Here is a 144,179-nt window from a genome sequence, read left to right as displayed (position 1 = left end):
GTGCTCAGTTTGAGAGGCAAATCAAAGATATGGTTGGTGACGTGTTACTTGCCACTGGATTTCTGTCCTACTCTGGACCTTTCAACCAAGAGTATAGAACTCTTCTCATGCAACAGTGGAAGAAAGAGATGGACAGCAGGCACATTCCTTACAGCGAGGTTTGTTCATTTCAACATCAAAATCGGGGTAACACATTACTTGATTGACATGTGTTCATAAAGTTGTCATGAAACCTTTATAATCATGATATGACACATGAATGACAATTTATGCAGGATTATAAAAATCGGCTCAGTCATGACATTTTGAATGCACAGATGACATTGTTAGGTATGACAATTTGATATTAAACAAAAAAAAATCACAACCAAGATGACAAAATTTCTGTCATAAATCTGTCATAAACATGATTGTCATGAAGCCATTATAAATGTCATGAATTTTATAAGAGTCATTAATATATATATATATATATATATATATATATATATATATATATATATATATATATATATATATATATATATATTATGACATTAAAATGTCATTAAATATTAATGACACTCTTAAAAATGATTCAACACAGTAATGACACCTTTAATGAAACATTTGAATGAAAAATATAGCTTGTTCCAGTGAAGAAGTGAAAAATATTCATGACACAATTATTATGCCCTCATGACAATCATGTTTATGACCTCTTCAAGTAAAGAGTTACCTATAAGAGTTATATATAAATGATATATAAAATCAGTTTTATATTCAAGCTTGTTTTTACAGCTTATAAATCGTATACAATGGTTTTCCCCGCAGAACTTTAATTTGATCAACATGCTGGTGGATAACACCACAATAGGAGAATGGAACCTGCAGGGTCTCCCTAATGATGAAATCTATTCAGAACGGCATCATCGTCAAGAAAGCTTTTCGTTATCCTTTGCTGATTGATCCACAGGGCCAAGGCAAGATCTGTATCAAGAACCAAGAACAGAGTAATGACCTACAGGTATGATCATTTATTACGTATATATATATATATATATATATATATATATATATATATATATATATATATATATATATATATATATATATATATATATATATATATATACATTATTCTGTTTAATTAGAATTCATTTTAATTAATATTAATTAGATTTTATTTAAGTTTTAGTGATTTTATTTTCTAGTGATTTAGGGATTTTTTTTTTTTTGGCCATTTTGATTTAATTAATTTTTATTTAGTTTGCTAGTACTTTTAGTAGGGGGTTGGGGCAACAGACGGCTCTTACACCTTTTCCATAGTCAAATTAAAGGACTTTAAGCACTTTCATGTTGCATTTTCAATCTGTTCCAGCACTTTACAACTGTAGTAAATTACATATTTGCACTTACTTCTCATCAAATTATATAAGATGCTAATTGTTATAATCTTCTATAGTATAGCATAGCACAGCATATAGTATATTATTCTAAGCAAAATATTTTTGTTAATCCAAAGCCAATTATCAGCATTGAAATGCTGTCTTTCTTAATGGCGTTTATTCACATCTTAGATGTCATATTTCACCTTAAATGTATACAGTGTATAGAGCATATATGAGTACACCCATCATAAATCTTTTAAGTTAATATATTTAATAGAGAGATATATAATGTTGTATTTGTCCATATACATTAGTTTAGTCAGTACTGAAACCAAATCTGGATCTAATCTAGCAATATAAGTTAGCCCAAATTTATATGTTAGAGAAAAATATTAAATACAAATAAAAAAAGAGAAAAATCAAAAGAAGCAAAAAGTACAGTTGAAGTCAGAATTATTAGCCCTCCTGAATTATTAGCCCTCTGTTTATTTCTGTTTAACGAAGAGAAGTTTTTTTCAACACATTTCTAAACATAATAGTTTTAATAACTCATTTCTAATAACTGATTTATTTTATTTTTGCCCTGATGACAGTACATAATATTTTAATAAATGTTATTCAAGACACTTCTATACAGCTTAAAGTGACATTTAAAGGCTTAACTAGGTTAATTAGGTTAAATGGGCAGGTTAGGGTAATTAGGCAAGTTATTGTATAATGATGGTTTGTTCTGTAGACTATCAAAAAAAAATAATGCTTAAAGGGGCTAATAGTTTTGTCCTTAAAATGTTTTTTTTTTTAAATTAAAAACTGCTTTTATTGTAGCTGAAATAAAACAAATCAGACTTTCTCCAGAAGAAAAAATATTATCAGACATACTGTGAAAATTTCCTTGCTCTGTTAAACGTCATTTGGGAAATGTTTAAAAGACAAAAAATAAATAAATAAAAATAATTCTGATTTCAACTGTATATAAAATGTAATTGAAATTTTGTATTTTGTAATTGTTTTGGAATATTTATCTTTCTATTTCTAAAGATGTTCTGTGACTAAAATATTATTCTAATAATTATAATGTTTAATGAATCTGTTTTGTTTAAATGCACCAAAACACATTGCCTATATTCACAGAAATGGGTAAAAAAAATATTCATTTTCAAAATGGTGTGTACTCAGTTATGCTGAGCACTGTATTTATTTTAATGATCTGATTTTTCCAAATGCTGAATATCAAAGTATTACGTTCTTTTTTTTTTAATTACAGGCCACATTCAATTGAAACCAAAATGTCCAGTGGGTGGCGCCAGATCTCTTTCTTGGTCACTGAATTATTAATTCAGAGTCGTTGAAAAACGATTAATTGTGAAATCATCTCACTGTGAATGACTCGCTCAGAGATTACTTGTTAACTTCATTTGTTAAGTGGTTCAATGGTAATGTGTTTTATTATTTGATTGAAATAGTAACAAAATACACTGTAAAAATTGCAGGGTTCCACACAATTCATTCATATTGTCCCAACACAAATCGATGAAGTTAACTTAACACTTTTAACAAATTTATGTGGATTGAAAATAAAAAATGAAGATTAAGCTGTCCCAATGAAATCTCAATAATTATGTTGATTGAGCTTATTTTAAATAAGTAGTTTGAACAAGCAAAAAAAAAAGAAAAAGTGTGTATGTGTATATATTTATATATATATATATATATATATATATATATATATATATATATATATATATATATATATATATATATATATAAATATTTATTTATTTTTATTTTTTATTTTTTTTGAGTGTAAGAGATATAAAAGTTTGTATTATTGTCAATAAAATGCAGGGAAAGCCAGTTGATAAATTTTCAACAAATGTTTCTTTTATGTGACCTGAAAGCACCGTCTCTCCCATACTATATAGCTGAACATACTTTCACGATTGTCCACACAATTTTGTGTTTTCCCCACTGCTTTAAAATAACAGAGATGGAATAGTGCTGCTACATGCACAGATCACACAACAGGCTCAGCTCAGACTAAAATATAAGCAAAAATATTTTTTACATTCATTTAAATAGGTAAATATTTGGAAAGATTCATTTTCTTTTCAGCTTAGTCCCTTTATTAATCCGGGGTCGCCACAGCCGAATGAACCGCCAACTTATCCAGCATGTTTTACACAGCGGATGCACATCCAGCCGCAACCCATTACTGGGAAACCCATACATACATTCCTATTCACACACATACACTATGGCCAATTTAATTTATTCAATTCACCTATAGCACATGTCTTTGGACTGTGGGGGAAACCGGAACACCCAGAGGAAACCCACGCCAACACGGGGAGAACATGCAGACTCCACACGGAAATAACAACTGACCCAGCCGCGGCTTGAACCAGCGACCTTCTTGCTGCGAGGCGATCAAGCTACCTACTGCTAAGTCTTTTATTTTAAATTCTAGGACATTTTTCTGTTCTGTGTTTTACTGTACGCCGATAAATCAGAATTAATTTATTAGAATTAATTATTGATCTGCTAAAAAAGAGGGAACCAGAAGTTGATGTATTTCCAACTGAAATTGAATATTAAGTAGGGGGCGTGGCTTTCTTTTGTACTTCATTCATCTTTCACTTGCAGCAAACTATTGGTTGGAGGGGCGTGGCTATGCATATTTCACAAAAGCTGTCAAACTGACATCAGTGGAGGACTGCTGTTCCAGAGCGGAAGCAAATGATCAGATTTTAATGAAAATTAATTAAAACAAACCATTTTATTTTTCTCATTATAATAACAGAATGCATTAATTTTTCACCTTAAGACTATAGGCAATATAAACATTGCAAATTCTGATTTCATGCAGACTTTAATGCTGAAGAATAGCAACAATATAAAGGAACTCATAATTTACTGCACCCTTCGGTTCACAGCCATGCAGTCCTGGTCCACTGCACCTATAATAAACACACACATTACAAAAACTAATTACACAAATCTTAAGTTGAAGTATTTATTATGCCTGTTAATTATCAAATATTTAATTCTGTTTAATAACCAAGAAATGACGGTAATACTTTGGTTTAAGGAACGATTCTCACTGTGAATATTATTAAGATATTGGCTGTTTTTTTAAGTACTTAATAAATACATATTCTGAATGATGTTAGTCTAGTTCCTTGTGGAACAACAACATTATTTATAGACATGCTGTATATACATTTATTTATTTAACCATAACTCATAGTTTACCTTTCAATTAACACAATATAGCTACACATACAATAGTTGGTGTATATAGCAATGTACCTGCATTTGTAATTTATATATTTTGTATTCTGTTTACTTTTTAAAACTCCTTTTATTATCAGTGTTTTTTCCAGTAGCTGTGATTTTGTTACACTGTGGATACTTCTGTCATGAATACAAATTTCTTTAATGTGTAAACATGCCTATTAAGCTCTTTTGTTATTCTGATAACAACTATTAATAAGCAGGAAATTAAGAGTTAAGTCACAGTTAATGGTTTATTAATAGCAAGAAGTGTGCCTTAAAAATAAAGTGTGACCAAAATAATATATTATTCATAATAAACATACAGTTGAAGTCAAAATTATTTGCCCTTCTGTGTTTTTTTATTTTTTAATATTTCCCAAATAATGTTTAACGGAGCGAGGAATTTTTCACAGTATGTCTGATAATATATTTTCTTCTAGAGAAAGTCTTATTTGATTTATTTTAGATAGAAGAAAAGCAGTTTTAAATGTTTTAAAAACCATTTTAAGGTTAAAATTATTAGCACCCTTAAACAATATTTTAATTTGATTGTATACAGAACAAACCATCGTTATACAATGACTTATTTACCCTAACTTGCCTAATTAACCTAGTAAAGCCTTAAAATGTCACTTTTAGTTAAATACTACAGTTGTATCTTGACAAATATCTAGTAAAATATTATGTGCTGTCATCATGACAAAGATAAAAGAAATCAGTTATTAGAAATGAGTTGAGAAATCTTCTTTCCATTAAACAAAAATTAGGGAAAAAATAATTCAGGAGGGCTAATAATTCTGACTTCAACTATATAGAATTTATAATAATAGTAAAGGAATAATAATAATTCAGCAATATCTTGTTCTTACCCTTGTGTACAGTTAGTATGGCATGGCTGGCACTGTCTGCTTTTGTCTGGGTATGTCCAGACTAGTCTGTTATTAAGGCCTTGCACTTTGTGTGCACACTGTGTCACGCAGTGTGTCCCATCTTTAAAGTGAGCACACTCTGTACACTGATCAGCACCCTAAAAAGACAGAAAAAGAAAACCATTTTAACACATACGACACCTATTGGAACAGAAACGTGACTTTAAAGCTTATTAAAGGGATAGTTCACTTCAAAATGTTAATTCTGTCATCATTTACTCAACCTTGTTCCAAACCTTTCTTTTCTTCTGTTGAACACAAAGGAAGATTTTTTGAAAAATGTTGAATACCTGTAACTATTGACTTCCATAGTATTTGTTTTTCTACTGTGAATGTCAATGGTTACAGATTTTCATTATTTATTAGATTTGTTTCATCAGAATAAATGAATTCAAATGATTGAAGGGTGAGTAGATTTTTATTTTTGGGTGAACTGTCCCTTTAAGCATCACTATATGATTCATTTGGGCTTTTAAACACTGAACAGTGTGACATACCGGCCCATGACAACTTGCCGTCCCGTTTAGAGTTTTGCATTGTGGGTCACAAGCCAAACACACATTATTTGACATGTACTCTCGAGGGTGTCTGTAAAAACATCACATGTAGAGAACAACAGTACACATCAGCAGACGATACTGTCTGGGTTATATATTTATATTAGGACTGCAGTTTTAAGTGTTAATTCATTAATTATGGAAAATAAAAAACACATTCATCTCATATTGCATTTCGAACCGAACAGTTTACTGGTGATGAATATGATGCAAGACAACAACTTACTATAGAATACAGTTATATAACAACTGAGCTGATTTATTGACATAATTTATTATTTTTATATTTTATGTGTATATGTATATATATATATATATATATATATATATATATATATATATATATATATATATATATATATATATATATATAATATATAATATAATTGATACTCTGTTCGCGTGGGTTTCCTCCGGGTGCTCCGATCTCTCCCCTACAGTCCAAAGACATGCTCTATAAATTGGCTGTAGTGTATGTGTGTGAATGCAAGAATGTATGGGTGTTTCCCAGTGTTGGGTTGTGGCTGGAAGGGCATCAGCTGCGTAAAACCTAAGCTGGATAAGTTGGTGGTTCATTCCACTGTGGCGACCCCTGATTAATTAAGGGACTCAGCCGAAAAGTAAGGCAAGTTTATTTATGTAGCACATTTCAAACACAGTGGCAATTCAAAGTGCTTTACATAAACAAGAATGAAAAAAGTACATCAAGTATAAGAAAATAAAAAAAACAAATAATAAAAATGATTGAAGTTATTAAAATGTGGTAAAACAGGTTATAAAAGAATGAAAAAGAAAAGAAAGACATAATAGTGTGATCTGTCGGACGTAGCACAATGCTCATTCAGTAAAGGCACAGCTAAACAGATGTGTTTTCAGTCTTGATTTGAATGTGCCTGATGTTGGAGCCCATCTGATCATTTCTGGTAACTGATTCCAGCAGCGAGGGGTGCAGTAGCTGAAGACGGAATCATCCTGCTTTCTCTGAACTCTGAACTGAATTTCTAGTTTATATGATCCTAAAGATCTGACGATCTGATGGGTTTGTATTCAGTGAGCAAATCTGCAATGTATTGAGGTCCTAGGCCATTTAGTGATTTATAGAGAAGTAATAATACTTTAAAATCTATTCTGAATGTAACTGGAAGCCAGTGTAAAGACCTGAGGACAGGTGTGATGTGCTCTGATTTTCTGGTTCTGGTCAGAATTCTGGCCGCAGCATTCTGGATGAGGTGCAACTGTCTTTTTGGGGGGGCCAGTGAGGAGGCCGTTACAGTAATCCACCCTGCTGCCTGATAAAGGCATGAACAAGTTTCTCTAGTCTTCACTGGAAACAAAGCATCTAATTCTTGCAATGTTTTGAGATGATCGTATGCTGATTTAGTTATTGCTTTGACATGACTATTGAAACTCATTTCTGACTCCAGAGGTCACACCAAGATAAATGTAATTAATTAATACTATTTTTAAAATATTAGTTATTTTTATATTTGAATTTTTATTATATTAGTATGCAGGTAAATAAATTAACTACTTTATCCTTATTGTAAATGTGACCAGATGATGAGTAAGAATGCTAAAAAGTCAGCTTTGAAAGACTCATTTATTTTGACCATGTTTCAACCTACATGGTCTTCATCAGGTCAAGTGAAACATCGTCAAATTAAAATTGTCTTTTAGAGCTAAAAAATTGCTTTTTTTTTTTTTTTTTTACTTTTTTTACTTTTTTTACTGTAGTTTGGCTTGATCGAGTACCTGCCTTTAAGATTTTTAAGATGTTTTTCTTTCTGAATATTGCACTCTCACCCGTCCAGCAGGTTGCAGTGACTGACACAGCGTCCCCTACGGCTGGCGTGCTGACAGAAGACACACATGGACGGCCCCCGGACCCCAACAGCCTTCATCTCCACACATACTGTCACAGGTGCTGTTCTTGCTGCTCTAAAAAATAATGATGACTCGTCAAATTATGTTCGTTTCAGACAGGTTTACATGTATACATGTTCATGTTTGTATTTATATTTAAACAACATTTAAGAGTTAAGAAATCCATATTTGTTATAATAGCCCTGAGTTTCCCCCCCATCACCATCCTTCAACCTTTTTATTTTATTTAATTTTTCTCCTCTTGGTATTATTATTATTCATTATATAAATCTGTGTATATATATTTTTTTATTTTATTTATTTGTTTATTTTTTATTATTATTAATAAACTTTATTTGTTTATTTGTTATTTATTTATATATTTTTATATTTTGTTATTTATTTATTTTTATTATTTTCTCATTTCTTGTTCTTTTTTCAAAGGTTTAAATGCAAATGTTTAAAGTTATTTCAAGCATGTATGGATTTTTTACCTCATTGTATTTTCAATCTTAACAAGTGAAAACATTTTTATTTCGACCTATTATAATTTTCGGAAAAAAAAACTCAAAATGACAATTTTTTTTTATTTGTAAACCATGAAGAAATATTATCAGACCCTTATAAAATAAAGCTAATATTAACATTTTTACTTAAGCACATACCAAATAATTCTATTAAATCCAGAGAAACTGAAAATGAATACTAAAGTGCTCTGTTTGTCTATCCATTTATATATCCATTTATTTATTGTTAATTTAAAGTCATGTGCAGTTAAAAACTGTTTTGCAAAATGGTAAAAAGCCTTGGAGTAACGATTGATGACCAACTAAACTTCTCTGACCACATTTCTAGATCTGCTCGATCTTGCAGATTCGCACTCTATAACAATCAAAAAGGTCTGACCCTTCATATCTGAACATGCAGCTCAACTTATTGTTCAAGCTCTTGTTCTCTCCAAACTGGATTATTGCAACTCTCTACTAGCCGGCTTCCACTAACTCTATCAAACTCTTCAGCTGCTTCAGAACGCAGCAGCACGAGTGGTCTTGATGAACCCAAAAGAGCACGTCACTCCGCTACTCACCCGTTTGCACTGGCTGCCAGTTGCTGCTCGCATCAAATTCAAAGCTCTGATGTTTGCTTACAAAGCGACCTCTGGCGTTGCTCCTTCTTATCTGCTCTCACTATTGCAGAAACTTGCATTCTGTGAATGAACGTCGCCTCATGGTTCCATCCCTAAGAGGGAAGAAATCACTTTCCCGAACTCTCGCATTCAATCTGCCCAGTTGGTGGAATGAACGCCCTAACTGCATCAGAACAGCAGAGTCACTTGCTGTCTTCAAGAAACGACTAAAAACTCAACTATTTAGTCTTCACTTTCCTTCCTAATCTGTAACTGCCTTTCTGGCTATACCACTAACTGTACTCTCTCTCTCTCCTCTCTCTCAAAAAAAAAAAAAAAAAAAAAATTCTAAAGCTTTGCTTCTAAGACTTTACAACATCTGAAACTTGTCTATAGCACTTGTTCACTGCTGCTCTTATAGTTGTGTAAATTGCTTCCTTGTCCCTCATTTGTAAGTTGCTTTGGATAAAAAGCGTCTGCTAAATGACTAAATGTAAATGTAAATGAATATTTTTTTTTTTCACAGTGTATTCAGCTCAATTACTCAAATTATACGTGTGAACCATTGATTTAGTTTTTGTTTTGTCTTAGTGAATCAGGACACTAAAGACTTGAAATAACAATTCAAGTCAGTTGTTGAAACTGAAATATGAACTCTGTCCCAATACCACAGATGTGAGGTGCTTGCGTTGTTTGCAGTGCGTATGCCGCTGTGTTGCTCAGATCTGAAGAGCTTCTGCCAGTATCTGCTGTCTGCGTAACACAGCTGAGGATTGTTCCTAACCACCACATCTCCATCACTGATCTCCTTCAGCGAATGCAGACCCAGATGCTCCAGATGGGAATATTCAGAGCTGCAAAACTGATGGTGCTTCTGCATTTGTGATGAGGTAAAGAGAACAACACTATTAAAAGTACACTTGGAATCAAAACTAACCATATTGATTTTGTTAACTCACATTGCTGGTTTTGTGTGTGAACAATTCATCTGTGCACGTCATTAAGAAAAAACAATTAGCTTGCCTAAAATTGAAATCTGAAAATGCACTTCCTGTCAGTTAAATTCTCAGATTAGGTCTGTCTGAAGTATTGGTGTGGCTAGCAAACTTAACCACGCCCCTCCAACTGTCAGTTTTGACAACAAACAGAAATTGTGAGGAGTCTGTTAGGCTGTAATAACTCTCCCCAAACCCTTTTACTGATCTTTTTGAATGAAATGCCTACGTTACTACCAGGGCTTGACATTAAAGGTGCTGTATGTAAGTTTTTGACTCTTCTAAAGCATAAAAATACCATAATATGTTTGCAGATATTTAAGAAACATGCCAAGTGAACATTATTGTTATTTAAAAAAACAATATGAAGTCAGATATTAGGCTTTGAAAACTGTGTTTTCCGTCTTGTTTATGATTTTTTTAACCTGCCCAATGCCAGCTTACCCAATTATAATTCAGCACCCCGGGTTGCCTTGTTGGAAAACCACATTTTTCATTCATTCAGTCAGGAATGCTGCGTAGCAATTCGCATACTATCCACCCTAAATAGTATTTGAAAGTAGAATTAGTATGTCCCAAATTGTAGTATGTTGAAAAGAGTATGCCAAAGGTTCCCGTATGGTATGAAGTGTAGAAGCGTCCATACTCTAACCGCTGATATTGCCCACAATACATTGTGCGTAGGACGTGAATCCGATTTAGAACTACAAACGCAGGTGAAAAGTATAAACAAACTACAAACATGATGGATGCGCGAGACCAACCGTCAAGTAGAAAGGCTTCGGTAAAGTGTTTGTATGACTATTAATAATATCTAGCCCACTGGGAGATGTTTATTCGCATTTTCGGTGTTATATTTCATCTGCAACAACAATACTGAAATTATATAAAGACGTGTTTGGACATTAATGTCTGAATGCAGAATTATCCAAACACCTGAGGAGATTTCTCTACATGAAAGACTTGTGAATGGGAGATTAACCTGCTGCTGCTGCTTCTCCAATAAGGTAGGAAATTAAATATGAAAGAAATGTGGATGATGTGTGGATGATTGACAGGGCTCGTAACTAAGCAACACAATGATCTGTTAATGAGGAAGTAGTATGTCCCAATAGCTTGCATGCTCTTCTGTTACACACTCAAAAGTGTGTACTTTTCTTCACAGAAAAAGTACATACTTTAGGTGTAGTGTAAGTATGCGAATTGGGACGCAGCAGAAGACTTTTAAAGCATGCGTCAGTGACCGAAATGCGACCTCCAGTGGACAGTAGCAGACTCCGAAATTCGTTCCTTCTGAGGTTATTAATTAGCAAATAAATATTATGAGCGTATACATTAGGCTAGCAGTTTACATTGTAATCTTGTGTGCTAACAACCCGCTACATGAGGAGATTTGCAGTGATAAGCAATTTGTCTGTTTGCACCAAACGAAACACACAGAAATTTAAATACAGCCATTGGAAGCACAGAACATGTGTTACCAAAATGGTAAGGTTAATCTAATTAATACATATTAAATCTTAAACATTATTAAATGTACATGCTGAATCACTGATAGTGAGGTACAATTCTAAAGTTCAATTTCAAACGGTTTATTTTATTTTAAGATCTGAGGGGAACTATCTGCTGCTGCTTTCTGTATACAGCAATGTCATGTAAAATGGCATTCAACTCACATTATTAGCATTTAACACTAAATAAAGCACATGAGCTGTACCTGAGGTGATCAGTTTATTGTTGTTCACCTGTGAGTAATAGAAGCCATTTCTAATATATCAACTTGAGGTGTTGGTTAGAACAAAAACTCCTATAATATGAAAAATATTCCTTCTATCATGTGCCGTTGCTTTTATTTACAACGATAGTCTTGCTGTTGGTGTTGTCAGTCTGGCAACATGCGCTTGCGCTTGTTTTGATCCAGGAATGCAATACCTAGTTCAATCACTAGGTGTCAACTTACATACTGCACCTTTAACTTATTTGCTCACCAGCCACTGTGGCTAGTAGATTTCCAACATTATTAGCTACTTGCCATTTTCACTAGCCACAATTTTGTTGTCGGGAAAATATATTTTGTATGCATAATTATGACTTTGACATGCTAAAATATAATTAATGCGTCCTGAAGTAAAGTGAAGCACCTATAAACTCCAGCAAGATAAAGACGTTGTATGCAGAACTATTGAGCTTTATCTATAAAGTATAATTATGGAAACTGTTCATCTTAACTGAAAACTACATCTTTTGCTGGCTTCACACATCGCGCAGCCCTGTCAGTCAGTCAGTCAGTCAGTCAGTCAGCACGTCACCTTAAAGGGTTAAACAAATAACACACAGCACTACTACGATTACAGAAACATTTGTGCTGTTATAATTCACTTACCTCTTAATACGTGTTGGTGCGATTATAACCCGCTATTTTAAAAACAACAACGACTGAATGTTTTGAATGAGAAGCTGTAATGTAGTCGTGGTGGGATGAGTTTGGTGTGACGCCCAGCCATGGAAGAATGAATGTGGCCCAAACCACGAGTCAAGTAATATCTAAATGTGAACTCTTCACCACCCTTAGCTGATGATTGATTATAAAGCTTGTTTGTCATGCTGTCCGAGGAGAGAGCCCTGAGCTCATAAGATCCTCGAGCCCAGGGCTTTGTTTGCAAGGTGAGAGGGGAGTTTGAGCTCAGGTAGATCTCGAGAACTCCCCTGCTGTAGTAGCTAATGAACAGATAGTGATTGCTCTTAAGAGATAACTACTTAGGTGCATGTCTATGGTGCCGATTTGGATTAGTCAATTAACTTAAGTTGCATGTTTTTGGATGGTGGGAGGTTTGGATGGTTGATCTAAATTTGACCAATCAAATGGGGCCTTACTATCTGTATCCCCAGTCCCCCAGTAGTTGCTATTCTGCTATTGGCTGGAGCAACCCAAAGTGAATCTAGATAAAAAAATAAATACTAATGGCGGCAATTAAGACGAGAGAGGAAAATTACAAGACAATAGAGTCACTCATTTTTTACTCATTCATAGAATTTTAAATGTTTGTACCTTGACAAATTTTTTTTAGTCGGAATTAGAATGAATTAGATCTGAAAATATAATTTAGAAATTAGAATATCGTTATCACAAACTCTGCAACAACAGGCTGTTTTCACATGACGTCATTGATGATGTGCGAAAATCAGATCGAGGGCAGGAAGTGATTTTTCTACTTAGGAATTGCAATCAAAAGATCAAAATATTTCTGTTTTATGTTGTTTATAATTGTTAAAATCAGCCAAAATAAGACTAAACAGATAAAGAAATAATAATATAGACTATGCGGCCACACTTTTGTATGCTTTCAGCTGATATTTCGTGATGTCTGGAAGATATTCACATGAGGAAAAACTATAGTACATTATTATAAACATGTTTCTGAACCACATAGTAAAGTGTATAATATGTACAACTCTTTGTTAATAAATGCTTCAGAATACTGTAGCATGGTAAACTGATAAACTGTAATAAATCATAATAGTGTAAACTGTGGTGCATTGTGATGTGTATAATTATAGCATAGAAAACTGAAGCCTCTTAAATAATTTATTACTACAGTGTGTTGTACCACAGCAACAGTATAATTACTACGACAGTTTAATTCAAGTAATTATCTATAGTACTTCCAAATTATAGCATTTATATAGTATTTTTTGGTGTAACGTAATAGCTTACAGTGTCTACCGCCTCGATGACAGGCAAATATATTTTAGTTAAAAACTCAGCCCTCTTCATGATATAAAGAACATGCCCAATATATGATTTTTCTATTTATATCTCCTTTGAAACGTGGTATAAATTGCAAAAATATGGACTTTCCTCCATGTCTCCCATGAATTTTTTTACTTCCTGCCCTCCATCTGAATTTCGCGCGTCATCAAAACCACGTGATTGCAAACAACCTATATCGCATATTTTGCCAGTATTGTGCAGCTCTGCTGTTGACATTCTCAATACCTCAAAAACATTCACTTGGTGTGTATAAATGTGCGAACTTTAATTCTGCAGTTCTGCATGATCGAGGAATTCTTCTCAGCTAATGGCTCAAAAAGTCTCATGTTGTTCTACCAAGCTACTGAATCGGTAAAACGCACAACTAGACTGTCAAATATCCTGAAAGCATTTGCCTGTCGTAATACAAACAAGTAAATTTCTGCCTGTATTTCAATGTGGTCCAGTTCTAGGAATGACACCTCAAATGTAGCCAAAGGACAGAAGAAGCATCACATCAGGTGATAGTGAGGTACAGTAACAACACTTGTACACTGTAGGACAGTTATTGATTTATTTTTATTTCTATAGCTCTTTTACAATGTAGATTGTGTCAAAGCAGCTCAACGTAGAAGTTGTAGTAAATTGAAACTGTGTCAGTCCAGTTTTCAGAGCTCAAGTTCAGTTTAGAAGAGCAAATCCATTGATGCGCAGTCGCAAACCAAGCATGCCAGTGGTGACAGAGACGAGGAGAATTAATCACAATTACACAATCACTGTTGCTTTCAATCATTCAAATTGCAATGGGCAGTTATTCATTATTATCATTGGCATGTCAGGGGCAAAGTTGAGCTCTGCCATTACAGGTACTCTTCTAATAAAACACTACCATTAAAATTCTGAGGTCAGTGAACTGTCTATAAAGCCTTTTAAGAATCCTGAGAAAAACAAGTATTTCCAAAAAAAACTAAACTAAAAAAGAAACTGCACAGTGGGAATGATTTAACTGGAGCACTAAATTGTTTTATTTATAATTTCCGAAGAATCATGTGACACTGAAGCCTGAAATGATGAGGAAACAGGTTGTTCCAGTCATACAATTAATGCATTTTAAGTAGCTTTGGATGGACAGCATGTTCTAAATGGCGAGTGACTAAGTACTATATACGTATGCCTGTTGCTAAGGAGAAAAACAATGAGCAGCATTACTCTTCACTGATTGCAGGCTCTTACTGGACAGTGTTTGTTTTCTCGAGAAACACAGACAAGGCCATAACAACTACAAACGTATTCCAGGTCAGTGTGTGTGTTTTGTGTGTGTGTAAGTTTACGACTGTAACTGGCCACGTTGGTCTCTTCTATGAGTGTTTGATTGTCTTATGTCATTCTCTGCAGGAAGTGAATTTTACAATGCTTGACTGCTCAGAGTCTAGTATCCTGCACAATCTGGAGTTTCTTTTCACGCATGTCATGAACCAAGCCCTCAAGTCACAGGAGGTATATATATGATTGAATTTAATGAGTGATGCTAGGGAAATAGGCCATTAAAGGCTCCATTTACGACTGGTATTAAGATGGGTTTCTGTCAATCCATTCAATTATGTAATTAACGTTAAATACATGTGTAAACTGGCTCTTACTGGTTCATTCATCGACATGGGGTTCTTCATTCAATAGTACTCGTAAGTCACACTGAGTGCTTTTGCAGAAGTGATGTAGAACATGACAGAATCGGAACATAAGTGATCATGAGATGCATTTCAATGCATGTTAATCAATTGTGGTCAGATTACTGTAAACATGTTTTACTACCACGTTAGTGTAATATATACACTCCCGGCCACTTTATTAGGTACATCTATCTCATTGCTTGTTAACGTAAATTTTGAATCAGCCAATCACATGGCAGCAACTCAATGCATTTAGACATGTAGACATGGTCAAGACGATCTGCTGCAGTTCAAACCGAGCATCAGAATGGGGAAGAATGTCCCAGACAGGCTGGTCTGAGTATTTCAGAAACTGCTGATCTACTGGGATTTTTATGCACAACCATCTGAGAATGGTCTGAAATAGAGAAAATATCCAGTGAGCGGCGGTTCTGTGGGTGCAAATGCCTCGTTGATGCCAGAGGTCAGAGGAGAATGGCCAAACTGGTTCCAGCTGATAGAAAGGCAACAGTAACTCCAATAACCACTCATTACAACCAAGGTATGCAGAAGAGCATCTCTGAACACACAGCATGTCCAACCTTGGGGCGGATGGGCTACAGCAGCAGAAGACCACACCCGGGTGCCACTCCTGTCAGCTAAGAACAGGAACCTGAGGCTACAATTCGCACAGGCTCACCAAAATTAGACCATAGAAGATTGGAAAAACGTTGCCTGGTCTGATGAGTCTTGATTTCTGCTGCGACATTTGGATGGTAGAGTAGGAATTTGGCGTCAACAACATGAAAGCATGGATCCATCCTGAACTGAACTGAACTTGAGCTCTGAAACTGGAATGACACTGTTTCACTTTACTAGAACTTCTACGTTAAGCTGCTTTGACACAATCTACATGGTAAAAGTGCTATAGAAATAAAGAGAATTGAATTGAATTGAATTGAATTGAATTGAATTGAATTGAATTGAATTGAGTTGAATTGATGACATGGACAGATGCATAATCCAAATCACAGATGTGGAGTTTGATGACTGTAATGAGAATCTGGGCTGCACTGATCGTCTCGTGATTACATTTCTTACTGACAGGCCAGTATAGATACATTAAAGATGCCAGGATCGTTATAAATAATTAGGGTGTGTTCACAATTGTTGGGTTTGGTTTGATTAAAACAATCGCTCTATTAGCTCATTTCATTTGAATGAGTGTGAACATTGCCTAAGGGTGCACCAAGCATGCGAACCAAGGGTAAGTATCCACCAAGCAACAGATTGAACTTTTTGTTAAGTCTTTTTTGAAATTATTTGCTATTTAATATCAAAAATCTTTCAGCATTTCGAATAGTTAGATTTAGCATGTTCTATCTTTCTTTTTTCCCAGGTGAATCTCATACTGCCTATAATATTGCCCATACATACTGTATATAATATTCAGGTCTGGACTCTGTGGAGGCCATTCCATGACTCTCTTTGTTCATCAACTGATTTTCTCTCCAAATGACATTAGATTTTACATCATTTTACAAATTACAATACATTTTTCTGTCCATTATATTAGCAGTGTGTTTGGGATGATTATCATGCTGAAAAATAAAACTATTACAAGTTAGGGGCTTTCTAGTAGGAGTTACATGACGAATTAAAACCTGTCTGTGCTTTTCAGTATTCAATTCAGGCAATATTGACAACAGTTCTGGCAGAAATGCAGATCAAACCAAGACAGGAACTCCAGTATTTTTCATTCACTCTTCCATCTTTCTCTAACTCTTTTTCTTTCATGTCTTAAACAATTTAAACCCCCCAAAAAATCCAACTAGAACCTGCATTTTCTGCTTGTGTTTTAATGAAGACAATGAAAAGTAATATAATATGTCATTATGTTCTCACTAAACAACAAATGTAACTTGAGGTCTAAGACTTTTGCACAGTGCTGTAAACACAACGTGAACAAAAAACATTAAATAGAACCAACAACAGGACATGATTTCACAAATCAAGCAGAACTACAACTGTGAACACACCCTTAAAGAGCACCCATCGTTTACTTTTGTATATTAACTGCATGCTTATTTGGTTGCTTCCATTCAGGTGTTACATCACATTGGCCCAGGCTTTAGGATGAGTATGGGAGGAGCTCCAGCTGGTCCTGCTGGCACAGAAAAAACTGAAACCACCAAAGACATGGGACGCTGCCTGGGAAAATACGTAGTTGTCTTTACTTGCCGCATCTATAAAGGTTAAATGAACTTCTCAAACTCCAAACTAATTTTAGAGAGCACCTGTTAATCATGATAATGGATGCATATTTCAAGTGTTTGACCTTTTTGGATAATGCTCAATGTTTGTAATGTTTGTCAAACAGGATTAGCCCAGTCTGGAGCATGGGGGTGTTTTGATGAGTTCAACCGCATTGAGCTGCCTCAATGCATTTTTAAAAAGCTGCATTAATTTGCGCCCGCTCATTGTACGCTGCAGGCTCCACTGGGTTAAATTGACTAAACTCACTGTGGACAACATACCGCTAGAATATCGATGTCACTTAAACTAAATCTTATATTTAAACAAAAAACTCCAAACATTTCTCTACATTATTCTAATAAAACATTGAAACGAAAAAACATCAACATTCTATTAACTACAAATCAGGTCTATTTTAATGATGTAACAGTATAAGCTGTTTGGCAGGAAAAACAGGCTTTGGGTCAGACTCGGGCCAAAAATTTTGATGAGCTGTTGGACAAGGGCTGGGCAGCAGTCTGTGCATCACGGGCCAGGGCCAGGCTAGGGCTTAGATTTAAGGGCTTGGTTTAACTCACTCTCCTTATCCTCTTTTTGTTATCTCATTGTAATCAATATTCAAATCAAATGTTTGTTTTTAATAACAGAACCCAGGTTATGCTGGTTGGCAAGAGCTGCCTGAGAATTTGAAAATTCAGTTTCGCACAGTGGCTATGATGGTGCCTGACCGAGCTATCATCATGAGGGTGAAACTCGCCAGCGCAGGTTTTACACTCTGTATAAACTGTGTGAGGAACAGCTTTCCAAACAGGTACCCACAAATCATTGTCAACACAAAATCTAATGAGCTGGTGAGTTGTCATGAGGCCTTCCATTTCAGTATAGTTGTTACATTTAGTTATACAGCAATTTATGTAATGCAGAATCAGTTTTTTATTATCTTGATAATGCGCTATCAATAAAAGATAAAACCTAATGTGCTTTAGTATTGTAAATCCTGCTTTAAATAATATTACATTTAATTGCTTAATTACATTTGTCAAATTACACATTTAATTTATTATTTAAGTTTGTTTGGGAAAACCATTTTAAATTATACAATAATTATACAAATGTTTGTTTTTCATGATTGTCTGTGAGTTTGTCATTGTCTTGGTTTGAATAAGCTACTGTAGATTAAAATATATAAATAAATAGGATTCAGAAGGAATAATGCGGTTTTCAAGGCCGTGGTACACTAGACTAGCTCTATACCCTCACCAGGGTGCTCGAGGGTTCATGGGAGTATGCCCAACCAGTCCACATGTTTTTGTGGACTTGGAGAAGGCATTTGACCGTGTCCCTCATGGCATTCTGTGGAGGGTGCTGTGGAAGTATGAGGTCAGAGGCGCTCTGTTAAGGGCCGTCTCGTCCCTGTATGAACAGAGTAGGAGTTTGGTTCGCATTGCCGGCAATAAGTCAGATTTGTTTTCAGTGCATGTTGGACTCCGGCAGGGCTGCCCTTTGTCACTAATTCTGTTCATAATTTATAACAACAATAATTGCTCATGAGTGAGGGAAGGATGGAATGTGAGATTGACAGGCGAATTGATGCAGCGGCAGCAGTAATGCGGTCGATGTACCGGTCCATTGTGGTGAAGAAGGTGCTAAGCTGAAAGGCAAAGCTCTCGATTTACTGGTTAATCTACGTTCCTACTCTCACCTATGGTCATGAGCTTTGGGTCCTGACCGAAAAGACAAGATCTCTGATACAGGGGGCCGATATGAGTTTCCTTCACAGGATGGCAGGGTGTACCCTTATAGATAGGGTGAGGAGATCTGTCACCTGGGAGGAGCTCGGAGTAGAGCCGTTGCTCCTCCACATCGAGAGAAGTCAGCTGAGGAGGCTCGGGCATCTGTTTCAGATGCCTCCTGGACACCTACCTAGGGACGTGCTCCAGGCATGTCCCACCGGGAGGAGGCCTTAGGGAAAACCCAGGACACGCTGGAGGGACTATGCCTCTCGGCTGGCCTGGGAACGCCTCAGGATCCCCCCGGAGGAGCTGGAGGAAGTGTCTGGGGAGAGGGAATGGTTCTCTCCTAAGACTGCTGCCCCTATGACCCGGCCCCGGAGAAGCAGTTGAAAATGAATGAACAAATATAAAAAACAAATGTTTTATTTGTAGATGGTCATGACAGCTCTAGCTGATACTTATTCAGGCTTTTTTATTACTCAACAGGTCCATTATGACTTTGGCTTGAGGAACATCTTGTCTGTTTTGAGAATGTTGGGTGCTGTTAAGAGGTCCAATCCAACAGAGCCAGAAAAGACTGTGGTCATGAGAGTTCTGCGTGACATGAACCTCTCTAAACTGGTGAATATGATCCAAATCTGATCAGATCAGTGAAGCAACAGAACAGATGCGTTATTGTTGTCACAGATACTCTCAGAAAATAACCTGTTCTGATCTTCATTCAGGTTGATGAAGATGAGCCTCTGTTCATGAGTCTGATAAATGACCTGTTTCCGGGGATCATGCTGGATAAAGCTGGTTACCCTGACCTGGAAGCTGCTATCACCAAACAAGCTGAAGAAGCAGGGTTGATTGCACACCCACCCTGGATTCTCAAGCTTGTGCAACTATATGAGACTCTGAGAGTGAGACACGGTTAGTCATTATTATTCATTTGACAAATGATGTTTTAAATGCTTCAGACTACAGGAATACACACAAGTGGAGGCTGTTGTTCTGTTTGTCCTCTGTACACAGGTATTAAAACTACATGTAACAACACACTAATGACTGGACAGATGGCCAGGTGACCACTAGACATGTGGCAGTATTTATAAACAGTTTGAGAAGGTATCTAGTAGTGTGAAGTGTCTAAAACATCCATTCAGAAATAGATCAATATTAGCCTGAAACCATTTAAGCCGTTAAGTGCTTTATGCATATGAAAGCTCATTGATTTTTTATTCTTTCGACATGCCCAAGGAAGGTCAGACAGAATTTTATGCACAGCTTTTAAAACTGACTATGAGATATCTAAAATATTAGCATCATTATATTAGCGTTAATAGGGGCCACCTATTGTTTTGTTAGCGTTCCTGCTATTATTCTTCGTCCGTTTCTTCCACCAATTTGAATGGCAGCCCATATAATTGTATGTCAGAAAGTTGTATAAGTTGGCGCAATGATAGAGGGCAGTGTCAACATGAATCCACAGCAGACCTGAAGTCTCTTACTCAAACTCTGTAGAGCCACCACTTGTCCAAACTTTCACTATGTTTATTGTTATAACTTTGAACCGAATGAGCTAAAATCGATTTTGAATTTTTCACAAAACCTATTTTATCGAACTCTCCTAGGCCGTGTGTCCCGATTTTCTACCAAAATTGAACTCTTTGGAGTGAATGCCGGGCATTATGCTTGGAGAAAACCAGGCACCGCTTATCACTAGGCTAATACCACCCCTACAGTGAAGCATGGTGATGGCACCATCGTGCTGTGGGGATGTTTTTCAGCAGCAGGAACTGAAAGACTAGTCAGGATAGAGGGAAAGATGAATGCAGCAATGTACAGAGACATCCTGAATGTCGGTCCACCCCCCCACCCAAGTAGGGGTGTGAACCGAGACTGGCCTCATGGTTCAGTTTGGTTACGATTCGGTTTAATTCGTTACTTACTATACAAGGTTTTCATTTTACTTCACAACACAAGAACGTCAGATTTATGAACTGTATCTCTAGTTTAACCTGCTCAATGAAAACACGCTTTTGAATTATCAAACAAGACTCAAGTACAAGTACAGAAGACGACTTTTAGATCCAGTGACCGGAATCTGACAATTTTTGGCATGACTGGTGATTCTGCTGCATCCCAGTTATAATTATTAGCTATTATTAATCAGCTCAAAGACCAGTTTCAGGTTTTTTTTTACTTTCTATTTATTCTAAAGAGTGTTAAGGATGGTAATTAATTAGTTGTGTTGTGTGCTTTCTTGAAAATTCTGTACTATTAAAATCTAAATTATACTATACCACTGGTCTTAAATTTCATTCTGTGTTGTATTAAGTCAAATACAGTTAAATACTAATCCTATAAATCTGCAGATAACCTGATATTACTAATCAAAGATGAAGTTTTGATATATTTACAGTAGGAAATGTTCAAAATACCTCCATGGAATATGATCTTTACTTAATATCTAATGATTTCCGGAATAAAGAAAAGCCAATAATTTTGACCCATACAATACATTTTTGGCTATTGCCACAAATATAGCCGTGCAACTTAAGACTGGTTTTTGTGGTTACATATAGTTAGGGCTGGGAATCAAGAACCTGGTCTATATTTTTAAAAAGAAATAGGTAGAAAACTAATAATCTCCCATGACTTTCCAATCCACAACAATGGACATTTTCATAAGTATGTTGATTTAACATGTATGTAGCATTTTTTAATATGTATGTTTTTTAATTTGCATTTGTAATTGTGAAATTCAAGTTCTTCAACCTCTTAAATATATGTAAATGTACACGTTTTACACAAGCGATGGATGACGCCGCAATGAAGGAAACGCAAGACCTGCTGGATGATGCCGAGTCATGCAAAAAGAAAATGTCCCATGCTGTGGCACTTAAAGATGGACTTGGTGGAGAAAAGGTTTCAAATTTCTTGCAGGATTACGTCATTATGGTTATATAGTATACTTTTACTTTAAAATACATAAATCATCCAAACAGAATTGTGTATGTGCATATGTGTTGTCTTAGATTCGCTGGACAGAGAGCAGTGCTCAGTTGAAGAGTGTTTACTTGCCACTGGATTTCTGTCCTACTCTGGACCTTCAACCAAGAGTATAGAACTCTTCTCATGCAATAGTGGAAGAAAGAGATGGCCAGCAGGCACATTCCTTACAGCGAGGTTTGTTCATTTCAACATCAAATCGGGGTAAAACATACTTGATTGGCATGTGTTCATAAGTTGTCATGAAACCTTTATAATCATGATATGACACATGAATGGACAATTTATGCAGGCTTATAAAATTCGCTCAGTCATGACATTTTGAATGCACAGATGACATTGTTAGGTATGACAATTTGATATTAAACAAAAAAAAATCACAACCAAGATGACAAAATTTCTGTCATAAATCCTGTCATAAACATGATTGTCATGAAGCCATTATAAATGTCATGAAGTTTTATAAGAGTCATTAATATATATATATATATATATATATATATATATATATATATATATATATATATATATATATATATATAATTATATATATTATGACATTAAAATGTCATTAAATATTAATGACACTCTTAAAATGATTCAAACACAGTAATGACACCTTTAATGAAACATTTGAATGAAAAATATAGCTTGTTCCAGTGAAGAAGTGAAAAATATTCATGACACAATTATTATGCCCTCATGACAATCATGTTTATGACCTCTTCAAGTAAAGAGTTACCTATAAGAGTTATATATAAATGATATATAAAATCAGTTTTATATTCAAGCTTGTTTTTACAGCTTATAAATCGTATACAATGGTTTTCCCCGCAGAACTTTAATTTGATCAACATGCTGGTGGATAACACCACAATAGGAGAATGGAACCTGCAGGGTCTCCCTAATGATGAAATCTATTCAGAACGGCATCATCGTCAAGAAAGCTTTTCGTTATCCTTTGCTGATTGATCCACAGGGCCAAGGCAAGATCTGTATCAAGAACCAAGAACAGAGTAATGACCTACAGGTATGATCATTTATTACGTATATATATATATATATATATATATATATATATATATATATATATATTATATATATATATATATATATATATATATATATATATAATATATATACATTATTCTGTTTAATTAGAATTCATTTTAATTAATATTAATTAGATTTTATTAAGTTTTAGTGATTTTATTTTCTAGTGATTTAGGGATTTTTTTTTTTTGGCCATTTTGATTTAATTAATTTTTATTTAGTTTGCTAGTACTTTTAGTAGGGGGTTGGGGCAACAGACGGCTCTTACACCTTTTCCATAGTCAAATTAAAGGACTTTAAGCACTTTCATGTTGCATTTTCAATCTGTTCCAGCACTTTACAACTGTAGTAAATTACATATTTGCACTTACTTCTCATCAAATTATATAAGATGCTAATTGTTATAATCTTCTATAGTATAGCATAGCACAGCATATAGTATATTATTCTAAGCAAAATATTTTTGTTAATCCAAAGCCAATTATCAGCATTGAAATGCTGTCTTTCTTAAATGGCGTTTATTCACATCTTAGATGTCATATTTCACCTTAAATGTATACAGTGTATAGAGCATATATGAGTACACCCATCATAAATCTTTTAAGTTAATATATTTAATAGAGAGATATATAATGTTGTATTTGTCCCATATACATTAGTTTAGTCAGTACTGAAACCAAATCTGGATCTAATCTAGCAATATAAGTTAGCCCAAATTTATATGTTAGAGAAAAATATTAAATACAAATAAAAAAAGAGAAAAATCAAAAGAAGCAAAAAGTACAGTTGAAGTCAGAATTATTAGCCCTCCTGAATTATTAGCCCTCTGTTTATTTCTGTTTAACGAAGAGAAGTTTTTTCAACACATTTCTAAACATAATAGTTTTAATAACTCATTTCTAATCACTGATTTATTTTATTTTTGCCCTGATGACAGTACATAATATTTAATAAATGTTATTCAAGACACTTCTATACAGCTTAAAGTGACATTTAAAGGCTTAACTAGGTTAATTAGGTTAAATGGGCAGGTTAGGGGTAATTAGGCAAGTTATTGTATTAATGAGGGTTTGTTCTGTTAGACTATCAAAAAAAAATAATGCTTAAAGGGGCTAATAGTTTTGTCCTTAAATGTTTTTTTTTTTAAATTAAAAACTGCTTTTATTGTAGCTGAAATAAAACAAATCAGACTTTCTCCAGAGAAAAAATATTATCAGACATACTGGGAAATTTCCGTGCTCTGTTAAACCGTCATTGTGGGAAATGTTTAAAAGACAAAAAATAAATAAATAAAAATAATTCTGATTTCAACTGTATATAAAATGTAATTGAAAATTTTGTATTTTGTAATTGTTTTTGGAATATTGATCTTTCTATTTCTAAAAGATGTTCTGTGACTAAAATATTATTCTAATAATTATAAATGTTAATGAATCTGTTTTGTTTAAATGCACCAAAACACATTGCCTATATTCACAGAAATGGGTAAAAAAAATATTCATTTTCAAAATGTGTGTACTCAGTTATGCTGAGCACTGTATTTATTTTAATGATCTGATTTTTCCAAATGCTGAATATCAAAGTATTACGTTCTTTTTTTTTAATTACAGGCCACATTCAATTGAAACCAAAATGTCCAGTGGGTGGCGCCAGATCTCTTTCTTGGTCACTGAATTATTAATTCAGAGTCGTTGAAAAACGATTATTGTGAAATTCATCTCACTGTGAATGACTCGCTCAGAGATTACTTGTTAACTTCATTTGTTAAGTGGTTCAATGGTAATGTGTTTTATTATTGATTGAAATAGTAACAAAATACACTGTAAAAATGCAGGGTTCCACACAATTCATTCATATTGTCCCAACACAAATCGATGAAGTTAACTTAACACTTTTAACAAATTTATGTGGATTGAAAATAAAAATGAAGATTAAGCTGTCCCAATGAAATCTCAATAATTATGTTGATTGAGCTTATTTTAAATAAGTATTTGAACAGCAAAAAAAAAGAAAAAGTGTGTATGTGGTATCTATTTTATATATATATATATATATATATATATATATATATATATATATTATATATATATATATATATATATATATAAAGATTATTTATTTTTATTTTTTATTTTTTTTTGAGTGTAAGAGATATAAAAGTTGTATATTGTCATAAAAATGCAGGGAAAGCCAGTTGATAAAGTTTCAACAAATGTTTCTTTTATGTGACCTGAAAGCACCGTCTCTCCCATACTATATAGCTGAACATACTTTCACGATTGTCCACACAATTTTGGGTTTTCCCCACTGCTTTAAAATAACAGAGATGGAATAGTGCTGCTACATGCACAGATCACACAACAGGCTCAGCTCAGACTAAAATATAAGCAAAATATTTTTTACATTCATTTAATAGGTAATATTTGGAAAGATTCATTTTCTTTTCAGCTTAGTCCCTTTATTAATCCGGGGGCCCGCCACTTATCCGCATGTTTTACACAGCGGATGCACATCCAGCCGCAACCCATTACTGGGAAACCCATACATACATTCCTATTCACACACATACACTATGGCCAATTTAATTTATTCAATTCACCTATAGCACATGTCTTTGGACTGTGGGGGAAACCGGAACACCCAGAGGAAACCCACGCCAACACGGGGAGAACATGCAGACTCCACACGGAAATAACAACTGACCCAGCCGCGGCTTGAACCAGCGACCTTCTTGCTGCGAGGCGATCAAGCTACCTACTGCTAAGTCTTTTATTTTAATTCTAGGACATTTTTCTGTTCTGTGTTTTACTGTACGCCGATAAATCAGAATTAATTTATTAGAATTAATTATTGATCTGCTAAAAAAGAGGGAACCAGAAGTTGATGTATTTCCAACTGAAATTGAATATTAAGTAGGGGGCGTGGCTTTCTTTTGTACTTCATTCATCTTTCACTTGCAGCAAACTATTGGTTGGAGGGGCGTGGCTATGCATATTTCACAAAAGCTGTCAAACTGACATCAGTGGAGGACTGCTGTTCCAGAGCGGAAGCAAATGATCAGATTTTAATGAAAATTAATTAAAACAAACCATTTTATTTTCTCATTATAATAACAGAATGCATTAATTTTTCACCTTAAGACTATAGGCAATATAAACATTGCAAATTCTGATTTCATGCAGACTTTAATGCTGAAGAATAGCAACAATATAAAGGAACTCATAATTTACTGCACCCTTTCGGTTCACAGCCATGCAGTCCTGGTCCACTGCACCTATAATAAACACACACATTACAAAACTAATTACACAAATCTTAAGTTGAAGTATTTATTATGCCTGTTAATTATCAAATATTTAATTCTGTTTAATAACCAAGAAATGACGGTAATACTTTGGTTTAAGGAACGATTCTCACTGTGAATATTATTAAGATATTGGCTGTTTTTTAAGTACTTAATAAATACATATTCTGAATGATGTTAGTCTAGTTCCTTGTGGAACAACAACATTATTTATAGACATGCTGTATATACATTTATTTATTTAACCATAACTCATAGTTTACCTTTCAATTAACACAATATAGCTACACATACAATAGTTGGTGTATATAGCAATGTACCTGCATTTGTAATTTATATATTTTGTATTCTGTTTACTTTTTAAAAACTCCTTTTATTATCAGTGTTTTTTCCAGTAGCTGTGATTTTGTTACACTGTGGATACTTCTGTCATGAATACAAATTTCTTTAATGTGTAAACATGCCTATTAAGCTCTTTTGTTATTCTGATAACAACTATTAATAAGCAGGAAATTAAGAGTTAAGTCACAGTTAATGGTTTATTAATAGCAAGAAGTGTGCCTTAAAAATAAAGTGTGACCAAAATAATATATTATTCATAATAAACATACAGTTGAAGTCAAAATTATTTGCCCTTCTGTGTTTTTTTATTTTTAATATTTCCCAAATAATGTTTAACGGAGCGAGGAATTTTTCACAGTATGTCTGATAATATATTTCTTCTAGAGAAAGTCTTATTTGATTTATTTTAGATAGAAGAAAAGCAGTTTTAAAATGTTTTAAAAACCATTTTAGGTTAAAATTATTAGCACCCTTAAACAATATTTAATTTGATTGTATACAGAACAAACCATCGTTATACAATGACTTATTTACCCTAACTTGCCTAATTAACCTAGTAAAAGCCTTAAAATGTCACTTTAGTTAAATACTACAGTTGTATCTTGACAAATATCTAGTAAAATATTATGTGCTGTCATCATGACAAAGATAAAAGAAATCAGTTATTAGAAATGAGTTGAGAAATCTTCTTTCCATTAAACAAAAATTAGGGAAAAAATAATTCAGGAGGGCTAATAATTCTGACTTCAACTATATAGAATTTATAATAATAGTAAAGGAATAATAATAATTCAGCAATATCTTGTTCTTACCCTTGTGTACAGTTAGTATGGCATGGCTGGCACTGTCTGCTTTGTCTGGGTATGTCCAGACTAGTCTGTTATTAAGGCCTTGCACTTTGTGTGCACACTGTGTCACGCAGTGTGTCCCATCTTTAAAGTGAGCACACTCTGTACACTGATCAGCACCCTAAAAAGACAGAAAAAGAAAACCATTTTAACACATACGACACCTATTGGAACAGAAACGTGACTTTAAAGCTTATTAAAGGGATAGTTCACTTCAAAATGTTAATTCTGTCATCATTTACTCAACCTTGTTCCAAACCTTTCTTTTCTTCTGTTGAACACAAAGGAAGATTTTTTGAAAAATGTTGAATACCTGTAACTATTGACTTCCATAGTATTTGTTTTTCTACTGTGAATGTCAATGGTTACAGATTTTCATTATTTATTAGATTTGTTTCATCAGAATAAATGAATTCAAATGATTGAAGGGTGAGTAGATTTTTATTTTTGGGTGAACTGTCCCTTTAAGCATCACTATATGATTCATTTGGGCTTTTAAACACTGAACAGTGTGACATACCGGCCCATGACAACTTGCCGTCCCGTTTAGAGTTTTGCATTGTGGGTCACAAGCCAAACACACATTATTTGACATGTACTCTCGAGGGTGTCTGTAAAAACATCACATGTAGAGAACAACAGTACACATCAGCAGACGATACTGTCTGGGTTATATATTTATATTAGGACTGCAGTTTTAAGTGTTAATTCATTAATTATGGAAAATAAAAACACATTCATCTCATATTGCATTTCGAACCGAACAGTTTACTGGTGATGAATATGATGCAAGACAACAACTTACTATAGAATACAGTTATATAACAACTGAGCTGATTTATTGACATAATTTATTATTTTTATATTTTATGTGTATATGTATATATATATATATATATATATATATATATATATATATATATATATATATATATATATATATATATAATATATAATATAATTGATACTCTGTTCGCGTGGGTTTCCTCCGGGTGCTCCGATCTCTCCCCTACAGTCCAAAGACATGCTCTATAAATTGGCTGTAGTGTATGTGTGTGAATGCAAGAATGTATGGGTGTTTCCCAGTGTTGGGTGTGGCTGGAAGGGCATCAGCTGCGTAAAACCTAAGCTGGATAAGTTGGTGGTTCATTCCACTGTGGCGACCCCTGATTAATTAAGGGACTCAGCCGAAAAGTAAGGCAAGTTTATTTATGTAGCACATTTCAAACACAGTGGCAATTCAAAGTGCTTTACATAAACAAGAATGAAAAAAGTACATCAAGTATAAGAAAATAAAAAAAAACAAATAATAAAAATGATTGAAGTTATTAAAATGTGGTAAAACAGGTTATAAAAGAATGAAAAAAGAAAAGAAAGACATAATAGTGTGATCTGTCGGACGTAGCACAATGCTCATTCAGTAAAGGCACAGCTAAACAGATGTGTTTTCAGTCTTGATTTGAATGTGCCTGATGTTGGAGCCCATCTGATCATTTCTGGTAACTGATTCCAGCAGCGAGGGGTGCAGTAGCTGAAGACGGAATCATCCTGCTTTCTCTGAACTCTGAACTGAATTTCTAGTTTATATGATCCTAAAGATCTGACGATCTGATGGGTTTGTATTCAGTGAGCAAATCTGCAATGTATTGAGGTCCTAGGCCATTTAGTGATTTATAGAGAAGTAATAATACTTTAAAATCTATTCTGAATGTAACTGGAAGCCAGTGTAAAGACCTGAGGACAGGTGTGATGTGCTCTGATTTTCTGGTTCTGGTCAGAATTCTGGCCGCAGCATTCTGGATGAGGTGCAACTGTCTTTTTGGGGGGGCCAGTGAGGAGGCCGTTACAGTAATCCACCCTGCTGCTGATAAAGGCATGAACAAGTTTCTCTAAGTCTTCACTGGAAACAAAGCATCTAATTCTTGCAATGTTTTTGAGATGATCGTATGCTGATTTAGTTATTGCTTTGACATGACTATTGAAACTCATTTCTGACTCCAGAGTCACACCAAGATAAATGTAATTAATTAATACTATTTTTAAAAATATTAGTTATTTTTATATTTGAATTTTTATTATATTATTATGCAGGTAAATAAATTAACTACTTTATCCTTATTGTAAAATGTGACCAGATGATGAGTAAGAATGCTAAAAAGTCAGCTTTGAAAAGACTCATTTATTTTGACCATGTTTCAACCTACATGGTCTTCATCAGGTCAAGTGAAACATCGTCAAATTAAAATTGTCTTTTTAGAGCTAAAAATTGCTTTTTTTTTTTTTTTTTTTACTTTTTACTTTTTTTACTGTAGTTTGGCTTGATCGAGTACCTGCCTTTAAGATTTTTAAGATGTTTTTCTTTCTGAAATATTGCACTCTCACCCGTCCAGCAGGTTGCAGTGACTGACACAGCGTCCCCTACGGCTGGCGTGCTGACAGAAGACACACATGGACGGCCCCGGACCCCAACAGCCTTCATCTCCACACATACTGTCACAGGTGCTGTTCTGCTGCTCTAAAAAATAATGATGACTCGTCAAATTATGTTTCGTTTTCAGACATGTTTACATGTATACATGTTCATGTTTGTATTTATATTTAAACAACATTTTAAGAGTTAAGAAATCCATATTTGTTATAATAGCCCTGAGTTTCCCCCCATCACCTCCTTCAACCTTTTTATTTTATTTAATTTTTCTCCTCTTGGTATTATTATTATTCATTATATAAATCTGTGTATATATATTTTTTTATTTTATTTATTTGTTTATTTTTTATTATTATTAATAAACTTTATTTGTTTATTTGTTATTTATTTATATATTTTTATATTTTGTTATTTATTTATTTTTATTATTTTCTCATTTCTTGTTCTTTTTTCAAAGGTTTAAATGCAAATGTTTAAAGTTATTTCAAGCATGTATGGATTTTTTACCTCATTGTATTTTCAATCTTAACAAGTGAAAACATTTTTTATTTCGACCTATTATAATTTTCGGAAAAAAAAACTCAAAATGACAATTTTTTTTTATTTGTAAACCATGAAGAAATATTATCAGACCCTTATAAAATAAAGCTAATATTAACATTTTTACTTAAGCACATACCAAATAATTCTATTAAATCCAGAGAAACTGAAAATGAATACTAAAGTGCTCTGTTTGTCTATCCATTTATATATCCATTTATTTATTGTTAATTTAAAGTCAATGTGCAGTTAAATAAACTGTTTTGCAAAATGGTAAAAAGCCTTGGAGTAACGATTGATGACCAACTAAACTTCTCTGACCACATTTCTAGATCTGCTCGATCTTGCAGATTCGCACTCTATAACATCAGAAAGGTCTGACCCTTCATATCTGAACATGCAGCTCAACTTATTGTTCAAGCTCTTGTTCTCTCCAAACTGGATTATTGCAACTCTCTACTAGCCGGGCTTCCACTAACTCTATCAAACCTCTTCAGCTGCTTCAGAACGCAGCAGCACGAGTGGTCTTTGATGAACCCAAAAGAGCACGTCACTCCGCTACTCACCCGTTTGCACTGGCTGCCAGTTGCTGCTCGCATCAAATTCAAAGCTCTGATGTTTGCTTACAAAGCGACCTCTGGCGTTGCTCCTTCTTATCTGCTCTCACTATTGCAGAAACTTGCATTCTGTGAATGAACGTCGCCTCATGGTTCCATCCCTAAGAGGGAAGAAATCACTTTCCCGAACTCTCGCATTCAATCTGCCCAGTTGGTGGAATGAACGCCCTAACTGCATCAGAACAGCAGAGTCACTTGCTGTCTTCAAGAAACGACTAAAAACTCAACTATTTAGTCTTCACTTTCCTTCCTAATCTGTAACTGCCTTTCTGGCTATACCACTAACTGTACTCTCTCTCTCTCTCTCTCAAAAAAAAAAAAAAAAAAAAATTCTAAAGCTTTGCTTCTAAGACTTTACACATCTGAAACTTGTCTATAGCACTTGTTCACTGCTGCTCTTATAGTTGTGTAAATTGCTTCCTTGTCCTCATTTGTAAGTTGCTTTGGATAAAAGCGTCTGCTAAATGACTAAATGTAAATGTAAATGAATATTTTTTTTTTTCAGTGTATTCAGCTCAATTACTCAAATTATACGTGTGAACCATTGATTTAGTTTTTTGTTTTGTCTTAGTGAATCAGGACACTAAAGCTGAAATAACAATTACAAGTCAGTTGTTGAAACTGAAATATGAACTCTGTCCAATACCACAGATGTGAGGTGCTGCGTTGTTTGCAGTGCGTATGCGCTGTTGCTCAGATCTGAAGAGCTTCTGCCAGTATCTGCTGTCTGCGTAACACAGCTGAGGATTGTTCCTAACCACCACATCTCCATCACTGATCTCCTTCAGCGAATGCAGACCCAGATGCTCCAGATGAGGAATATTCAGAGCTGCAAAACTGATGGTGCTTCTGCATTTGTGATAGAGGTAAAGAGAACAACACTATTAAAAGTACACTTGGAATCAAAACTAACCATATTGATTTTGTTAACTCACATTGCTGGTTTTGTGGTGAACAATTCATCTGTGCACGTCATTAAGAAAAAACAATTAGCTTGCCCTAAAATTGAAATCTGAAAATGCACTTCCTGTCAGTTAAATTCTCAGATTAGGTCTGTCTGAAGTATTGGGTGTGGCTAGCAAACTTAACCACGCCCCTCCAACTGTCAGTTTTGACAACAAACAGAAATTGTGAGGAGTCTGTTAGGCTGTAATAACTCTCCCCAAACCCTTTTACTGATCTTTTTGAATGAAATGCCTACGTTACTACCAGGGCTTGACATTAAAGGTGCTGTATGTAAGTTTTTGACTCTTCTAAAGCATAAAAATACCATAATATGTTTGCAGATATTTAAGAAACATGCCAAGTGAACATTATTGTTTATTTAAAAAACAATACTGAAGTCAGATATTAGGCTTTGAAACTGTGTTTTTCCGTCTTGTTTATGATTTTTTTAACCTGCCCAATGCCAGCTTACCCAATTATAATTCAGCACCCCGGGTTGCCTTGTTGGAAAACCACATTTTTCATTCATTCAGTCAGGAATGCTGCGTAGCAATTCGCATACTATCCACCCTAAATAGTATTTGAAAGTAGAATTAGTATGTCCCAAATTGTAGTATGTTGAAAAGAGTATGCCAAAGGTTCCCGTATGGTATGAAGTGTAGAAGCGTCCATACTCTAACCGCTGATATTGCCCACAATACATTGTGCGTAGGACGTGAATCCGATTTAGAACTACAAACGCAGGTGAAAAGTATAAACAAACTACAAACATGATGGATGCGCGAGACCAACCGTCAAGTAGAAAGGCTTCGGTAAAGATGTTTGTATGACTATTAATTAATATCTAGCCCACTGGGAGATGTTTTATTCGCATTTTCGGTGTTATATTTCATCTGCAACAACAATACTGAAATTATATAAAGACGTGTTTGGACATTAATGTCTGAATGCAGAATTATCCAAACACCTGAGGAGATTTCTCTACATGAAAGACTTGTGAATGGGAGATTAACCTGCTGCTGCTGCTTCTCCAATAAGGTAGGAAATTAAATATGAAAGAAATGTGGATGATGTGTGGATGATTGACAGGGCTCGTAACTAAGCAACACAATGATCTGTTAATGAGGAAGTAGTATGTCCCAATAGCTTGCATGCTCTTCTGTTACACACTCAAAAGTGTGTACTTTTCCTTCACAGAAAAAGTACATACTTTTAGGGTGTAGTGTAAGTATGCGAATTGGGACGCAGCAGAAGACTTTTAAAGCATGCGTCAGTGACCGAAATGCGACCTCCAGTGGACAGTAGCAGACTCCGAAATTCGTTCCTTCTGAGGTTATTAATTAGCAAATAAATATTATGAGCGTATACATTAGGCTAGCAGTTTACATTGTAATCTTGTGTGCTAACAACCCGCTACATGAGGAGATTTGCAGTGATAAGCAATTTGTCTGTTTGCACCAAACGAAACACAACAGAAATTTAAATACAGCCATTTGGAAGCACAGAACATGTGTTACCAAAATGGTAAGGTTAATCTAATTAATACATATTAAATCTTAAACATTATTAAATGTACATGCTGAATCACTGATAGTGAGGTACAATTCTAAAGTTCAATTTCAAACGGTTTATTTTATTTTTAAGATCTGAGGGGAACTATCTGCTGCTGCTTTCTGTATACAGCAATGTCATGTAAAATGGCATTCAACTCACATTATTAGCATTTAACACTAAATAAAGCACATGAGCTGTACCTGAGGTGATCAGTTTATCTTGTTGTTCACCTGTGAGTAATAGAAGCCATTTCTAATATATCAACTTGAGGTGTTGGTTAGAACAAAAACTCCTATAATATGAAAAATATTCCTTCTATCATGTGCCGTTGCTTTTATTTACAACGATAGTCTTGCTGTTGGTGTTGTCAGTCTGGCAACATGCGCTTGCGCTTGTTTTGATCCAGGAATGCAATACCTAGTTCAATCACTAGGTGTCAAACTTACATACTGCACCTTTAACTTATTTGCTCACCAGCCACTGTGGCTAGTAGATTTCCAACATTATTAGCTACTTGCCATTTTCACTAGCCACAATTTTGTTGTCGGGAAAATATATTTTGTATGCATAATTATGACTTTGACATGCTAAAATATGTTGATTTAGATTTTGTGTTATGTCCACATGCCGCCTCATTCATTTCACTTTTGTGTGTTATGAGCAAGTTGGGTCATGGTTTCATAGTGTCACATTGCAATTGTTTCTTTATTTCACATGACTTTTCAGGGCTCAAAATTTAAGATTTAAAAAATGTATCTCTGACCACACCAAAAATTCATAAATAATTATTTTGTTCAATAAGGTGTCAAAACAAGCTAAAATATCTATATGCATGTACTTTTTAATCAGCAAAACTTTTCTTAAAAAAAAACAAAAAAACAATTGACATTTCAAAATTTTTATTGTCATGTATCTAAAATTATGCACTGTAATCTGTCCTGGCTAAAGATGCCAGATCACCAGTTAACTACACATAAATGGGGAGTTAATCTCCAATTTAAAGCCATGTTATTGTAAAAAAAGATAATTAAATCATATTAACAAAAATAACTGTAAGCAAAAGAAAGCAGGTGAAACATATACCTTATGTGATAATGAAAGGATGATCATGTGCACATAGTTAAAAGAATATCTGTTCAAAGAATGGTTAAAGCAAACGCAGCAACTGCGGCTGCTTACAAAAACTTTTTTTTTTTTTTTTTTAATCTGGAGCTTTTGAAAGCAGCAGTACTGTGGAGGCACGAGCATCGCCTATTGTCCAGTCTATTTCAAAGAGAACTGATCACACCAGTTGCGTTTTTAGGCACGGTTGCTTCACGCAAGGAAACGGGAGCGCGCATCATATCACCTGTGCATGCGAGTAATTCGGTATTCACTTGCTTTCTCTTGCTTGCAGGAACACAGTTATTTTCAAGCTGCTTTGCGATTCTAAGATAGCATTTACATGCATATTGGGTCATCATTATCGTTGAACCCTGTTTTTAAGAAAATTATTTATGTAATTTAAAAATTATTTTCAACCAGCCAAAATGGCTAGTGGGGGTGTCTGCCACAGCTGAAATCTACCCGCATTTGGCAGGTTGTCGGGTGTTAATGTCAAGCCGTGGTTACCACATCCAATGAGCTCGCAGTAGAAAGAACAAGCCACGCCCACTGTTTTCTCATTTAACACTCCATTTCTCTAGGAACTGTACCACAATACCAAATAATAAATTTACGGTCACAGTTTCCAGTTTATGTGGACTTTAAAGATGAAGAGTGTCTGCAATCAATGAGAAAACAGGTCTAATATGCAGAGAAAGTGAGTTGTGTGTAAGCTAATATCATGAGACTCACTGTAGTTTGGTTCTTCCTCTGATGATCTCCAGGTTCTCAAAGGGACTGAGGGATTTAAGGTGATCAGGCCAGTCTTTGATAAATAGGTAGCCTAAAAAAATGAAACCGCACTGATAAACATGGCTTTTTTTTTAGAAGTCATCCATATGTCCTGATTGTATGATCATATTTAAATAGAATGCCATTGAATAGTATTTATTATTCTTCATTCATTCATTCATTTTCTTTTCAGCTTAGTCATTTTATTAATCAGGGGTCGCCACAGTGGAATGAACCACTAACTTATCCAGCATATGTTTTACGCAGCGGATGCCCTTCCAGCGGCAACCCATCACTGGGAAACATCCATACACACTCATTCACACACATAGACTACGGACAATTTTAGCTTACCCAATTCACCTACAGCGCATGTCTTTGGACTTGTGGGGGAAACCGGAGCACCCGGAGGAAACCCACGGCAACACGGGGAGAACAAACTCCACACAGAACTGACCCAGTTGAACCAGCGACCTTCTTGCTGTGAGGCGATCGTTATTATGTATTGTATTGAATATTTTCTATTACATTATAAACACTCCTTAATAATAATTATTATAACAGTAAATAATAATAATAATTGTCAACATTAAGAGTATTATGTACTATTACATAATTATTTATATTTATTTAGCCAGGAGATCACATCGAGACCGTACTGTCTCTTCTTCCAGTATTATTACATAATTACCTGTTGATGATGATAATAATAATAATAATAATAATAATAATAATAATAAAAATAAAATAATATTCCAGTCACTGAATAGTATTATTATTATTATTATTATTATTATTATTATTATTATTATTATATTTTCAATTATAGAATAAAAACTTTTATAATAATTATTATTTTTACTGTTATACTAATTGTCATTATTTTTAATAATATTATATTATTAATAATTTATTTTATAAATTATTTTCTGATAATTTTTAATAAAAGCTTTGAAGGAATAGCTTTATTACCAGTCAATAGATGTTATTTTATTTTATTTTATGTAATGTTTGCTTTTTTAGAAATAACCTATTGATAATTAAATAATATATCATAATTATAACAGTTTTAATAATAGTAAATAATATTATTAGTAGTAGCAGTAACTATTTTCTGACATTTTTTAATAAAGAATTTGTAGAAATGGCCTTAATAAGTAATTATAACTTAAATGGCTTAAGTAATTATAAAATTTATTATATTAAAGTTTATGTAAGGTTTTTTTGTAGGAATATTCTATTGACAATAATAATAACACTCGTGCATAATGCAAATAAATATTTAAATGCAATTTAAAAAAATATAAGTAAATCATTTTTACCTGAAATTTCCTTCACCGTCTTGAAATAGTCAAGTTTGGCAGGGTCCATGCTTGGAGTATTTGTGTAAACATCTCTTGAAGACATTCATTTAAAAAAAGTCATTAGTTTGACTGTATTGCATCTATAAGAGCTTGACTGATTCATTAAAAAAAAAATAGCAGCCCATAAAATCTCACCCTTTAAAAGTTAACTGCAATATAGTAATGTGCCCATTTATTTTAGTGCAGTTGATGAATGAATCGATGTTGGTTGCGTCGATTGTGACGAGGCCATTACACACTAAATGAAAACACACGATCAAGTCATTTTACATTTAGTTATCCCTGTCAGGCAACACTGATATAATATAATAACAACAAAAAACAAAGACTAGAAAAGGAGTATTAATAAATTTGTGATGATGCTGCTGACCTTTTGGGCACAAGCCTTCACATTTCTTGCACGTTATGATGCCGTTTTCTTCCACTTCTTGCATGTTACTGCCGCAGGATCGAACGCAGGCGTTATCAGTCACTACAAAGTTATCTACAGCAGAGAGATGTTGCTATTTAGTATGCTGTTTCCCCTAGATTGTGTCCAATACATGCTGTATTCAACCATGCAGTGTTAATTTTATTTTTGAAATAGAGATTTAAATTATTTTAAGTTGAATACTGAGAAAATCACAAAGTATAAAGTTGTCAAATTACAATTTTGGGGGATGAATTATTCCTTTAAGATCTACAGAATTGTATCACTGAATTGAAGTTGTATTGTGAAGCGTTAACCTAAAGTAAACCTATAGACACCTCAAAGAACTTTCATTATATCTTTGCTTACATAGCTCATAATCTCTGGATGTGTCTTTGCTTGTATGCATGTAAACAGAACTTTGAAGACCAGCGTCATGTTTTTTCCTCTGCGTATTATTGGTGGTGTTTTTTGACTTTTGGGATTCTTATATTTCTTCTTTAATGGAAAGATATGCAGTACCTGCTGTTTTTAGAATAATCATAGTAATCTCAAAAGTAAAACTTACGAGGGCACTTCTTCACACATGTGTCTCCAAAGCTGTACTTCCCGTTAGGATTGGGAACGAGTTGGTAGTTAATGGGGTCGTACAGCATTAGAGGTGGACACGAGTCCTTGCATGTCCCGTCGTCTTGGAAGTCTCTGCAGGCCTGTTGAAAAAGGAACTTTTGAAATTAAATAATAATGACACTTAAAAATGTAAGACCTTCATCTTTATATATTACATGACATATGCTACATGATATTAGAGAAGTGTATCACGCACCAGGCAGTCTGTGGGCTTGGGTCCAGTGCAGCCGGCGGCGCAGTGTTCATTGCAGCAGTCGATGGGTTTGGGGCCCATACACCTCCGCGAGCACTGCTCGGCACAGTTCAGGCGCGTCACTGACAGGGAAGATCAAACAGCTCATTAGGATGTAGTTCACTCATATATTGATATACTGTATGGAGAATTATGCAGTAGCATTTACAGATCTGGCAGTTCTCTGGTCCTGGAGCCCAACATGATCCACTATTGCAGCCTGAATCACACGGTCTACCTGGGTATGAAGGAAAGAGTTTATTTGATGTCAAATTTTAATATAAAACAGATATACAAAGAAACACACATTTATTTATTAAATGGTTTGGCAAATCTCTTATACAAATAATTGATCGATCAATCTATCTGTCTGTCTAGTCTTCTGACTGTCTGTCTATCTGTCTCTATGTCTTTCTGTCTGTCTAGCCATCTGACTGTCTGTCCGTCCGTCCATCCATCCATCCCCCTCTTTCCCCCTCCGTCTCTCTCTCTCTCCCCCTCCGTCTCTCTCTCTCTCCCCTCCATCTCTCTCTCTCTCCCCCTCCATCTCTCTCTCTCTCCCCCGTCTCTCTCTCTCCCTCTCCGTCTCTCTCTCTCTCCCTCTCCCTCTCTCTCTCTCTCCCCCGTCTCTCTCTCTCCCTCTCCGTCTCTCTCTCTCTCCCTCTCCGTCTCTCTCTCTCTCCCCTGTCTCTCTCTCTTCCCCTCTGTCTCTCTCTCTCTCTCCCCCGTCTCTCTCTTTCTCTCCCCCTCCGTCTCTCTATCCAACCATCCATCTATTTATCTGTCTATCTGTCTGTCAATCCGTCAGAGCTGAATTATAAATTTCTTTAGTCTTCAGTGTCACATGATTCTCTAAAAATCCTTATATATGCTAATTTGCTATTTAAAAAGATAGTTTGCCCCAAAATAATCATTTGTTTGCTATTTACTAACCCTTATGAGTTTTATTTGTTGTATTAAACACTAAAGTATATTGAAGAATATCAGAAGTCTTTCGAAAATAAACTTTTTTCATTCATTCATTTTCTTTTCAGCTTAGTCCCATTAATAATCAGGGGTCACCACAGCTGAATGAACCGCCAACTTATTCAGCATGTTTTACGCAGCGGATGCCCTTCCAGCTGCAACCCATCACTGGGAAACACACATACACTTTACATTTTTAAATGATGAGGGAGTTTTCAGTTTTGGATGAACTATCCTGTTAAAATCCCACTTCCAACTGAAATAGAATGTTGAGTAGGGGGTTTTATTTTTGTGCTCCTCCTTGGCGTGGCTAAGCTTATTTCTGCCAATCCGTCAAACTGAAATCTTTAGAGAAAGACTGCCATTCCAGAGTGGAAACAAATGATTAGATTTTGATTAAATATGACCAAAACATTTCAGTAGAATAACAGCACAGATTAATTGTAACTAAGTGCATTACCAAAATAAACATAAACATTTTGATTTCATATGGACTTTAAGAAAAAAAATGTATTATCAATAACACTGAACATGTGTGTTGCACATTTTCCATGATTCTTTTTTTAAGAATTTTGAAATGGCACAAACCAACATACAGACAAACAAACAAAAGCCCAAGTGCTGCCAATTAACATGTACAAATGTATCTGTTAACAAAAAACCTAAATCAAAACAAAAAAAATATTGTGTAGAAAGGACTGGAGAGGTTTCCAAAGTCTCCTAAATGTGTCCTGTTTGTGGTTGAGGTCATAAGTTAATTTCTCCAAAGGAAGAAAGACAACTGAGAAATCCACATGGAAATAGTTGGAATCGGAGATGTAGACCATTTTAGTAATAAACATTTCTTATCCAGATCCATTCTTTGATAAATATAAAATTCAAAAGATAATGTGACTTTTGAATGACTTTGTGCATATTTACTGAATGAAAGTATTATTGAACGTTTCTGACAGACTTACACTGATGATCGATTTGTCTAAACACAAGCACATCGCTGCCATGCTCTACAATGTCCAACCACTGTATGGTCTCCACGTTGCAAAGCAAATGATTGTGGGTTATTTTAACTCCACCTTTAAGAATTTCTGCAATATAAAAATGGAAAAACAAACTTCTCTCACTATAAATGTCAATTAATATATAGTATATATTGCAGGCTGCGTCCAGCACATTGTGTTGCATTCAGACACGTGAACAATATAAATGTGTTCTACCTGAGAGACTTCTCAAACGCAGCTCTCTGAGGCCGCTGGTGTTTTTTGAGGACTCATTTATGCCGTAGTTAAACATTACAGTGAGGGCGTATTTGCCATCGAATAGAGAATGTCCTCGAATGAGCCGCAGGTTTTCCAAGGGTATCACATCGATGCTGTTTACTCCAATAAGCACGTAGCCTCGGACTTCTTCAATGCTCTGTGGTGAAATAGAATATTTTGTCAGCCCTATTTTATTTAGGTTGTTTAGATTTGTTTGATCTAATGTCTTTAACCCAAAATTAGGTTGTCAAAAAAAAATCTGTGTTAATCTTTTCTGCAATTAGTTACATTTTGATAATGGACCAGATTAACAATTGACTAAAGATAATCAGCAGAAAAATTTTAATGAAAAGGTGTGTGCAATTTTTTTCCAGCTTTATCACATACATTTGTAGGGTTTTCTTTTAGATGCAAATTTTATTGGTTTATTTAAAGGGATAGTTCACCCAAAATGAACAAACACAAGAGAAGATATTTTAAAGAATACAGGGAACCTGTAGCTATTGACTTCCCTAGGATCTAAAAATTCTCTAAAAATCAATGGTTACATGTTACATTTTTCTAAATATCTCCCTTTTTGTTCAACTGAAAAAAGAAACTTAAAATGGTTTGGAAGAGTGAGGAAATGGTGACAGAGTTAAAATCTTTGTGTGAACTATCCTTTTAAATGAGTACACTCCAAATTATAAGGTCCTTTACTGGCTGTTACGGTTTCATGAAGAACCAATATCCATGGTAAAGAGATCATTAAATGATTTAAAGATTCTTTGAAAAACAAAAAATAGTTCTACTGTGGCATTGCAGAAAAAAAACACCCTTTTGGGACCTTTATTTCTAATAGTGTCTCAGGTGTGCAATTCTTAAGACTGCACGCCTCCTAAAATACAGTTAGAATGATCACATTATAAAAGCAAAAATATTTGTAAGTTAAAATGGAGCAACGAAAAATGTACGTTGATTTAATGTGTCTTTTGTACTACAGTTACAGCTGAGTTAAGCGTTTTAGTTATCCATAGTCAAAGTCAAAACATCAAACTTAATCAAAAGTTTAAAGGGACAAGAATGCTTGATTAAGTCACCGGTTCACTGCTTTGTGCTTTCCCCTTTATTTTAGCTGATTTGTTTTTAACTCTCATTCTAAATTTATATATGCAGCTTCATACCATTCTGATGAAGTTAGTATTTTTTCATAATCAGAAAGAGCTTTATTGCCAGGTGTGTTCACACATAGGAGGAATTTGTTTTCATGACAGAGCTTCTACAGTGCAACTGAATTACAGAGACAGGACAAAAAACAGATAATAAATATATTTTAAAAATAGAAGTAAGTGTTGAATACAAATATACAAATTGACAAGTGTATATACAAGTATATTACTATATACAATGTTATATGTGCAGCTGTTATGTGCAAATTAGCATGTAAAGTGTGTTGTTAAATAAGTGTATATGTGCATAAGAGTGCATAGCAGGTAGTGATGTTGGTTCCACAATTATTATCATCAAATGTTCATGAGATGGATTGCCTGAGGGAAGAAACTGTTTCTGTGTCGGGCTGTTCTGGTGCGCAGTGCTCTGAAGCGTAGACCAGAAGGTAACAGTTCAAAGAGGCAGTGTGCTGGGTGTGAGGGGTCCAGAGTGATTTTGGCAGTTCTTCTGCTCGCTCTGGATAAGTACAGTTCTTGGAGAGTAGGAAGGGTTGTACCAATGATTCGCTCAGCGATAGTTGGCAGTCCGAACTATTCGACGTAGTCTTCAAGGGTTGGATTTGGTAGCTGAGCTAAACCAGACAGTTATTGACGTGCAGATGACTGATTCAATGATGGAGGTGTAGAACTGTTTCAGCAGCTCCTTTGGGATGTTAAACTTCCTCAGCTGACGAAGAAAGTACAGCCTATGTTGAGCTTTTTTGACAATGGAGTCAATGTGAGTGTCCCACTTCAGGTCCTGAGAGATGGTGGTGCCCAGGAACCTGAATGATTCAACTGCTGCCACAATGCTGTCCATGATGCTCAGTGGAGGGAGAGCAGAGGGTTTCTCCTGAAGTCCACTATCATCTCCACTGTTTTGAGCGTGTTGAGCTCCAGGTTGTTGTGACTGCACCAGATATCCAACTCCTTAACCTACTGTCTGTTGTGTTCATTTTTGGTTTAAAATAAACACAACATGAGTGGCATAGTGGCTCAGTGGTTAGCACTGTCACCTCACAGCAAAAAGGTCACTGGTTCGAGTCTCAGCTGGGCCATGTGACGTTTCTGTGTGAAGTGTGCATGTTTTCCCCATGTTCACGTGGGTTTCCTCCGGGTGCTCCGGTTTCCCCCTCACAGTCCAAATACATGCACTATAGGTGAATTGGATGAAGTAAATTGACCGTAGTGTATGAGTGCTGTGTAATTGCTAGAGTGTATTGGTGTTTCTCAGTACTGGGTTGCGGCTGAAGGGGCATCCGATGCGTAAAACATATGCCGGAATAGTTGGCGGTTCATTCCGCTGTGGTGACCCCTGACAAATCAGGGACTAAGCCTAATGAAAATAAATGAACACAACACAACACAATGCACATGTCATATTAAAGTCCCCAAGAAATCAAAACTAACCATATGATTTTGTTAGTGAACAATCTATCTGTGCATGTTACTGTGAATGTCCCTTGTTTATTTGTAATAATATTCCAGCATGTGATGTGGCTCACCTTGAGGAAGGACAGGTCGTGGTACCCTTGAGCATAGGTGATCTCCAGGTTCTCCAGCACTACTGTACAGTTACTGTACATGCGCAACATGTCTCTGTAGTGATCGTCCGGATGACCCAGAGAAGCCAGTTTAAAATTGGTTCCTTGGCATACTGGAGAATAGAGCAGACGTCAAGGTTAGCATAAATGACCTTTCACTAGATAATGACTTTCACTAGCTATATTAATTAGATATTGAATGTTGTTGTCTGTATAGATGTGTAAGTTCTAGCCTAAATCATTTCAGATAATTTGTTTTATTTAATAAGAAATGTAGAAAATGTACAGGGTACAGGTAGTAATTAATTCTTTAATATGTGCTAGTGCTATGTTTAGAGCATTGACTTCCATAGAATTTGTTTTTTTTTTGGTGAAGTCATCTGTTACAGGTTTTTTTATTTTGCGAAGAAACTCAAAAGTTTTGGAGCTATTAAGAGTGATGAGTAAACTTTCATTTTGGTGTAAACGTTCCCTTTAATATTGTCTGATTATGTATTCTGGTCTAAGCAATATATTATAATTTGGTCCAAATCAAATGACATTTTCTCTACTCCATGCACTTGTATCGATATCTCGTACCATTTTATTATATTTTAACATTGAATATTGTTTCTTACTCTATTTGACCTTTGAGTGTCTTGGTTCTTTTGTTTTTAGGATTCTATTTTGTAAATTAAAACCAATAAACAAATAATAATAATAAAAAAAAGGAAGTAAACAAAGGACCAGGTTCTTACTGAAGTGGTCTTGAAATATAATGCTCCTTCAGTCTTTCCAAATGTTAAGAAAATAGATAAAAATACCCTTTGGAGTCCAGTTTGACAACTACTGATCTAGAATACTTGATGTCTTGCCATAATATGATCTGTGTTTCTGAGTAATCTAATCAGTATTATTGATTTTGTTTTTCTGAGTTTGTCCTATAACTCAAATACCCCATAAGCTTGTTTTCCAACAGATAACTCTATATGTCCTGCTGGTGACTACATTTGAGTCTGTGATAACTAGATCAACGCTGTTTGTAGAGTAAGTTTGCACTGTTGCAAAAACTATTGATCCACATGATCACAGTCAACATTATTTGTTGAAACGCATCCTGTTTTTCTATCTGAGAGATTTTCCAGGAATACTCCTAAATGTAAATCTGGTTTCTGTGTTCTTACATGAGCCATGCTTTCCTCCAAATAGTCAAATATGTTGACTTGGGGAAAATTCACTTGAATATATCACATTTTGGATTGCAAAATCAGACTTATGTTGCATGAGTATATTTTTGGCAACAGCCAGCAATACATTGTATGAGTCAAAATTATTGTTCTTTTCTGCCAAAAAAGTGACTGGTTTTGTGGTCCAGGTTTTTTTTTCTTGCATAAATACAGTATATCTATAGTTGAATGATTTTCATTGGGCTGTTCTGCAGGTCAAAAGGTTTCGTGATTTTTCACAGCAACAATAGTGCCTGTCTAAATCAACTAAACAAACATATTGTCTGTTAGTGACCTCTCCATTAAAATTCAAGCATTGTGTGCACTCAGCTCTTTCTCTTTGAGGCATTTGCTGACAGCCAGAATAATAATAAAACAAAAAAACATGGTATGATCACTGCATCTGGTAAACAACTTGAGACATGAGCAATTAATTGAAAAAAATTACGTTTTCACCAAAATTGTGAAACCGTTTTTACATATTTTACAGTACTTTAAGAATATTCAAAAATGTCTCTGTCAATGTTTTCAAACAATTATATTTGATTTACCAAAGTCATGCAAGTGCCAATTTCTGTCACACAATCTGTCACATCCATAACAGAGAGATGTCACATCCATAACAAAGCTTTTTCCTCATGATTGCAAAAATGTTAAACAAAATAAAATAATTTTTGTTATATAGTAAGCCAACTTATCCTTTTGATTAGCATAATATATTTTGGGTTGTGCAGTTTAATTCACAGAATTTTTACAAAGTATGTTGTGTACTGTAAACTTGCAAACTTTTTTGGTCACATCCATAACGCGTGTTTATTTTCCTCATTTAAAATATAAAAATGTTTACAGATTGATATTTTTCTGATTCCATAACTCTGTGGTTAGTTGTTTTGGAAAATGTAAACAGATGTTTCAATATGATGTTGACATACTTTCTATGTGAATTTATGTTTTGAGTTTTTACTGCAAATGTCACTTCCATAACGCTGGAATTGCTCATAAGCAACTATAATATTATGTTAGTGATTGTTAGTTTATTGTTATGCAATTTGTAAGGTAAAGCTTGTAGTCTATGCTATATTTGGTCTTTCTCTCTGTATGTAATTCGGCAGTTTTCTTTTTACAATTTTATTTTCCGCCATGCAAAAATTGCTCATTTAAATGCTTGGAAAAGTAAAAGCAAGCTGCTTCTCAACATTCGTTATAATAATAAGTGGTATCGTCTGTTGCTGTTGTTCCCAAATTAAACACATTGACGGAAAGACTCATGGCTTTAAAAATACATTATTATGGATTTCAGATTTGGGTTGTTTTAGACCTGAGTATATGGAGCACCTTTAGGTGTTAAAAATACTTAATTAAAAGTAAATTCTGATTAAAAATGTATTAAACTGTTATATATCAGTGTAAAAAAGCTTTTGGGACTGAAATTTCAGAACGTAATACAAAAAAAGAGTTAGTGACAATCAAAGCAACTTCACTCACCTTTCCTCTCAGAAACGGCGCACCACCCTGCGTTTATCAGCACAAGATAGACGATTGCCAATTCACAGAACAGAGACAGTTTGGTAAACCTCATGTTTATCAGTGGAATCATTTTCAAAGCATTGTTTCTGTTCAGATAATCCGTCAAATGAACACTATGTAGCTCATAACAGAGATAGTTTTCTTGCAGCGTGTCTCGTTCTAGCTCTTCTTCGAGTGAAGCGTGTCTGAGGCTCTGAGCGCTCCTCCGTACAGCTGTGACGTGACGCGACGCAACTCACCTTCACAGCGCGCGCGCGACGCGACGCAACTCGGTCGCTCTGCCAAATAGGTTATTTGAGCATCAGTGGGTTGATGTGGGCACCTACTTTTGTGATGTCTGATAATGATTAAATGTATTTTATCATAAAATTGGCAATAATTATAATATCCAAGATTATTATTATTCAATGTTATATATCCCTTAAATAATTATATATACATTTTTATTGCTATTATAGTTGACAATAGCTAGTATACTACTATGCTATAGTGTATGTCATATAACATTTTGATATTAATATTATATATACGGTATAATATTTAACTATCACAATATTATAAATATTATTAAGAATTCTATTAGTATGTTATTTTATACGTTGGCTATACTACAATAATATATTTCATAATAAAATAAAGATGCTATTTATATCCATACTTTTTTGTTTCATTTTGCCCATTTTGCACAATGAATTACAATGTATTTTATAAAGAAAATAACTTTAATAAGTTGTAATTTTAGTAATAAAAATGTATATAAATTTTAATTTCCATAATATTCATTTTATATTAATAAGTGAAGTTTTATGACATATGTAGCATAATCTCCACACACTCCACGTTGAAGTCAAAATTACTAGCACTCCTGATTTTTTTAAATTCATTTAGATTTTCAAGTCTACAGTTTTATAGAGAGAAGACAGACGATGGGCATTTTTTTCATCTGATGAAAGTACATAATATGTTTACTAGTTAATTTGCAAGATAGTATTCAACTTAAATTGCAATTTAAAGGCTAAGTATAATTAGGTTAACAAGGTTAATTAGGTTAACTAGGCAAGTTAGGTTAATTAGGCATTTTAAGCAGTGATTTGTTCTGATTAAAAAAATAGGGGCCTCATAATACTCACCTTTAAAAATTAATATTAGAAAAAAAAAACTGCTTTTAATCCAGCCAAAAACATTTTCCCCAAATAGGAAATACAAATTGGAAATAATATGAAAATTTCCTTGCACTGTTAAACATCTCATGGGAAATATTTCAAAATAGTTATATTAATGTTGCCTTCAACTGGATCTCTAATGCAGTGCAGCGTTATTTTGTGACTTTTACGTGTGCAAATACTACATTTAAAGTAGATATACATATCGATAATATGTATATATATATATATATATATATATATATATATATATATATATATATATATATATATATATATATATATATATATATATATATATATATATATATATATATATATATATATAAATGCCCTAAAATATTTTACAAACCTCCATAATTCATTAAGAGAAAAAAACATGTTACCAAATGTCACTCGCTACAAGATAAACTTGCGGAAGTCACTGTGTTTATTCATTATGTAGTGTGCTTTATGATTGAGGTTAAATAATGCATAATTTATTCCTCTATAATTAAAGTTATAATGACAAAATGTCCTTTCAATCAGGCTCAAGTTCATCTTCTATTGTTGATGGTTTGATTTGCGAACGCGTCCTGCTCAGCCGGGCGCCTCCGTCACCATAGCAACAATAAACTTTGCCTCAGGCTTTCTGTTCGTTCTCACAGATTTGAGGACCCTCAGTGAAGGTGAGTGCGCTAAATTTACTGCAAAGGGAAATTAAAATCATTACTTACTCTTTATATGTGTTTTTGTTAAGTTAAAAGTTCATCTAGGGTCCTTTGTGCTATTTATGCTACAAACAGGTCTGTTAAAAAGAAGTCGTAACTAGTTTAATCGTTTGGCAGAGCTACAACAGGACACTAAGAGTTTAAAGTTATAATACAAGGAAATGCTGTTTGATTTGTTAAACCATAATGTTATTGATGGATTATGTACTTTTCTTTTTATTATGTTGGCCTGTCAGAACTAACAGCTTTCTCTTGCAATCATAAATCCCCAAAAGTACTGCTAATACAAATTCCTATATTTCTAACCGACCAAAAGCTTTTATAAGGTAAACTTGGTAACATATAGTGCTTTGGCCCGATTTAAATACTCAATAATTCATCTACAGTTAAGTATAAGTATAGTTTTCATAAATGTCATTATTCCCGAAAGGTTTTATTGATATACACAGAAACTCTGTGACAGAATGTTCGTTATGTCCGTTATTCCTCTTTAAATTTAAATAAAATTAAAGGAAGACATTGCAGCTGAATAGGCCGCGGGTAAAGATAATTTTATAATTTTTTTTATCACCATACTTTCCCAGATGGTTAATTCCTGACATTGTATGTGTTACACGGTTTCTAAAATGTTATATTTGAATGGACACATTAGTCATTAATTAAATAGCTAGCATAAACATGTAATCATAAGAATCTAGTATTATCTCTCTATAATTCAGAAAATACTTTGAACATGCTGAAAAATAAACATTTACAATTACTTGTAAAATAAAATATATATAATCAGGCAAAATCCAAATTCCAAAGATATCCCTGTCTGAAAAAGATCTGAATATTGATATGAATAAACTGTACAATTTGGTGTAAGCACTGATGAAGTGGAGATAAATGACTTATATACATTATATAAATAGATTTATAAAACACATCTTTTTGAGAAACTGGCTTTTTGCCAGTGCCATTAAGGGATGCCATTCAGGTATTGCATATCTGCACTGTGTATGTGAATGATGAACAATTTCTCATTTGAACATCCTAGACATTCACAAAAATGACAGAAAATGAAGAGTCTCCTCCTATGGAAGACAACGGCGCAGAAGGGGCAGCTGATCCTCAGTCAGAAGTACCTTGCGTGTCCATGGAAGAGAAACAAAACTCTCAATTTGAAGAGGAAAACACAAAGTCACCTCATGAAAAAGAGAAAGATGATATAATGAACCCACTCCTATCCTCACATCTGGACCTAGAAGTAAAACCACCACTAACCACTATAAAAACTGGTATGATGAGAGAGTGTTTGTGTGTGAGATTAACTGATTGACGTTGTGTTACCACATGTGGTTTTTCTGTACTGATAAGTAGGATTCTTTACATTGTATGTCTTCCTAAATGTACTGTAGGTGTGATTAAACACAGAAGACTCGGATTGCGAAAGATAAAAAACATTGAACATGCATTACCAACTGCTGTACCCACCACAGTCCAAACTGCTGTGAGTAAATGATTTAATATTTTATGTGTGTATTTGTGTGAGACCCTGGACATAATCAGTCATAAATGTCAATTTGTTTTTAATTGAGATTTAAACATCACCTAAAAACCTAATAAATGAGCTCTCTATGGCTTTGTAGAATAGTAAAATAATTGAAAGAATCTGAGGATTGAAAAAAATCCAAACATTGAGCAAATCACCTGATATTATTTAAGCTATTAGCAATGCATATTAGCGCTACTAATCAAAATGTGAGTTTTTATGTATTTACTCTAGGACATTTACTACTTTTTTTCATCAAACGTGATTAATGTTTGTGGCATTACAGAAAAATCTATAATTTTGACCCATAATTTTGCCAAAAATACATACCCATGCAACATACTGTAAGATTAGTTTTGTGATCCAGGGTCACTTATTTATTTATTTATTTATTTATTTATTTATTTATTTATTATATATTTTTTAAATATAATTTTTTTATGTAATACTATACACAAAATGATAAAAAAAACTCTACAAAAATTGGCTATTAGTAAATATTTAGTTCGGTCAGGTTGACTGTACATACTTTGTTATATGGATATTAGTTCATGTTGCACATGTCTGTAGTTTTGCTGTAAACTGACTTGACTTTTCTTTCTCTCTCAGATATCAGGGAAACGCTCTGTGATACTGTCAGATGAAGCCCAGAAGGAGAAAGTTAAACTGGTCAGAGCTTTCAAAGATGAGCGCAGAGCAGCTCTTGATTCCCGACACAGATACCTCATCTCAGTCATTGCAGAGGCGATCAGCCTGGCGGACATGGAAGTTGAGGAAGCTGTCATTGCGGATGATAAGGTGAGTAAAATATGATACTGTTGACTAGAGCTGCACATTATATCACCAAAAAAAAATTACGTTATCGCGATAATAGTATATGCAATATACGCATTGCAGACATGTGATAAATTATATTTATTTTATGCATAGATTGTTTATCTAAATTTAACCAATCAGATGTGGCCTTTTCTGTATCTCTAGCACCCCAATAAATGCTGTTATGCTATTGGCTAGAGTAGCCCAAAGGTGAACCTAGAGTTGAAAATGAATACTAATGACAGAAGTCAATACAAGGGAGGAAAATGACAATAGCCAAAGTCAGGTTTTCACTCATTCGTAGCATTTTAAATGATTGCACCATGGCATGGGTTTTTAGTCTTTAAAGTAATTAAATCTGAAAAATATTACCAGTTTTTTTAGTATTACTACATATATTTAAAAAAAAAATTTCTAGGGAAATAATATATCGTAAGAAATATCGTTACTGCAATACTCAGCAACAATATTGCATATTTTCCCAGTATCGTGCAGTCCTACTGTTGACATTCTCAATATCACTGAACATGCACTTGGTGTGTATAATTGTGTGAACTTTAATTCTGCAGTTCTACATGATCGAGGAATTCTTCTCAGCCAATGGCTCAAAAAGTCTCATGTTGTTCTACCAAGCTACTGAATCGGTAAAACTTACAACTTGACTGTCAAATATCCTAAAAGCATTTGCCTGTCGTAATACAAACAAGTAAATTTCTGCCTGTATTTCACTGTAGGCCAATTCTGGGAATGACACCTCAAATGTAGCCAAAGGACAGAAGAAGCTGTTCATCACACCAGGTGATAATGAGGTACAGTAACAACACTTGTACACTGAAGGACAATTAATCACTACTGCTTTCAATCTGCAGTGTGTAGTTATTTATTATTAGCATTGGGATATCAAGGCCATAGGTAAGCACTGCCATTACAGGTACTCTTTTAATAAAAACCTAACACTACCAAAAAGTATTTACAAAAAAAAAAAAAACTCAACTAAAACAAACTGCACAGTGAGAATGATTTAACTGGAGCACTAAATTGGTTTGTTAATGATTTCTGAAGAATCATGTGACACTGAAGCCTGAAATAATGAGGAAACAGGTTTTTCCAGTCATACAATTAATGCATTTTAAGTAGCTTTGGATGGACAGCATGTTCTAAATGGCGAGTGACTAAGTATCATATATGCATATTGCTAGGGAGAAAAACAATGAACGACATTACTCTTCACTGATTGCAGGCTCTTACCGGGCAGTGTTTGTTTTTCTTGAGAATCACAGACAAGGCCATAACAACTACAAACATATCCCAGGTCAGTGTGTGTGTGTGTGTGTGTGTGTGTGTGTGTGTGTGTGTTTACGACTGTAACTGTTTATGAGTGTTTGATTGTCTTATGTCATTCTCTGCAGGAGGTGAATTTTGGAATGCTTGACTGCTCAGAGTCTAGTATCTTGCACAATCTGGAGTTTCTTTTTACTCAAGTCATGAACCAAGCCCTCAAGTCGCAGGAGGTATAATATATGATTCAGTGAATTTCATAAATGATGCTTGGGAATAAAATATATATATATATATATATCATACACAAACATTTGTCAAATCCCCCATATATTTCCTGTATTAACACAAAGCCTCATTAAAGGACAGGTTTGTGACAATGAAATGACAAAGCACATTTATGAGCATTAGTGAAGTTACAGTACGTAGAGAACTGTTAGACTACTAACAGAAGAACCAGAACTAAAACAAACATATTATTTATACCTTTTCTTCAGGACTGGGGAGCTATAAAAGATGGCCAAATGAACCCAGATGTGCAAAACTTCCTGAGATCTGTGGATAAGTTCACTTTTACCCTATCTTCAGTGATGAGGAACATGGAGGAAAAGTTTAAGCTTCATCACATCCCATCAGCCCCTGATCTGAGTCACATACAGAAACCTGAAGACTATAGCCATGCAGGTAGAAAGGAAAAAAAAAAAAAAAAAACAATATATATATATATATATATATATATATATATATATATATATATATATATATATATATATATATATATATAAAATAAATGATATTGGCGCTCTTTTATGTCAAAGTAATATTTTTTTGTCAGAAACCTTAAAACAAGTTTTCTTGCCAACTGTTACTTGTTTTATTTTATTCATTTATTTATTTTTGTTTTATTTTATTTTTATTAGTATTTTTTATTTTATTTCATGTATTCATTCATTCTATCATTTTTATTAGTATTTTTTATTTTATTCCATTTCATTTTACTTCATTCATTATTTTTTTATATTATTTTGTTATTATTTTTATTTAATTTTTATTATTTTTTTATTTCATTTCATTCCATTTAATTTTATTGAATTCATTAATTCATTCGTTCATTCATTCATTCATTCATTCATTCATTATTTTATTTTATTTTATTTTATTTTTGTTAGTATTTTTTATTTAATTTAATTCATTTTACTGCATTCATTCATTATTTTATTTTTATTTAAGTTTAATATTATTTTGTTATTATTTTTATTTTTTATTATTATTTGTTTATTTAATTCTATTTCGTTTTATTTATTTAATTAATTCATTCATTATTTTATTTTATTATTATCTTGTTATTATTATGATTTTTTTATTATTATTTTTACATTCATTCAATTTCTTTCATTCATTCATTCATTCATTATTTTATTTATTTATTTATTTATTTATTTATTTATTTTTATTTATTTTTTTTATTTCATTCTATTTGATTTTACTTCAATCATTCAATCATTATTTTTTTTATTTTTTATTATTAATAATTTTTAATTCATTCTATTTCCATTTATTTCATTTATTCATTCATTATTTTATTTTATGTTATTAGTTTTTGTTAGTATTTTTTATTTTATTCCATTTCATTTATTCAATTTTTTTTCATTAATTCATTTATTCATTCATTCATTCATTCATTCATTCATTCATTCATTCATTCATTCATTGTTTTATTTTATTTTATTTTTTAGCTTTTATTTTATTTTATTTTATTTTATTTTATACACATATGTAATCGTATCAAACTAATCATGATAACCATAAAAAATACAAAGCACAAATAAAAATTGGGTAACGAATTTGTTTATTTACATACATTTTTTAATTAATATCTCACAAATTTTTTTCCCCATTTTTTTAAGCTAATAACTCAGAGCTGGTTGAAGATCTGGAGGCAGTGCTGTTATACTGGGCCAAGCAGATCGAGCAAGTGTTGACAGAGAGTGAACGCATTAGGAGAGAATCGGATGATATTGGACCCTCAGCAGAGCTGGCACACTGGAAGCGCAGAATGATCACCTTCAGCAGGTACCATATATTCAAAAGTGCATTTTTCTTCAGTTACTCCATGACCCATATTTAATCCAGTGTTTATACATCCAACACACATTTATTAAATGTGTATTTATGTTTGTTTTTAGCCTTATGGATGAAATCAAGGATCCCTATGTGAAGATGGTTATTGGCATATTGCATGCAGCTAAGTCCAAGACAATGAGCAAATGGAAAGAACTGGTCAGTTCAGTAGATCTTATGTTCCGCTTTGTGCTGTAATATATATTACATGATGTAATGCCATATTTTAAAATCTAAATTTTCATTAAAAGCACCTCTCAATTCTGATTCAAAAAGCATCTTGTGTGTTCACAAGGATTTTCCTATAATTAGGCATAGTTCACCCAAAATGAAAATTTTGTCATCATTTGCTCACCCTTTATTTGTACCAAATCTGTCTTTTCTTGAACACAAAAGAAGTTATTTTAAAAACGCTGGAAACCTGTAACCGTTGACTTCCATAGAATTCGTTTTTCCTACTGAGGAATTCAAAGGTTACAGGTTTCTAACATTTCTCAAAATGTCTTTTTTTGTTGTTCAACAGAAAAAGTAAGCTCAAAATGGTTTGTAACCACCTAAGGGGGAATAAATGATGAATGTTTATTTTTTAATAAACTATCACTTTAATATTAACATATATTAAACTAACTACAATAGACATGCATAATCCAAGAATGCTGTAATTTTGTTTTTCATACTACTGGAATAAGGATTGTATTATATTGTGCACTTATTAACAGACTGACATGTTTTTATTATGCCTTTTTTATCTATAGGATGCCAGTATTACAATTGTAGCCAATGAGGCTAAAGATAATGTGAAATATCTATCTACCCTTGACAAGTTCTTTGAACTTTTGGAAAAAAGCACTCCGGTAAGTTCCAGACTGATACGTTCTTCAGTAAAAAAAAAAAGAAAGAAAAAGTTATGTAACCAAGAGTGCCTTTAATCAGTCACTTTTGTGTGAGTGTCACATTATGAAATATAAAAATTAATATTAGAAGCTTTTATATTGAGTAATATTTATAAAACAGGGCTAATTAGCATGATAGGTAATTAATAGGTAATCCTATAAAAGTGCAATAGGATGGGAAAGTTCTGCAGGTGATGATAATCTGTGTAATCTTTTAACAAAACAGGCGCAAAATGGGACCAGACGTGCTATTTTAGAGTGTTAAATAATGGTAAAATGCCAATTGCAAACCTAGTAAATAGCTTTGAATAATTCATTCAAATACTAGCTTCCCATACATTTTGTATCTTACTCCTACAAATATGCAATAAAGTCAGTCCTAAAAAATCATTTTGTTTCTGCTATTCTAATGTTTCACTGCATATATTTAGTACAGAGTAGTTTGTGATGGTTCATATGATTTATTTACAATTCAATTTAAAAAGTAATTTTTTTCTTTTAGTAGATATATTATATAAGAGACTTGTTTTGTTTACGAGATAAGTTGATCTAATTGGATTTGCATTGTAAACATTAAATTAAAGTTAAAAATGTATTATTCTTTATTTCATATATTACATTTTTGTTACGATACTCACAAAATAATTCTGCATAAATCCACAGATTAAAAAAAAAATCTGTGCAGAAATAGCAAAAAATGTCCACAGATTCGGTCTGGCCCCTGCTGTTAGTAAATCTGGCCAAAACCAGTTCAAATTGAATATTTAACCCTTGTGCACAGATTTACTACCCTTACTTTATGTTTGGCAAAAAACATTCACTAAATTAAACTGCTGTAAAAATGTAACAGGATTTTGACACTTTAATTGCCAAGTTCATAAATGATGTCACTGATTTGGTGGAAAAAAACACACAAAAAGACTTATTTTCAATATAAAAAGTAATCGTGGATTGGATTTTTTTTTACCTTTTATCTCAGTCTTGTACACATGAAAGATTAGTAATAACCAAGCAGTAACACCCCGCTTACCCTGAAGCCAATATGGAAGTAACTGAAACTGCAATTCATCGACTCCCCTTTGGGGGCTGGCTCCAGGAACTCCAGATGTTCACTGACTGCAATGCTAAATCGTCCCATTAAACATGTTTACAGCCTGGTACAAAAGATGGGTTTTAGTTCATATAGCTAATATTACTCCTTATGACAATTGTGAGAGTTGTGAATTTTTTTTTGTAACTTATCTGTTTCATTTTTATTAAGTTATATTACATTTGTATTATGAAGGGGCGTGGCCACTTGAGTGACAGCTAGGTCTCACTGGTCACCGTCATGTCACCTCAGCTGATTCCGGTGAACGCTGAACTTGGCATATACATCGTATTTTTGTTTTGTTTTATGTGGCTTTACACAGTCATTTGCCTTTTGGAATTATTTCCTACAAGTATCATATAATATGCCATGCTGTGTGCACTTAATTGTGCTCACAAACCATTCAAGTGATCTTCATTTCCCAGGTGAGTAAAATTACTGTATATACTTGTATACCATCTCTATATATGCATTTGTTTTATTTAAGATAATTCATCATTTAAAATTTTCTTTAGACCTGTGATGCACTCCAGAATCTGACAGATTGATTAGCTGTAGGCGACAGAACAGTCATCTGAAAAGCTGTCATACAGTGTTATGCCTGGATGTCACCACTAGCCTTGCATTTACTAACACAGACTATATTTGTAGTATTTAGAAGTAACTCACGTTTTCCTCCTTTAGAAAAGGTCATAAAAACAATGATTAGTGGCTCAATCTATTACAACAGTGTTTTTAAAAGACTAAAAACTTTATTGATATAGTAAACAACCAAGCGCATGTGGTCAGAACCCAAACAAGTCACAGGTAATGAAGTGATAAGAGTTTCTCCCAAAGAAAACCTGTCCAAGCAAAATGCTAGCTGCCATCTGTAGCTCCGCTTACGCTCGATCTCTTTGCCCTTTTTTGGTCACCCCCCATCGGTGCGATGATACTCGAACAAAATGGCCACGCCTACTTGTAGCTTTATTTGCACTCCTCAGAAACCTATGGGTGACGTCACGGATACTACATCCATATCTATTATAGTCTATGGTAATAACATTGCCTTTGATGCATTGTTAGTTTTTGTGCAGTATAAGATTAAATATCGTCTCCCTCATTTAATATTCATGGCTGTTTCTGATCCATTGACTTCCATCATAACCACATTTTTTTGATTGCTAAGCCATGACACCATATGATTATGCATTCTTGATCGTTGGAAGAGGTCAAACTTATAATTTTTACTGTTGATCATCAGTTGGCACCATAAACCGTTTAAATAGGCAATTTTATATGGAGTATAACAGCAAACTAAAGTGTGTGTGTGTCTGTGAGAGTGAGCTTGATGCGTCTTACTGTATGGATATTTTGATTGTTTGTTGCAGACCTCCATGCTGACACACATTCCCAAACTGATGAACAGCATACACATGATTCATAGAGTGTCTCAATTTTACAACACCTCTGAACACATGACATCTCTCTTTGTGAAAGTCACGAATCAAATGGTAACCACCTCCAAAGCTTATCTCTGCCAGGGGGTGACGAAAGTCTGGGAGTTGGACAGGTCAGTGTTATGTAAGATGCAGCTAAAGCTCTTTAGAAGTGTGTTTATGAATGCTGAACTTAAACACTACAAACTGAACTACACTGTTCCTATTTACTGTGACCTTTTATGTGAAGCTGCTTTGACACAATCTACATTGTATAAGTGCTATGCAAATAAAGGTGAATTGAATTGAATTGAATTAATAGACATAATGCATTGATCTCTATTGCAATTTTAGAAAGGAATTGCTCAAGAGGATGAAAGAATGTATTGAGTTGAACCAGGAGTACCAGCAATGCTTTCACCAAATGAAGGAGAAAATACAGCAGAACCCTTATGAACGTCAATTAGAATTAAGGTCTGTCAATCACAGCTTTAAAGTCAAGTTGAAACTGAAGTGACGTTATATTCACTTTCGTAACCCAGCTCTTATGTGTTATGTCACTAGTGAAAACTACATCTTCGGAAAGTTTGACACATTCTGCAAACGTCTGGAGAAGATAACAGACATGGCCATGACTCTTGAAGATTTTTCAGGCCTGCAGTTTATGAAATTTGAAGGTGTTGAGAAAATATACATGCGCTACCAGAACATCGTAACCACCATCAAATCCAAGACCTACAATGTGCTTGACCATCGCAAATTAGAGGTTAGAATGCGCATTAATTTTTATTGTTTAATTTGTATTCTTGGCTTGAGCCATCTCTCATATGATATATTCATTTATTTATTACTTTTTTAGTTTGACAATGATTACATCGAGTTCCGAAATCAAATCCAGGTGCTTTATCAGTCTGTTGATGCACTGATTGACACATGGCTTCAGCGACCACTCACTGTAAGGGCATTTTACAAATATACCATTAGTGGGCTGACATTTAAAGGACTGATCTGTTCATTACAGGTCATGACTGATGTAATAAACAAATAAATTCCTCCTACACTGAAAAAGTCCATATTATTGATTTCACCCACAGACTGAACAGGTCCTTGAGCTGTTGTCCAGATTTGAGAACGGTGTGGGCAGACAAATGGACCTCAACCAGAAGTACATGGTAGTTCTGCAACGCTACGAATGTGACCTTGAGTTTGTGCGCAAATGCTACCAAAAAGAAAAGGACAATCCTGTTTCACAACTAACCCCTGTAAGTTGCCTGTTATATAAACTATTCAGCTATATTTTATGCACAAAGAAGAGAATATGGAACACAAATAAGCAGTAGCTATGTTTCCATCCATGTTTATAATTACATTTTGGAATGTTACATAAAAAATGGAAATGCTAAGATGTGCATAAAGTTTGAAAAACGTATGCGCACAATTGAGTATGATCAACTTTTTATCTGATAAGAAATTAAATGTTAAATTTAATATGGTGAAACTATAAATTATAAGCGTTCCAGCATGTGCATTAAAAATGATCATGTGATATCAGAAATGGCAGCAATGGACAAGTGGACCGACCACATTGCACAACATCTGAAATGTTGTTTTGGTCATTCTAAAATCCTGTAGTCAAAGTCCTGGCATCACAGTGGTTCAGTATTATTTCCTCCAGAACTGTCTTGAGCATCTCTTGTCTCCAAAAGCACCAAAATCCACTGCGCATTCATTGCATTTCATCTTCTAAGCCGCAAGTAATTTATTATGTGGAGAAGAGGCTGACAGGCCATTTTCTTTTGGATATTTGATGCCAGTTTATAAGGAAGTTACGATTTAGTTTTCTTTGACTCATTGGTTGGAAAAGGTGCGTTATTCACAAATGTTTTTGCAACATTCCAGTTTTGCATCTTGAATGGAAACAACTTTAATTTTTGAATATTTGTTGCAGTTGGCTGGGAAAATTGAATGGTCAAAGCATCTGTTTAAGAAAATTGAGTTGCCCATGCAAATTCTGAAAGACAAATTGGACATTTTGCAGGTGATTTATAAGACAATATTTTTATATATATCTCACTATCGGTAGATAAACACAGATCAGCACAATAATTTTGTCTTGCTTTTTAGATGCCAGACAGGAGGAAGATTATTCGGTCTTACAACAGACTTGCTGCCGTTCTCCTGGAGTATGAAATGATACATCAAAAAGCTTGGGTTGAAGGTGTGGAATTGGGACTCTCTGGTCTCAATGCTTCGCTGTTGACCAGACATCCAACAACCAAGGTTCAAATCTGTTTTTCAGTTCAATTTTATCATTATTTTCTGCCATAATGGATCATTGTGAATGTATGCAGCTTAAATAGTAGCTTTATATATAAAGTGCCTATAGAAAATCATCATACCCTGTAAAAATCTATACCTTTACTCACATTACACCTTGCATTCAAAAGACCTTTGGGATAAAGTTGTAGAAAGGCACAGGTTAGGGGAAGGCTACAAAACATTTCAATGGCTGGAAAGGTTAAATAGAATGGGATTTGATTTCAAGCTGTATGATAAATTAAGTAATTATTTCAAAGTGTTACGATGATTATCTATAAACAATTAATTACAGATCAAAAATTTGTATCTGTTATGTATGAAACACATACTGTATACTCACAGCAACATACACAACCCAGCCTCATTGTGGGGACGCACCCCTGTATACATTACTGGATAGTGCGAAATATGTCCCAGGATGTATTTTGGCAGTTTTTGTTTTCGCGAATCCGCCAGAGACTGCTGTGTATGCTTTTCCAGATGTCGAATTTCTCTCACGAGTGCTGACTGACTGACTGACCGACTGAATAACCCACCCACCCACCTACCCCCTTCCCTAAACCCAACCTACAGTGTTGTCAAAAGCAATGCAGAAAAAGAAAACCCTCGCCTGATTTTTACCACTTTTTCACATCTTACTACACTCTCACCCTGTTATTTACTTGTTTATTTAATTTTTTCGTCTGCTTTCTGTAACCATTCTTTGTTGAACTCGAACCTCATCATCACGGTCAACTCCGCTCTGCCTCCCAAGTCTGCTGACGTACACAGCAAGCCACTCGGTAAACTGGTAACAGCGGAAAAGCCGTTAACACAAAGGTATTTGGCAGCGCGAAAAGAAAAAAAAGCCGGCATCATACCGCTCCGTAGCATTAATTTTTAAGACTAAATGCAATCATACGTACCTCAGGCTACATAATTCGCAATCTCCAGATATGTATACAGGGGTATGTATTTACAATGAGCCTGTGTTGCAACATGCACATTGAAAATAAAATAATAATTTAATTAATCAGCTCCTATTAATCTTACACTATTTGTGGTTAGGAGTTCTATGTAAATCTTGATCCTCTGGTCCTGGAGGTGTTGCAAGAGGCAAATAACATGTATAAATTGGGTGCTCATGTACCTGATGGTATCCACAACATGGCCGCCAAAGAACCACAGCTGAAGGAGTATCGTTACAAGTGAGTCCATAAAAGAGATGAAGCCTATTGACCTTATTCTGCAATGTGAAAAGTGCATTCGTTTTTGCGATTGTTTTAGAACTCCTGATTCAGTTGCCTATAGAAGAAATTACTAGGGATAATAAACGGCAGAAAAAGGTCAAACTACTTTCTCTACAAACATGTGTGTTTGCGACTTTACAGACAAAGTAGAATAATATAATAAGAAAACATCAGTTTGCAACATCAAGCAGCATAACGAGCTGTTCTAAAATGAATGGAAGTGAATGAGACTGGAAGTCTCGAGCCGAAAGATTTAAATGGCTGCACCCACTCATACGTGAAGAATAAGGTCAATATTAGCATAACAATGATCATATAGCAATTTTCACTTGATGTTATTGTGTAAAATACTGCCGCTTGTATAGTTACTTCTCTTGAAGAAAATGTTATGACGATTAATGTAGTATGTTGGTAATATACAGCAAGATAAGCTATGGCAAAGAAATTGTATATAAATTCAACTAACAGACCTAAATTAATGCTTTGAATTAAAATGTGAAGTGAATACTTTTATCAGTAACTTTTATTAACCATTTTCAATGGTCTTAGATTACAGATGATGCTGAAAGAGTTTCATGCAGTCGTCAAGAGGATACCGGGTGTATTAAAGTCACCGATGAAGCCCTTCATCAGATCTGTGGAGACTACTCTGTCCCCTGGGCTGACCATTCTTTCATGGACATCCCTCAACATTGACTATTGTAATAAATATAACTTTATATAAATTCCATAAGTACTAAATATCAAATAAATTCAGTTGAAGGTTGTTGCCGTGACACTTTTCATCAGACATTCTAATATTTGGTTTGCAAAGCATTTACAGAGGGTATTTAGACAGCAAAGAGTATGTTAACCTGTGTACGAAGAGACACGGCATTGTCGTTTTTTAAAAAATGTTGAGATGTCTAATCCTATGTTACTTTTTTGTATGCATTATGTCTTCCCTCAATGTTTTAAGTCATAGGGTGTGTGTACAAGGCGTTGCAAGAGCTGGAGCAAGTACTGAAGGTTGTTACAGATATTCTGGATTGTCGGATTAATCATACCTTAGAGTCCATGTGTTCGACCACACTGCTGAAACTACCCGGAAATGAACCAGTTACACCCGAGATGTTCCTCGCCAATACAGCGGCCACCATCAACACTGAGAGAGAAACACTGAAAGTGTGAGTGACGATTTTAAAATATTTTATAAATGATATGGTCAAAACAGACACATTTTTTAAACACTGTCTCTGTAGATTTTAGGAGCTTTTAACGTGTACTAAAGAAATCAAAACCAAACATACAGAAATATAGCTGAAGTGTATATATATATATATATATATATATATATATATATATATATATATATATATACATAGTTAAAGTCAGAATTTTTAGCCCCCCTGTTTATTTTTTTCCTCAATTTCTGTTTAACGGAGACTTTTTTTTTTTTTTTCAACACATTTCTAAACTAATAACTGATTATTTTATCTTTGCCATGATGACAGTACATACTATTTTACTAGATATTTTTAAAGACACTTCTATACAGTTAAAGTGATATTTAAAGGCTTAACTAGGTTAATTAGGCAACTAGGTAACTAGGCAGGTGAAGTTTTGTGCACGAACAGAAGAAATCGTCGCTCGAGCACAGAGATTCACATGCTCGTATTAGATGAATGCGATCTCGACTTGTAATACTGCGCTCACGACATTTGTCAATGAAATAACGCCACAGGTAGTTGGTAGATCTGTGTAAAAGGCACAACAGAGTCTGCCGCCATAGCTGGAAAAAATCCTAGAGGAAACACTGTATGTATATTTTATATATATATATATATATATATATATATATATATATATATATATATATATATATATATATATATATATATATATATATATATATATAAAATATATGCATATATATATAAAATATATGCATATATGCATATTATAAGTTTTGCATTTAATAAGCAGAAAATTATTAGTTTCTTATCTGAGCTAGTAAAAGTGCCTGTCACAGGAAAAATATTTAGTATACAAAGTTTTGAAATATTCAGAGAATATTCTTTTAATACCATGGATAAAAAGTTTAGAACTTTCTCCCAAAATGTTCAACCAAAGGACACTTCCATAAACAATGATATAGAGTTCCTATCTCTTTATTGCATTTTACGTGTTGATCAGGAATATTTTAACTGAATTTGTGAAGCAGTTTTGGAGTATTGTATTGTCTCATATTCCATTTATAGAAAACAGACACATTAAATTTAAAGAGAATGAATATGATGTGTGTACTAGAAATGCAGCCTTAAATTTAAACCAGATGAAACCATCAGTCATGCTTACATTTCTAGCGATTTTGTACTTAACAGACATCCAAACATATTAGCTTATACACGCTTAATTTGGGCTGTCAGTTCAAATCTAACAGATTCCTTTACTATAGTCCAAAAATAGACTAGTTGTCAAAAGGTCAGGTTATACAGACTTCAGATGTTTAGTCATGCATTTCTATTTGATGAATAGTCTATTTTTTGGACTATTGTTACAGTAGACATCTAATAGATTTTCACAGACAGCCCAAACTTAGCATTGTTTTAGTTAAAATGTCTAGGTTTTAATGTCTATGAGACATATTTTTGACTAAGCAAAAATAAGAAGGCAAAATAGTCCTTTAACTTAAACCAGCTCAAATCAGCAGCCATGCTTGCACATGTAGCAATTTTGTCTTACTTTCGTCTAACATATATCCAAATATATTCACTAAAACAAGCTAAATTTGGGCTGTCAGTTCAAATCTAATACAATAGTCCAAAAATAGACTATTCATCAGAAAGACTTGAGATGTGTAGTCATTTATTTCTATTTGTTGAATAGTCTATTTTTGGACTACAGTAGACAGTACTACAGTATTACAGTAGACGTCTGATAGACTTTTTACAGGCAGCACAATCTTAGCCTTGTTTTTCTCAAAATGTCTATGTTTTGATGTTTATTAGACATATTTTAAACCAAAATCTTGCTAGTTAACCAAAATATTCCATTTAGTTTTCATGCTTTCAAGCTTCCTGCTTTCTGACTAAGCTCCATAGTTATTTTGTATTTGAAGTCAATGAAGTATCCCTGTATTTTCGTTTAAGTGCAAGTCAGCAGGTGGAGAGCTCAATGTTAGAGATAGCCGAGGAACTGAACAGAATGCTGAAACCTTTAGAAAGAGTCAACTTGAAGGTGATTATCAATTATCAATACATTTGATTATAATGTGTGTATGAAATGCATTATTAAATTTTTTGCATGTTACTACTTATTTACATAACTCCTATTTATACAATTTATTTATGTAAACCCCTTTACAATCTTTTGTTTCACTTCATTTTAATGCACAGAAATGCAGTTGTCTGCATCCTGATGCCAAGCAGATGACACGTTGTCTACAATGCCTGCCGTGCGCTTTCTACATAATGATGGGACAGTTGTGTCAGAGGAACACAGAAGCCCTGGTCACAGGTACACGTGCTATGGAATCACTTTCGTCTAAATATGGAGACCTTTCTTTATATGTGTGTTACTTCAGAGAAACTCAATGTAATTGTCTTCTTTATTTGAAAGCTACCAAATCTTCTTTAAATGCATTGCACCGTCGTCTGCTTGCTGCAAGCTCCACGTATCGTTCTTCATCTTCAAGTGGAGCTACCATTCAGGTTCCTCTTTTCAGGGTTTCTGTTGAGCTAGCCATTCCCAACATCGTCTTCAGACCAAGTTTTGAGCACATACAGGTACTGATGTGAAAATAACAAGAAGCACAATATCAGATTTTAAAGTATGCTTACATTTGTTCAAATGACTAAGGTCAGAAAGATTTTTAGTATTTTTCTTCAGCAAATTTGTAAAGACATGTATAGTGAAGCCCCAAATTTTTCATACCCCTGTAAAATTCAGAATTTAAGGTACTTTTATTCAACCAGTATGTTTTTTTTTTTGCTTTGACCGGAAATAACACAGGCTTCTCCCAAAAGATAACAAGACGATGTACAAGAGGCTTCATAGTGGCAAAAAAATATTTCTCAGCTTTTATTTACATTCAAGAAATGCAGCCATACGTACCTCCGCCTACGTAATTCACTGTCTCCAGAAACGTCCGCAGGGCTACGTTTTCACAATGAGCCTGTTGCGGTAATTTCAGGCTTGACTGTATATTTTAAAAAGGATTTCTATTTCAAATATATACAGTTATTTTTCAATGAACTTTCTTAATAGTTATTAATTAACTTTATATTCATTAAAACATATTTAAAAAAGTGTGTCACAGTTTTCACATTATTCATTATTCATCATTAAGCTGAAGACAGGAGAAAAATATCTGAAAATTAAACTTTCTCATCTATTTTAGATCAAATATACAGTATGCAGGCCCTTTGAGCTTACAATACTTACTTAAAATATTTGGTAACACTTTATAATAACCACACACTATGAATCATGTATTAAGCATTAGCAAATAGTGAATTCATTATCTGTTTAGTATTTACTCTACATTAATAGATGCTAGTAAGCAGTTTATAAATACAGCTACAAATGCTCTATTCTTGACCTATAAGCACATGTATAATGTGCTTAATGGTTGTATTTTCATACTTTGTTAATGATTCATTTTTCATTACTAAATTAAGTATTGAATTATTTACAGACCAGTTATTTAAGAATAGTTGGTGCTATTTAAGATCATTCAGATTGCATAAGTAAATGATTAATAAACTATTCAATTTAACATTCATATATCTTATTATTCAGGCATATACTAACAGTTCAATAAATGCTTTATTAAGTCAACTTCATCCAGTTTTGTGACCTAATCTAGTGAGGACTATGAATGCTGAATAAATTCTTTATAAATTACAATTAAAGGGGTCAGTTATATTCTAAACAGGAAAAAACTGAAAATAAATGACTTTATTAATTTCTATTCATTTGAAGAGACACTGTGTCAAATGAAAAATAAATCTTTGCAATCTTAACTAAAATAAAATGAGTGTACAGTTTAAACATCACTAAATAACTTTGAAATGTTGTATTATAATATATTGCTAAATTAATATATTGTTGTTTTATGCAATTTTATTTAATTGCATTTATTTCTAATTGTATTTTGACACTCCTGTTATTCTGCAATGTTTAAAGTTTACAGTAATTTTATTTTTTAGATAAGATTGCAAACATTTATTGTTAATACTAAGCCTTTAATTGTCATTCATAAGGGATTTATAAAGCATAAATAGTCCTCACTTTAGATTAGATCACAAAACGGGATGAAGTTGAGTTAATAAAGCATTTATCAACATACAAAGTAACCTTTAATACAGTATATGTCTGAATAATAATATATATAAAGTAAATGTTGATTTCAATAGTAAATTAATCGTTTACTTACTCATCCTGAATGATTATAAAAGCCACAAACTACTCTTAAATAGAAATAGTTTGTAAATAATGCAACACTAAATTTAGTAATGAACAATTCATAAGTAACAAGTATGAAAATACAATTATTAAGTACATTATAAATGTGCTTTCAAGTCAAGAATAGAGCATTTGTAGTTCATAAAGCATTCATAAACTGCTTACGAACATCTATTAATAGAGTTAATGCTTAACAGATAATGAATTAACTATTTGTTAATGCATAATAAAGGATTCATAGAGTGAAGATAAACTGTTACCAAATATTTGAACTTTTGGGCAGTATTTACTTAATCTATGCATAAATACAGATATGGATTGATAAGATGTGGCAATAATATGTGGTTTATTTTGCTTTGCAAATTCATGAGATTTAGAATTCCTAAAAACTCATTTGTTTGTGTTGTGCAGGGCATACTCAATAGAGGTGTAAACATGGTGCTTTCTATGGCAAGGGACATTCCACTTTGGAAATATTTCCATTTACAACAAGATCAATTGCAGGTAACAGAATTAAATAAATCCAAATATATTAAGCTTATCTATACTGTACATTGCCTCAAACTACCATTTTTACTTACAAAGTAAATTACTGTACAATAATCTGTTGTTTTTACGCCACACGTGTCATGTCACAATTATCATGTCACAATTATCATGTGGTAATTAATGGCCTGCCACAGATGATTTATTTACTTGTTAGTTTTTAGGCATTAGATGACATTAGTTGACAGTAGAATTGTTGTGACTACAGGCAGAGCAGGCGGCAGCACGAGAGCATGGAGATGATACTGTAGTCTCTAAACCAATCCTGCTGAGGTCTCTGGACAGACATGTGACAGAACATAAGGATGTGAACAAGTCTCTGTCTCAGCTTGTCCCTTTGGTATCCTCCCTGAAAGCAGATGCTGGGGACATCCTGGAAGGGTTATCTCAGTTTTCAGCCTTGTGGAACCAGGTACTTAAAAAACATATAAATATATATAAATCCATACAGTTCATGTAAACGTTCACACCATACACATTTTTTGTGGTGAGAGACACCCAGACGCCTCATGTTCTAACCACCTGCTGCGCTTCGTGGTTTTGACGGAGTGCCCTGTGCAGATAATAAAAATCAATTCATATAAAAAAGTTTCCAATGTCATGCGCTCTAGTGCCAAGACTGCTGATACAGTGGTTACACATATGCTAGAGTTGGTGAATCATGTAATACAAGTCATATAATACAAAGCCCCTTTCACACAGTGATACAGGTAAATATCCAGAAGATTTCTCTGAACGACTTTACCGGTACATTCAAAAAAGTGCTGTTCACACAGGCAAGAACGTTCCAGAATTTTTCCGGAAAAGACCATTCACACATCCATTCCAAAATACCGGTAAATTCTGACATCATTAACCAGAAATGACCTCTAAACGGCTGCGCATGTATTTGTAAACAAATTTTTGTTGTGGTTTCACATTTATTTGAAACATTAGCATTCATGTAGTTGCTTTTGTCCCAGAGACATCCAAAGGCAGATTTGCTAACCGCAGGCAATAACAGCGTTGTTTACATGTATTTTTTAAATGTTTACATGATAAGTATTGTGAACAACTTCGATGAAAACATATGGGGGAACAGTTTCGCATGTCGAGATGTAGGCTGTATTTATTTGTGTGCTGGCCCTCACCGGAGCACTCCATCACTCGCACATGCATCACGCAGCTGAACGCAGGGCTTGCAGGTAAGCTCACAGTGGTTTATCATAAGCATTTTATCTATATTTTTTTCCACAGTTGGTATTAATAATGAGCATAGAAACATTATCTGACTTACAACTAGCAGCTAAACATGTCTGGAAAAGGATTTAAAGGCTTTTATTTTCATAAACAATGTGGATGTGAATGCGTCTGAATGTTTTGATTGGCTAGACGTCTCACGTCAGCACGTTCTAAACGTGTACGTGCTCATTCTGGCAATTTTTGTTCTGCGTTCACACTGAGCAACATTCTGGGAAATTACTGGTAATGTTAAAACTTCTCTTTCCGGAAAATTGCAGAAGCGGATTTACTTGTATTTTCAAAAAGAGCATGTTCACACATAATCTCTTTTTGGAAAATTGCTGGTAATGTATGGTATGTGTGAAAGGGGCTAATAAAATTTTTTTGCAGGCTCCAAAATGTTACACATCTGTCTTCATTAACAGTTATCTCTTACATGCTCCATTATTCAATCATCTTATTGCCACATATTTACTGCAAGTCATTTTGACCATAGTGAAATGGTACATGTCCCATGGTACAGTACATGTCAGAAAAATTACTATACACACAAAAATAATATCTGCTGTCTTGAGTTTTTTTAAAAAATGTTTTGCTAATTCATAAATCATCACAGTTTTACCATTTGAAAGTGTATTAGCGTTTTTGATAAAACCTAAAAAGTAAACAGATGCATGTTTTGGACGTAAAAATAAAATGAATGTGTAGCATCAGGATATCAACATGTGTGACATATTATGCTTTCTTTTTTCTAGGACCCTGCAGAGCAGGTGAAGGCCTTTTTGCAGACCAACCCAATTTTGGCAGATTTCAGTACCCAGCTATCTCTATATTCCGTACGTAATTGTTAAACAAGGCTTAACAAATTTTGCAAACAGCTATGGTTTAACCTTTCACATGTGAGTTTTAAATACTCCAGCTCCGGAATAAACTCCTGCGTGAGTTTTTTTTTTGTGACCATTACTTAAAATCCATTTTGTCTAAAGTTCCCATGAAGACGTTTCAAGTTTATCACGTGACCCACCAGCCCCATTGATCTATGTATATATCGTATTTTGTTTCTTTTTGCCCTTTTCTGTAAATATTGACAAATGTTCTAAACAATTATATTGTGAAATTTCTGATACTCTGATTCTCAAATATATGATAGAACATATATCTTGTCTTTTAAACAGCTTAATAAAAATAATATTATTTGTTATATGATGGGTAATGTGTGCTGCTGTTGTTGCTAGAAGGGATACAGCAACAATCAGACATTAACGAGAAGTATTTATATTATTTATTAAATTGCGTACTAAGTTATTAGCATCTTTTAGCATAATTTTAACAATTATTTGTTGTACAGTGTCGCAAAATTATGCTATATTGACCTGAGTATCCTCAGCTGTATCCCATCTAGACTGTACCTTCTTCACCCAGCGTTTTAAAAGCACGGTTAAATTGTGATTTATGAGTTTATGAAGTTCTCCGCACTTATTTCTGTGCCTCATCGCATGTTGTTAGATTTGAATTTCAGCAGTTAATGACGTGCGCTCTGAACTTTTTAATCACACCAGTGTGATCGTACGCTTCAAGGGACCAGCCAAGGCTGATCACACCGGTGTGATCGGATGCATGAAAGTGAAAATGAAAATGTGCTTAGTATTTATTTACTCAAAAGTGGATCCAAACCTTTACGAGTTTCTATTTTGCATTGAACACAAAAGAAGATAGTTTAAAGAATGCTGAAAACCAGTCCCCATTGACTTCTATAGTAGGAAAAAAAAATTTCCTTTGTGTTTAACGGAAAAAACAAAACTCAATAAGGTTTGTATTAACTGAAGCCAAATTACATTTTTTGTTGAACTTGCGCTTTACTTGAGTGTGATCCTGACTTTCTCTTTATGTATTTGTGCAGGCATACGAGACTCAGATTCAAGAGCTTCCTCAGACTTGCACTGTGGGCCCAATCCTCTACGAAACTGAGTCCCTCAAAATGTCCCTCATTCAAGAGTGTCACACCTGGAAACGTGCATTCGGGGCGGCTCTAAATCAGCAGGCTTCAGCGGGTATGACTGAAATTAGTTCTTTTGTGGATGGCGTGAGCAGGCAATTACAAAGGCCCATCTCTGACCTGGATGACGTGAGGGAATCCATGGCCGCCCTGCGTGAGTTACGAGAAGAGGAAATACGGGTAGAAACCATCATGGGGCCGGTGGAGGAGTCGTTCGCCCTGCTGAATCGCTACGATCTGTTCTTCAATGACGGAAATGCAGAAAGGATTGATGGGGTTGTGTATGCTTGGAAGGAACTTAAAGTGATGGTGAGGGATGTGTTTTAAAGTCTGTGTGAAGTAAAAATTTACAATGTTCATTTGGCCAGCGCACAGTTATTCTTTAGGTGAACTATTTATCAGAGCGACAGTTAATACACTGAAAAATCTTGGTAATCTTCAATCTAAATCTGACCATTTGCTTCCACGTTTGGAGTAGCGGTGTTCTGACGTTCTATGCTACCTCATCAGAATGTGCTTCCGCTATTCCAATCTGTCATGTTTTATGTAAAGAAGAGGTAGACCATCTTGTCAGCTTCAAATGTCTATCAGAATGAACTATCAACTTAAATGAGGGTGCAAAAACAGGGGTAGCACATTTTGTCAGCTTTGTATGTCTATTAGAGGGAACTACCACCTTAAATAAGGATATGGAAAGCACTGTCAACTTCAAATGTCTATCAGAATGAACTATTTGAAATTGGTTTATTAAAGTGGTAGTTCATTCTGATTGTTATTTGAAGGTTATAATATGTGCTACCCCTGTTTCTACACCCTTATTTAAGGTGGTAGTTCATTCTGATTCTGACAAGATGTGAAACCACTGATTATTTAGATGAAATGTGACAGATTGAGTGACCAGTAGCGCATTCTAAGTTGGTGGCTCAGATCGTCAGAACACTGGTCCTTCTCTGATGATGTCAGTTTGATGGCTCGAGCTGAAATATCTTCAACAATGCCCCTCTTACCGTTAGTTTGCTATGAGGGAATCCCTGCCCCTACTCAAAATTTTGTTTCAAAATTTGATACTCAAAATTCTCAGAAACTTCCAGTTCACACAGACTTTAAATATTAGCTAATTTGCTTTCAATTTTCTATTCTTTTTTTTTTTAAAGAAATGGAGGATCATATGTAACTTCTATTACTGGGTTTACACTGTAAAAAATGCTGGGTTCCACACAATTCATTCATGTTGTTTCAACACAAATCGATTATTTATTCATTCATTCAGTCATTTTCCTTCAGCTTAGTCGTTTATTTATCAGGAGTTAAATTCGTTCGCCACAGCGGAATGAACAGCAACTATTCCAACATATGTTTAACGCAGTGAAAGCCGCAACCCAGTACTGTGAAACACTCATACACTCTCACATTCACACGCGCACTTATACTCTATGGCCAATTTAGTTCATCCAATTCACCTATACTGTAGCTCTTGTCTATTTGACCGTGGAGGAAACCCAAACGAACAGGGGGAGAACATGCAAACTCCACACAGAAATGCTCCCTGGCCCAGCCGAAACTCGAACCAGCCGCCTTCTTGCTGGCACTGAGCCACCGCGCATCGATTAAGTTAACTTTTTTTGTTTGTTTTACAAATTTAAGTGCATTGAACATAAAACAATTTAGTTGTCCCCCTAAAAAAAAAAACTCAAGAATTGTGTTGATTCAGATCATATTACATAAGTTGTTTAAACAAGCAGCCACAATATTTTTGAGTGTACTGGGTTCCACACAACTCATTCATGTCGATTAAATTAACAGATGTAACAAATTTATGTGGATTGGACATAAAAAATTAAGTTGTCCCAACGAAATCTCAAGAATTTTAATGGAGAGTTTCCAAGTAGTTTGAATAAGCAAAGTACTTTGGATAAGCATTTGCTTAATGCACAATGATTTTTTATTTTATATTTCAAGGCTAAAGGAACTCAGAAAAAGCTTTCAGAGGTTGAACCTCACATGAAAGCTGAGCTTATAGCTGGAGTTGAGGTCTTCCAGAAGTCTGTAGACAGTTTCTATGGAGACTATGACAACAGGTAATATTTAATTAGCATATTCTGAACATTTAAAGTGTTTTGTAACTTTATTTGTGGTTAAAGTGTCTTAATAAAGCCTCTGTGTGTATGTACAGTGGTCCCGGAGTCACAGGTTTGCCTCCACGTGAAGCCAGTGACAGGTTACAAGTTTATCAGGCCAAGTTTGATGAACTGTGGAGGAAATACGTCACCTTTTCCAGTGGCGAAGAACTGTTTGGTCTCCCTGTTGGAGGTGCTTGTGTGTTGTTGTTTTTTTTGGTGTTTAATAAGGGTTTCAGCAAGAGCAGGGTAGGCATCAGGCTCACTTTGAGGGATAGACATCAAAGTTTGTTGTAGCAAAGTTTGATTTGTTGTTTGAATGGTTAAAATTGAGGCAATGTATAGAAAAATACAATCCACTGAACAGAATAAATACCTCACAAATATGCACACAGTTATGTTTTTTCTGGATTTAATGGATGTATTGCATGTGTATGGGTTTGAGTAAAGTTAATATTTGTTTTATTCAATAAAGATAACATTTCTTCAAACTTGTAAATCAAAATATTGCAATTTAGAGCATTTTTGTCCTGCAAAATGACAGAATAAAAAATATTTTGTTTTCTTATGTTTTAACAGTGTTTAAGTTAAAATATTGGTATAGAGTTGCCTAAAAAATAATTTCTGAAAACTTAAAAAAAATCGAAATTACAACATTTGTTTTGGTTTTAAATTTGTTAGAAATGTCATCAGTAGTTTACAGAATAAAACAAACATATATTTCATATACAACATAAAAAAAATACAGAAAAACTGAATTTTCAATAGTTTTTTTATTATTATTTTTTACAAAAGAAGCAGTACTCTACTGACTTATGAGGTTACCCTTCAAGGGAACTACAATGTGTGTTTGGAACAAACAATGGGAGATCGCCAGACAACTTTGTCTGTTCCAGACACACGTCTCCATTCTCGATTCGGGGAACTCAGATTACATTCATAACCAGGACGTTCTTTTTTTATTCTTTCATATTTTTCTCTTTTTTTCAGAATATCCTGATCTTCACAGAATCAAACGAGAGCTCAACCTCCTCTCCAAGCTCTACAGCCTGTACAATTCTGTCATTGACAGCGTTTCAGGCTACTATGACATATTATGGGCCGACCTCAATATAGAAAAGATCAATAATGAGCTGCTGGATTTCCAGAACAGGTTTTCTTGTGATAGTCACATACTTAAAGGTCCCGTGATTTGAAATGTGCATTTATATTCAATGCTTGATGTAATCTCAACCGAAACAAAACATGGTGGGACATAGTGTAGCTCCTCCTCTTTAAAAAAAAAAACGTAGATCCACTTATGTGGAAGTTACAACCTACAAGCTTTACATGTTTATATTAGTTTTATATCTTCTAAAGGTGAATTTTGTCAATGTTTTGGGCCACACTAGCTAATAGATATCTTAAAAATTAGCAATATATTAATACTAACATCTAAAAAACCTAATTTTAATTTCATGGGACCTTTAAAATGGATCAAATACTAAATGAGCTGAATCTGGGAGCTAATTCTGTCATTCCTTTTAAGGATCCGTAAGTTACCTACAGCTCTGAAAGAATGGCAGGCTTTTAATGACCTGAAAAAGACTATCGATGACTTCAACGAAACCTGTCCTCTATTATACATGATGGCAAATAAGGTGATGTCAAGCAAGCATCAGTTTCATGGTAACATACTGCATTTATACACAACAATCTTTTATTAACAAGCTCATTTATGACTAGGCAATGATGGCCCGGCATTGGGAGCGGATAACTGATCTTACCAAGCACAAGTTTGAAGTGGAAGCTCCAAATTTTAGCCTTCGAAATGTTATGGAAGCACCTCTGCTAAAGTACAAAGAAGATATTGAGGTATTGTGCTGACAAAATGTTCAAAATATCCTTAATGCATCCTAATATATTACTAAAAAAACACTTCTGGCTGCTAGGATGTGTGTATCAGTGCCGTTAAGGAACGAGACATTGAAGCCAAACTCAAAGATGTTGTGACCGAATGGAGCAGCCATCAATTCACATTTGCAACATTCAGGTTAGATGTCATTTTTAAATAACTCTTTTAATATTTGTCATGAAATATATTCAGTTTTAATAATCGATATAAAATCATTTCAGGAATCGTGGAGAGCTGCTGCTAAAAGGATCTGATACTTCAGAGAAGGTGGCATTAATGGAGGACAGTCTCATGGTGCTTGGGTCTTTAATGAGTAACAGGTATTTTATTAAATACAGTTGATTTCTATAATATAATTCTAGAATATTTCTAGAATTAAAGGGCTTTATATGTTCAACGAGATGAGATGTCATATTTTAGTGTCTGTATCAAGTGAGTTTTTTTGAAAATGGGTTTTATATGTTAACAAGTGTCTACTTTAATGTTTTAAATTGGTGCTGGTGAGATTAAAATGAAGGTGATACACTGAAAAAAAAGGAAAAACTTGATACCCTAAAAAAGTGAAAACAAATTATTTCAACTTGTCATACTTAAACAAATATTTTTAATTAAATAACTTAATTTATTACTAAAAACTGTTAAAAATAAATAAATTAGTAAAAAAAAAGTTTTTTCTTGGAAGTTGATCCAATGTTTGTTCAGTGATGTTCCGACTTCATTTAACATAGGACATATCTTTATTTAAAAATGAACCATACTTATTCTGACATGCACTTAATAAAATCTATAAAAGAATAAGAGATTTAAAATTTTATTGTATTTTTATTAATTAAAAAATATCTTGCTGTTACTTAAACTTAAAACTACTTAACTTAAAATTACAGTTTTTTAGTATTTCAAAGCTGCACTATGATCCTTACAAGTGCTGTATGTAAGTTTTTTGACTCTTCTAAAGTATAAAAATACCATAATATGTTTGCAGATATTTAAGAAACATGCTAAGTGAACATTCTTGTTTATCTGAAAATTAATGCTGAAGTCAGATGTTCTGCTTTGAAAAAGTTACGTCCCGGAACCCTGTCTTTATTTTGGTTCTTTTAACCCGCCCAATGCCAGTTTACCCAATTATATTTCAGCACTCCGGATTGCCTTGATGGAAAACAGCGTATTTGATTGATTCATTCAGAAAGGCTCTCAAAGCATGCGTCTGTGACCGAAATGCGACCTCCGGTGGACAGTAGCAGAGTCCGAAATGACACTTAGATTCAGAGATATTCATGAGGTTATTAATTAGCAAAGAATATAAATGTTACTAACGTAAACATTAGGTGAGCAGGGTACATTGTAACCCCTTGTCCTAACAACATGCTACGTGACGAGATTTGCAGTGATAAGCAATTTGGCTGTTTATACTAGTTGAAACATGACAGAAATTTAAATACTGCCATTCGGATGCACAGACTAGTGCACTTACTGCACTCCAATGAAATGGAAAGGTTTATAATCTATTTAATACATATTAAACCTCTTCAACATAATTAAACATACATGCTGAATCACTGATATGTTGGTGTTGTCAATCTGGCAACCTGCGCTTGCGTGTGTTTTGAACCAGGCATGCAATACCTAGTTCAACCACTGGGTGTCAAACTTGCATACTGCACCTTTAAATAAAATATTTTAAAAGGTTGTAATTTTTGTGGTGACATTTTTAGGGTTTGAGTTTCTGGGGTTTTCTATCACATTTTACAATAAGATTGCAGTAGTTAATGTATTTACAAACATGAACTAAACATGAACAATACTTGTACAGCATTTATTAATCATAGTTTTTTTTAGTACATGTAATCCAAATACATGCTTTTTAACATTAATTATTGGACTGTGAGTTAACTAACAAAGTTAACAAAGAACAACTGTATTTTCATTAAACTAACATTAACAAACATGAATAAATACTGTGAAAAGTGCAGTATGTAATTTTGACACCCAGGGGTTGAACTAGGTATTTCATTCCTGGATCAAAACAAGCGCAAGCGCAGGTTGCCAGATTGAGGACCAAAAGAAGTGAGTCTAAAAATGAAGTCTAAAGGCTGATTTAAACCGTGTTCTAAATAAAAAGCAACAGCATGCGATAGAAGGAATATTTTCCATGGTAAAAGGAGTTTTTGTTCTAATCAACATATATTAGATTGAATTGAGAATTGATATATTAGAAACGGCTCTCAGGTACACTTTGTGTGCTTTATTCAGGGTTAAATGCTAACAATGCAAGTTTTAATGCCGTTTTGCATGACATTTATTGCTATACTACTGAAAGCAGCAGCAGATAGTTCACCTCAGATCTTGAAAATAAAAAAAATGTTTGATATTTAAACTTTAGAACTGTGCAATAAAGCAAGCCAACACATATCAGTGATTCAGCATGTACATTTGATAATGTTTAAAAAGGTTTAATATGTATTAAATAGGTTATAAACCTTACCGTTTTGTGAGTGAGTGCATATTCTGTGCTTCTGAATGGCTGTATTTAAATTTCTGTTGTGTTTTGTCTGGTGCAAACAGCCAAATTGCTATTCACTGCAGATCTAGTCATGTAGCATGTTGTTAGGACACGGGGTTACAATGTAACCTGCTCACCTAATGTTTACATTCTAATACTTATATTATTTGCTAATTAATAACCTCATTTGGAACTCTGAATCTGCGTCTTATTTCGGAGTCTGCTACTGTCCACCGGAGCCGTTTTGACTGAATGAATGAAATACGCTGTTTTCCATTAAGGCAACCCGGAGTGCTGAAATATAATTGGCTAAACTGCTATTGGGTGGGTTAAAATAACCAAAACAAAGACCACATTATGGCACGTAATTTCAAAGTAGAATAACTGACTTCAGCATTGTTTTTCTGATAAACAAGAATGTTCACTTAGCGTGTTTTTTAAATATCTGCAAACATATTATGGTATTTTTATGCTTTAGAAGAGTCAAAAGCTTACATACAGCACCTTTAATACAACGTTTTTGTGAAGTGTTACTATGTTTTCTGTGAATTATTATAAATATGCATGATAATCATTAATTTATGCTCAGTAAAAAATAACATTCTTGTTTCAGATATAATGCTCCTTTTAAGCCGACTATCCAACAGTGGGTGCAGAAGTTGTCAAACAGTTCAGAGGTGATCGAGAAGTGGCTCACAGTACAAAATCTGTGGCTGTACCTAGAGGCTGTGTTTGTGGGTGGAGATATTGCCAAACAACTGCCACAGGTAGCACAAATCCTACACATTTTGTACATTAAAAGCTGTAACCTCTATTAAAACTCACTCAAGCTCATGTGAAGCATACAAGAGATGGGTAAAACATGATATTTCAGTCTCATAAAATATCTCAAAATCTCATATGACAAAATTAGTCATTTCACATTCTTATCATGATGTATAGTATATCGCAATACACTGTAGAACCATTTATGTAAATTAAATGGGACATTCTACCAGAAACCTACATTTTTTTACTTATAAAAAAACGTGACAGGGCCTGACCTTTAGGCTTGTCATCCTCAAAAAAATCATACAAAACAAGCATAAAATCATATAATTCAATGATAGAACGCATCCTTGATCACTGTCAGCTTCTCCTCCATCAAATGATGTCACTTCCGAGTCATAGCCTTAAAGGTGTATTGCATGCATTTCATGTTAAATTTAATTCAAATGTGACAGGACTGACAGAAACTTTCATAGCTTCATGTTTTTAATCAATTGATGTGAATGATAACAACTTAAACTTGCTATTTCTGAAGTTTTTTCTAAATAACAGTTTTTAGCATAACAAAACTATTAAAGCAATTGGGCTGAGGACAAGGACAATGACAAAGTTTGTACATTTGTAAAGTGTTTATATTTGTATAAGTGTTATATTCACTATATTTATGTTTTTCTTTTAGGGACAGATAATGTACTCTACATTAATGTACTCTAGAATTTCCCTTAAATATATATTGACCACATGTAAAGGACTATATTTTTTTACATTATAAAGTATTTACTCAGAAATTAGCTCATTCATATGTGATCATATTTTTCACTTTATTTAGAACTTCAGGGCAAATGTTTGGTTAAAAAAGTTGAAATATAAAATCAATATTAATAGAATATAAAACACTTCTCAAAATCTAATAATTACAGATTCAACAACAAAAAATACATATGAGCTAAATAAAATGCAAATTATAAACAATTCACAACAACTCGGTGAATCCTTGAGTGGCCCAGCCAGAGCCCAGACCTAAATCCTATTGAACATCCGGGGAGAGATCTGAAAATGGCTGTACACTGTTGCTTCCCAACCTGATAGCGCTTGAGAGGTACTGCAAAGAGGAATGGGCAAAAATTCCCAAAGACAGGTGTGCCAAGCTTGTGCCATTATATTCAAAAAGACTTGAGCTGTAATTGCTGCCAAAGGTGCATCAATAAAGTATTGAGCAAAGGCTGTGAATACTTATGTACATGTGATTTTTCAGGTTTTTATTTTTTATTTTCAATAAATTTGCAACAATTTCCAAAACTCTTTTTTCACATTGTCATTATGGGCTATTGTGTGTAGAAGTTTGAGGAAATAAATTAATTTAATCCATTTTGGATTAGGAATAAGGCTGTTACATAACAAAATGTGGAAAAAATGAAGCGCTATGAATACTTTCCGGATGCACTGTATCATCAAATTCGACAGTCCTATCCCAAAGAAAATATTTTTTTATATATATATTTAACATTTCTTGAATTTTTCACTCTTTGCAGGAGGCTAAACGCTTCCAGAACATTGACAAATCATGGCAGAGGATAATGCAGCGGGCACATGAGATTCCTGGTGTGGTTCAGTGCTGTGTCGGGGATGAGACGCTGCAACAGCTTCTGCCACACCTGCTGGAACAGCTGGAAGTGTGTCAGAAATCTCTGAGCGGATACCTGGAGAAGAAACGTCTCGTCTTCCCGAGATTCTTTTTCGTCTCTGACCCCGTCCTGCTGGAGATCCTGGGTCAAGCATCTGACTCACACACTATACAGGTGCATTTATCTAATCAGCATTATGTCATAGTTAGGCCCACACGGAATCTGCGCGTGCAGAGTTCCGCAGATTTCCACAGATTTTTAGCCCATCATTAATTCTGTTTATTTACTTGAGTAAATGTAAGTAAATCTATATTTATTAAGTTTTTTAATTAATTACAATCATATTATTGACTAATATGAAAATGTTCATCTGATTTATTTACAATACAGTTTGTAAAGTAATATTTTCTGTCTTTTAGTTGATATATTATATGAGAGACTTGCTTTGTTGACCAAATAAAGTGGATCTAATTGGATTTTCATTTTAAACATTAAATAAAACTTTAAAAGATCTTATTTTTTATTTCACATATTAAGGTTGTAGTTATGATACTTCCAAAATAATTCTGCAGAAATCCGCACATTTTTACCAAAATTCTTCGCAGAAATAGCAAAAATGTTCGCAGATTCCGTCTGGCCCTAGTCATAGTGCTACTATGTCATAGAACCGTGAAATATGGTTGAGGCAATGTCTGCTTGCAGCTTTTTTTTTTTACAAATCCACTACATCCTCATACATGCCATTTACACATTCTTCTCATGTGCATCTGTGAGATTGCTGTGCATAATATATCACCTTGCTATTGAAAAAAAGCTTTTACCATGATTTGGTTTTGTTTTACCTGGTTTTTGGAACTGTCCTTCGCCACAGCAAGTCAAATTAAAAGTGACACGGGTTGCTCAAATTCCAAAGTTGTTGTTTTTTTAAACAGCAAGGTTTTGCTTCTGAATGTTTATTTTTATAGTAAATCAATAACAAATTGTATTTTATCATTCACTTTATTTTAAAAGAAACTAATTCTTGTTTTTTTTATGACTTCCAGGCTCACCTGCTGAACCTTTTTGATAATGTGAACAGAGTTGTGTTTCATGAGAAAAACTATGACCAGATACTGAGCTTTCAATCACAGGAAGGGGAAACAGTGAATATGAGTGAACCAATCAATGCCCAGGTTACAGTATTTCTGACATTACTTCATGATAAAATAACATTAAAAACAATCCCTAATCCCCCCCAAAAATCACTTTAATTTATAGTATTAATAAATTGTATTCATGGACAAATAAATAGGAAAAAAAGACTGGCGACCACTGACAATGAAGATAATTACTGATGTCTCACCACAGGGAAATGTTGAAGCCTGGCTTGGTATGTTACTTGATGGAGTCAAGAAGACCCTCCATAGCATTATAAGGCAAGCTGCCATGGTCATCGGTGATCAGGGCTTTAAACTGGTGGAGTTTCAGTCGATGTTCCCTGCTCAGGTCGGACTGCTCGGCATACAGTTCATCTGGACCAGAGATGCTGAGGAGGCTCTCCAACACAGCAAGGCTGACAAGAAGGTTCAAACTCAGTTCTTATTATATATTTTCAAGTCATACACCCTAACATGGTTTGTTGGATGTTGATGATTGTTTTTGTTGATACAGATAATGCAGACTACTAACGAGAAATTTCTGGATCTTTTGAACGAGCTGATTGATATGACTACACATGATCTGACAAAGATGGAAAGAACTAAATATGAGACACTCATCACCATACACGTTCACCAGAAGGACATTTTTGATGACCTGGTAACTAATGTTTAGGTTCTTCATTGTTAATTAGTTGTTAATCATCAATGATGTTGTGTAACAACATCATACACATTCAAGTTAAATAAATATTTTGCTCACCAATCCTGAATTTATTTGATAAAAATAAATCCAGTAAAACTGTCACTTTTGATCAATTTAATACATCCATTCCTGAATAAAAGTGTGGATTTTTACATTTAAAGGGACAGTTCATCCAAACATGTTAATTCTGTCATCATTTACTCACCGTTCAAAACCTATTTGAGTTTCTTTCTTCTGTTCTATTTTGAAAAATTCAGTTTTCTTGGACCCAGTAGTTTTTTTTTTCCTACAATGGAGTCTGAAGGGTCCCAGCACCCAGCATTCTTCAAAATATCTTCTTTTGTATTTAATTCTGTGAAATGATGACAGAATTTAAATTTTTGGGTGAATTATCTCTTTAAAAAGCATTAGGCTTTAACCTCTAAACATTGATTTATTTTACTTTTAACTTCTGCATTGTTTTTCTATCTTCCTCTTAAGGTACGAATGAACATCCGGTCACCATTAGACTTTGAATGGCAGAAGCAGTCCCGCTTCTACTTCATAGATGACACGGACAGATGCATAATCCAAATCACAGATGTGGAGTTTGATTACTGTAATGAGTATCTGGGCTGTACTGATCGTCTGGTGATTACACCCCTAACTGACAGGCCAGTATAGATGCATTAAAGATGCCAGGATCATTATAAATACTTCACAATTGTGGGTGTGTTCACAATTGTCTGGTTCGGTTTGATTAAAGCAATTGCCCTATTAGCGCATTTCATTTGAATGAGTGTGAAAATACTGGCTATAATATTGCTTATACATACTCTATATAATATTCAGGTCTGGACTCTGTGGAGGCCATTTCATTACCATGGCCATTAGCAGTGTGTTTGGCTTCATTATCATGCTTAAAAATAACAATATTACATATTATATGCTTTCTAGTAGCAATTACATGACGAATTAAGACCTGTCTGTACTTTTCAGCATTCACAATTCCAGAAATTCTGGCAATATTGACAACAGCTCTGGCAGAAATGCAGATTTAACCACAACAGAAACTCCAGTATTTTTCTTTCTTTTTTTCATCTTTCTCTAAATTTCTTTCATATGTCTTAAACGATTAGACCCAACAAATTCAACAGGACCTGAATTTTCTGGTTGTATTTTAATAAAGAGAATGAGAAGTAATATAAGACTTTTGCATAGTGCTGTAAACACAGCATGAACAAAAGACATTAAAGGTGCCATATACTGTGTTGGTTTAATAAGTTAAATTGTTCTCTAATATCTACATAGTAGGTTTATGGCTTCGGTAAGTTCAAAAAATCTCCAGAAACTGTTTTATAAGCTAATTTAATACTCCATAAAATACTTATAGAATCATAAGGTCCATGATTGACCATATATGGTTCGTGTCGTGAATATTAAATGAGCTCTGCTTGCAGCTCTTTCCAGACACACACACACAGAGCATGGACAAATATAAACCCAATCACAGTAACATTAACCTATTTTGCTCACCCGATCTGTTGTAGATAAAGTCAAAATTATAATTAAACTTGACAAAAGAGTGTGATAGAGATGTATTGCGTGGTATTTTGAAGCTACAATCAAAGAAAACACAGAGGAATTATTATCAACCTCTGCATGAAGAGATGACATTTGATCTGAGTGATTTGACACGATCCAGTAAATTTGACACGATAAATGAACAAAAGATATAACTAAACCTCCCTTATGCCTCTTCAGAGTGGAGATGAGTAAATGTGTAACCTGTAAATCTTGCATTTTGCGTCCTGAGGCAAGTTTGAAACATGTCTCGTGCTGTTGTTGCCCAGTAACGCACAGTAAGGGCTCGCATTTTCAAAATAAAAGTCCCACATACATAGTAAGTGAAATATATGCTTAAAATAACTAAGGGAGGAAAATTATCAATGTTGTATAACTAGGAAACGTTTGGCTTATAAAACGCATCCTGAGGCGTGCATATTAAGGATTTCAGGATTATTATTTCAGATATTTAAGGATTTCATGAGCCGTGTTTTCTTGGTGACGTAGCTGCTTGTCAGGTCCGGATGAATGACCTAAAGTAGACATACATGCTAATGTGGAGGGCATGGCCTATGAGTCTCATCAGAGTTTATTTTGTCCTTTGATTGGCCCGTTGTTCATCAAGGATTTACACTCGTGGAATTTACATGAAATGAGGAAACAGTGGTATCTCACAGTATGCCCATTTCCATATGTTGATCTCTTACTATTCTACTATACCTTGGTATACCCAGATTATCCTTATAGGACACCTTTAAATAGAACCAGAAACAGGACATAATTTCACAAATGTATCATTTTCCTTTTTTTCCAGACAAACAAATCAAGGGAGCAGAACTACAACTGTGAACACACCCTTAAAGAGTTCCACCCATCGTCTACTTTTGTATATTAACCACATGTTTATTTTGGTTGGTTCCAAGCAGGTGTTACATCACATTGGCCCAGGCTTTAGGGATGAGCATGGGAGGAGCTCCAGCTGGTCCTGCTGGCACAGGAAAAACTGAAACCACCAAAGACATGGGCCGCTGCCTTGGAAAATACGTAGTTGTCTTTAATTGCTCCGACCAGATGGATTTCCGTGGACTGGGCCGCATCTATAAAGGTCGAGTTCACCTAAATTAACTTCTCAAACTCCAAAAAAATTTTAACAGAGCACCTGTTAATAATGATAATGTATGCATAGTTCAAGTGTTTGACCTTTTTGGATAATGCTCAATGTTTGTAATGTTTGTCAAACAGGATTAGCCCAGTCTGGAGCATGGGGGTGTTTTGATGAGTTCAACCGCATTGAGCTGCCTGTGCTCTCAGTAGCTGCTCAACAAATCTACATCGTCCTGCAGTGCAAGAAGAACAAAAAATCTCAGTTCATATTCACAGATGGAGATGTGGTGGATATGGATAAAGAGTTTGGCATTTTCCTTACTATGGTAATGGGACTAAATTTAGATCCCCCTTTTATGTCATGTAACTACGGTGAACCTAATATGACATGCAAGAAAAGAAAAATTACGGTATTCCCAATATACCTAGAACGAGGGCACAGATTATTATATAGAGCCATGATTTACTTAAAGCACTCACTCTCCTTCGGCTTAGAGCTTGGTATATCAGGGGTTGCCACAGAGGAATGAATCGCCAATTACTCTGCCATATGTTTTACCAGTGGCTGCATTCCTGTCTGCAACTCAGCATTGAGATTAACAGTAGAAAAATCTTAGAATGTGGTTTTAAACACCAGTGAATAAGTATAACATGCTGAAGCCAAAACAACTGGATTTAAAATTAGAAAGTCTCAGCATGTGTCAAATATCTGAAATGATGATTGCTGTGTATAGTTTATAAATATTATAATATAATGCACAATGGTACTGGGTGATTGCAATTATGATGGCATTGCATTGTAAAAATAAATTAAGAGGAAATGTTACAGCAAATGGTGTTTAAATAAATTAATATTCTAATATACATTATATAAATATAAGTATATAACTATTTAAGTTACATTTTATGTATTTTGTATGAATTTAATTGCATATGCAGGGGATTTTGAAATGGTTGACACAAATAAAATAAAACAAAACAAAACCAAAAATGAAATAAAATGACTTGAAACGACAACCAAACAAAATAACACGAAAAAAGCATGCTTAAAACAATATCAAAAATAAAGAAATATGTTCCAGGTATAACAATGGATACTGTTGTACATAACCTCTGTGAATCTTTGTTAATTAATGGGGAGGAAGTTAAACAGGTAGAATGCTTTAATGTTTAGGTACAGATATTGACTTTCTATTCTCCGTCGTTAAAGATTTTAAACATTAAACATCATTACATGTTTTTAAAAAGGCTCAGCAACGTTTAGATTTTTGAGAAAATTGAGAAGTTTTAATATTGAGATGGACCGTTTGATTGCCATATATAAACAATTTATTGAATCTGTCTTTACTTTTAATATTGTTGCCTGCTTGAACTCTCTGTTAAAAGCAAAAAGAGAAATATAACTGGTAAGAGACAAACACCACTCACCAATTTATTTTCTGCAGCGATTAAAAGAAAAGAGGGTGGTGCGGTGGCTCAGTGATTCTCACCTCATAGGAAGAAGGTCGCTGGCATGCTAGTTTGCATGTTCTCCCTGTGTTGGCGGGGGTTTCCTCTGAGTGCTCCCGGTTTCCCCCACAGTCCAAAGACATGCGCTATAGGTGAATTGGATAGACTAAATTGGCCATAGTGTATGAGTGTGTGTTTGTGAATGTGAGAGTGTATGGGTGTTTCCCAGTATTGGGTTGTGGCTGGAAGGGCATCCGCTGCAAAAAAAAAAAATATGCTGAAATAGTTGGCGGTTCATTCTACTGTGGTGACCCATGATTAATAAGGGACTAAGTAGAAGAAAAATGAATGAATGAATAAATGAATGAATGAAAAGAAAAGCCTTGGCTATTGTGAAAAAGTCTTTCTATTCACTACATGAATCTTATCAGTTACTTCCAAATGGTAGAAGTCCCCTAAATGAAAAGTGTAAAGCACAAAAAGACATTTATTCCCACTGCTATTGATTTTTTAAATAGGATCTTAAAATGAAATTTGCATTTGTGAATGTATTTTTGCTTGTATATTTACATTTATTGTATTTGTATTGTCTTGTGTCAATGGAATGAATTAGTGCACATGTTCTAGTAAATTGATGATACAAATTAATAATTTTTTTCCTGCATGTCATGTGCTGGGCTCTGTATGAAATCCAGAACATTGTTATCTCAATGTAATCAAAATTTTTATTAAATTGTATATTTTTTAATCACAGAACCCAGGTTATGCTGGTCGGCAAGAGCTGCCTGAGAATTTGAAAATTCAGTTTCGCACAGTGGCTATGATGGTGCCTGACCGAGCCATCATCATGAGGGTGAAACTCGCCAGCGCAGGTTTTCGGGAAAATCAAGTCCTTAGCCGCAAGTTTTATACTCTGTATAAACTGTGTGAGGAACAGCTTTCCAAACAGGTACCCACAAATCATTGTCAACACAAAATCTAATGAGCTGGTGAGTTGTCATGAGGACCTTTCATTTCAGTATAGTTGTTACATTTAGTTATACAGCAATTTATGTAATGCAGAATCAGTTTTTTTTATTATACTGATAATGCGCTATCAATAAAAGATAAAACCTAATGTGCTTTAGTATTGTAAATCCTGCTTTAAATAATATTACATTTAATTACTTAATTACATTTGTCAAATTACACATTTAATTTATTTAAGTTTGGTTGGGGAAACCATTTTAAATTATACAATAATTATACAAATGTTTGTTTTTCATGATTTTTTATACGTTTGTCATTGTCTTGATTTGAATAAGCTAGTTAAAAATATATAAATATAAAAAAGAAATGTTTTATTTGTAGATGGTCATGACAGCTCTAGCTGATACTTATTCAGGCTTTTTTATTGCTCAACAGGTCCATTATGACTTTGGCTTGAGGAACATCTTGTCTGTTTTGAGAACGTTGGGTGCTGTTAAGAGGTCCAGTCCAACAGAGCCAGAAAAGACTGTGGTCATGAGAGTTCTGCGTGACATGAACCTCTCCAAACTGGTGAATATGATCAGATCAGTGAAGCAACAGAACAGATGCGTTATTGTTGTCACAAATACTCTCAGAAAGTAACCTGTTCTGATCTTCATTCAGGTTGATGAAGATGAGCCTCTGTTCATGAGTCTGATAAATGACCTGTTTCCGGGGATCATGCTGGATAAAGCTGGTTACCCTGACCTGGAAGCTGCTATCACCAAACAAGCTGAAGAAGCAGGGTTGATTGCACACCCACCCTGGATTCTCAAGCTTGTGCAACTATATGAGACTCAGAGAGTGAGACACGGTTAGTCATTCATTATTCATTTGACAAATGGATGTTAAATGCTCAGACTACAGGAATACACAAAGTGAAGGCTGTTGTTCTGTTTGTCCTCTGTACATACAGTTTAAGTCAGATTTAATAGCCCTTCTGAATTATTAGCCTCCCTGTATATTTTTCACCAATTTCTCTTTAATAGAAAGAAGATTTTTTCAACACATTTCTAAGCAAATAATTTTAATAACTGATTTGTAATAACTAATTTCTTTTATCTTTGCCATGATGACAGTACATAATATTTTACTAGATATTTTTCAAGACACTATTGTTAAAATGCAACTTAAAGACTTAACTAGGATAATTAGGTTAATTAGGCAAGTTAGGGTAATTAGGCAAATCGTTGTATAACAATGTTTTTTTGTGCCAACAATCAAAAAAAAATATTCATTCTAGCCAAAATAAAAAATATGACTTTCTCCAGAAGAAAAAAATATAGGAAATACTGTGAAAAATTCATTGCTTTGTTAAACATAATTTTAGAAATATTTGAAAAGTAAAAAAAAAAATCATAGGAAGGCTAATTATTTTCACTTCAACTGTAGGTATGATGACCCTTGGTCCCAGTGGAACAGGAAAAACCACGTGTATCCACACGCTAATGAAAGCCATGACAGATTGTGGAAATCCTCACAAAGAAATGAGGATGAATCCCAAAGCCATCACTGCCTCCCAGATGTTTGGCACATTGGACGTGGCCACAAATGACTGGACAGATGGTATCTTCTCCACACTGTGGAGGAAAACTCTAAAAGCAAAGAAGGTTAGAGAATTGTGTCAGTTACGAAATCAAATGATGTTCTTGGGTGACTTTAATTGTTTTTCGTTAGGCTTAAGGTTATTGGAGACTGAATCCGCAAATTTCTGCCGTTATTTCCGCATGTTAAAAAATAAATTCAACCTCAATTTGTGTCAATCAAACTGACAAACTGCCTTGAAACTTTCGTCTTGTCATAAAAAATTCTAATCGAGTTTGATTTTTGCCATTCTTTGCATCCGAAATGGCATTTGAGAGGTGTTTTGACAATTCAGGAATGCTGTAGAAGCGTAAGGCAAAATGTGTGTATGTGTGTGTGTTTGCATGTGTCTGTATGTGTCTCCGTACCTTAGACAAACTGCCAGTCCCTTTTCAGGATTAATTCCCAGCAGGCACAGGACGTCAACATGACATCAGATTGACGATTTATCCCAACATCATGGGGACATTTCAGTTTGTTTGGAAATGAAAATCGGGTTGACGTCAAAACCCAACACCAGGCCATCATCAGTGTCCAACGTCCAACCTAAAATAAACCAAATATCAACATCTAATGATGTTACAGCTTGACGTTGTGTGGACGTTACCACTATGACATCTATCAGACGTTGGATTTTGGTTGCCATACGTGATGAATAAATGTCAATATTTGACATCAATATGACATTGGTTTAAGATGTTGGCTTGACCTTGGATTTTGGTCAGTTTTTAACACAACCTAAAATCAATCACATATCAACGTCATTTGACGTCGTTATTAGATGTAAAAAAAACATTGTCCTTAGACACTGGCTAGACATTGAATTTTGGTCGCCTGATGTCACAAACTAACCTAATAATAACGTCTTATGACGTTGTGTGCCTGCTGGGTTGGTTCACGGTTGGTGGTCTGGACTCAACATTTCCTCTTTCTTTTTTTTTGTTAAGCAGGGAGAAGACAAAAAAATAATCTTTACTACTAAGGACTCTTTTTTTGTATTGTTTTGCTAAATATTTCGCAACGGATTATTTAAAACGCATCGGACTCGTTGTGCAAGGTTTGTGTGCATGATGAATATTTCAGATTTAAAAACAAAAAGAAAAACACATACAAAAATGTTACCCTTCAGTGTGCAAAGGCCTTTACTTTTTATGACTTGGAATGGCAGTTTAACAAGTAATTAGAATTAAAAAAAAAAATCACAATCTGGATCAAGGATTGGGTCTGTTTACTCCTGCTCACTTCATGCGTTTTCTCGGATCGGATGGCTTTTTCATTTGTGAAAATGTTTGCATTTGCATTTTTGTGCAACATAAATGCATCTCTGATAAATAGTTATGATTTTGATCTACAAATCCTGCACTATTTGCAAATTTAAATTGGTTACCTTGACTTATTATATGGCATATCTGATGCTCATTTAATTATTGTAATTTTTAACAGAAATGTAAGCTATATAGCTTATTCAGCGTACACATGAGTTTTTATGTAGACTGCAGGTTTTGTACTTCACTCACGTTTCAGTAAAACATCATTATAGGCTAAATGAAACATCTGTTTTGTTGTACAGATACATGCTATACATCATTCAAATCTGTAAAATGCTTACATAAAAAGTTTTTAATATTCTCCCCAAATAAGAACTCTGTGCCTTTGTAAACCAAAGTAATGTTATATTTTTCTACATGCGCTTGATGCAACTCTGTTGTTAATGCTGTTATTTGATATTAAATTAACATTCTAACTATATCATTTAATGGTTAATGACAGACAAAAATAGAATGAAACGAAAAACTCAAATAAAACAAAGCAAACATTTCAAATTTTCATCTGTGGCATTGCGTTGCATTTTGCATTAACACTGTTATATCTGGCTATGTAACATAGCCTATGTAACACTCTGTGACAATTGACAATTTTTGCCATGATGTGCCTGCAGTCTGATAGGTCACCTAATCTGCTCATCTGTCAGAAAATTGGTTGCTGTCGCCTCGGCAGCCAATGAGCATGCTCCTCATCATTTTAAATGCTCAGTGTTGTTTTACACTGTTATGCTGCATAACCCTCCTCCACCCCAGCTCCACCTGTGTTTAGATCTGCTATGGGGGTTACATGTATATTATGTTTGCAGCAGCAGTGTGTTATATTTTCAGACGGCATGTCTGTGAATATACTGGCAGTAGCAGGTCTCAGTACTTGCTATGCCATAATAATCAAAGCATCAACGTAGTCGATCTATGCCACCAAGGCCAAACACTTCAACATTGCAACGTTTAATCTAAAATGCATCTCAGACCGCTTTCTAAAGTGGTTTGAGCGATTGGATTTACATTCGTCTCAAATGTGTCACAGACAGCATTTACACCTGTCCTTTTCATCATAGGATAGCTATACGGCCAGAAAAAAATGGCCAAAAAAATGCCCCACGGTGCTCACTTGTAAATACTTATTACTCAAAGATATATCATTTCACAGGGAGAACACATATGGATTGTTCTCGATGGTCCAGTTGATGCCATCTGGATCGAAAATCTCAACTCTGTCTTAGATGACAACAAGACCCTCACCCTGGCCAATGGAGACCGAATACCAATGGCTCCCAACTGCAAAGTGGTGTTTGAGCCACACAACATTGACAATGCATCTCCTGCCACCGTGTCCCGCAATGGAATGGTTTTCATGAGCTCCTCTGTTTTGGACTGGCAACCCATACTGCAGGCCTGGCTAAAAAAGATCCCACCAACACAGGCTGATGTGCTGCTGGCCGCCTTCAACTCAATCTATCAGGTGACCGCTAGACACAGTATTTCTATACAGTTTGAGAAGGTATCTGGTAGTGTGAAGTGTCTAAACATAATTTCATAAATAGATCAATATTAGCCTGTAAATCATTTAAGCCGTTAAGTGCTTTATGCATATGAAAAGCTCTATTGATTTTTTTTTTATTCTTTTGACATTGCCCAAGGAAAGGTCAGACAGAATTTTATGCACAGCTTTTAAAAGCTCTCACTGACTACTGAGATATCTAAAACCACTTAGGCATTAGTGTTGGATTATCATTATATTTGTTTTACATGCTTTTTCCTACATTTTCTCCAGGATTTGATGAATTTTGTCTTCACTGCCGTCTCCCCCAAAATGCAGCTGCTTGAATGCATGTACATAAAGCAGACCATTGATTTATTACAGGTAAATAGATACAGTGTGTAAAGTCATTACATTTTTGGCTACATTAAAAAGCATTAAAACATTAAAGGGGTAGTTTATCCAATCATTCATTCATTTTCCTTCGGCTTAGTCCCTTATTTATCAGGGGTCACCACAGCGGAATGAACCGCCAAGTATTGCAGCATATGTTTTACACAGTGGATGCCCTATCATCCGCAACCCAGTACTGGGAAGGTAGTTCATCTAAAAATTGAAGAAGAATACTTGCCATTTACTCACCCTCTAGTTGTTCCAAACCTACCAAAACAAAAAAGAAGATGTTTTGAAAAATGTTGGAAACTAGTTGCCATTGATATCCTTAGTAGGAAAAAATATACTATTGAAGTCGGTGGTTTTCCAACATGCTTCAAAATATCTTCTTTTTTATTTAGCAGTTGAAAAACTGAAAAATTCAAAATTTTGAATTTGGATTTTGATTTGGAACTAGTAAACGGTGAGTAAATAATGACAGAATTTTTTATTTTGGGTGGGCCATTGCTTTAATATTCAGGGTGATTCAAAAAGAATACCACAACTTTGAAAATCACAGTTTTCAAGATCTGAGGTGAACTGTTCAGCTGCAAGAAATAGCAAAGAAAATATAAATTCGAAGTGTTGGTTAGAACAAAAACTCCTTTTAATGTGGAAATATTCCTTTTATTGCATGCCATTGCTTTTATTTAGAATATGATTTAAACCAGCCTTTAGGCTCGATCGTCAGACTCCTGTTGGTCCTCAATCTGGCAACCTGCACTTGCCTTTGTTTTGATCCAGGAATGCAATACCTAGTTCAACCACTGGGTGTCAAACTTACATACTGCACCTTTAAGGCAAAACAAATGTATTTAAGTAGTTTTACATTTTGTTTTCCCTTAATAATAAAAACCTTAATTTTAAAACTGCATGATGTGTTTACTTGTGTTATCTTTGACTAATATTTAAATTTGTTTAATGTAAAACAAATTAAAGTAATAATAATTAGTAATTCCTTACATTTAAATAGCGCTATTCTAGACACTCAAAGCGCTTTACACAATGCGGGGGATCTTTTCATCCACCACCCGTGTGCTGCATCCCCCAGGATGACGCGATGGCAGCCATATTGCACCAGACCGCACACCAGCTGATTGGTGGAGAGGAGACAGATTGATGAAGTCAATTATGATATAGGGATGGTTAGGAGGCCATGATGAACAGAGGCCAGTGGCCAAATTTTGCCAGAACACCAGGGTTAAACTCCTACTCTTTTTCGAAGACATCCTGGGATTTTTAAGGACCACAGAGAGTCAAGACCTCGGTTTAATGTCTCGTCTGAAAGACGGCACTCACTGAGCAGTATAGAGTCGTCTTCACTTTACTGGGGCGTTAGGAATCACACAGACCGCAGGTTGAGCATCCCCTGTTGGCATCACTAACATCACTTCTGGCAGCAACCTATCTTTCCCATGTGGTCTCTCATCCAGGTACTGACCGGGCGCAGCCCTGCTTGGCTTCAGTGGGCAACTATGTGAGAGTTGCAGAGAGCTATCTGGCGGCAAAGTGTGACAAATACTCAAAAAATAAGAAATCAATAAGGGGGGGCAAATTCTTTTTTACATAACTGTATATAAAAAAAGGGTGACGTACAACACTAAAAAACATAATAAAACCAGTTGCTTCTAATAATATGATATATTGAAGTCTTAAAAAGTAAATCAAATAATAATAATGCATATTATTTCCAGTATTTTTATCTCTAATCCATCATCAGCAGATCATCATGTCATAAAATGACAAAATTGTTTCCAGTGCTCAGGATTAAATTGAATAATATTAAAAATACAGTAATTTGATCAGTTTATTGCACAAACAGATTGTCTGTCTGAGAGTGATTAATTTAACTGCACATATTATTTTTGCGGTTAACTATCCCTTTAATGATCATACAGATATAATGATGATGAACTAAAATCTAGGCAAATGGTGTCTCCTTTTAAGAAGTTAAAAAATATAAAGGTTTTTATTTGTTAAAAACAGGGCCTGTTGCCAGCCGTTGAAGAGAAGAACCTAAATGCGGCTCACATCAACCGCCTTTTCATTTTTGCTGTCATGTGGTCTGCTGGTGCTTTAATGGAACTGGAGGATCGAGCCAAGATGGAGGTGTTTCTTAAAAAGCACAATGCCAGACTGGACCTTCCCAGCACACAGGGAGAACAAACCATCTTTGAATTTTTGGTCAGTTCCACTGGAGAGTGGGATCTGTGGTCTACAAGGGTAAGACTATTAATTGTTAGTACATTTTAGGTGTGATGTTTAATTAGTGAATTATAGGTGTGAATTCAGGCATAAGTGTCTGCAGTGATCTTTAATCATTCATAACATCAGAAGCCACACAAGGTTTTTATTGGTCAGTACTTGTCATGTCTTTTAATCTGAATTTTTAATTTTAGGTGCCAGAGTATATCTACCCCAAAGACTCGGTTCCTGACTATGCCTCCATTCTTGTACCCAATGTCGACAATATACGGACTGACTTCCTAATGCAAACGATCATGAAGCAAGGCAAAGCTGTCCTGCTTATTGGTGAACAAGGAACGGCCAAGACTGTCATGATAAAGGTGTGTGATTGGTTACTTTAATCCATGCTAGACTGCCATTCGTTTTGGGTGAGTTCGATTTTTTTTTTTTTTTTTTTTTAAGAATTATTATATTTAGCAAGGATGCATTGAACTGATAAAAAATGACAGTAAAGACAATTATAATATATGTTTTTTAATACAGTTGTTTTATATGGAATACTTTTTTTGAATACATATTAGGTTTTCAGCATTATATTTAATATAACAAATATTTGTGAGAACAAAATCATACATAAACATTAAAAATACATATTTTTAATACCTATATATCTTTTAAATAGTAGTTTATATCTGAACTTAAAGGTCCCATGAAATTAAAATAAAACAGGTTAGTTTTTTTTTTAAATATAAAAGGCTAAATTTGCATTTAGGAAATATAAAACTGATATAAATGTGAAGCTTGTAGTGTGTCATCTCCGTATGGAGTCAGTCTAGGGATCATATCATCATATATACTTGCAAAAAAGTTTTGCAAACAAAACATAAAGTATTGAGCAAACAATAAATAAATTTCAAATCTCCAAAAATCGCATAAGAAAATAAATTTTTGAGAAAAAAAAACTTTTGTAAAAATAAAGAACTGCGAAGGGAAAATAAAGCTTTGAGAAATAAAAATTACATTTGCAACAATAAAAAGAACTGTGAATAAAAATGAAGCAGTGCAAAAAAAAAAAAAAACTTTTTTTTGCATATATTTAACCGTAAGTTTGCGATGCTGTTTTCAGTTTGCACTTCACGTTTCTGCGTGTTTCACTTTGTGGCCCTGATTTGACAAAGGGGGCGTAGTCGAGGGGACTTGGGCGTTCACAGCAGGCTGTGAACTGCAAAGTGAAAACACCATCGTAAACTCCCGGTTGACTAAAAAGCCAATCAAAATGAGCATTGCAATTGACTGGACGGGTTTTGTAAAGCAATACTTTTTTTTAATTGTAAATATTTAAGTTTTTTTTTTTGCACTGCTTGATTTTTATTTGCAGTTCTGTTTTTGTTTGCAAGTTTCATTTTTATTTCTTAAAGCTTAATTTTGCAGTTGTTTATTTTTGTTAGCAAAATTATATTTTATTTCTCATACATTAATTTTCGCTATGCGATTTTTGGAGATTTGCATTTATTTATTTATCTTTGTTTAATACTTTATTTTTTGCAAGTATATATAAGTATATATTTTTGTCATGTCACCTCATACTTTAGTTTCTCATCAAATCTTGACCAATCAAATGCTCTCTAGAATCTGACATGCCCCGCCCCATCAAGATGCTTCTCATTTGCTTTTCATTTGACACACTTGAGCTCAACCACTCTCACTGGCAGTGCGCTGATAAAAACAAAACGCTATTGACTGTTTTTTTTAAAGAGGATAAGCTACTATGTGTCCCACTCTCTCATTGAATATAAAATCCACATTTCAAAACACTTCACTGGACCTTTAACTAAATGCATGTAGAATTTAATTTATGTGAGCCTGAAATGTTCATTAAAAAGTTCTGAAAGTCATGTTTTCTAAACCTTCATGCAGGGTTACACCAGCAAGTATGACCCAGAAACCAATTTGAGTAAAAGCTTAAACTTCTCTTCAGCCACCCAGCCTGGCATGTTTCAGCAGACCATCGAAAGTTACATTGACAAACGCATGGGCACCACCTATGGACCTCCTGGAGGAAAGAAGATGACGGTTTTTGTTGACGACATCAACATGCCGGTTATCAATGAGTGGGGCGATCAGGTAAAAATGTCTTTTCTCTAACCTTGTTTCCTCCTGATATTACAAAGTGCTTTTAGTGATCCAATCATCAGCCGAGATTTATTTAGCATCATCCACCATTCAACGTTATCAGATTGATGAAGACAAATTTTAATACCAGGTGTATATGGTCTCCGAGAATACTATACAGATGACCTGCCCACATAGAAATCTGATATATGGCAGTATATGCAAATTACATACTGTACAGTTGAAGTTTATTAGCCCCCCATTGAATTTTGTTTTCTTTTTTAAATATTTCCCAAATTATGTTTAACAGAGCAAGGAAATTTTCACAGTATGTCTGATAATATTTTCTTTTCTGGAGAAAGTCTGATTTGTTTTATTTCCGCTAGAATAAAAGCAGTTTAATTTTTTAAAAGCCATTTGATGGTCAAAATTATTAGCCCCTTTAAGCTATATATATTTTTTCGATAGTCTACAGAACAAACCATCGTTATACAATAACTTGCCTAATTACTCTAACCTGCCTAGTTAACCTAATTAACCTAGTTAAGCCTTTAAATGTCACTTTAAGCTGTATAGAAGTGTCTTGAAAAAGATCTAGTAAAATATTATTTACTGTCATCATGGCAAAGATAAAATAAATCAGTTATTAGAAATGAGTTATTAAAACTATTATATTTAGAAATGTGTTGAAAAAATATTCTCTCCGTTAAACAGAAATTGGGGGGAAAAAATAAACAGGGGGGCTAATAATTCAGGGGGGATAATAATTCTGACTTGTACATGACATACAAGTTCATATTTGGATTTCACATGAATAATATGTTGTATACAGTGTAAAACATTCTATTAGTTAACTTTTTATGTATTTTGTGATCCACAAGTGTTTTCTGTTGATTTAATAATTGCATTATGGGACCTTGATCTTTGCTATGTAAACCTTTGAAGTTCTGCAGTTTAACTAAGTGACTTTTGTTGACATTTTAGTAGTTTGAAATGATATAGTGTATACGAAATAATATAGAGAGAAATAATAGAAAATGTACTGCCAGTTTATTACAAGGTTTTTGTAGCATAATATACAACACCAACCCAGACAATATATCACTTTAAACTATTGAAAATGTTCATAAAATCACTTTTTCTAATTTTAAAAGGTTAAAAGTTTTTTAACGAAAGATCAAGATCCCATAATGCAGTTCAAAAGCATAAATAAACAGGGAAAATGAAAACATGAATCACAAAATACGGAAAATTGTTCATTTATGGATGTTTTTTACAGTGAATGCAACATATTGTAAAAACGGTCATTTCATACATATTTTTTCAACCACTGGAATTACGAATATGTAAATAATTGTTCAAATACATTAGCTATAATGTTATATTTGTGTTTATATATGGCCAAATTATATTATATATAATACATTTGAACATACGTACATATAATTCCATGGATTCAAAAAAATATTTTTGCTTTCGAAGTATGTTACATATATTACATATTGTATAATTGTGAAATCCAGATATAAACTCGCATGTCATATATGTAATTTGCATATATTTACATGTATTAGATTTCTATATGGGTGAACAGACATGAGCTCTGACTTAATTTTTGTGTGGTCTGTCATATAACAAACAGACCCAAAAGCTGTGTTCAAAATGATGTTCTGGTTTAATAAAAGATTGTAATATAATGGGCCAGTGTTTTAAAATGCAAAGCAATATATGCTTATTCTCCTTAACTGAGCCACCACTCGTTTTGTTCACCTTTCAGATCACCAATGAGATTGTTCGTCAGCTGATGGTGCAAGGAGGTTTCTACAGCCTGGAACGGCCTGGCGAATTCACCACTGTGGTCGATTTGCAGCTAGTGGCTGCCATGATCCACCCTGGAGGAGGCCGAAATGATATCCCTCAGCGACTCAAACGCCAGTTCTGTGTGTTTAACTGCACTCTGCCATCCAACTCCTCTATAGACAAGATCTTCCACACACTGGCCAGTGGTTACTTTTGCATAGAAAGAGGCTTCCCAGAAGAGGTGTGCTCTCTGGCTGCTGCCCTAGTCCCCACCACAAGGAAAGTGTGGCAAGCGGTCAAAGCTAAGGTACTGGTTTAGCTTTAGAATGTAGGTGTTGAAATCTGTAAGGCACTCTTGTTAAAACTTGTAAAAGGGTCCTTTAAACATGCATGCATTTAGTCTCAGCACTAAGCAGTCCACATTATTAGAGAATGGTGCCCTCTTGTGGTCTGTACACTGCATTAAAGGGATAGTTCACTCAAACATTGAAATTCTTTAAACATTTACTCACCATTCACTGCAGCACACTTTCCACAATCTAAAGCCTAAATAAACAATAACATATAATCAAAAGTACTAAAAGTTTGATATATGAATAAATAATAAACATTTAAATTGGAGCCAATGTTAATAACATTCACAGATTGTTTCCAAAAAAGAAAATAAATTAGCCCTAAAAAGACTAAATGATTTAATTGATCTGAAAAAGGAAGAGAGATTGTTCCAGTCAGAAGGAGCTTTGTATCGAGAGGACCTCCGGCCACTTTCTATTGCAATTCTGGGAACAAAAAAGAATTCTGTAGCATGTAACGAAGCGAATATCATGAGGTAAATGGAACAAAAAAAACTGCTTTAAATAAGAGGGGAAACTAAAATAAACACATTTAAAAGGAAACAAATACCAATGATACTGTCTGCGGAACTTAGGTTGAAGCAAACCAAGAGTTTCATATAAAATGCAATGATGGGTTCTGTAGGGACATCTTATAACAAATCTACACAGAAGGTTGAAGACAGTATTTAGAGGTTTTAAATTAATATCAGAGGTATTGTGATAAATAATATCAACGTAATCAATAATAGGAAAAATTCATTGCAAGATTGCAATTGTCAGTTTCTTTCTTCTGAGAGAATAGAAGATAGTTTGAAGAATGCTGGTTGCTGTTATCCATTTGGTTCCATTGTAGTAAAACAAATACTGGAGCTTTCTTCACAATATTTTCTTTTTTGTGTTAAACAGAAAAAAGAAACTCATAAAGGTTTAAATCCACATGTGAGAGTAAATGATGAGGTCATTTTAATTTTGAGGTGAACTATCCCTTTAATATTGTTTAGCTCTTTAAAAGCATAAATTGATGCTAGTGTTGCTATTCAATGCAAACAAGCATTTTTTAATCATTTATTTTCCTTCAGCTTAGTCCCTTTATTCATCAGGGATCTGTTTTATGCAGCGGATGCCCTTCCAGCTGCAACCCAGTATTGGGAAACAGCCATACACACTCATTCACAAACATGCACTACGGACAATTTAGCTTATTCAATTCACCTATACCACATGTCTTTGGGCTGTGGGGTAAACCGCAGCACCCGGAGGAAACCCACGCCAACACGGGAAGAACATGCAAACTCCACACAGAAATGCCAACTGACCCAGCCGGGACTCGATCCAGCGACCTTCTTGTTGTGACAGTGCTACCATCTAAACCACAATGTCGTCCTCTAATCGTATACATATAAAACATTACTATATTTTTTTGACATCAAGCGTTCCACCAAGAGCGTCTAACATCCATGGAAACTTTTTATCCAACAAGGAATTCTTTATAGTGGAAAAATATTCTTCTGGTTATTAAAATGTTCTTCACACAAAGAAAATATATACATTTATTTTAAAACTTCTTTACTGGACCCATAATGGTTATTCTGTGGCACTCATGCAAAATTTTATTTTTAAAAGTGTGTGGTAGTTAATTTTTCTACGGCTTAATCCCTTTATTTATCAGGGGTCGCAACAGCAGAATGAACCACCAACTTATCCAGCATATGTTTTATACAGCGGATACCCTTCCAGCCGCAACCCAGTACTGGGAAACACCCATACCCTCTGACATTCACACTCATACAGTATGGCCAATTTAGCTTATGTGTGGTAGTTATCAAATAAATTTTATATAGATGACTGATTAATACTTCTTATTTTTATACTTATTAATATTTTTATTTCAGGAATGATGCATTAAAGACAGCAAAGACACTTCTAACATTTAAAATATTCATATTTAAAGTAAATGCTGTAATTTGAACTTAAAAATATTAAATAACAACTGTTTTCAACATGATAAAAATAGATGTTACTTAAGGACCAAACCAGAATATCATATAGAAAGATTTACAAAGATCAAATTACACTGAAGCAGAACCAATATTACAGTTTCCTTTTATCATACACTCAAACAAAGGATTACAGCTGCTTGTTTAAACTACCTGTTTAAAATGAGCAGAAACAACATTTTTCACAACAATTCTTGTTATTTCTTTGGCCAGTTTAATTGTTTTATGTTCAGTCCTGTGGAGTCAATAGTGCTTTATTTACTTGTAGCACAAAATAAAGATTTGCAAACAAAAACTAAATTATTAATTAGTTTTATTAGTTTTATTGCCAAATGTGCTTCACACACACAAGGAATTTGTTTTGGCTACAGAAGCTTCCAGTGTACATAAAGTGACAAGTGACCAACACAAAATAAATAAATATGAAAAAAAAAAAAAGACGATTAACATTAAACAGAGAGGCAGTTAGTTTAAACAGAGATGCAGTTAGTGCATTTAGCAGTTAGTGCAGGTATTAAGCAATGAAATGTAAAAATAATGCAAATCTCAAAAAAAAAAAATCACAAAAGGAAAATTAAGTTTTGTGAAATAAAAAGGAATTTGATGAAAATTGAAATGAAATTGATTTGATTTGATGAAAATGAAGAATTGCAAATAAAAATCAAGCAGTGCAAAAAAAAAAAAAAAACTTTGCAATTTTAATAAATGTATATTAAATATATATTAATGTAGTAGATACATTTTGCTTCATTGGAGGCAGGTCCGGGCATGCCATACACAGCCCAGTACCTATGGAGTCAATCTAGGGCCATATATACTTGCAAAATAAAAGAAAGTTTTGCAAACAAAAATAATACATATTTTCAAAAATCGCAAAGCAAAAATTAACTTGAGAAAAAAAAACTTTGTTTTGCTAACAAAAATAAAGAACTGCAAAGGGAAAATTAAGCTTTGAGAAATAAAAATTTAATTTTCTTCTTTTTTAAATATTTCCCAAATGATGTTTAACAAATCAAGGAAATTTTCACAGTATGTCTGATAATATTTTTTCTTCTGGAGAAAGTCTTATTTGTTTTATTTCTGTTTGAATAAAATCAGTTTTTAACTTTTTAAGAACCATTTTAAGGTCAAAATTATTAGCCCCTTTAAGCTATTTTTTTTTCGAAAGTCTACAGAACAAACCATCATTATACAGTAACTTGCCTAATTACCCTAATCTGCCTAGTTAACCTAATTAACCTAGTTAAACCTTTAAAGGTCACTTTAAGCTGTATAGAAGTGTCTTGAAAAAGATCTAATAAAAATATTATTTACTGTCATCATGGCAAAGATAAAAGAAATCAGTTATTAGAAATGAGTTATTAAAACTATTATGTTTAGAAATGTGTTAAAAATGATCTCTCCTTTAAACAGAAATTGGGGGAAAAAATAAACAGGAGGGCTAATAATTCAGAGGGGCTAATAATTCTGACTTCAACTGTACATGATATTATCAGACCTTTGATTTTAAGTTAAACTTTTATTTGATAAAATCATGTTGGACCAACTCAATTCCATTTAATTGTGTAAATAGTTTTTTAGTTGGTGCTAAACAAATTGGATGAAAATCCTGCCCTCAATTAAATTGAGTTCATCCAATGAGTTTTTTTTTTCTTTGGAGTGTAGGAATCTTACAGCCCTGGACATTTAAAGGCTGTGTATATTAAGAAATTAAGAGATTGATGTTATTATTGTTTTCAGATGTTGCCTTCCCCTGCAAAGTTCCACTACATTTTCAACTTGCGTGACCTGAGCAGGATTTGGCAGGGGATCCTCACCGTGGGCTCAGAAGTGTGTCAGACGCCTCAACTCCTGGCATCTCTTTTCCGCCACGAGTGTTCAAGGGTCATCGCTGACCGCTTCATTGATGAGAAGGACAGAGAGACATTTGATGGCATTTTAGAGAGGGTGTGTAAACTAAATCCTGGCAGGCTTCACAATCTTCTGCCTCATGCACAGGATGGCTACTTAAAGGCCCTGTGAAGTTCTTTGAAATGTGCATTTTTTATTCGATGTTTGATGTAATCTCAACTGAAACATGAAGAGAGGGTAGGACATAGTGTAGCCCCTCCCCCTTTTGAAAAATAGCCAATAGCATTGTGTTTTATCACTGTTTTGCCAAAGAGAGTGGTTGATTTCAAGCGCATCAGATGTGAAGTGTTTTAAAGGGGCGGGGCATGTCAGATACTAGAGAGCATCTGATTGGTCTATTTTGATGAGAAACTGAAGTATGAGGTGACGTGAAACAAAACATTGATCCATTTAGGCGGAAGTGACAAACCACAAGCTTTACATGTTTATATCAGTTTTATATTTCCTAAAAGCGAATTTTGTCACTGTTTTGGTGCGCTAACTAACAATACTGATGCTAACATCTAAAAAATTTATTCTAATTTCATGGGATCTTTAATGCTGTTGTAAATTTGTTTTATTCTTTCTCTCTCAAGATCACAGCACAGGATCATGGTCCTAGTCTTTTGGAGCAGGGGCCATGGCAAGGGTATTTTGTGGACTTCCTGCGTGATGCTCCAGAGATGACAGGAGATGAACCGGAAGACGCTGAAGAAGAGACACCGAAGGTCTATGAGCCTATTCCTACATTCAAGGCTTTATCTGAACGTCTGTCTATGTTTCAGGAGCAGTATAATGAAGCTGTTAGAGGAGCCACTATGGATCTAGTCTTCTTTGAGGTTAGTGGGGAAAAAATATCAATGTTAAAATGTTGTATAAAGTGGGCAGTGCTTTACATTACGGCAATGCAATTCCTTTTTCACTTTGGTTCACACTTCCTTCTCCGATCAATTTTTGAAGAGCCACCTGTCTGACATTTTCTTTTAGGGTGCTTTCACATTAGCACTTTTGGTCCACACCCGGGTTCATTTGACATTAGAGTATGGTACGTTTAGCTAGTGTGAACAATGTCTTCTGTAATCGGGTGCTCAACCACGAATCACACCCGAGTCCACCTGAAGGTGGTCTGGAGTACGGTTTGTGCGAACTCTGGTCCGGTTCACTTCTGATATGAATTCAATCGTACCAAATAACGGAACCGCCAGCTGTACAACAAACTTTAGTTTTTATAACGTTCATCCATTCGTCCATGCATTTATCTGCCACAAATAAAATATTAAACACTTTCAGAAAATTACACGATATCCGCGTGTGTGTGTGTGCGTGCGTGCGTTCGTGTGTATGTGCGTGCGTGCCTATCACCTACCTTGGCGACTAGCAGGACTGACCCAGTGCAAACAGTGATAATGTCTGCTTGTCTCCACCAAAACCGACTTCTGCAGATATCGTGTAATTTTCTGAAAGTGTTTAATATTTTATTTGTGGCAGATAAATGCAAGAGGCTCTCTGTATTTTGGTTTTGGTAACAAAAGCAACAGATTTAGTAAAAGCAGAATGACAGTGATATACATACGTCTCCATTTTGCCGCTTTGCTTTCATGGCCGTCACCTAGCAACAGCTATACACAAAATAGCAGCTCGATGACGTAAGTGTACCAGAGTTCAGTAGGAAAAAAGACGATGTGAACACAAACCTCCTGAGAAGGTGGCAATGAAGGACAATCGAACTTGGGTTCGGTCCAGGCAATTGAACCAAGTGTGAAAGCACCCTTAAATGCTTGTTTAAAGAAAATAAAACAAAACATTTATTTTGCCCTCTACTGTTATTCTCTTATTTTTCTAAAGCATTTTATAAAACAAAAACTACAAATTATACATATATATATATAAATGTATAATATAAAAATTTATATTATATTTAAATATGTTATATTATATATTTATATAATTAATAATAAATAAATAAATATATGTATGTATATTTTTTTGTAATTTATTTATTATTAATTAATTAATTTTTTTAATTTCTACTCTAATACTAGCTTTAGCACTGGTAAATTCTCTCCATAATTTTGAACAATGTACAGTGATAAAAAAAAACAAAACTGAAAAGAAAAATAACACAAAAGAAAAAAAAAGTTTTTCTCAAAAAATGTACATATCTATAATTTGCATTAGATTTTGTTTGAATGTTTACTGTCATTAATAAACACCATCTTATGGCAATTCATAACTTTTTGATGTAGTCACTAATTCATATGAATTTGTTCAGTCCCCAATGATGGTTGGGATTAGGGGTGGGGTTTGGTGCCATGCCTCCTATTAAAAATCACACATTTTTGTATGACTGAATTTTTGCGAATTAGCCACTAAACAGGCAAAATGTTAAATTGTTACGTTTCCTTGTGAGTTCTGGCTGGACTATTATCTCTTTGATTTTGTTTGTCATGTATATTTATGGTATTCATGATTTAACTTTAATATTAATTTCCAATTGGTCTCCATACATTGTCACAGGATGCCATGATCCATTTGATGAAAATATCACGTATAATCCGGACGGCTCGTGGGAATGCTCTACTGGTTGGAGTCGGAGGTTCTGGGAAACAGAGTCTCACCAGACTTGCATCTTTCATAGCTGGATACCAGAGCTTTCAAATCACACTGACACGGTAACGATACTTTCATTGTTCCTAATGGTGTGTTTAGACAACACAATCTCACGGCAATTCGTAACTTTTTGATTTAGTGGCTAATTCGTACAAATTCGTACGATCTAATTCGTACAATTTAGTACGATTTGCTTATCACCCAATGACGGTTGGGTTTAGGGGCGGGGTTAGGTGCCACGCCTCCTTTTTAAAATCGTACAATTTCGTACGACTGAACTCGTACGAATTAGCCACTAAACTGACAAAACGTTAAATACTTACGTTTTCTCGTGAGACAGGCTGGTTCAGACTTCTCTTGATTAGCTTTGAATCGAATCAAAAATAAAATCAATAGTTTTTTAGCAATCTCATCAAAGTTTACTGTTCATTATTATACCCTGGATTCATTTTTCTAGTTGCATATTTTTGCAATATGTTTGGGATGAATACTAAGAAATGCCTTGTAGTTTCTTAAAATACAGCATTGATTCTTTTTATTGGTGGAAATATTTATTTTTATTATCAGAAGGATTTTTGACAAGATGAAACATAATTTCTTCCATTACAGAACCTACAATGTGAGTAATCTAATTGAGGACCTGAAAGCACTGTACAGAATTGCAGGTTTGGAAGGAAAGGGCGTGACCTTCATCTTCACCGATAATGACATCAAAGATGAAGCTTTTCTGGAGTACATGAACAACGTTCTGGCATCTGGTGAAGTCTCAAACCTGTTTGCCCGAGACGAGGTGGATGAGATCACCCAAAGTCTTATTCCGGCCATGAAGAAGGATCTCCCACGCTGCCCCCCTACCATCGACAACCTCTACAACTACTTTCTATCCAGAGTACGCAGCAACCTCCATGTGGCTCTTTGCTTCTCTCCGGTTGGCGAGAAGCTGCGTTCGCGTGCCCTGAAGTTCCCCGGCCTCATCTCTGGATGTACTGTGGACTGGTTTCAGCGATGGCCACGGGATGCTTTAGTAGCCGTAGCTCAGCACTTCCTCTCCAACTATTCACTGCGCTGCTCAGACGAGGTGAAGAGGAGTGTGGTGGAAACAATGGGAACGTTCCAAGACATGGTTGCTGAGATCTGTACAGAGTACTTCCAGCGCTTCAGACGTCAGACATACGTGACGCCCAAATCCTATTTGACATTTATTAAGGGTTACCAGATGATTTACACGGAAAAGATTGATAACGTGGGGGTGCTCGCAGAACGAATGAACACAGGTTTGCAATTGTATTTTTTACAGCTAAAATTAAGATTTATTACTACCCTAGATTTAGAATTTGAGTAATTCTTTTTGTATTTTATAGTTACTTGTTTGAGTAAAATGTACTTTTTGTTTTGCTCTGAAAGCTATTGATGATATTTATTCAGAGTTTGAAAAAAAAGTGTTGCCATTTAGAGCATAAAATCAACATTGGAAAATGTGCTAAATGGCAATAATATATATATATATATATATATATATATATATATATATATATATATATATATATATATATATATATATATATATATATATATATATATTTATTTTTTTTTTTATGAAATATTATCAGACCTTTATAGAATAAACAAAAATAAATAATAACATTTTACTCAAACACATACCTAGTAGATCCAGTACAATTTGTAACTTTTTATTGAAAGGAAAAAAAATTAAAAATAATATATATATATATATATATATATATATATATATATATATATATATATATATATATATATATATATATATATATATATATATATATATACAGTTGAAGTCAGAAGTATTATCCCCCCTGAATTATTAGTCCCCCTGTTTATTTTTCCCCCAATTTCTGATTTGTTCAACACATTTCTAAACATAATAGTTTTAATAACTGATTTATTTTATCTTTGCCATGATGACAGTAAATAATATTTGACTTGATATTTTTCAAGACACTTCTATACAGCTTAAAGTGACATTTAAAGGCTTAACTAGGTTACTTAAGTTAACTAGGCAGGTTAGCGTAATTAGGCAAGTTATTGTATGATGATGCTTTGTTCTGTAGACAGTCGAAAAAAATGAGCTTAAAGGGGCTAATAATTTTGTCCCTAAAATGGTTCATAAAAAATTAAAAACTGCTTTTATTCTAGCCGAAATAAAACAAGTAAGACTTTCTCCAGAAGAAAAAATATTATCAGACATACTGTGAAAATGTCCTTGCTCTGCTAAACATCATTTGGGAAATATAAAAAAAAATAGTAATAATTCAAAGGGGGGCTAATAATTCTGACTTCAACCATATATATATATCTATCTGTCTGGTTTTCGTATCTGATTGTCTGATAGTTGTGAGATATTACAGTAATATCAGCACTCCTACAGCCTCTTCACCCTCACCCTTGTGTATTACTCCGCCCACATGAGTGGCAAGAAGAGGACCACAGTTTGTCAAAAATTGCAGCTGTTGGGCGACATAATGTATTTTGAGGCTTATTTAGGCGAGAATGTAGTTGTTTAGATTGCAATTTGCAGTTTATTTATAAGGCCATATTGAGCAGAGCAAAGACGGTTGATGTTCCGTCACAAAATGGCGACAGAGACCGCATAATAAGTCCTTAGGGGAGAAAAAAAAAAATTTCAGCATACATTTCAAACTACAGCTGAACAAATCAATACAGAACAGGTAAGTGACATTCCAAGTCGGTCTATCTCTTGTATTTTGTAGTGCTGTATATATTTATACCATAGTAATCTGGCTTTTTCTAGGTTAATTATTTGTGATCTCCCTATTGCAACAGAGAAATACTGGGAAATCTCTGTAGACTAATGGCATTCCATGACGTTTAGCCTTATAATCTTAAACTGTTCACAAAATCACCTGGTTTGTCATCATTTATATACATACATATATACATACATACATACATACATACATACATACATACATACACACTTTTTTAAAAATATTATTTTATTTTGTTTGTGTAAGAGTACTTGTTGATTAATTTGAAAAGTTGATAAATGTGAATATTTTATTATTTCTTTCAGTGTAAAAATGTAATAATAAATAATAAATGAAATAAATGATTCATAATAAATGAAAGGACAATAAATACTTAATGTACTTAAAGAACTTAAATAATATTGAACTAATGATAAAATAATGTTTTAAAAGCAATAGTTTCGTAAGAATATTTTGATTCTTTATTCTGTAAATTTAAATGTGTGCCTTTTTGTCATGAAAAACTATTATGGGAAACCAATTTGTACAATATTACAATATAAAGAACAAATGTTATTTTACTGTTTAAGGCTGAATCCCAAACTGTCCATAACTGCATATTAACAGGGATATTACTATATTCACAATATTGTACGTATTGCTACATCATGTGCAAATTGAAATGTAAACTAAGCATGTTGTTAAATAAGTTTATATATGTCTATAAATAGTGTTGTGATGCAATGTGGCACTAAAGCGTCTGTTTAAATCCAGCCTTTAATATCTCATCCAAAGGTCTGGAGCGACTCATGGAGGCTGAACTGTCAGTAAATGAGCTTCGTGTGGAGCTGAGAGAGAAGGAGAAGGTGTTGGAGGTGGCTAAACAGAAAGCTGGTGAGGTTCTGCAGGAGGTCACTGCCAAGGCACAAGCTGCAGAGAAGGTGAAGGCCCAGGTCCAGAAGGTGAAAGATAAAGCCCAAGCTATCGTGGATGAGATCGAAGGGGACAAGAAGGTGGCCGAGTCCAAACTTGAGGCAGCCAAACCAGCATTAGAAGCATCCGAGGCGGCGTTAAAGGTAGATGGAGAACTCTGAATAGTATCTCATGTTGACTTGAAGACTTTATTTACATTTAGTTAATCGTATCTCTTCTGTTGTTTGTAGACCATCAAGCCTGCAGATATTGCAACAGTGCGTAAATTAGGAAAGCCTCCACATCTGATCATGCGGATCATGGACTGTGTGCTGCTGCTGTTTCAGCGGCGGGTGGATGGGGTCACCATGGACCCTGAGAGGCCCTGTGTGAAACCTTCATGGGCTGAAGCTCTGAAACTGATGAATAATTCTGGGTTCCTTAGCATGCTGCTCAACTTCAACAAGGTCAGACAACACTGTGGTGCTGATCAAACCCTTATTTTGCATCTAATAGAAGTAGGGGTGTGATCCTACACTGGCCTCATGGTTTGGTCTGGTTACGATTATCATGTCATCGAATCGATTCAATTTGATATCTCAGTGCATTGATGATACTTCCTATCCAATGTTTTCATTTTACTTCACATCACAAGAATATACTTTTGTCTTTTAATACAAGCAGTCAGATATTTGAGCTGTGTCTTTAATATACCTGCTCAATAAAAACACGCTTTTGAATTATAAAACAAGACTCAAGCACAAGTACAGAAAACTACTTGAGCATTTAGAGCAAATACACAAAATTAAATTATAAACCTGTTACTTTTTGAACACAATTGAGCGAGTTCTTAAACACTTATTATGCGTTTATGCCTTCGTGTTCATGCGCTCATCAGAAATAACTGTGATTGGCTCTAACTATCAGCGCTGTTCACCGAGCAGTGACTTGGACACTGAAGAACAGCTGCATTGATCAGCTGATCCATGATACACTCATTGGATAAAACTTGCTCTGCAGATGCGCTTGTGCCTGCATCCACAAGTATCACTGTAACGGCCAGGAGGAGAGGAAATATTACCTTACAAACAGAGTCCACAGTGAGAGAGAACGGGAGAGAGATGGAGCTTTACAGCTTTCATTTCCTTCTTAGCAGTGAAATAGGGACTTCTGGGTTCTACTGTACCTTAGTGAAAGTCTGTCCCAGCAAACTCAAAGAAGGAAACTGTCAAAATTCACTGCTTGTAAGTAGTTGGAGTGTTTTTATTATGGTTATGATCCATTAATAAACTGATATGGAATCATAAGCGTCTGCATTGCAGTGCCTCAAGAAATAATAGGTTTTGATACTCCTAATGTGAAGAATAGTTTAAACCAATGAAAATGATACATTTAGGTTTACAGTGCATCCGGAAAGTATTCAAAGCGCTTCACTTTTTCTACATTTTTATGTTACAGCCTTATTCCAATATGGATTAAATTACTTTATTTAAATTGAGCTCAGGTACACTCTGTTTCCACTGATCATTCTCGAGAGCTTAATTGGAGTTCACCTGTGGTAAATTCAGTTGATTGGACATGATTTGAAAAGGCATACACCTGTCTATATAAGGTCACAGGATTGACAGTGCATGTCAAAGCACAAACCAAGCATGAAGACAAAGGAATTGTCTGTAGACCTAAGTGACAGGATTGTCATGAGGGACAAGGCTGGGAAAGGTTACAGAAAATTTTCTGCTGCTCTGAAAGTTCCAATGAGCACAGTGACCTCCATCATCTGTAAGTGGAAGATGTTTGGAACCACCGGGACTCTTCCTAGAGCTGACCGGCCATCTAAGCTGAGTGATCGGGGGAGAAGGGCCTTAGTCAGGAAGGTGATCAATAACCCGATGGTCACTGTCTGAGCTCCAGTGTTGTTCTGTGGAAAGAGGAGAACCTTGCAGAAGGACAACCATCTGAGCAGCAATTCACCAATCAGGCTTGGATGGTAGAGTGGCCAGACGGAAGCCACTCCCCACCTGGAATTTGCCAAAAGGCACCTGAAGGACTCTCAGACCATAAGAAACAAAATTCTCTGGTTTGATGAGACTAAAATTGAACTCTTTGGAGTGAATGCCAGGCGTTACGGTTGGAGAAAACCAGGCACCGCTCATCACCAGGCTTACACCATCCCTACAGTGAAGCATGGTGGTGGCAGCATCATGCTGTGGGGATGTTTTTCAGCAGCAGAAACTGCCAAAGGCCCAGAAACCACCAAAACTAATTATAGCAACCTAGACCACACAGAACCTAAAAGGTACACTTTCAAATTTGAGTTTACAAAAAAAAAGAGTGGCACTTTTTTGGAGAGGTTTATTATTACACAGACAACATATACAATTATTTTAATCACTTTCAATCTTATTTAATGAAAATTCAAAGGATTTTCTTAAAAATTTTACCAAACTTTTGCATTTACACGTCTGCATGTGGATTTTGGAAGCTTTTGAATTTGGGTAGGCCAAATCCAGACGGATAACCCAAAATAGCCCTTGACTTTTTATTTGTCTTATTTGTCTAAACCTTTTGAGGGCCTTTGGTTTAGAACAGTTGATCTACATGGATCTCCATGATTATTTGGTGATGGCCATTTGAGCTCTTTAGCTGTTCAAATGGAAACCCCCATATATATATTTATACACTGCACATTATAATATAGGCTTTCTGCCACTCCTATTATCACTGACGGAGTGCCCTCTGGGTTGTGGGTCAGTGGATGCTAGAGCATGCATCTGTTCAGACTTTGTAAACAGGATTATGGTGTCCCGGTAATGATCCAAGTTTAGAGCAGCCATAGGCCAGTATGACACAGTTACACAGCAGCAGTCAAAGTCAGATAGTTAGCACAATCTCAGTGGAATCAATAGTAGGACAGAAATAAAGCAAAGATTAAACATTCTAATCTCTGTGTGACCTCATTTAACCTTTAAATTTCAGTCAAAATGATTACATTTTAAGTCACTATTGATTTAGACTGCATGATATAATTTTCACAATGACATTTTCTTTGACATTTCTGTTTTAAGGACACTATTACAGAGGAGGTGGTTGAGCTGCTCTCTCCATATCTGGCGATGGAAGACTATAACCTAGAAACAGCTAAAAGAACATGTGGTAATGTGGCAGGTCTCTGTTCCTGGACTGAAGCGATGGTGGAATTCTTTGGCATCAATAAGGAAGTTCTGCCCTTAAAGGTGATGTCATATTCATTAGCTTCACAAGTCTTTCTGTAGTATGTAATTATGAAATAGAGGTCTCTTGTGCTCATCAAGGCTGACAAATACTTTTTCATGCCATAGTTGATATCTTAAAAATGGATTATTTGTATCACAGGCTAATTTGAAGCTTCAAGAGGCTCGTTTGACTGTAGCACAGGATGAACTATCAAGAGCCCAGGAACAGCTGGATGCTAAGCAGAAGGAGCTGGACGATGCTCAGGTGTGATATAAGTGTCAATTTTTAAATGAAATCATAAATGAATAAAAAAGCTTTCCACTGATAGATTTTAGGATAGAACAATGTTTGGCTGAGAAAAAATGGATTTCAAAGTCTGGAATCTGAAGCAATATTGAGAAATTTGCTTTCAACTTGCTCTCAGCAATGCATATTACTTTTATTAGTTTTAAATTAGTTTTAGTATATTTACAGTTGGACATTTACTAATACATCCATGGCAAGTGATCTTTTTTTTTTTTTACTTAACATTCCAACAGTTTTTGGCAAAACAAATCAATAATTTTTACCCATACAATATATTTTTGGGTATTACCACAAATATTACCTGTGCAACTTAAGGTTTTGTGCTCAAGGGTCACATAAATATAATTAGGGCTGGGAAATCAAGAACCAGTTCTATTAAAAAAAGAAAATGTAGAAACTATTAATCTTCATGATTTTCTAATCCACAACAGTGGACAGTTTCATAAGTCATATTTTTATTATATATATATATATATATATATATATATATATATATATATATATATATATATATATATATATATATATATATATATATATATATATATATATATATAGTTAAAGTCAGAATTATTAGCCCCCTTTGCATTTTTCTTTTTGTTAATATTTCCTAAATGATGTTTAACAGAGCAAGGACATTTTCACAGTATCTCTGATAATATTTTTTCTTCTGGAGAAAGTCTGATTTGTTTTATTTCGGCTAGAATTAAAGCAGTTTTTAATTTATTAAAAGACATTTTAAGGTCAAAATTATTAGCCCCTTATTTTTTCGATAGTCTACAGAACAAACCATCGTTATACAATAACTTGCCTAATTACCCTAATCTGCCTAGTTAACCTAATTAACCTAGTTAAGCCTTTAAATGTCACTTTAAGCTGTATAGAAGGGTCTTGAAAAATATCTAGTCAAATATTATTTACTGTCATCATGGCAAAGATAAAAGAAATCAGTTATTAGAAATGAGTTATTAAAATCTATTCTAGGTTATTAAAAGTCTTCTCTCCATTAAACAGAAATTAGGGGGGGGGGATAAACAAGGTGCTAATAATTCAGGGGGCTAATAATTCTGACTTCAATATTTTTATTTATATATATATATATATAGCATCTGTGAATCTGTGACTGAATTTGGATGTGTAATTGTGAAATTCAAGTTCTTCAAACCTCTTAAATGGATGTAAATGCACACATTTACACAGGCGATGTATGATGCTGCCATGAAGGAGAAGCAAGACCTGCTGGATGATGCCGAGGCATGCAAAAAAAAAATGTCCAATGCTGTGGCACTTATAGATGGACTTGGTGGAGAAAAGGTTTCAAATTCCTTCTTTTTGCCTATAAAGTACAATTAAAAAGAGCTTGCACTGCACGTTCACTGCAATATTTAAATTATATATAAATAATCCAAACAGGAGAACTGTGTATGTGCATACGTGTTTGTCTTAGATTCGCTGGACAGAGAGTAGTGCTCAGTTTGAGAGGCAAATCAAAGATATGGTCGGTGACGTGCTACTCGCCACTGGATTTCTGTCCTACTCTGGACCTTTCAACCAAGAGTATAGAACTCTTCTCATGCAACAGTGGAAGAAAGAGATGGACAGCAGGCACATTCCTTACAGCGAGGTTTGTTCATTTCAACATCAAAATCAGGGTAACACAGTACTTGAAGAGGGTGTTCATAAGAAACCTTTTATGAATCCTTTAAAATTATAAATTAAAATGTAAATGAGAATTTATGCATGCCTATAACAAATGTCATTAAGTGTCATTTGCTCAGTTATGACATTTTGAATGCACAGATGACTTTGTTAGTTATGGCAACTTGATTTAAACAAATACTACACAAACTTTTTTTGTCTTTGTCATGACAACTTGACATTACCAAGATTACAAAACTTGTCATAAATCTATCAAAAGACTTGATTGTCATGAAGCCATTATAAATATGTCATGAATTTTATAGGAGTCATTAATATTTTTTTAACCTTTTTCTTACCTTTTTTTACATTTTAATGACAAAAACAGTTTGTTCCACTGAAAAAAAGTGATCAGAAAAAATATTTATGATGCAGTTATAATGCCTTCATGACAATTATGTTTATGACAGATTTATGACAAGTAATTTTGTCTTGGTAATGTCAAGGTGACATGATAAACAATGTCATCTTTGCATTTAAAATTATATAACGGAGCAAATGACACTTAATAACAGTTGTCATAAGCGTGCAAATAATCTCATTCACATTCATGATATGTGTCATGATTATAAAAATTTCATAACAGTCTTATGAACACCCCTTCATGTGAAGTGTTACCAAAATTTATTATTCCTTGTTTTTAAATCGTATACAATGGTTTTCCCCGCAGAACCTGAATTTGATCAATATGCTGGTGGATAACGCCACTATAGGAGAATGGAACCTGCAGGGCCTCCCCAATGATGACCTGTCCATTCAGAACGGCATCATCGTGACGAAAGCATCTCGTTATCCTCTGCTGATTGATCCACAGGGCCAAGGCAAGATCTGGATCAAGAACCGTGAACAGAGTAATGACCTACAGGTATGATTTGCATATCCTTTTACATGACATTTACATTTACATGACAACATTTTCAGCCTAACTCTAGAAACGCTTTATGGGCTTTGCCTGTTCGTTTAGCAGACAACTGTCTTTTTTTTTGCTACCAGGTAACATCTCTTAACCACAAATATTTTCGAACTCACCTGGAAGACTGTCTGTCCCAGGGCAAGCCTTTGCTCTTAGAGGATGTTGGGGAAGAGCTTGATCCAGTGCTGGATAACATTCTGGAGAAGAACTTCATAAAGACTGGAAAAACCTCCAAAGTATGTAACTTATAGAGTATAGAGTTGATCTCAACTTTATGTAACACTGTCTCTGTTTTTCACATTAGGTTAAAGTTGGAGACAAAGAAGTAGACGTGATGGAGACTTTTACTCTGTACATTACAACTAAACTGGCCAATCCTGCGTACAGTCCCGAGATCAACGCAAAGACAGGAGTGGTGGATTTTACTGTCACTATGAAGGGCTTAGAAGACCAGTTGCTTGGCAGAGTCATTCTCATAGAAAAAAAGGTAAGTGTACTTAAATGGATAGTTCAACCAAAAATGATACATTTCAATCAATTTACTCACCATCAGGCAATCCAACATTTAAGTAACTTACTTTTTCAGTGGAACTTCCTTGGTGATTCTTGAAAAATGAAATTCAATAACTACCAGCATTAAAATTTTTTTTTTTAGATGTGCTAAACAAAATTAATCAACACAGGCTCATTCTGAGAACGTAGCCCTATATACATTTCGGGAGATCCCGAATTATAAAGCGGTCGGTTGGTTTGTCAGCAAGTCAGTCAGATGACAGCGGACTCTGGTGGGTTAACATGAGAACAGCAGGTGCAAATGGCACTTGTGAGAGAAATCTGAGATCTCAAAAAGCGTACACAGCGGCCTCTGGTGGATTCACGAAAACAAAAACTGCAAAAAAACGTACCTCCTGGGACGTAATTTACTGTCTCCAGAAATGTATATAGGAGTACGTAATCAGAATGAACCTGGGTTGAAATTAATACTTCTGGCTCCTGGCGATACATTGAGGTCTAATTTATTTACATAATATTATATATTTTAGGTATATTTAGAAAGTTTTTTTTTTTAATTTTAGTGATTTTACCTTTTTTTTGGCCCTTTTTTTGACCAGGCAGCTAAATTAAACTAAAATGAAAAATAGCAAAAATTTTTCATTTTAGTTTAATTTAGCTGCCTGGTTTGTTGTTAACCCTGGTCTTAGAAACAGGTTTATAATATTAACATAGTATATTAACATAGTATTATAATTGGTGCTGGGCAAAGATTAATCATGATTAATTGCATCCAAAATAAAAATTTGTTTTTACATAAAATATGTGTCTGTACTGTGTATATTATCTTATATAAATGCTCACATGCATGCATATATTTGAGACAATGTTTATATTTAGATATAAAATTATATATATATATCATATATATATATATATATATATATATATATATATATATATATATATATATATGAATGATACAAATTATATAAAAATCTTCTTTTGTGTAGTTTTGTTTTTATGTATGTATCACATATACATAATAAACATTTAAAATTCACACATATATTACGTCAAAACAAACTCTTATTGGTCACACTTTACAATAAAGTTTAATTAGTTAATGTATTTACTAACATGAACTAATAATGAACAACACTTTATTAATCATAATTCAACATTTACTAATGCATTAATAACGTCCAAATACATTTTTGTAAACATTAGTTAATGCATCGTGAGTTAACAAACTAACAATAAATGACTATTTTTATTAACTAACGTTAACTAAAATGAACAAATACTATAATAAATGCATTTTGCATTGTTTGTTCATGTTAGTACATGCATCAACTAACATTATCTAATACAACCTTATTGTAAAGTCTTACCCTTTTATTTTGGATGCGATTAATCAGGACTAATCTTTGCCCAGCACTAATTACAATACTTTTATACTATTTACATATTAAAACCAGCATAATATTTGGACCAAATTATTTTTCAATTAAGGAAATGGAGGCTGAACGTGTGAAGCTCTTGGAGGAAGTGACATCAAACAAGAGGAAGATGCAGGAGTTGGAGAGCAATCTTCTGTACAGGCTGACCAGCATTCAAGGCTCTCTAGTCGAGGACGAGTCTCTAATCGAAGTGCTCAAAGTCACAAAGACTACAGCACAGGAGGTTCGTCCTTTATTTTTATTTTGTTTTATATAAAATTTCAACAATGCAAATTAAAAAGAAGAAAAAATCACAACAATATATAATTAGATTTTGTACATATGCAAGTCGTATTTAAATCATATACTGTATTCCGCTAAAATAGATAAGTTATACCCTCATATCATATTTCATTAAATTATGCAAAGAAGAAAAAAAGTAAATAAAGTTACATTTAACATGTATCGTCCTTCATTTTTAAACTGAGCCAGCTGTAATATTGGTATATCTTCTTTAAAAATGTAGCCTCCATCTTTATTATATGAAATGGAGTCTGTTTTAAACTCTAGGTGAGTCAAAAGCTGACAGTTGCTGCAGAGACAGAAATCAACATCAACCACGCTCGAGAGGAGTATCGTCCAGTGGCCACCAGGGGGAGCATCCTGTATTTCCTGATTGTGGAGATGAGTCTGGTCAATGTGATGTACCAAACCTCCCTCCGCCAGTTCCTGGGCATCTTTGACATGTCGATGGAGAAGTCGCCGAAGTCTCAGGTTACAGCCAAAAGACTTGAAAACATCATGGAGTTCCTCACTTTCGAAGTGTTTCGCTACACAGCTCGAGGGCTCTATGAAGATCACAAGTTCCTTTTCACCCTGCTTCTGGCTTTGAAAATAGACCTGCAGACCAAAAATATTTCCCACAACGAGTTGCAGACCTTCATCAAAGGTTTGGACCAAGTTTTTAGACTCATTTTAAGGCTGATATGTTCAATCAACTGCACAATTCCCATATAGAAATGTGATATATGGCAATATATGCAGATTACAGTACAGTACATGACATACAAGTTCTTATTTGGATATCACATATATGTCATATATTCAACATAAATTTCAAAATAATATGCAAAAATGTCCATTTATAAATATTTATAGACACATACTGTGTGAAAATCTTTGGTCACCACCAGCTTTTGGAGCCTAAGACTATTGCACAATTCTAAAATCTAAATGCACTGTCGCCTCACAGCAAGAAGGTCGCTCCCCCACAGTCTCGGTTTCCCCCACAGTCTAAAGACATTAGATTAACTAAATTGGACGTAGTGTATGAGTGCGTGTGTCAGTGTGAGATGTATGGTTATTTCCCAGTTCTGGGTTGTAGCTGGAAGGGCATCCGCTGTGTAAAACATATGCTGGAATAGTTATTGGAATATGCTGGAATAATATGCGGCCCTGATAAACAAAAGGACTAAGCTGAAGGAAAATGAATGAATGTACAAAATATTCAGAGCAAAATTTCTTTTGGAATCAAAAGACTAGCAACAACATACTGCCTATTATATTGCCTATACATACTCTATATAACATTCAGGTCTGGACTGTGTGGAGGCCATTTCATGACTGTCTTTGTTTCATCAGCAGTTTTTCTCTCCAAATATGAATTCATTACATTAGCAGTGTGTTTTGGATCATTATCATGCTAAAAACAATAAAACTATTACAAATTAGGTGCTTTCAATCCTTGGGCCTGTATTGTCCACCCTGTATATGCTCCCCGTGGCTTACATTTTCAATCCATATAAAATTTCCTTCCATCTATATGCAGGTGACACTCAGATCTATCTTCCTTTACAACAAAAAGTTGTAAATGGCTTACAACCACTCCTGGCTTGATTAGCTTTAATTTTGGCTCTTAAGCTGCCCTTCCACTGCACATTTGGACATGACTGTCGGAATACGCCCCCTTGTGGCAGTCGCACAGAATTACTGTTTTGACGCGCACCATGGGAGAGAAGCTGTTCTCGCAGTGTTCGATATAAAGTAGTGCAAAAGCAAGAGCCTTTACTCTCCATGTGTTTACCGTGGTTGAATGAATAAATACTAGAAAACTCATAGACCACTAAAAATTTTGGAGGGAAGGTGGAGACATCATTTAAAAATGATATTTTTATTACTCAATTATAAATAGAAATGTTTTTTTAATAAAGATTTTTTTCTGAATCAAACGAAAAACTCCTATTTCTCATCTCGCGTGCACAGTTCAGATTGGACAACACTGGAATACATCACATCCGGTCGGCCCGTCGCTTACAGTCTAGTCACAGGAGTTCAATTATTTAAACGAATCTGCCGTTCAAATCAGATCTGAATTTTCCGCATATGGAGATGATCGGAGCTCCCGGACTAGTCTCCATTGGAAATGAAAGAATTCCGGTCTGTCGCTTGTCATGTGCAGTGGAAAGGGCATGAAGAAAATTTCTGTTAAATGTCCCCACATATTACCCAGTGTGCAAGAAATCTCGGTGTTATGTTTGATGAAAACTTAAAATTTGACAAACAGTACAGTTGTAAAATCCTGCTTTTACCACCTAAGACAACTGTCTAAAGTCAAGCCATTTTCATCCCATAGAAATTTTCAGTGATTCATGCCTTCATAACAAGTTGTCTGGATTACTGTAACTCCCTCTATCATGGTATTTTTCAGTCTTCAATCTTTCGTCTGCAGCTGGTACAAATTGCGGCTGCTAGACTACTTTCTGTCACCCGCAAGTATGAGTCAGTAACTCCTATTTTAGCTGCATGTCACTGGTTACCCATTGAACACCGAATTGATTTTAAAATTGTATTATTTGTTTACAAAGCCGTCAATAGTCTTGCTCCTCAGTACCTTACTGACTTGTTCTGTCCGTATACCCCCTCTCCTTCATTTAGAGCTTCATTCATTAATTTTCTTTTCTGCTTAGTCCCTTTATTAATCTGGCACAGCAGAATGAACCGCCAACTTATCCAGCATATGTTTTACGCAGCGGATGCCCTTCCAGCTGCAACTCATCACTGGGAAACACCCATACACACTCATTCACACACATACACTACGGACAATTTAGCCAACCCAATTCACCTAGACCCACCCGAAACATGGGGAGAACATGCAAACTCCACACAGAAATGCCAACTGACCCAGCCGAACCAGCGACCATCTTGCTGTGAGGCGAACGAGCTACCCACTGCGCCACCGTGCAGCCCAATTATTGAGATCTTATCATCTCAATTTCCTCACCGTGCCTAGAACACGAAAAACGAGGTGAACCTCAAAACACGAGGTGATTGAGCGTTTGCTGTTGCTGGTCCTAAACTCTGGAACACTAATTTACATTAGACTTTCCCCCTCCATTTCTGTGTTTACGTTTGTTTTTTTTCCCTCACAATGCTCCTTGATCACAGTTTTATTGCTTTCATTTGTTAAATGTTTCTTTTATATTCTGCTTTCTTCTCTGTCTTTAGTGCTCCTATGTACAGCACTTTAGTCAACTTTGGTTGTTTTTAAATGTGCATTATAAATAAATATTGTTCTGTATTGTATTGTATTAGTAGGAATTACATGACGAATTAAGACCTTTCTGAACTTTTCAGCATTCACAATCCCATTAATTCAGGCAATGTTGACAACAGCTCTGGCAGAAATACAGATCACCCAAGACAGATACTCCAGTATTTTTCATTCACTCTTCCATTCTTCTTTAACTCTTTCTTAAATAATTGAACCCAAAAAAATCCAACTAGAAACTGTATTTTCTGGTTGCATTTTAATAAATAGAATGAAAAGCAATTTATAATGTCATTATATCCTCACTAGAACAACAAATGGAACTGGGTGTCTAAAGCTTTTGCACAGTACTGTATATATAATTATGTCTAATATAATTCAACATATATTTGAAATTTTTTTTTATATATTTGTGATTCAGTATGTCATAATATCTCATAATACTCTGTAATATTGATTTTTTTTAAGGTAAAAGTAATTCCTATTCTTCCATCCTTCTTTCAGGTGGAGCCTCTTTGGATCTGAACTCTGTCGAGGCCAAGCCAAAGCGCTGGATCCTGGACACAACATGGCTAAACCTGGTGCAGTTGTCCAGCCTGCACACATTTGCCACTCTCTTGACCCAGGTAGGCCGCAATGACAAGGCCTGGAAAAGCTGGTTTGATGAAGCCACTCCAGAAGAGTCTCCTCTTCCTGACGGTTATGAGAGCCAGCTGGATGCTTTCCGCAAACTGTTGCTGATACGAAGCTGGTGTCCTGACCGCACCATTGCACAGGTGCTGGAAAACCTTTTTAAGAGTCATTGCTATCTTAGTAATTGTAAATATTTAATGATTATTACTAATATTTGTAATAGTAAGTTTTTATTTTTATATCTGTGGTTTTGGTGTTAAAGTTTACAATTTTATTTTATTTATTATTATATCTTATTCAGATTTTTACCTTTTATTTGTTTTTATTTTAATTGAAATTATTCACAGTTTTAGTACTTTAATATATGATATTATTTACTACATACTACACATTTAATATCTAATATTATTTACTACATATTACATCTTTTTATTAACATTTTAACTATTAATTACAAAAAAAACACATTAAAACAAACCTACAGTTTAATTTTTTTAAATTAAAATGTCTAATATATTTTAATAATTAAATGTTTTTTTTTTTTTATTAAAGTCCTCATTTAGAGTTTAAAATGTGTTTGTACAAAAATGTTACACATCATATTAAATAAATATAAAAAAAAACATAAATAAGATAAAAAAAAACTGCAAGTGATAAATAACATTTTTCTAAGTATCTTTTTTCATTCTTCCTCAGAAAAAATATGGGAAAAATTGTTTAGGTTAGGTCTTGTCTGACCTTGACGGTACATCGGAAATAAGTAATTTTTTATTTATAGTATGCTAGTTCTTTAAAAAATATATCTTTGACAGCAAGAGTGTCTGTTTGTGAGCACTAAGAAGCAACAAAGTGTGCGCGTATTTCCCTTTCAAGAACCCCTTGTCTAAAAAAAGTTCTCGTGAAATGAATTTGAACAGCTGATCGGCCACTGAGCTCCAGATTATCACTTAACATTCCATAATCAAACCTGCTTCTTATGACGTTTAACACTTCTGGGTCACAAAACCTCACACAAACACCTGCTCAGGTCATTCTTTGCATTAAGAAAATAATTATTCATCATGTTATATGATGCCCTGTGATACACAAGCCATCCTTCTGGGGGTTTCCCTTCTTACATGATGCTGGGATCTGCTCCAGCATCCCTTTGACATAATGTGGATTCATGATATTACAGTGCATCCGGAAAGTATTCATAGCGCTTCACTTTTTCCACAGTTTTTTATGTTACAGCCTTATTCCAAAATGGATTCAATAAATTTATTTCCTCAAAATTCAACACATAAAACCCCATAATGACAATGTGAAAAAAGATTTGAATTGTTGTAAATTTATTACAAGTAAAAAACCTGAAAAATCACATGTACATAATTATGCACAGGCTTTGCCGTGAAGCTCTAAATTGAGCTCAGGTACATTCTGTTTCCACTGATCATTCTTGAGATGTTTCAGCAGCTTAATTCTCGTTCACCTGTGGTAAATTCAGTTGATTGGACATGATTTGAAAAGGCATACACCTGACTATATAAGGTCCCAGGGTTGACAGTGCATGTCAAAGAACAAACCAAGCATGAAGACAAAGGAATTGTCTGTAGACCTCCAAGACAGGATTGTCTCGAGGCACAAGGCTGTGAAAGCTTACGGAAACATTTCTGCTGCTCTGACAGTTCCAATGAGCACAGTGGCCTCCATCATCCTTAAGTGGAAGATGTTTAGAACCACCAGGACTCTTTCCATAGCTGGCCGGCCATCTAAGATGAGTGATCGGGGGAGAAGGGCCATTGTAAGGGAGGTAATCAATAACACGATGGTCACTCTGTCTGAGCTCAAGCGCTCTTCTGCGGAGAAAGGAGAACCTTACAGAAGCACAACCATCTGTGCAGCAATCCACCAATCAGGCCTGGATGATAAAGTGGCCAGACGGAAGTCACTCCCTGCCTGGAATTTGCCAAAAGGCATCTAAAGGACTCTCAGACCCTAAGAAACAAAATTCTCTGGTTTGATGAGACTACAATTAAACTCTTTGGAGTGAATGCCAGGCATTACGGTTGGAGAAAACCAGGCACTGCTCATTACCAGGCTAATACCGTCCCTACAGTGAAGCATGGTGGTGGCAGCATCATGCTGTGGGGATGTTTTTCAGCAGCAGGAACTGGAAGGCTGTGAATACTTGTACATGTGATTTTTCAGGTTTTTTATTTTCAATAAATTAGCAACAATTTCTTTTTTCACATTGTCATTATGGAGTGTTGTGTGTAGAATTTTGAGGAATTTTGTAATAAGGCTGTAACATAAAAAATGTGGAAAAAGTGAAGCGCTATGAATGCATCTTTAGATTTGTTTTGTTGTTCGTAGCTAGAGTAGAATGTTTGCGAGTTTGCAGTTTGCGAATGTTCGTTAGAACGATAGATTTGGGAAACAGCAAATCAACGAACTATGTTTGTAACGACTGAACTTGCGACCTTAGTTGGCTAACGATGGTTTTGGGAAACGCACCCCAGTATAGAAGTTAAATTTTGCACTTCCAACCGCTTTGCTCTTAAAATGACTCTGGTGTTCATGGCTTAGAGCTACATGCATGCTGTTTCTTTCCCAGTCCACCTGTTCACACTCTGTCACTCACTGACTTATGCAAGATGCTATTTTAACAGCAGCCCTCACATGTTGTACGTGATGAAAAGTTAATTGTCCACATATTTCCTATTGCATGTAAAGACAAGATGAAGAAACTGAATCTTCTTAATCACTATAAAGTGCAGTATGATCCTTCATACGGCCATTTGTTTAAAACGCCAATAAAGTGTGCTGCGTCAGTTGCGTATTTTTCATTCTCCAATCAAATAAAAGCAGAGGCGGGGTTTCAGTTCAAGACGACTACAGAGATTTTTAAAGACAGAAGAGAGACTTGTGGTTGCTGGTTCGAGTTATCCGGAGCTGTGTGACTTCACAAATCTTCAACATCAATATTCACAATATCACAGAATCACAATATTATTAAATAGCGTTGCAGTGCGCCTCGCGTTCTCAGAATGAAAAAGTGCGTTCTGTGTGATCGGCCCCTAATTATAATAATTGCTCTGCATTAAAGCCATTCCAGCCCTTTTAACATTAGCTGATGATATTACTTTGTTTTAAGTCTTTCAGACACTCCCACATTGAGGAATGGACCCTTTTCACAAGCTGGTTATGACGCTTTTAACATCAGCATCTTTAATCCTTGAAAGTTTTTCATATGAAAGTTTACCCAACTATGGATCTACTGTGCAACATGGAAATGTGAAAAGGGTCCATTAAAAGGGTCCATTTCATTTACTGCATCTTCATTATATTTAAAGGGCACCTATGGTAAAAAAATCTACTTTTTAAGCTGTTTGGACAGCCATATGTGCATGTATGGTGATAGACTGGTGATAGACCGTCATATTGGGGTGATATGAGCACACCCAGTGCTTTTTTTTCAATTTAACAACATAAAAAACGGTAGACCAATTGGAGCGGTTTCCAAACCGACCGCAACTTTACGTAGGAGAGCGGTCCCCCCGCCCACCAATATTGATTGACAGGCGCGTCATCATATCCTTAGTTTGTTGATTCACGTCCGCCATTTTCAGCGTGAGTCGAAGCGATATCACTAAAGGAACACCCTTACTCTATTTTTAGATGCAAGGCTCATTGGGCTCAACACAAGATCAGTATTCTCCACATTATCGCTCTAATCGGAATTATTGGTTGTATCTTTAGGTAGGTTTGCAAACATGTGTACTTCTCATTGAGTCTACCTTATACTTCAGCCGTTTGCATTTCTCGTGATCTTAACTAGCATGCGTTTTAGAATTCTAAACATAGGTTTCTATCAGGGTACACTCAAGTCGACGGCTGGGCGCCGCGGACCGCTGAAGAAACGTATGTTTAGAATTCAAAAATGCATGGCGCGACGATTCGGGACACTTCATGTATCTGCCGCGCTACAGAGAGTGTCTGGTGTGCCGTGTCGCGGCTTCGAACGCCGCATCCGGTGCCTCAGTCAAAGTTAATTCAGTGTGTGTGGTTATTAGTTTCTGTGTGCAAGCTCGGCACTTGAAACTAGCACACAGTTGACTGTAAAACTGTACAAAGACACAAATTATTTTGTACTCTCTGCTTGGTCTGTGTCAGAGTCGTACATGTACGACTGAATGCTAAACCTCTCACTCCAGCTCGTTCTCGCAGTCTGCCAGTCAGACTCTGTTGCAAACGCAGAGCGGGTGAGCTCATGGCCCCGCCCCTTTGTAACGTTGGCGGGAAGCCGAAACTAATTTACATGTGAAGCAACACACCCATAAATCAGCAAACTGTGAACACGCCTCCAACATGACACTTTTTAACACATTATAATAAAAAATCTGAATTGTGTTTTAAACTGAACCTAAACTGGCACACTCAGAAGAACCATAATATTAATATTAAATCTTAAAAAAGAGGTAAACTATGTGCCCTTTAAGTAATCATTGTTGTGCAGGAACATTTACTTTCACCATTACATATTTTGGGTCTCTAGTCACTCAAAAAAAATAAATAAAAAATAAAAGTGTGAAAACAGACGTTCTTATATAATCGTATGGTTTAAAACACATATTTCCAACTTCTTTTTATTTGTAATCAGAGATTGAAAAAAGTGTTTTTGCTGTAAATATTGAGGCATAGAGTCTTGATTTAACTAACTATTGACTCCCATCAATGATGCTAATAAGGGTTTCTGAATGCACATAAATCTATTAAATATCCACTTTAAAAATGCTAAATATCAGTATCATCTATTAAATATATTTTTGAATATTGTGTTTGGGATTAAAAATTGCTAAATTTAACATGCTTATCTATTTATTTATATATCATTACAGCATGCATCTACCTCAAACGGCTGCTGAGCAAAGTCAAAGCAATGACAAGAAGTTGCTAACATCTGACTCTGTGTGTGTCTGTGTTATAACAGCTAAATATATTCATAAAATGTTACTAACTTTATCATTTGAGTGCATGTTTTTGAAGTCAATCGTTTTCATTGCTCCGTTTGAGCTAATTGATAATCCAACAAATTGTTTCATGTTAAATTTGAATGTAATTTAGCTGCTTATTTTATGCTAGGCACGTAAATATATTGCTGAATCAATGGGGGTGAAGTATGCAGAGGGAGTGATTCTGGATATGGAGGCCATGTGTTCAGAAGCTGAGAAGAGGATACCTCTGGTCTGCTTTCTGTCTATGGGTTCTGATCCCACAGAGAACATAGATAGACTCGCCAAGTCAAAGGTACAAATTGTTATTACAAATTTCTCTGAAATGCATCATTCTGATTGACCAGTTCTGGCGTTTTAAACACCCAAGGTTTGATACAATTTCTCTTATGCAGGGCATTCCTTGCAGGCCGATCTCTATGGGACAGGGACAGGAAGTGCATGCAAGAAGGCTTCTGGCACAGAGCATGTCCGATGGAGGCTGGTTACTTCTGCAGAACTGCCATCTGGGGTTAGACTTCCTGGATGAAGGTCTAGATACAGTCACAACAACAGAGAACATCCATGACAGTTTTAGGTTGTGGGTGACTACAGACGTGCATCCCAAATTCCCCATAAACTTTCTGCAGTCTTCTATTAAATTCACTAATGAGCCTCCGCAAGGTAGAGAAGGGGAAAGCTGTGTTTTTTTTTTTTTGGGGGGGGGGGGGGGGGTATATTTAATATTGTGACTAAATGTAAATGATACAATAATAAAACAGGAAATGTGTGATTTGTAATGCAGGGGTGAAGGCTGGACTCAAGCGGACTTATAATAGTGTGACTCAAGAGCAGTTGGAGATCACAAACATGCCTCAGTGGAGACCACTTTTCTACGCTGTGGCATTTCTGCACACCACAGTCCAGGTCAGGACAGCTGTTAAACCACGTCACTCACTGCTCACAGTGACACACTAAAATGCTTTAAATACTCATCATTAGTTTGTGTGTGTATGTGTATATATATATATATATATATATATATGTGTATATATATATATATATATATATATATATATATATATATATATATATATATATATATATATATATATATATATATATATATATATATATATATATATATATATATGCAGTGGGGGAAATAAGTATTTAACACGTCACCATTTTTCTCAGAAAACATATTTCTAAACCTGTTGTTGTTCCTTGTTCTACAGCTTGATTTTCTTTCTCTGAAAGCATTTGAGAGTTTCCTTGGCTGTGTTTTGGATCATTGTTTTGCTGAAATGTCCACCCTGGTGTCATCTTCATCATCCTGCTATTGTAGATGTTGGACTGAAACAGTTAATATTAATTTTCAATTATGAAGGGTAGAGGGCTGCTGATGAACCATTGAGAGACTTCAGCTGCTGTCTGGGCTTTCACTGCCGTTTACACCTTCCTTTCTTCATGTGTTCAATATTTTTCCCTGTGTTTTATTACACATAATTTCATTTGTAAACTAATTAGATTTGTTTTCTTTGCATATATGTATTCCAAGTCAACAGCACCTTTAGAAATATGTTTTCTGAGAAAAATAGTGACAAATTATTATTATTATTATTTTATTATTATTTTATTTTTTACCCCTGCAACCCCTGTATTTTAAAGTACATTAACTAATGAGTTGAGTTTTTTTCAAATACATATTAATGGTGCAAAGACAGAAACACATTACTATTTTAAATGACAATTTTACTTTAAAAATTAATATATTTTTTTATTTTATAATACAATGCTTAAAATTGTAATCATTTTAAATCAAAAATTAAAAACAAATCAAAATAATATCAACTTATTAGACAGCCCAATTTATTTATTTTCATTTTACATTTGGTCTAATTAATATTTAGCTTTATCGACCCCTTTCAGTTCTCCCACATTTGGGTAACCCTGTAACAATGGCTTTTAAACTTAGTTAAAACATTTATTAACATTATTTGTTAACATTTATTAACATTTATTAATAAGAGATTCCATAACATATACAGTGCTCAGCATATATAAGTACACCCCTCTCAAATCTATCTTTTAAATTCATATTTTTAATAGGAAGCTTTACAATATTATATTTGTGCATAAACATTAGATTAGTCAGTACTTAAGCCAAATCTGGAGCTTATCTAACAAAATAATGCACGATAATGGTTCAAAAACTAGTACACCCAAATTTATATGTTATAGAAAAATATTAAATACAAATTTAAAAAAAAGAGTAAAAATCAAGAGAAGCAAAAAATTTGAAAAAATTTTGTAGGTTGTAATTTTATTTATTTTTTATTTTTTTGCAATATTTTGCTTGAATTTAATTGTATTATCTTTCCATTTCTAAATCTTCCCGCTAAAGGAGAGACGCAAATTTGGTCCACTCGGCTGGAACATTCCCTATGAGTTCAACCAGGCTGATTTCACCTCCAGTGTCCAGTTTGTGCAGAACCACTTGGACGACATAGACGTTAAGAGAGGAGTCAATTGGAATTGCCTGCGCTACATGTTGGGAGAGGTACAATATGGACTTTCTGCTGTACTTTTGTTCATTGTTTATTTGACAAACCTGCTTATTAGTACCTTTGGTTGTGTAGGTCCAGTATGGTGGACGTGTCACAGATGATATGGACAAACGCCTGCTCAATACTTTTGCTCGTATCTGGTTTAGTGAGAGCATGTTTGCGGACAAATTCTGTTTCTACAAAGGATATACTATACCAAAGGCCAGAATGCTTCAGGATTACCATGCACATATTGATGCTCTGCCATTGGTTGATACACCTGAGGTAAAACAGACTTTAATTATTCTTTTTTTATTTACTAGTGGAAAAATCTATAACCTATCAATTCTAACTTTGTTCGACAGGTATTTGGCCTCCATCCCAATGCTGACATCACTTACCAGACCAATTTGGCTAATGATACCCTGAGTACCATCCTCAACATCCAGCCCAAAGACAGCAGCAGTGGAGAGGGCGAGACTAGAGAGTCGTCAGTCCAGAAAATGGCTAATGAGATGCTAGAAAAACTTCCAGCTGACTATGTGCCACATGAGGTGAAAATGTGATTACAGGGTCACTTCTATTAGTGTCAAATTTAAATGTAGTCCATAATTTTTCTATAACTTTAAACAGGTTAAAGGCAGCCTACAAAAAATGGGAGCATTCCAGCCCATGACTATATTTCTTCGTCAAGAGCTTGACAGAATGCAGCGTGTTATTGGTCGTGTTCGCAGTACCCTTACTGACCTTAAACTTGCAATTGATGGTGAGTATCGGAAACAGAAACACATTCAATGTTTTAAAGGGTGCATTAAATGGAAAATTACACACATTACACATCTCCATTAATCATAGGATTGCTACTGCTGTCAAGAAAGCAACTCAGGCTTATTGGAAATATGTTCCCAGGGCTACATTTTTGCTACCTTTTGATACCTGCCAACACTTTAGTTTTTCCCAGGAGTCTCCTGTATTTCAGACCCATCCTCCGCCACCCTCCCGTTTTGTTATTTCTCCTAGAAAACTCTCGTAATTTCAATCATCCCCCCCGGTCCTCAGCATTTTGGTACGGTCTGTGAAACCCCCGGGTAGCCAACATTGGTATAGGATCCCGTCGCAGTGGCCGCCCAAAACACACTTCATAATACAGTTACCTTATAATACCTCACCCCCGAACCTAATCCCCCAACCCTCACCCCCCGCCCCGGGCTCCTGGATTTTCAGGGACAAATGTTGGCAGGTATGGAAATATGTGAAATACGTTGTTCTGATGTTTTTTTCTTGCAGCTTGTGATAACAAATCCACTTTACCACAATTTCACATTGTTTTTTTCCAATCTGTTTTCTGGAAACATTCTTTACCGGAATTGAACACTGTCTGCTCCGCGTCCCAAGTATGACACCGTACAGGGTGAACCACCGAGCAAACTGACCACTGTGGAAAAGTCGTCCATGATGATAAGATGGTGAATAGAGAGTGAGGCAAATGTGTCTGATTACAAATCATAGACGCGTTTAAGTTGTTTTTGTGGTATTTGTGATAACATAAACCTGAAAAGGAACAAAAGTTTTAGCGTCACACCACCCTGTAGTCTTTAAATCTACTGGCAAATGTATAAACAGGTTTTTGAAAAAAAAAGTAGCCCTGGGCACATATTTTCCAATCAGCCTGTGTTGCAAGAAAGACCATTTAATATTGTTCTTATGAGGGTTGCCCTTACAAATAATTACTGCAGTTTTTTTTCAAAGAATACTGCAGTTTTTTAAAGGAATACTGCAGTTTTAGTTAACTCTGACAAGTGCAGTTTTTTGGACACAAAAAACCTGCATTATTTAGTACTTCATTTGTATTGCTGAAGTACTACCACAATATATTGCATTGCACCTTTCAGAAGTATAAGTAACTGCAGAAATACATCTACAATACTGCAATACATAATAAAACTAAAGTTCAAATTTAATACTGATGTACCTACTGTAAATGCAATATTATATACCATATCACTATGGTGCCCCTCTGAATTTATTTAATGTTACTTCAGTTGTACTGCAGATTTTACTGATGTTGAACTTTATTTCATTGTAGTTGAACTGTTTTTATACCTCATTGTACTGCAATTTTGCAGTTGCATTGAATTTTGCCACAGTTATCCTTGTATATATGCATATGAATATAGGCTACTGCTATTGTACTGTTCAGTACACTGCAGTTATTTTTTATTATTTGTTGTTGCAAAAAAAACAAAAAACATTTTAATTAGAAAATAACATGAATCCAAAAAACATCCCTAAAAAAAGTACAAAATATTCTTGGAAGATGTTGAAGAACAAACTCCTTGGAACACTAGTGCAGTATAGTTCTTACCGCAGCATTGGCATATTAGACTACAGCAGCATAAGTGCAGTAAAGATGTGTTTTTACTCCAGTTTACTGCAACTTAATACTGCTTTTGAACTTTATTATACTGCATTTGAACTGTGTTTTTACTTCATTGCACTGCAATTTTGCAATTGCTTTTTGTATTCAATTTTATTGCAGTTATACTTCTTTATACTGCTGTTGTTCTGCAGTTATACTGCAGTTTTACTTCAGTTTATTGCAGTTATTTTTACTGCTATGATACTGATACTAGTATCGGAAACACTCGCCAATACTGCTAAAATTTTGGCAGTAGTATCATGGTAAAAACCATAAACCGATCTGATACCATATTTTAAAACATTATTTAAAACAGAGACATAAACCTGCTAGTGTTGCTTAACACTGCAAACCTGCAGTCAATTTTAGGGTAACGGACTATTTTATTTATCATTTTAATCTGAATTTTAGGTTTCAAATAGGTTATTTTTCTGTATTTCTTTATTTTTTGCTCTGGTTTTTATACCGTTATACTGTAAAACTTTTTTTTAAATATTTCAGTTTGATTTCTTGGCTAAACCTGTTTCAGTAATGTGCAGTAAATAATATTACTGTTGAATGTCTGATAATAAAAAATAGTCTAGTTCACTGTATGTATTTGTTTATGTTTTATTAAAGAATAAATCTGAAGCACATCGTAAATTAATTCTGTCAGTTTATACAGGACTAGTAGTATACCCAACTCTTTCTACAGATGCACACTCAGGTATCGGTTCAGTACTCTGTATTGCCGATAACCTGCGCTCAGGTATCCGAATCGATATCGGGAAGGGAAAAGGGGTATCGGAACATCCCTAGTTCTTATCCTAAATGCAGAAAAATTTGTCTTCGAAACTGAAATGTCCAAAAAAAATTCATTTTTATATTGTCACACAATACTTTTATAATCCCAAAGGGACTATAATAATGTCAGAGGATCTCCGTGATGCTCTGGACAGCATGTATGATGCCCGTGTCCCCAAGTCCTGGCAGAAGATCTCTTGGGAAGCTGCTTCTCTGGGTTTCTGGTTCACCGAGCTGCTTGAGAGAAACCAGCAGTTCCACAGCTGGACATTTAATGGTCGACCTCTTCAGTTTTGGCTTACAGGATTTTTCAATCCACAGGTGGGGTTAAAGATTTGAGGATTACCTCTTACATTTCAATTGTGTGAACGATCAAGTCTCTCCATTACCGTGTTTGCTTGATTGAAGGGCTTCTTAACAGCAATGCGACAAGAGACCACTCGAATGAATCTGTCTAAAGGCTGGGCTCTTGACACTGTCGTCCTACTCAACGACGTCACTCGCATGATGAAGGAAGACGTTACAAGTCCTCCGCCAGCAGATATTGGTGGTGTCTACATTTATGGCCTCTATCTGGATGGAGCAGGATGGGACAAACGAAATGTGAAACTGACAGAATCGTCTCCAAAGGTATTTAAGTGAACGATATATAAACATATATAACACATATAAACATATAGAAACATTTGAACTTGATAAAATGTTATAAATATGTTAGCAACACATTAAAGCATGCTAGCAACTTTCCAGAACTATAAACATTTGCAGTCATCAAGGTCAAACATGCAAAAAATCTGTTAACACATGCTAACAACTCTTTGAAAAATGCTAACAGTGCTTAAATATGCTAATGAAATTATAAATTGTTTGTGATTTAAATGTTAAGACAAACATTTTGACTTGACAACATGTTAACAACATATTAAAACAAACTAGCAACTTTTCAGAAACATAAAATGCTACAGTAGCAATTTGCTAAAAATTATAACAATAAATATGTAGTCATAAAGGTAAAATATGCTAACAGCTTGTTAACACATGCTAACACCTCTTTAAAAAAATGGCAGCTGTGTTAGAATATGCTAGTTAAATGATATATTGTTTGTGACTTAAATGTTAAGATAAACATTTTAAATTGAAAACATGTTAGCAACATATTATAGTATGCTAGCAACTTTCGAAAAACATAAACATGCTACTTGCTAAAATTATAAAAAATACTTGCAATAAATATGCAGTCATCAAGTTAAAATATGCTAACAACTTGTTAACACATGCTAACAACCCGTTGAAACATGCTAACTGTGCTTAAATATGCTAATGAAATTATACATTGTTACTAGTTAACATAAACATTTCAACTTGATAAAATGTTATAAACATGTAAGCCGCATATTAAAGCATGCTAGCAACTTTCCAAAACCACAAACATGCTAGCAACTTGCTTAAACATGCTAAATATGCAGACATCAAGTTAAATATGATAACAACTTGTTAACACATGCTAACAACACATGCTAGCTAACTAAACATGCTATCTGTGCTTAAAAATGCTAATAAAGCATTATTTAAGACTTGTTAACATGTAAGCTACTTGCTAAAATATGTACGTTAGCAACTTACTAAAGCGTGTTAGATGTTTTATAAAACATGCTATAGATATTTTACTACATGCTAGAAACATCCTAGTAACATGCTTAAGCATGTTAGCAATGGTAAAAAGTTTTAAATGCAAAGGAACATGCTTAAAAATTTGCTGTTCAGAGTTTTTTTAAGTCAACATCCCATACAATCTATATTTTCAATCCATCAAGACCATGGTACTATATGAACATTCTTGTTTGGTAGGTTCTCTTCAATCCGTTGCCAGTTGTGCATGTGTATGCAGTGAGCAGCACCACAGAATCCAAAAAGCCAGCCATGAATCTGTACTCCTGCCCAGTGTACAAGAAACCAAGACGAACTGACCTGACGTACATCTTTTCACTGTTCCTCCGAAGCAGCCAGAACCCAGACCACTGGACTCTGAGGGGAGTCGCTTTACTCTGTGACTGTAAATAAACCCTCAATCTGCTGAGCCCTGAGGTATTTTCACACATGAACAATGAAAGTGAGCGTTTGAAAAGAAATACGTGCATATTGACTAATAAAAACAGGAAATCTGCTTAATTCTAAGTCTTGCTTAAGATAAAAGTTGGTGAAAGATTATTTCTCTGTTGATACACTTGAATTTTTCAATAATATGACTATAGTTATTTTAATGTTCTTATACTTGTATTTTATATTCTGAAAGAAACAATAAAAAGCTTAAAAATGCATTATTCTTGCAGCAAAATGTATGAATGTTTTATTAAACATTTCTTAACAGAAATGCTCGTATGATGGCTCGTATAATTTACGGTACATAGATGTTAATGGATAAATTATAGCAGAGGGACCCAAACTACATGTATATAGCATGTGACTACAAATAATGTGTAGAAGTAATAATGTATAGAATTATGTATATAGTCTTTATTCATACATGCACTTTCCAAGCATATCATACAGCATAAAGTGTTAATAAAACAACAGATAATGACAGATATCATAATGGCAGTCTAGCCTTTTAACACCATTACAAGCATGTAACGACTTGTTTCTACATCTGGCCTTCTATTAAAAAAAGGTGGACAACCGGAAGATGTCAAAATTGAAAAGTGTAATACAGCAGCAACTTTTATTCTTAAAAATCAGTCTTGGTAATTACTTATACACCATAATTGCACCTTTATTTCTTCAGAAACTCTTCAGAAACCAGCTGATTGAGTTCATGTGTTTATTTAAAAATAATAATACAACTGAATAGTGATGGTTAATCACCAAGGTTATACTGCAAAAGCTGATCTTTTTTAGTTTACAAGAAAAACACAGAAAAGGCACAGAAAAATATTGATAGAAATGACTTGCCTGAACAAGTAATCAACTACAACACCTAAACTGAAAAATGTAATTCGAAACTCAACCATTGCTGGACAAGCTGGATGTCCGCTGACACCAGAATATATTTGAAGTCAAAAAAAAAAATAATCTAAATTGTGTAAATCATCTGTATTTGTGTAAATCATTTTGACCGTTCGGTGAAATTTTTCAAATAACATTGCACACGCCTAATAAATAATAGGTTCACTCAGTTCTTTGTCTTAAAAGCATTTTACCACTAAAGAATGAATAAAGGCATCAGTGTCTTAAAAAATTAGTTCTCTAATAATGGGGGACTTCTTATGCTGCGTTCACACCAGACGCGGATGAAGCGTCAAGCGCGAGTGATTTACATGTTAAGTCAACGCAAAGACGCGAATAGACATCCTGCGAAAATGAGGCAGCGCGAGTTGATCGTTTTGCGTGTTTGACACGTTTAATGCGTGAATCGCTTAAGTTGGACAATCTGAACTTCAGCGGACATTCACTCTGCGTTAACCAATCAGGATCTTTCTCTTGTAGGGCCGTGATTATGACGTAGCGCCTGTTGTTAGTGTCCCGAGGGAAAATCTTCTTACCGACACTGGACAACAGTTCATCAAACTGGGCTCGGCTCAGTCGGAAGTACTGCTGAAATCTTCCATCATCCAGGTATAGTTTCAGGAGGAGTTGATGAACTCACATAGCTGGGTGCACCTCTGAAAGGATCTAGTGGACTTAGACACGACCGTGAACGACTGTACGCTGTTTATCAGCCTTCCTAAAGCACATAAACACAGCTTTTCTCTCAATAAAATCCATGTTAGCCGTTTAGCAATGAAGCTAGAGTCACCGGGGAGACAGAAGCCCTGCCCATGATGCGAATCCTTGTCTATTGTGAAGCGAATTTGACGCGCAAATGAAGCGAGCAAACTCACAATTTTCATGCGTCTTTTTATGTTAGAATAGTGCGATTTATCCGCGCGCATCATGTCTGGTGTCACAGTATACCTCTATTATTATACATATCTGTGAAAGTAGTATCTTACCAAACACCTTTGATTTTACATGACACTTCATCCACACCCATAGGTGGCAGCGTGACCAAAAAACTAACTAGAATTCAAATTAAAAATTGTTAAACTAGTCATCTCAGTATGGTGGTTTGACATTCATCACCCTTTATAACACATAACATATGTAAACAAAACTTACCCCCACACCTCCCCCAAAAAATCAGATATTGTTTGTAGTATTCAACTTCCTCAATTCGTTCATTCAGTTGTCGCAAGAACTATCCACTGATCCACACAGGATCTCTGGTCTTTTCAGTCTTTCCACCTTCTAGTTCTCCATAATTGAATCCATATCTGTATATTAGTCTTTCTCAAACGTGCCTGTCAGGCCTGCTTAAGCTTAAGAAAGCTGCTTCATATCATACATCGGCACTTCTGTTTCCTCAGCCTTGCCCTCATCTGGACCTTCTTGTTTCTGCGTTGGCTCCGTGTAGGCCACGTCAGGACTAGGTTTACGACCCTTTGGTGGTGGGACGGGTGCTGTTCCCTCTGTGGTCCCTTCTGCTCCCTCCTGACCCTCAGCCACCGTCCTTTCCTTCTTCAGGTTCAGCTTTGCTGGTACAGTTTTCGTGATGGTTTCCTTGAAGCGCTCGCCAGACTGTTTCAGTCGTTCTCCTGACTGGCGGATTTTCTCACGTCGTTCGGCTGTTACTATGCGCTCGCCCAGCTTGTTGACCTTGGTGCCCAGGTTCTCTTTGGTCTTAGTCATGTTCTCGCGTGAGAAGGTCTGCTTCAGGCTTTCGATGCGCTTCAGGCCGGTCTTCTTTAGTTTGGCAGCAGTAGATGAATCTGCTTCTTCAACAACCATGTATTCCTCATCCGAGTCAGGGAGCGGAGCCTCTGGTGCGTCTGGGTCTGCAGCGGCATCTCCACCCGTTGCTCCCTTCGGGGAGGCTTTAGGACCAGCCACAGCTGGGACCTCATTATCTCCCTGTGGGAAGAGGATTAAATTTAACAAATTTACTATGTACGGCACATCTGAGACCTTCAATTAAATTGTTATAGATATTTTTTTTTATTATTATTAAGCATATATTTAAATAACAGCACGTACATGACATGTGAAATATACAGTATAATCTGCTGGTTTTAAACATACATTCAAAAGTTCACCCTTAGCTGATGATTGATTATAAAGCTTGTTTGGCATGCTGTCCTGGGAGAGAGCCCCGATCTTATAAGGTCCTCGAGCCTGAGGCTCCCTCCCGTATGCAAGGCGAGAGGGGAATTTGAGCTCAGGTAGATCTCAAGAACTCCCCTGCTGTAGTAGCTAATGAACAGATTGCTCTTAAGAGATAACTACTTACTAGGAGCATGTCTATGGTGCTGATTTGGATTAGTCAATTAACTTAAGTTGCATGTTTTTGGATGATGGGAGGAAACCGGGGAACCCGGGGGAAACCCACGTGAGCACGGGGAGAACATGTACTCTGCACAGAAACTTCGACTGGCATGGTGAGGACTAGAACCAGTGAGGTTCTTGCTGTGAGACAACAGTGCTAACCACTGGGCCACAGTGCCACCCATCTAGGAAAGGAGGAGGAGTAGGGTGGAAGGGAGGATTCTTCAAAACGAAGATGGCTGTGATATGGAACTTAGGGTATTTATAGTGACTTAGAAATTGTCTGATTGGTGAATCATGAATTGGCTAATGCAAGACCAGTTGTCATCCATCATAAGCATGTGATCCTCTCAAAATTAGTTTATAAATAAACTTCACGAATAATAATGAAATACAGGTAAATACAGGTAAACAACCATAACATTACCCTTAAATAAATAAATAAATAAAAAAGTGTGGTTCCATCTACAAAGAAGGTAAGGTCTCGACAAAAGAAATCACAGGGTTCCACAGTTTATAAAAATTTGCAGGGCCACTTAGCCATTCTGTTTCAAGGACAGAATTTGGTGAACTGGTGTTTATTTTGTCTATCTCTTTGTCTGTCTGTTTTGAATGTTTCCCCTAGAAGTATTGGTGATATTGAATCTGATTTGTTGGTTCCTTATATAAAAAACTATATCTTTAGAAATGTGGTCGCAAAGTTCATTGTTAGGTTAACCCTAACCCTAACCCAACAGCTCAGTATTAAGCTTCCAGGTTGCTAAATTGTTGTAGATTATTAGAGACAAAATAACTTGTAATTGGGCTCTTTTTCCCCAATCATCTCAATGGCAAAAAAAGTTAATTTAACCCGAGCAAAAAATTTAACAAAAGAAGAATTTATAGCAATCTGTATTTTGTAAAATGTTTGTATGTTGAATTAATATATATGAATCACAATTCCTTGTTTATTCTATAAAGTTAACCATACAATCATGCATTATTAGCATAGCAAAAAATAAAAAAGCAGTCACAAGTTCCAAGTTGTAGCTCTCAGAAAATCTTGGGTTTCCAAAAGTTTTTAATTACAAGTTATAAGAGGACTTGAATGCATTTAGGAACTTGGAATCTGCTATGAACGTTCTTAAATCTTACATTGGAAAAATGTAGTCCATTGAAATGTGCAAAACAAGTTAAGAAATAATGTTTCAGAAACATCGGCATTGTAGTATTTTGATGTGTTTTTCACTAGATATTTAAGATATCTGTTATTGGCAGTTACTGAGCATGAGTTTGCGAAGTGTTACGAAAGACTACACGCTAAATAAAATGGCCGTCCAATCAGAATATGGTTTTAGAATCACTTTTAATGGCTTACCAACTTAATAAATGTAGAGACAACTAAGCATTAGTAGAGATGTGGGATATTGTCTATGACATGTTGTTTTTAATTATTTGGTATATCACCCATTTAGCAGAAAATAAAAATAAACACCACTGTAAGATTTTTATAACGCATTAAATAGTTCCTGAATGTTTGCACACAACCCAGCCTGATCTCACGAGAAAACGTAACTACTTTACGTTTTGTCAGTTTAGTGGCTAAATCGTACAAATTCTTATGTGTTTAGTCTAATGAAAATGTACAATTTTGAAAAGGAGGCATCGCAACAAAAAAAAAATCACCCCTAAACCCAACCGTCATTGGGGTATGTGCAAATCAGACTAAATTGTACGAATGCATTGCAGTGAGATCACGTTGGTAAAACTATAGAATCCAAGTTGTACAAGGACTTGAGTGCGTTTTGGAACTTAAAATCTGCCATGAATGTTTGTAAATCTTTATGTTGTGAAAAAAATGAAGAAATAAGATGGACATAGCAATAACATTTCGGAAACATGAGAATTGAAGTCTTTTGATGTCTTTGTTACTAGATATTTGAGATATCTGTTATTGGCAGTTACTGAGCATGAGTTTGCGAAGTGTTACGCAAAACTACACAGTAAAAGCAATCGCCATCCAATCAGAATATAGTATTCCAGAACAACTTTTTACAGCTTACCAACTTAATAAAAGTCGAAAGACAACTAAGCATTAGTAGAGATGTGGGATATTTGTTGATAATTGTTTATGTTTTGTCAGTTAATTGGCTAATTTATATGAGTTGAGTTGTACGAAATTGTACAATTGTAAAAAGGAGGCGTGGCACCCAACCACGCCCCTAAACCCAACTGTAATTGGGGGATGAGCAAATTTTACTAAATTGCACGAATGATATCGTATGAATTTATACGAACTAGCCACTAAATCAAACATTTACGAATTGCTGTGAAATCATGTTGGCACAATCATGACATAAATGTGATATTGATTCTACACAACATTGCAACAAGCGAGAAGTTACGTTTTACCAGTTTTATATTTGGCTAATGAAAGTATTTACAAACGACTTTTTAAACTAATTGTTTGAATATTTTATGTATAATGATTTATTAATAAAGACAATTTGTTGAATAGTTGAACCAAGTGTCTAATTTATTCATGACAGGCCAAAACCAGCCAATGTTACCTATTAAAAATATACAACTTTTTTTGGATCAGTATCGCACACCTCTAATGCTTCAAAAACAGCAAAAAATATAGAGTACTCGAACAGTGGCTTACAATTAACTTCAGTTAATCGATTCACAGGCTTTATTTTAGAAGGTTTTCAAAAAGATTTGCAAATAGAAGAACTAGTGTGCTGTTAAATAACACATACATACCATTCACCTATCATAGACCAGTATGTTTAATCGCTATGAAGCAAAATAAGTGAATCAAATTACATGTATGACCAGCATTCATGGATTAAAGCCAGTTAAGGTTGAACCGCTCTTTCCATGTCCCCGCTTCTGAACAAAATACACTTTTTTTTTTATTCAAAAAAGTGTATCGCTAACAAACTACCACTGTTCAATTGGTGATTAAAGACTCTGTCTGCAGCTTTTTTCACCATCGCTCTGTCGGACGCGATAACACTATATTAGGACATGAAGCTTCAGTGCAGCTCTCAGAATAACCCTGAACAAATCTGTCAGCTGTTCTGCTCGGTTCAAGAGATGATCAAATCCATGGGCTCTCATTAAAACTATGATTGCTTCAAAAAAGAAAACACCATTACGCCTACACTGGTTGCTCCAATGTCTTAAAGAAAACGCTCCTTTATGGGAAATGAAATACTTGTTTCCTATAATGCACCTTTAGAAGAATGATTAAATACATTTAAATGTAGTTTTTCCAATCATAATGGTTGTATACTTACAGATTTAGTCTATAAAAATAGAGAGATATTTAAGATTTGATTTGATTTGTGTTGTAATGTTGGTTGGTCTGCTTTACAAATACACTGGAACCAAATATTCTCAAGTTATTTCAAACAAGACACAGCATATCCAGATTTAGCAACATTCCTCGATGATTTCATAATTTTCTGCACTCAATCTTAATCACATTTCTTCCATCTAGCCTCATTTAAAACAACAGCAAGGCTTCGTAGTCCATTCTCGAAAAACTCTAAAGAGTGAATATTAATTCGTTTTTACTCCCTCATGGATCACATTACGCACTTTATCTACGTATTATACCAGACATCCTGCCACATATCAGATAAAATGGCCGCCAACCTAATCCTCTATTCTCAACGGGGACTGGCAGAACATTCCTGCAGTATTGCTTTTGGCAGCTGGCCACGTGACCTTCTAGTGTATTGTGATTTATCTTGGATCATGCAAAACTTTGCATCCTGTATTTGATGATTCATTTTGCTCAAGTTGAATTGTTTAAAAAGTAATTAAAGGTATACGAATATGGTTTTTTGATTCAAAGAATTAAGGTGCAGTCTCATTTACCAATACTTGCCTAATTTTAAACGAGTCATTCCAATGGAAATCCAGGTGCATATGCATATGAGTTGACTCATTTTTTACTTGATTTACAATGCCGACCAGCAGAGAGCTGCTTGGTTTGGCTTCTGTGTGCACTACGTCAGCTTTTTTTGCCTCCAAAATGTCACCACATATTTAGGCCTCATTTAGAGATCCAACCTTTAAATGAAACCCAGAATAACCAAGTCCAAAAGAAACACTCATATTCCACTAAAAGTGAAGTGATTGTCAATTTTTACCTGGTAGATGACCACGCGAAACTTGTTCTTATTCAGCAGCTCAACTTGGGTTTCCTCCACCTTCTTGACTCGAACGTTCTGCTTCTCCACCCGCACACGGACGTCCTTGATGTGGCAGCTGACCTTGCGTGTTTTCTCCAGAAGTTTCTCCACGGTGCCACTCGTGGCCGTGTGCTCCTTCGTCAGCTTGACAACATCTGCTTGGATGGTCTTGACAGTGTTCTCCAGCTCCAGCTGCCTCTCCTCCATTCGCTGTTGGCAGGCCTGAACATTGTCTATGATCCCGGACACCCTCTCCAGCAGAGAGAAGATGTTCATGGTGCTGGGCTCGTCCGCCACACCTGCCAGTCCCAGTTTATCAGCCATGCTTGTCCTTGAAAACCAATGAGGACCAGAACTGCTAAAAGTCTCAGGTCCTGCTTCGGTGGGTTTCTCTTTTGGGATGTTGGGTTATGGGGTGGGACGTTGGATGTTGTGGGGCCGTGGTGGGCCCTGGGAGACGCTCGGATAGGACGGACTCACCCTCAGACAGGAGCTTCATGGACGTTTTGGAGAATATAGAAGCTCCACCCTTGCTGTATATCGGGAACGCAAGGTTCAAAGGCCAGACACAGAGGGAACGACTGGAAATAAGGGCAGAGGGGTTGGAAGAGGGCACCACACCAACTCACTGCGTATTCGGTGTATAAATATCCGTCAGTAAGGTGACACCCTGTCATTTTTAGAAGATGCGTGTGCAGCTGAGATAATGGAAACCCCCTTCAACCACTTTAATTCTTTTACAGAAAGCTTATTTTATTAACAACAGTAGGGGAAATAATAGTATTGCTGTGTCCCAATTCATTCTGAAAGTATGCTTTTGAGTGTGTACCAAGAGTATGCAAGCTTTGGGACATACTACTTCCTTATTAATGGACCGTTTTTTTGCTTAGTTTTGTGCCCTGTCAATCATCTCGACACATCGTTCACCTTTCTTACATATTTAATTTCCTACCATATTGAAGATGCAGCAGCATATTATTCCATTTGCAAGTATTTCAATCTGAGAAATCTACTCGGGTGTTTGCATAAGTATGCATTCAGAAGTTATTAACCAAACATGTCTTTTTAAGCAGGGTGCAGATTACAGAGGGGTTTAAGGCAGATTGACCCCTTAACTCTTGATCCCCCCTGAAAGACATCAAAACAAGACATCAGCTATAGTTATAGACAATAATTTTCTCTGATTTTTATTTTAAATAATAATGTTAATAATAAAAATAAAAGATAATTTAATTATACATTTTACCACCACTATCGTGGTTCATACCATTGTGAATACACAATAGAATAATAATAATCAGTGTATGTGAGAAAAATACTAATTCAACGGTCTGATATACACAACGTCAAGTCAAATAGCTGTTTGTATCTAGATATAGCTCAAAAGTAAAGTCAAATTAGACATCGTTTTTATAGTTTAATCTAAAGTAACCTCTGAAATAGATAATCAGATGTTACTGTATGCACCCCCCTCCATTCGACAATGTATAATCCGTACCCTGTTGCAGAATAAATATAACATTGAAAATATTAAATAAATATACACTCCAGAAGGATAGATATTAACAGTCATTCTAGCATCTTTAACCAAATATTTGCCACATATCATTGGTCATACACCTCTGCCATGTTTGTAGTTTGTTAACACTTTTTACCCATGTGTGGCCAATATTACAAGTTAGCTTACACACTTCACATTTCTACCAGAAATAGTAGACCATTGTAACTTAGAAATACTCATTTCAATATACTCTGATCAGTGGTGGACAGAGTACTGGAAAATCATACTCAAGTAAAAGTTCCATTACTTGCCTAAAAATGTAGTGCAAGTAGAGTAAAAATATCTGTTGTAAATGTTACTTAAAGTATGCATAAAAAGTAGCCCTTCCAAAAGTACTCAAGTAGAGTATTACGTTGTTAAAAGCTGATGTGTTTACCTGTAATTTGTGCATGTGTGTGTAAAGGTAACATTCTGTAGTGCATCTAGTTATTGCGCTGCAGGCACACAACATCATATGACGTTAATATTAGGTTAGATTTAGGTTGTAATGTCAGGTGACCAAAATTCAATGTCTAACCAGCGTCTAAGAACATTCGTTATTTTGATGTCCAATAACTACGTCAAATGACGTTGATATTTGGTTAATTTTAAGTTGTTAGAAAGTGACCAAAATCCAACGTCAAGCCAACATCTTAAACCAACATATTGTCATCAACTACTGACATTTATTCATCAGGTATGGCAACCAAAATCCAACATCTGATAGATGTCATAGTGGTAACATCCACATAATGTCAAGCTGTAATATCATTAGACGTTGATAATTGGTTGGTTTTAGGTTGGACATTGACGTTGGCCTGACATTGAGTTTTGACGACAACCAGATTTTCATTTCTAAACATAAATTTCTAAACATCAATCTGGCATCATGTTGGCATCTTTTGTCTGCTGGGTGTTTAGGGCCATTTCGGTCATCATACAGTAAACATTCGTCATCTTCTCATCAGTAACATGCATCTAAACAATCTCTGGGTCAATGCGTGTAAAGATTTTGAAAATCTTCTTGGACACTTTTAATGCTTTGTCTAACATAAAACATGTCTTGGGATAGTTCATTATGATGCGATTTACCTTCTGTAAGTGCGATTCGACAGGACAGGAATCACAGGACTATTTTTTACTGTCTATGGGGATTAGAAAAATCAAAGTAATGACTGCAGGTTGAAGAAAAAATAGTGGAGTAAAAGTACAGATACAGCACTAAAAATGTACTCAAGGCAAAGTAAAAGTACACATTTTAAAACTACTTCGTAAATTAAAATTCCTGAGAAAAACTACTCAATTACAGTAATTTGAGTATTTGTAATTAGTTCCTTTACACCACTGCCTATGATTTGGATCATACTAATTATATTTACTATTTAGGAGGGATAATATGCGAAGTAGGACGCTGCATATGATGTTCCTCAAATCTTGGTTAATGGGCTATATGCACAGCTAGTGTTTTTCAGCCAATGATAAACTTCCGATGAAAGGTTTTTGACTATTTTCAATTTCATAAGGTTCCTTTTACAGCATCGATGTTGTAATGTAATTAAAATACAATTAGTTACATAGACTTAAGCATTCATTTAGCTGTTTAAGCGTAAAATGTGATTTGTGTAGACACAAGCGCCATCAGAAGCAGCAGCAAATACTGGGGTATGAGAAATTTTAATATTTTAAAGACATGGCACGGAAAAATGGAATGTAATGCAACTCACTTCATATCGTATATCAATCAGGTAGTGAAGATCATTGATTTTTAAAGAAATGAGATCTTAAACGTGGTGATTTTGTAATGGAAAGACAGTTCACTGGTAATGTTTGAGCTGGCTGACTCAAAATTAGAAGTTCATGCGCATATACCCCATTGATTGTCCAATTTGGTCCAATCCCCTTAGCTCTTAACCACACTAATTGTTTCTTTATGTTTCCTCAAAGAAATAGCAGTGAAATTGTCATATTTGATTAAAACGTGTAGCACAAACAATACTAAGATGTTCCACCAATGATGGTCAATTGATTATCCAAACTTCATACCAAAAGCTTAAACTATACCTGTACAATGTAGGGTGCAATATGCATGCAACCATGTCCGCACAATGCTTCAGGCTCAAACTCAAACATGATTTTAACTGCCATGTTGCATCCTGGAGAAGATGATCCACCTTAAGATGGACTGTCCAAACCTGTGAAATGATGCCACCAGCTGCAGTCTATTTTTAAACTCAGAGTCGTCTATAATTACTCATCACTCATGTCATAGCTCACAGAGGCTTACTTAATTCTCCAGAACTCTTCATTCAGCCGATACTCAACACCGTTATTTTGTTTTACACACTAAATCTCATGTGAGCAAACTTCTAGATCGTTTTCTTTATATAGCTGCTTTTATCGCAGTTTGTCATTTTATCATTTGAGAGCACAGTATGTCACCCTTAAAGAGACAGTACACTGAGAAATCATTCTCTTATCATTATAATCCCGACTTGCTGTCTTCTCTCGACCAGAAGTAAATATACTTTGAATCATGTTTTTGCCCATACTTCAAAATATCTTCTGATATATTTTGAAGGTCATACAGGTTTTGAATCACATGAATGTGAATTGTTTAGGGTGAACATCTTCTTTAATGAGACATTTTTGTGATGCTGTTTAAATAAAAAATGTACCTTTTAATGCCTTTTGGCCATTCATTTTCACAACAGTTGCACTTTGGATTGTTAAAAACAAGTTTCGAGGTG

General features: G+C 34.8%; 5 protein-coding genes and 1 long non-coding RNA gene across 6 annotated transcripts in view; 3 read left to right on the top strand and 3 right to left on the bottom strand.

Annotated features, from left to right (window-relative positions):
- Positions 1-230, top strand: part of LOC130218957 (dynein axonemal heavy chain 8-like) — a 474-nt gene extending 244 nt beyond the window's left edge. The window contains exons 2-3 of the mRNA XM_056451244.1: positions 1-158; positions 222-230. The exon at positions 1-158 is cut by the window's left edge and continues 19 nt beyond it. Of these exons, the coding sequence (XP_056307219.1) occupies positions 1-158; positions 222-230 (167 nt within the window). The remainder of the gene's footprint in view (positions 159-221) is intronic.
- A 3,911-nt stretch (positions 231-4,141) lies between these two features.
- Positions 4,142-8,056, bottom strand: LOC130218161 (melanoma receptor tyrosine-protein kinase-like). The gene is made up of 4 exons (XM_056450240.1): positions 7,936-8,056; positions 6,073-6,163; positions 5,516-5,673; positions 4,142-4,327 (listed from the first exon to the last, which is right to left on the bottom strand). The coding sequence occupies exons 1-4, from the start codon at positions 8,031-8,033 to the stop codon at positions 4,240-4,242; spliced, it is 435 nt and encodes a 144-aa protein (XP_056306215.1). The 5' UTR covers positions 8,034-8,056; the 3' UTR covers positions 4,142-4,239.
- A 15,057-nt stretch (positions 8,057-23,113) lies between these two features.
- Positions 23,114-46,541, bottom strand: LOC130218160 (epidermal growth factor receptor). The gene is made up of 17 exons (XM_056450239.1): positions 46,287-46,541; positions 43,558-43,709; positions 40,824-41,022; positions 40,569-40,694; positions 38,813-38,881; positions 38,608-38,726; positions 38,350-38,491; positions 37,743-37,856; positions 37,508-37,610; positions 37,331-37,404; positions 35,970-36,060; positions 32,281-32,483; positions 30,432-30,564; positions 28,570-28,660; positions 28,014-28,170; positions 26,791-26,829; positions 23,114-23,495 (listed from the first exon to the last, which is right to left on the bottom strand). The coding sequence occupies exons 1-17, from the start codon at positions 46,396-46,398 to the stop codon at positions 23,407-23,409; spliced, it is 2,013 nt and encodes a 670-aa protein (XP_056306214.1). The 5' UTR covers positions 46,399-46,541; the 3' UTR covers positions 23,114-23,406.
- Positions 46,542-49,252: 2,711 nt separating this feature from the next.
- dnah5l (dynein, axonemal, heavy chain 5 like) lies at positions 49,253-132,662 on the top strand. Its single transcript, XM_056450848.1, has 79 exons — positions 49,253-49,481; positions 49,602-49,693; positions 50,345-50,533; positions 51,121-51,195; positions 51,286-51,360; positions 51,792-51,863; positions 51,961-52,062; positions 52,327-52,513; positions 53,737-53,902; positions 54,016-54,109; positions 54,706-54,804; positions 57,304-57,485; positions 57,706-57,825; positions 57,916-58,117; positions 58,211-58,306; positions 58,446-58,613; positions 59,300-59,389; positions 59,476-59,631; positions 60,718-60,857; positions 61,449-61,600; positions 61,858-62,065; positions 64,031-64,118; positions 64,277-64,397; positions 64,500-64,666; positions 66,759-66,851; positions 67,102-67,305; positions 68,870-68,950; positions 70,015-70,419; positions 72,070-72,188; positions 72,284-72,420; positions 73,218-73,380; positions 73,756-73,867; positions 73,953-74,081; positions 74,159-74,259; positions 74,343-74,441; positions 77,238-77,391; positions 78,925-79,191; positions 80,061-80,189; positions 80,365-80,580; positions 80,668-80,814; positions 81,340-81,512; positions 83,331-83,509; positions 83,647-83,834; positions 85,712-85,906; positions 86,362-86,496; positions 86,590-86,779; positions 87,358-87,575; positions 90,025-90,336; positions 90,649-90,738; positions 92,773-93,009; positions 93,186-93,353; positions 94,891-95,097; positions 96,863-97,192; positions 100,958-101,164; positions 101,704-101,946; positions 103,625-103,779; positions 104,327-104,991; positions 107,260-107,540; positions 107,628-107,843; positions 110,442-110,609; positions 110,749-110,853; positions 112,096-112,209; positions 112,343-112,519; positions 113,264-113,458; positions 113,587-113,742; positions 113,811-113,993; positions 115,514-115,684; positions 116,011-116,389; positions 119,495-119,766; positions 124,748-124,912; positions 125,013-125,280; positions 125,402-125,523; positions 127,004-127,159; positions 127,239-127,430; positions 127,511-127,699; positions 127,779-127,911; positions 130,460-130,668; positions 130,756-130,977; positions 132,196-132,662. The coding sequence occupies exons 1-79, from the start codon at positions 49,253-49,255 to the stop codon at positions 132,406-132,408; spliced, it is 14,004 nt and encodes a 4,667-aa protein (XP_056306823.1). The 3' UTR covers positions 132,409-132,662.
- Positions 132,663-133,151: 489 nt separating this feature from the next.
- On the bottom strand, positions 133,152-140,475 carry cavin4b (caveolae associated protein 4b). Its single transcript, XM_056450847.1, has 2 exons — positions 139,851-140,475; positions 133,152-135,294 (listed from the first exon to the last, which is right to left on the bottom strand). The coding sequence occupies exons 1-2, from the start codon at positions 140,214-140,216 to the stop codon at positions 134,704-134,706; spliced, it is 957 nt and encodes a 318-aa protein (XP_056306822.1). The 5' UTR covers positions 140,217-140,475; the 3' UTR covers positions 133,152-134,703.
- A 3,239-nt stretch (positions 140,476-143,714) lies between these two features.
- The window catches only part of LOC130218103 (uncharacterized), a 1,106-nt gene continuing 641 nt past the window's right edge, over positions 143,715-144,179 (top strand). Inside the window, exon 1 of the long non-coding RNA XR_008835919.1 lies at positions 143,715-143,786. This is a non-coding gene — a long non-coding RNA (uncharacterized LOC130218103). The remainder of the gene's footprint in view (positions 143,787-144,179) is intronic.

Source organism: Danio aesculapii, chromosome 24 (genome assembly GCF_903798145.1).
Source record: "Danio aesculapii chromosome 24, fDanAes4.1, whole genome shotgun sequence".
In the NCBI taxonomy this organism is placed as follows: domain Eukaryota; kingdom Metazoa; phylum Chordata; class Actinopteri; order Cypriniformes; family Danionidae; genus Danio; species Danio aesculapii.
This window is presented reverse-complemented; position numbering and strand designations above follow the sequence as displayed.

Coding starts and splice junctions, on each gene's coding strand:
- LOC130218161 (XM_056450240.1), bottom strand. CDS start 8,033: ATGAAGGCTGTTGGGGTCCGGGGGCCGTCCATGTGTGTCTTCTGTCAG. Junction 6,164..7,935: donor CACTGCAACCTGCTGGACGG/GTGAGAGTGCAA, acceptor ATGTTTTTACAG/ACACCCTCGAGAGTACATGT. Junction 5,674..6,072: donor CGGCAAGTTGTCATGGGCCG/GTATGTCACACT, acceptor CTGTCTTTTTAG/GGTGCTGATCAGTGTACAGA.
- LOC130218160 (XM_056450239.1), bottom strand. CDS start 46,398: ATGATTCCACTGATAAACATGAGGTTTACCAAACTGTCTCTGTTCTGT. Junction 30,565..32,280: donor CGCAGCACCTCACATCTGTG/GTATTGGACAGA, acceptor ATTATTTTTTAG/AGCAGCAGAACAGCACCTGT. Junction 26,830..28,013: donor CATACTAACTGTACACAAGG/GTAAGAACAAGA, acceptor TGTTTATTATAG/GTGCAGTGGACCAGGACTGC.
- dnah5l (XM_056450848.1), top strand. CDS start 49,253: ATGACAGAAAATGAAGAGTCTCCTCCTATGGAAGACAACGGCGCAGAA. Junction 51,361..51,791: donor TCACACCAGGTGATAATGAG/GTACAGTAACAA, acceptor CACTGATTGCAG/GCTCTTACCGGGCAGTGTTT. Junction 130,978..132,195: donor TGACAGAATCGTCTCCAAAG/GTATTTAAGTGA, acceptor CTTGTTTGGTAG/GTTCTCTTCAATCCGTTGCC.
- cavin4b (XM_056450847.1), bottom strand. CDS start 140,216: ATGGCTGATAAACTGGGACTGGCAGGTGTGGCGGACGAGCCCAGCACC. Junction 135,295..139,850: donor TTCGCGTGGTCATCTACCAG/GTAAAAATTGAC, acceptor CTCTTCCCACAG/GGAGATAATGAGGTCCCAGC.